This window comes from Zalophus californianus, chromosome 1 (assembly GCF_009762305.2).
Source record: "Zalophus californianus isolate mZalCal1 chromosome 1, mZalCal1.pri.v2, whole genome shotgun sequence".
Taxonomy (NCBI): domain Eukaryota; kingdom Metazoa; phylum Chordata; class Mammalia; order Carnivora; family Otariidae; genus Zalophus; species Zalophus californianus.
The window spans coordinates 121317924-121442631 of NC_045595.1; the positions used below are offsets into that span (position 1 = coordinate 121317924).

The following is a 124708-nucleotide window of genomic DNA, read 5'->3' on the forward strand; positions in this document are numbered from 1 at the left end:
TGATAAAGTTTATACTGTTTCAATTGTCAGATGGTATAAATAGACTATTTAGAAACAAGTGAAGAGACAGATAAACTGCTCATTCTTTAAAATATTAATTTTAATAGTTATGTTATGACTCTTCTATTCTAGGATTTCAAACCTGCTGAGAATATAGCATGATAGTTCAGAGAGATGTTTGGTGATTGGGAATAGTATTGAAATTTATTGGCAACCTGATGAATGAGATGATGTATTGAATTGAGTAAGTAAAAATACTCACCAACTCCTCATCCAGTTCAGTTTTGGTGTTATATGTCATTATCTGATTTTACACACACAAACACAAACAAAACTTATGTAATCATCATAATAAGATATTTAGAAAAATGAGTGGAACCAAAGGATAGGAGTCGTTAAAAGTGTGTCATGCATCCTGCACAAAGAAATGTGTGCAGCATTTAAAAGGGGGCTTGTGTTTGAAGAAAATGCATACAACATTTTTCTAAATATCCTCTTATGGTGCTTACAGAATTTTAAAACCTAGTTACTTTGCATAATGAACTGTAAAAATACTTATAGGCTATACAAGGTAATATGTTTTCAAGGCAGGAGAGACTAAAAAGCTATTTCTAAAGATACTGGCTTTATATAAATTCCAATTTTTGGTAGTTACAAATACAAATGCTTGGGGAAAATAATTCTTTTTTTAAAGGGTTTATTTTACTGTGTTAGAAAATGATCTGCATTACAGTAGGTTGTAGTTTTCCTTACTTCCTAAACAGTGTTTGGGATGGGGGGGGCAGGTTGGCCTGACAGACCCTCTCACACCCTTGATTAAGAATGCACCATCTCTGTGAAGGTTAGCCTTATATATCAGGCCTTTTACCAAATAATCTGAGAAGACGTCCCAGTTTCTTCTTTATCCCAGCACTATTTGTAAGAGCAAAAAGTACAAAATGGAAACAACCTAAATACCCACCAGAAGGAGAATGATTAAACAAATTACATAACACGTGAGTGGCCTATTCTGAGACTATTAAGATTCATGTTTTAGAAGAATTTGTAATGCCAGGAGAATTGACATTAATTTGACATGACATGATGTACATACAAAATGACCCAAATTTGTAAGAACATAGATGCCTATGTCTATGGACAAATATGGCAGGAAGGATAGCAGTTGCTAACGGTGCCCATCTCTAGATGGTGGGACTGTGGGTGACTATTTTCCTCCTTTATACATTCTTGTCTTATCCATATTCACTACTTCACCAGTTTCCCTCTTATCAATTTGGGGAAAACGCATCATCTTCAGACCAACCATTGACTAAGTACCTGAGTAAGATGGCTGTCTGTTCTTTAAGTGTTGTCTGGTGGCCTTCACTGTATCTGTAACAGTGAGGATGTTTTTCCTTCAGTTTAATTAAACTTGTTGCTCTTTTAATTTGAGACTGTTTTCTCCTATTTCACATGACATGGGTATTGAGCATAATTTGATAGCAGCACTAAAACTCTTTTTTTTAAAGAAAAAAAGATAAGAACAAAGTACTGTTTCCTCATAGCTCTTCATTTCCCTTTCTTCAGCAATTCCGTTTTCTATCCCTCAGTCATTTTGTTATGACTTCTCTGAGTTCTACCATGTTTTTCATGAGTGTTTACACAATTGACCCCTTCACTACTGAAGGAGAGAAAATTAGAAAGAATGGGGGAGAGGACACCAGAAGGAAGATACAAACTCCAACTTATGCTTTGAATATCATATGATCAAACATCACGAAATGATTAATCATCATTAAATGATGATAATTACACATCATTAAACATCATGAAAACCGTATTGAATACAGGTGGGAACCTTCTGGAGCAGTAATCTGGTGAATGTTTAACAACTGGTTCTCTGAAATATAAAGCCCCTGGCTTGTGGTGTTGGCTGTTTTCTACAGTGTAAGACTACGACTGTGGTGATCTCAAGCCATCAGTGTGAGTCAACTGGCTTGCAAAATTCCTGAGAATTTAACAGTTGGTTTCCCCAAGCTGGTAGTAACAACTCCAGCAACCACTGGCTGACAGATAATTTTATTCTGAACACACTGAACAATTTCTTAACCTTTACTTACCCTTTTGATATTAAGAAATGATTACTTCTCAGATGTCCATTCTACTTTGCTGTTTCTAAACAGATAACTAGTCTGACCTTTTTGGTTGAATTAAATTAACTGACAAATAGTTCCAACCAACAAAACATTTACTATTTAGCCAAGCCTATTTTATTTTTAAAACAAAAATTAATTGTTTGGCTGAACTGATTAAAGATTTAAAAAACAAACAAAAACTGTTGCATTGCTTCATGTGTAGACACGGCCTCCTCAGTTTTTTCCTCTGGAATTTATGTGGTTGGAGTATTGACTCACATCGAGAGGAACCATGTGTTCCCTTACAGAACCTCTAAGCTATTTCCCAACTTCCTGTAACACACCTACCATAAATCAGAGCTGGCATTTCCTTTATGACGCACTATTGTGAACAAGAAGACAGTTATCTAAGGCAAAAAAAAAAAAAAAAGGGAGTACATGTAAAACAAAACAAACAAATAAAAAAACTATTAGAAGAACAATTAGAAGTCTTAAGCATCCCCAGACATGAAGACGTGAGAAGCAGTAATGTGCTTCTAACCTCTCTGAAGCAATCTTAAATCTGATTTTTAAAGTTGCTGTAAAATAAATTCTATTTAAATAATACATCTCCTACCCTTTCCAACAGTGAGATGCATATCCCTTAGCAATCTTGTTCTCAGCAGGCAGTCCAGCCTGATGAAGTATCAGCAAAATGTCAGCTCCCACAGAGAAGTGCGACAAAGAGTCGACACTGAAGCAGTGACAGGCCTTTCAAAAAGCTATTGTGCAAATTCAGTTTTAAGATAGGGACGGGGTTGAGGACTGATGGGTATGTCATTACCAATGCGTTCATCTCCCCATTGTCTGTGGGAGGGGAAGGGAGTTGTTGTGCAATGATATAAAGGCATTAAGTTGAGGAGTGGTAAATCTGGTCTTTAGGAGATTTATCTTCCAGTTTTCAAAGAGTTAATATTCAAATTGGTTGTCATTTTTTAGCACATATCCACTGAAGGGCACTCAAGAGCTGCTCTTTCCCCTATTCTTATCACCTTCTACAATATCTCAGTTAGATCTGGAAAGTTAATTCTCTTATTACGTTATAACCCTCAATGACCTACTGATGCCTTCCATGATGAAATGAAAATCCCTTCAAGAGCTTTGGGCACTAAAAGACCATCATCAACCTGTCCCTAGCACCATTTTAGTAATTCTTACACATATCTTACATACTTTACTCATTCCCCCAAGCATCATGTATTTCTAAAATGTAGTGCCATTATTCATTACTCTTCCCGTTAATGAATTTTTTTCTTCCTCCATTTTTATGGCCTGTTAAAAGTTTTCAGGGATTTTCATTTTCCGGTATGTGCAAATAAAACAAACAAAAACAAAAATACTAAATCCCTTCCTTCCGTAGCAACACCCATCAGATTGTATTATAATTGTCTGTTTGCACATGATTAGAACTATCATTCATTTTTTTTTTATTCCTTAGCTCCTGATATATAAGGAATAGTCTTTAAAGATTTGCTAGATTGAATTAGAGAACATTCTTGATAACTTAGTAAAGAAGTTTGGGATTAAAGTTTCATACCCATCAGGTGAAAAAAAAAAAGGAAAACGTGGGAAACACAAAGTTTACAATACTGAAAAATATTCAGTAGCCTACATGAAACCGGATTGAATTGTTAGACCTTTTAAGATTAGATCAGTGGCAAAAGGGGAGAAGAGAAGCTTTAGCTCTATGTCCAGCACCACGGTTTCATTGGTCTCTATTCCATTTGCGAAAGCACTTTTCACAAGAAGCTTTTGCGAAAGATTAGAAGACTAACAAGCCCAGAAAATGAAGTTTTTTATAATTCTTTAGCTTCCTCTCAAGATGTTAGATTTATTTTTTTCAGTACTCACCTTTAATGTATGCAGTCTTTTCTTTTAAATATAGCAGAGCCACCTTAAGAAAGTGAATAAATGGCTCTGGCTCTTAGTTTCTGTGTATAAAAGTAGTTTAACTAAACAATGATATATAATTCGTAATATTTATATAATAATATATAAGTCAGCGGGTAGTAAATAACAGCACTATATGGTAATGTGGGCATGTGCAATATAGTGAAAATATACTACTCAGAGTTCGTGCTAATTAAGTGTCCACTCTCTGTCCAGTGTGCTATGTGTTTTTCATCAATTTACTCATTTAATCCTCAGAACAACTAGCTGGATTGATACTATTACTATCCCCTTTTTTATGAAGGAAGAAGCTGAATCCAGAAGTATTAAGTAACTTGTCTGAGGTCATGTCATTAGTAATTGAGGACTAGATTATCAGTAAAGTCCATACCAACAGTACATATCTACAAAATGAGACGATAGTTATTGATATTAAACTTTGTATCCAATATTTAATTTCTAAGCCAACTGAATTTCCAAGTAGTCAAGAAGTTTGATTAGGGTTGTTCTCTTTTTGGCCCCACATCTGTAGGTTGCTAAAAGACTGACTGCCATAGCTAAAAGCATCGTTGAAATGTCAGACGCCATACCAGCTTATGCTCAATTTAACGATGGAGAGAGAATGTTTTTGTGTGTCTGTATGCAGCTTGTCCAACCTATTTCTACAGCCGAAGCCGCCCACTGCACCACATCAGTAATGATAGTTCTCCGTGGGACCTTGATACTAGCCAGTGTACCTGCCTGTCCAACTGGACCGAGCCTGCTGACAGATGCTGTAAGTCAGAAGCTGCCTGTAATAAGTCCTGTTCATCATCTAACATAAATAATGACCTGAGGAATTTCCTTTGCATTCAGCAGATGCTGAGTGGTCTCAGTCCTTTTTGTCTTTATAGGACTGTTCAATCTAACTGTTTAAAATTCTCTTTGTGTGTTGGTAAATATAGCTGGCTAGCTGCCTATAGTAATCCATGATTACATTTGCTGCTTGCTTCCCAAACCCTGAATTGAATATCTGGCAAAGTACAAAATAAATTCTTACTTCCACAAAGTGAATCCTCCAGAAGTTCTACCTTCCAATACACATGGCTTCCAATACACACAGCTTTCATACACACACACACACACACACACACACACACACACACGCACACACGCACACGCACCCACACACAGAGATCCTTTGTGTATTGTTAGTTGGGCTCATGGTTCATTCACTGTGTTCTGGAATTTTTATCTTATGGCTGAATATTTATTTTTACTTACCTGACATGTAGTCATTCTAGTACTGTAATTGTTTAGTATTTAAATATAAGGAGCAGTCTGACATGTGGAACAATCTCTTTTCTAATTTGTTTTTTGATACCAATGTGTCCAGATATCATTGTTCTTTTTTAAGCAAAAATCGTACGAAGGCCCATATGATGTAGATTGTCCTGAGAATTTTCCAAGTGCTCTGAAAGTGAGAAAGGTCTCAGGTCATAACACTCATTAAGTTTTCATTGTGTGATTGTCTATTGTGCCTTCTGTGTACTTGCTCCATTTGCTGAGTGCACCTATATAGGATACTAAAAATGATAAGGCATCTTCCTGCCCCTCATGGAATTCATTTACAGTTTAGTGGATGAGAAAGGTGTATAAACTACTAATTTTAATTATATTTTAAAAGAGGGTGAGATAATAGATGTGTGAAAAGAAGTTGTGATCAATCTCATTAGGGGAAATCCTTAAGGCTTCTTAAAGAGGTAAGATATCAGCCGAATCTTAAATAATGAGTAGAAATCTGATGATTTGGCTGGTATGAAGTTTATGCCAGGCAGGGTGATGTGCATAATGGAGTATGACTGGATTTAGTTTGGTTGTGATGGGAGATAAAGGTAAAAGAGTTAGAATAGGGTTAGATGATGAAAAGCCCCAGATGACACATTAGAAGATTCAGTCCTTCTTTTGGAAATAAATAGGAGGGTCTAAACATTTCTGAGGAGTAACTGAATGTCATCTCAGCCTTGAGGTGCAGAACATCATTGCAACCCTGTTCTGCTCAGCCTCTCTCTGGTTTCATTTCCCTTTGCTCTTGGAGAGGTCCCAGAAAGATCCCAAGACTGTCCTCAACATTCTTAGTTTTTATTGCATCACCCAATTGAAAGTATAGTTCTCTTATCAAAACGTCAATTCCAAATCCAGTTTAAACTCATTCTAGCTCAGGCTTGATGCAAGCTCAGAAGTGGGGAAGAGAGAAAGGGTGGGCTCTTCACTCCACCCTTACCCTGCTCTCGTCCTCCACCCTCCTCTTGGTGGATCACGCTTTAAGATGCCCTCTATGGCGTGGGCAGCTGGGCTGTAAGAGAGGTGATCCTGCAATTTGTCTTTGGTGGCAATGTCGCTCTCTGGTCTCTCATCTTCAAATGTGGGTCTGATGCTAGCTCACGAGTCTCCCCCTTTCCAGAAGGTGAATTTCAAGCTTTCAAAGCGTTCTCTCTGAGACCTCTACACTGGGCACAATGTGAAGGGAAGGCATTCACGGAGAAGGGACAAGGAAGGCAGCAGTTCTTTGACAACTCCAAAGATGCTGTCCAGTGCAGGTCGGACTGCCTGACCTCCTATGCTTCTCCACTTAGGCTCTCTGTTGCCTTATGTGAGTACTTAGTTACCTTAGTTTCCTCATCTGTAGAATGGGACTAATAGATTCTTAAGAGTATTAAATAGGCTAGGGTGGCTCAGTCGTTAAGCGTCTGACTTCGGCTCAGGTCATGATCCCGGGGTCCTGGGATCGAGCCCCGCATTGGGCTCCCTGCTCCGCGTGAAGCCTGCTTCTCCCTCTCCCACTCCCCCTGCTTGTGTTCCCTCTCTCGCTGCATCTCTCTCTATCAAATAAATAAATAAATAAAATCTTTAAAAAAAGAGTATTAAATAGGCTAATACATATTACACCTTTGGAAGGGCATTTAGCACAAGCTATACTCAGTGAGTTATAGGCAAATAAAACCTCTTCCCTTCAAGAAAATCTCTACCAATCTTTAAAAATTAATCCATAGCACTTGTTATATACCCTCAATGTAATTGGAAAGCTAAGAATCATAAACTACACTAACACTCCATTAGTGAAACCTGAATAAATTGCCTGGCACATGTTGGTTTGAAGTCTCTTCTGCAAATCCGGGAAAATAAAAAAATGCCGTTTTGTATCCTGCTATCTAGTCAATAATTTTTCAATCCTCACTATAACCTTGTGGGGTAGGTACTTTTATTATCCCCATTCAGGGATGGGGAAAGTGAGGCATAGAGAGGTAAAATAATTTGCCTAAGGCCACATGGTTAGTAAGTGAGGGAGTTAAGATTAGAACCTAAGTGGTTTGATTTCAATGACTGATCTTAACAACTATGTGATGCTAGCTTTCAAAAATACACACACACACACACACATATTTACACACACATAATATATATAAAATAATATAAACATAAAATAATAAAATTTTAAAAATCTATATTATGTGCCACAGGTTGCTTCAGTAAATAGATGTGGAAAATGAAAGATGACTGAGTTTAACAATGATTTGGTATGTACAGTATGAGACATGCTGAGCAGGACATGCATAATCATTTGTTGGAAAATCAGATCTTAAGAACTCAAAGGAAAGATCAAAATTAGGAATCAGGTGTGAGATCCATCAACATAGAGACAGATTGGAAGAGAGAAGTAAGGAGAAGACACTAAAGACAAGAGCTATGGAGACTATGAGCAGACATCAATAAATACCCTACACTTAGGGGGATACACAAAAGGGGAAACCAGTGAACAAGATCAAGATTTACTTAGAGCAGATGTTACAAACTGGCAGCCTTTGAGCTAAATTTGACTTGCAGATGTGTTTTGAATGGCAGGCAGTTACCTTTTAAGATACATGATTCAATATTTTTAAAAATCAGGAGATGTGGGAACACTGGGACCATATTCCTGCGTGGGAACAAATGGCTACATTTAGTCAGCTCATACCTCTCTGGGTGGGGCAGGCACTTTCCGGTTGGTCCCAGTTGTGGTCTCTACCATTCCCTGGCGTTCACCTGCTAAGACTCCACCTGCTTACTCCTCCATGTTTCCTACCTGGGCTTCAGGGACCTGTGTTTGTTACTCCTGCTTTAGAAAGGTGGAAAAATGTGATAAGCAAATAGAAAAACTTAGAGATCCAATTCTAGAAAAGAAGGACTTCCAAGAAGAGAAGACAGTCACTGTCTCATATGCTGCTTAAAAAGGGGGAGAGGTGGAGGAAGGGAAGAAAAACAAAGGATTTGTGACTTAAGATTTTTTTTTAAGATTTTATTTATTTATTTGACAGACACAGCGAGAGAGGGAACACAAGCAGGGGGAGTGGGAGAGGGAGAAGCAGGCTTCCCACTGAGCAGGGAGCCCGATACAGGGCTCGATCCCAGGACCCCGGGATCATGAACTGAGCAAAGGCAGACGCTAAACAACTAAGCCACCCAGGCGCCCCAAGAATTTTTTTTAAGATTGGGTATTTAAAACACACACACACACACACACACACACACAATAGCATCTGTAGACTACTCTTACAGAAAGCTTGATCAATGAAGGGAACAAAATGGTTCACCTGGTTTTTTTCCCCTCTGTCAACAGAATGTTTAAAATCTTCTTTGCCTTTCCAAAATACATTATCCCTGTTGATGAATCTTATTCATTCTCAATCCCTCTCACCCTAGAAGGTCAGATCCAATATAATCATAATAGAAAGCATTCAGAATCCATGAGAATTATTAATGTTGAAATCAAATACCTGGAAATTTGCTTTCACATAAAACTTGTAAAGAATGTATTTAAATAATTGTGCTGATAGATACGTAACTTTTTTAACTCATTGAAATTTCTATTGTTTTAATTTATCCTTTTCTTCCCCCTCTCTCTCATATACATACGCACACATGTACCATATTTATGTCATGTATTCTAAGTCACAATTCTCCTTATATTTCAACATCTCTAAAACTAGGAAGGGTCTCACAGCTGACAGCACAACAATACTTAACTGTCCAACGGTCTATTTTCTAGGACCACACTAGAGGAAAGTGTCTATGACTACATTATGAATAATTTCTATCTCTTGGGCCCAAAAGGAGATAGAAGATGAAGGGAAAATCAAATGAAATATATGTACTAATCAATTTTCAAACAGTCTAAAGTGGCTCAATTTTAAATGTCTGATTGATCATAATAGTTATTTCCAAGTTGGGATAAGTAACTGCCTGCTGACTTCAGAGACACTGCGAGACTCAGTCTGAGATATCTGTATTTGCTTTTTTCTATAATAAAGATGACAGACCCAAGAAACTGGGAGAAAAAAATCCTTCTGCTATTTTAAGATATAGTCAATCTTAGTAACTGTGTTCTTGTGCCATCATTAATCAATTGTCTGAATATAGAGAAGAAAGAGAAGGAAGCCTGCAGACCACTTAATGTGCCTCACTAAAGTGGCACAACAGCCAAGAGCTCAGACTTCCTGGATGTCTACCTCAGTGAGAGTCTCCACATAATTAATGTGTTTGGGAAGCTGAATCTGAAACTTGTCAAACGTTAAGGAAGAAGGTCTGTAATAGCCTTGAAATTGCCTGTGTATTCCCACAAGGATAATATGCGTTAGCTATTACCAGGGAATTAGATTTCATTATATTATAGAATCTGAAGTATTTCCATTGTAGATTTCACTGGATGTTGCTAAATTTTAATTTAAATTTGAGAGACTGCAAAATGGTAGTGCCAACTACCTTACCCCATATAGGGTAGACTTAGAAGTTTGTATTTCTATGGGGAAGGTCTATAATTTAAACTATGTGATCAAACAGTCTGATTTACATCTCTAGGAGTCATATCATGATAAAAACTGCTTAATGTCTTACACTCTACAAAGCATTTTTCACAACTGTTATCTTGTTCAAACTTGGAAAATTTTCTAAAAGGAAACAATAATGTCCACTTCAATATCACAGTGCTGTTGAAATGGTAAAGAAGTCAACTCCAACTGTACTTAGTCTCTTACATTTTTATTGCCATTAATCTTGAATTATGTGTTCTTCCTGGGATTTAATGTGCAGTCTTAATATTACACGCTCTTGGATTTTATATACTTTTTCTTCTGCTTTAGATTTTTAAAATTAAAAGTAAGACAATTCTGGTTGAAAACTTATGAAAAGACTATGCATCAGATGATGAATAGTTTAAGAGAGCCATGCAAATGTTTGTAAGAGCCACCCTTTGTAAAGCGGCACATTCCCGCGCACTTAGTATTCAAGCGCTTTATCCACCTGACAAGATAGTATAATATCCCACTCATCTGTTCAGGACTAATTTTTCAAATTTTAATAATTTTATTAATCCTTAGCAAGGCCTTATAAAATTTTGCAAAGAATGTTAATAACTCATTAAAGATTAATTACATGTCAGCTTTGAGGTCAAAGAGTTTGAGTGGTTTTTAGTTATCCGAATTACAATGTATCTGCTATGAAAAGAACACATAATGTAAGTCCCACTGCCATCTTCACTAACTTAAATTCTTATTTGTGAAAACACAGATACATAAACGTTAACTCAAGTGTCTTTGACAATAACTGAATGAGAAGGGGATGGCAATATGCATGTTGGTAAAGAAGGTTGGTACAGACAGTTGTCCTCAAAGAAGGCAGGTTACGTCTTGAACCTTGGGTAACATAGTTTCCTAACTGGAGGGCCAATCAGAGGCATGTCAGTTGTGATGAAGTCTTCACTGTCCAAAATCTATATGTTGTTTTCATGGAGTGTATGAAATTTAGCTCAGTAAGAGCTTGGAAATAAGAAGATAAATAAAAAAACATCAGTTATCTAAATGAAGAATAGAGGAATTTTGAGAATTGTGAGGTCACAGAAAAGGAAGAAGGGAAATAGAAGAAAGGTCTAGAGGAGTCTGTTTGGTTCTTAAATGAGTCTGATTTTGATATAGTCATAGAGCCAGCAAAATATGAATGATGATGAATGTTGAAGGAAACGAAAAAACAGCATTAGAATGGTTTGATTCAAAACTGTTGATTTAAATCAGTAATGTGTTTCTAATGGGACCTCTGGTGACTTACACATCATTTTCCTTATGTTTCATATTGGAATAACAATAATATCTCCATTGATTGATTGTTGTGCGATTATTATAGAGAAACAGCTATAGGGGCGCCTGGGGCGCTCAGTGGTTAAGGGTCTGCCTTCGGCTCAGGGCATGATCCCAGGGTCCTGGGATCGAGCCCCGCATCGGGCTCCCTGCTCCATGGGAAGCCTGCTTCTCCCTCTCCCACTCCCCCTGTTTATGTTCCTGCTCTCACTCTCTCTCTCTCTAATAAATAAATAAAATCTTTAAAAAAAAGAAATACAGCTATACAGATTTTCACATGATAGATCCTCAATAATTAGTAATTTATTATGACAATTAATTTTTTTAAGTATTCAGACATCGCTTTCCAAGAACTTTAAGTTTTAAAACACAAGATAATCTGGTGAACTGTGCTTTCTTATTTAGGACAAATGTGCAAATTTCTATAGTTATTTCACTACCAATTTGGGGAAAATTTCTATGTCTTTCCAAAGGGTATATTACTCTCATTGTGGTTGTTGTAACTCAATCCCCAAAGGTTTACCGGTTTCCTTTTTTCATGAAAAAAAAAATGCTTTGGGGGAAATTATATTTCTTCTTGGAATTCTGTAACTTAAAGGAAGGACTCTGCCAGTCAGCATCGCCAGTTTTCCCTTGGTCCTGGCATACAGAACATGAATTGGTTTCCAAGACAAAGCATTCAATAATCTGTATGCAAAGTAGTATTTTAACATAGCTCTGAATGTCATATCCAAATGTAAAGCTGCCTGTTGCCTCAAGTGTGAAATTCACTCTCGTTTACATTTTGTGTTTCTTTGCAACTGGTGATGCTGGTATTTGCGGACAGGGCCTTGGAAACACATGTGACTGTGGTTAAAAGTAGTAAGAACTGTGACTTCTCCCACTGTTGCCTCTGTCTTCATGGAAACAGTTCATGTGGAAGCTACCCCTGGGCCAAAACAGTCATTCTGCAGGGCTCAAGGAAATAGAATTTTTTTTGTCTTGGTATTATTTTACAGTCTCTTCCAAGTTGTAGAATATGTTATGATCACCAATATGTTGTGATCACCAGTGTTTTTTGAGAGCCCATGTTTAAAAGTATATGGTTTCTTTTATCATTTGAATTCAAATAATGTAATAGAGTAGATAGTAGGTTATTTTCAGATTTCTTTGCCTAGGAACAGTCTGTTCAGCAATTAGGTTTCGGTTTTTAGGGAGAAAAAATATTAGGATGTTTGTCTTTGCTCATGTATGAAAGAGCATCCTGGGACCAGTGTCCCAGTTGGTACCTGTTCATGATGATTTAAAGATACTAGCCATTTTTCTGAATGCATTTTAGCTGAGCTTTTGAGGTTGATTTCAGTTCAAAGTGCCAATTGAGGATGAAAAGGTTACTAGAGAGTTTGCCTATTCATGATGCACCTCACTTTTCCTCTGGATCCTGTCACCCCATGCCTGGATCACTTTTAATACTCCCACCACTTTTCTGTAATGGTGCTGATCCTTTGAACTATCTTTTTAATGCAGAGGGTCAAAGACAAGACTGTGGTTAGACTCAGATCTCCTATTTAGGTAACGCACTATACCAAAAATCTGGATTTTTAAAGCTATTAATTGTAAGTAATTGTATGAAGTACTGAGAACTGCATCTCACATAACATAGCAAAAATGATAATAATGGCTGTAATCTATGACCAAAAAGGAATGTAAGAAAATATCTTTTATTTGGAGCATTAATTATTCACCATAATGTCAGCCAAGATTGTGTAGCTGTTACTGCATAGCATATTGCCTTAAAATTTAATGACACTAAACAGTAACTATTGTATCTCGTGAGTCCATGGGTAGACCAGGCAGTTGTGCTGGCCTGAGCCAGACCTAGCTGGACTCTCCTGTCTCTGTGGTCAGTTAGCAGGTCAACTATCGCTCGTCCAAGACACCATCACCTCCGCTGCAGTCTACTGGCCAAATCAAGTCACAAGGCCAGCCAAAATGCAAGGGGTGGAGAAATGAACTCTACTACTTGAAGGGAGGAGCTGAATGTCACATTGCAAAAGGCAGGGGTACAAGGCTGGGAGGAGAATCAGGGACATTTTTGCAATTAATCAATGGCAATTGCTTTCTCAGATTATGAGGAGGAATGTTAATAGCCCCTCATATACTGGATTATACCAACTCTTTTACTCATTGTATACCCCATAGGCCAAAAATGAGATGTCAGGTTTTGAATTATCTGTAGCCCTCAATGAAGTTAGCATTTAAGAAAAATAACTAGATGGTTCCATATTGCTGATTTGCACTAATTAATACATTTCTACATCGGTTTAATATAGACATAATTTCTCTATCTAATGAAGTCTTGATTTTTAAAATAACCTGTTCTGAAAGTGTTTCTTCATTTTTTTCTTTCTTTTTTCTTTCATATATATGTATATATAGATGTGTGTGTATGTGTGTGTATGGATACACATGTGTATATAAATATGGATATACATGTGCATATGTGTGGGTATGTATACATACATATTTCCTATTCCACTTCTGCCACCATGCTAGCTAGCATCCTTGTTATTCTTTGGCACTCTGAGGCACTACCTTGATTACTGATTATTCTAAAGTTTACTGAACAGAGGAGGAGGAGATATTACCTGCCTCACCAGAGACAAATAGTTACTCTATAGAGGGTGAAGATGTTAATAAGCCTGTTTATACATCCCTCCATGTGGTAGTTCTAATAGAAAAATCCATAGCCTCAGCAATAGGGACCTCAAAGTCTGGCCCATAATTTTGCACCTGAGGTAGCTGCATTTATAACCCTCCATCAGTTGCAGTGGAGTCATCCCTATTAAGAATTTAATGAGCACCAACAGGCCTAGCTAATGTACAGAACACAAAGGTAGCCATGTCCCCTGCCCAGCAAACTGTTGCATGATTACAGAGTTGCTGGTGTACACAAGGACCTGGGACCTCCCCCATTTTCACCGACTTCATAAATCTAGACACAGACCTCACTTTGGGGCTCATATTATTAAGAGGAGACTACAGAGGAAAAATAAACCCCATTTGGTAAAGTAAATGGTATGCCTGCTTTTGTAGCTACCCATGGTTTATTACTGCTGTATGTTATTTCCAGCAGTACTTATAACAGTGATCATAAGGGACCTTTAAAAACTTGTTGATGCCTCTTGGGCAGTTTCAGAATAATACAGTTTATAAATAATTCTGCCTACACATCTTATGTCTTCAAAATTCCTTTTTCCTTGCTTTGTTTGTTATTTGCATGAAAACAGGTTATTTGGATATTTGTCCTTTGAGAGCTATTGCTTATTGATTATTAGAAAACTATATACTGGGACCACATTAATTTAATTCCCTAAAGAATCATCTTCATGGTACTGTGATTCACTATTTTGCGCTTGGTTTTTATCAAGAATCAGTATCAGAAATGACAACATGTAAAGTGATTCTATTCTTTTAAGAACTATCATCAAAAGATAGTTCATTATATTGTTCCAAGACCCTCATACTGAAATTAGATACATTCTCTTTTAATCTAACTAAACTGTTTAATTATAACATACATTTAAAAAAGTAAATGAATAGTGTTAAGACAGATAAATTTTCAAAATGAACACATCCATGTCAACAATACTCAGACCAAGAACTAAAGCATTATTGATATTCCTAGGAGCCCCTTTGTGTCTCCTAGAAGAGGAACCACTATCTTGGCTTCTATCACCATAGATTTGTTTTGTCAGCTTTTGATTTTTATGCAAATGAAATGATAATGTATGTACTCTTTAGTATCTGGTTTCTTTTACTAAATATGTTTGCGAGATTCATCTATAATGTTGCATAGAGTTGCAGTTTGTTCATTCCCATTGCTGTTTAGTATTTCACTTTATGATTATTCTACAATTTTCCATCTCTTGTTGATGGATGTATTTGTTATCTATTGCTGCATAACAAATTACCTCAATTTGTAACAATTTGCACCTTAAAACCACAAACATTATCTCACACAGTTTCTGAGGTTCAGGAACCTGGGAGCAACTTCCCTGGGGACTCTGGCTCAGGGACTCTCATGAGATTGTGTTTAAACTGTCAGCCAGGCTCCATCTCTGAGGATTTGACTGAGACAGTCTGCTTCCAAGTTCACTTATGTGTCTGTTGGCAGAAGGCTTCAGTTCCTCACCACACCTCTCTTCATAGTATTTCTCACGATATGGCATCTAGCTTCCCCAAGGCATTGATGAGAAAGAGGTGGGGGGAGGTGAAAGGGGAGGGGAAGGGAGGGTGGGAGAAGGAAAGGGGAGAGAGAAGAAGGGGGGCAGGGAAAAGGAAGGGGGAGGGAGAAAGAGAGGAGGGGTAGGTGAGAAGAAGGGATTGGAGGGGAGGAGAGAGGGTGAGAAGCTCTGGGCTTTAATAAGGAGCCTTAGAAGCCACACACTATCAGTTCTGCCATACTCTGTTGGTCACCCAGACTAGGCCTGTTACAGTGTGAGAAGAGATTACAAGAGGGTGTGACTCTCAGGAGGCAGGGATCACAGCAGGCCATCTTACAAGGTGGCTACCACAGTGCTACTGGAATGGTTGTCAATTTGTGGCTAATATGAATAATGCTGCTTTAAGCATTCCTTCATATATTTTGTAAGGATTCTATGCATTTCTCTTAACTATGTACCTAGTTCCTGCATCTTATATGGACATTTACCTTTAGTAAGATGGTACCAAAAAGTTTTACAAAGTGCTTATAATAATTTCTACTTTTGTAATACTCCAGTTGCTCCATCCTTGAAAATACCTAATACTGTGTATTCCATTTTAGTCATTCCAGGCTTGTGTATAATGGTACTTCATTGTGATTTTAATTTGCACCCCTCTGGTCATTAATGATATTTATTCCTTTTTCATATATTTATTGTCATTTAGATTTTCTCTTTTGTGAATCTCTATTCTAGTATTGTGCCTAATTTTTAAGTGGGTTGCCTGCCTTTTATTATTGGCCTGTAGAAATTCTTTCCATATTCTGGATATGGTCCTTGGTAGGCTATATATATTATAAATATCTTCTCCCACATTGTGGCATACAGTTGCTCTCCTTTAACAATGTTTTTCAATGAACAGAGGTTCTTAATTTTAATATGGTTTAATTTGTCATTCTTTTTTTTCCGAACCTTGTTTAGTAAGTCTTTGCTTACTCAAGCTCATGTATAAATTTGCTTATGTTTTTTCCTAAAAGCTTTATTGTGTTATCTTTCACATTTAAATCTACAATCTGTTTAGCAATATATATATGTGTGTGTGTGTGTATATGTATATATATATATATATATATATATATATGATAATATATCTTGCCCAAGGAGGCTCATAACAAGAATTCAAAAGTAAATTTGCAATTGAAAATCAGTGTAGTACACTATAGTATTAGGGGGAAAATAGAACAAAATTATATGATCATGTTAATATACGCAGAAAAGTACATGATGAATTTGACACTCATTATAATAAAATACATACACAGGCATACATACATACACACAAATTCTTTTAGCAAATGAGGAAAAGAACTACCTATTTTTAAATATCTGATTTTTAAAAAGTATGTGAAAATGAATACAGCAAACATCATACTTTGTGGTAAAATGCTAAAACTACCCCCTTCAATTGAGAAAACAAGACAAGGGTAATGCTATCACCACTTCTTTATAATATAACAGTTGAAGTCTTATCCAGTGTAATAAGTCAAGAAAAAGACTTACTGAAGACAAAGATACAAAACTACCATTGTTCCTAGATGACTTGGTTGTGTGTCTAGGAAACAAAACAATTTGTCTACTGTTAGAACAAATAGGTAACTTTAGCAAGGTCGCTGGATACTATAGCAATGAACAGACTAATTGCATTTCTATATACCAGAAACAAACAGATATAAATTTTTAAAACAAGTTTTTAAAAGATACCATGTGCATTAGAGAATATCAAATACCACAAAATAAATTAGATGCAAGATATATAATGCCTCTAACTTAAAACTACAAAATGTTATTGAGAAAAATTAAAAAAGCTAAATAATGAAGGCATATACCATGGCCATGGATTGGCAGATTTACAATACCAACTCAATCAGAATCAAAATCTCTGCCTTTTTTTTTTTTTTTTTGGAATTGGCAAGCTGACTGTAAAATGCACTTGGAAAAGTAAAGATCTAAGAAGAGCCAAGACAGTGTTGAAGAATAAGAACAGAGCTGGAGAATTTTCATTACTAGATTAAAACTATAGTAATTAAGATAATATAGTATTGGTTCAATATAGATTAACAGTTCAATGGAACATAATAAAAAGTTCAGAAAAATGACCCTTTCATAGAGAGTCAATTGATTTATGATAACAATCACCCTACAGCACAGTGAACATGCGATGGTCATGGCACCAGATCTCCTGAATAATCATATGGAGAAAAGGAATCTTTACTCCTACCTCACACCACATACACAAGTCAAAACACTTTAATAGTACAAAAATAAGTGGCTTTCCTAAAAACTTAGTGTTCTTTTTTATCAGTTAGAGAACTATATTTTTATTTGTTCATTTGTCTTTGCTTTAGCTATCTGGAAACTCATGAATAAAGCCTATCTGTTTACAGTTATTTTCTTGAATCCAAGGTTTGTGGCACAACTCTCTTGTCCTTTTATTGCATGCTTCTGATTCTTTCATTCTTGCTTTAATGATTCTGTTTTATAGCTCTCTCCTTTTTGAAAGTTGTTTTAAAACTTTTTTTTTTTTAAGAGTCAGGGTATAAATAGTGAAAAAAATCAATCAATGAAGCAAGTTAAACTTCTTTTTGAAATTTTGAAGCCTCATTGAATTGTCAAAAAGAATTATAGCTCATATAGTAATCCTTGTAATTGCGCTTTGATCAAATTATAACTAACCAACATCATATTGCTAAGATATATTATGCATATAAATAGTACATGGAATATTCTTTAAGTGTTAACATATGTGTCAGTATTAAAAAAACAAGTAGCATTTACATGGAGAAGGAATCTACTTTTTATAAACCGCATGTAATCTATACTTGGACAAAAACAATGGATTATTTGTTCCTCTATAGTCCTCATATGGAAGGAGTATGTAGGAGAGAAGGAATAACTGTTCTGAAGGTAGGAAGTATAATGACTGAGTCCTTCCAACCTTGTTAATGATTAAGAGTGTAGGCTTTAGGGTTACCAAACCAACCTGAGTAGGAATCCCAGCACTGCCACTCAGTGACTCTGTAATCTATGGACAACTTACTTGATCTTTCTTAAGCTTCAGTTTCTTTATATCCAAAGTGGGTATAATAATACCGACCCCCTACCTACAGGCATGGCTCCGTATATGGCTGAATGTATGCATGGGACTGATTGTTTTGTATGGTATACTTTTTCTAAATCTTGAAATCTGTCCTTGAAGAACTTAATCTTGATTTTCTGGAATAGACTAAAACTTCGACACCTTCATGAAAGAAGCTGGCTGACTATGGAGTAGCTGAATGAGGAGAGCAGGTTAAAAACTCAAATGATGTGGGGCAAATCGGAAATTCTGAACACTGTGTATAGCCCATCAATCACAACGAGGACCGGGGGAGTGGTAACCTCTACAACTTTAGACGCTGTTGCTGTACCGTGAAGCTCTGCGTGCTGGCGGGCTCTCTGAGCTCCCACTCCACCTAACACACGTGGCAATAACGTGCAGCGCATGTTACCCGCATTAGAGCAACAGTTACATCCTCAAAATAACATTTTAATGATTTCTCTAGTCTGCATTTGGGAAGATCATTTTAGATCTTGAGTCTTGTCTTTCTCTAAGGTTAAAACGCCTTTCCCATCAGATCCCTGCACTGGGGACAAGCCCCGTCACAGTGTACTTCCCAGAGAGTATTTTGTCTGATTGAGAATGCCCAGAGGGTATTCTTTGATCTAAAATGTAAGGTCAGCCGCTAAAACCAGAATCAAGATGTCTGTGGTGGTGGGAGAAGTCTGAACATATTTAGGAGGTTAGATAGGGATGGTTTGTGAAAAAAGTATTATTTCCTCCTTTCTCACTCTGGTCTGGTTGCTGAGGATTTCAGGTCCTCTCATTGTTGGCAAAAGCATATTTTGTCCGCAAACTGGAACTGTACCTCATGTTGCATGGGCGGTTTCTAGATTCTTCGTTCCCTTCTGCTGACATCCGTATCTATCGCATTTACAATGCTCTTACTTGACTGTTCCCATTGTTCAGGTGACCAGAAGTACCATATCAATATGCAAATAAAGAAACATTTTTGATATTTAATACTAAGTCATCCACCCACCCCCCACACCACATCACCAGGAACCTACCATTTCTGCCAACAGTACAGAATATTTTGTTTTAGGACTGGGAACAGAATAGAGAAATATGTCCTTCACTTTGCCAGAACCCTGTTATCCTAAGAATCCAGTACTCCCTATCTTCTACTGGAGTTATGTAGATTATAAAGTACAGATTAACAGCCAACCAGCCAAATTAAAATATACCAAAAACTTACTGTCATTTTGAAATCTCACTATAGAAAGAAAAGGTCCGGGTAAATACTCTAGTAAACAAATTTAGGAAAGTTCCATTTTACTCAGTTGTAAGAAGCATATAGACATGCCTATAACTAAAATTAAGCAATGCTAGAGAAAAAAACAAATTCACTTTTCAAAAATGATTAAAGTCTAGAAGCGAATTTGCGATCACACCGTAATTTTCTAAACTGAAGCAGGAGTTATTTTGGATTGAATTTGTTACATAGCTCATGCATGAAATGATCTGTTGCTTGTTCTTGTGAAGTTGTTTTCACACTACGAAACGGCAGAGGGGGGAAAAATGTATTCTGTCTGAGGCATTGTAAAAACATTGAAAGCTCCGATGGAGGCTTTTTGTAGAAGTATCTGACTACAACTTGTCATTTACACTTTACGGGCCAATAATTGTTAAGCCAAAACCGCAGATGCTTAGCTTTCAGAATTATCTCTTAATGTGTAATGGGTTCAGAAACCCAACTCCAGCACCATGACAAGTGTCACTCATGTGATTACACTGCCACCGTGTGGTTTTAAGGATCCCTTTCAATTAAAAAAAATACATATATATCAAAAGAAACGGTCTCTTACCAAAAAAAAAAAAAAGTATCATAATCTAAGCATTGTCTCTGTTTTTCTCATTCATTTGTCCTCAGTGACAACCCCACAGCTACTCTGTGGATTATTGTAGGCGGTAGGGCAGTAGAAAAACAGCATAGAGCCGGTTGGTAGTATAGGTATGATTCTAATAATTCTGCGTAATTCGGGAAGGCTTCAGCTTCTGCCTAGTGAATGTCATCAAGATGTTTGCTAGGAGATGCTACCTTCACTGACCTTTTCTGCATAAATCTGGCATTGACAGTGTTCAGAGGAATCTGAAAAATTCCCTATAGGTATCTATAGGCAAGCAGACCAGTAGCGTCAGTATCCCTGGGGAACTTGTTAGAGATGCAAATTCTTCGGCTCCATCCCACATACTAAGTCAGAAACCTTGGGGCCTGGAAATCTGTGTTTTAATAAGCCCTTCAGGAACAAAAAAGAAAAAGAAGATAGCAGGAGAGGAAGAATGAAGGGGAGTAAGTCAGAGGGGGAGACGAACCATGAGAGACGATGGACTCTGAAAAACAAACTGCGGGTTCTAGAGGGGAGGGGGTTGGGGGGATGGGTTAGCCTGGTGATGGGTATTAAAGAGGGCACATTCTGCATGGAGCACTGGGTGTTATGAACAAACAATGAATCATGGAACACTACATCAAAAACCAATGATGTAATATATGGTGATTAACAAAACAATAAAAAATTAAAAAAAAAATAAGCCCTTCAGGAGATTTTGATGTTTGCTAAAGCTTGGGAACAGCTGCTACAGACAATCATACCTGTCTTGAGGTAGATTAAGACATATTTTCCTAATAGAGCTAAATTTAGCAGCACCTGCTCTGGGCTGCTGAAAAAATTCCAAAGAAGGATGCAAGAGACAGGTCCCAGGACTTCCCATGAATATGGTCGCTCAGCAACTGGGAGCTGCCCCTGGGAAGGAAGAAGCAAAACACTGTGAGGTTTCCCATTCCCATCATCTGCTGGGTCGACGCTTTCTTTCCTCTTTAACTCCACCTGAAGGAAATGCTATAGTCAATCAAGAACAAATCTTTCAGCCTTTGGGATTATTGGAGCATCCTGGGACAGCAGTATGATATGAGTGGATATTATATAGAAGGCCATTTTTCCTGACATTAAAAACGCAGTTTTAAGAAGAGAAGCTAAAAGTGTGAAAGTCCTCCAGGGTCTAAAAATATTAAGGAATATTGGGATGGTAGGAAGATTCCCTGCCCTGTCACGGGGTCGGCCACTGAGCTCCCCCCCAACTCCACTGACTCTGGCCATGCAAGAAGGTTGACCCCAGGCTGCCAGGACTCCTGGTTTTTAAGGAAAGCCCAGAAATCAGATTTTTTTTATGTGAAATATTCCAATTTTTAAGCATGGGTTTCATTGTAAGTAGATGTTTAATTTAAAAAATGAAAACGTATCTACCTGTTAAGGAAGATTGTTGATGGCAACCTCAACACATACTTATGACCATGGACATTGTCTTATACTTAAGTAATTTGCATCCATGTGTTTTTATCTCTCTATGTATAAATATATGTATACAAAGCCTGGACATCCAGTATCTCAACACATGAGGGAAATAGTCTATTCAGCAATGAAGGGCTTCAAACTGAATAAAGATAAAAAATTTACAAGATGCCTGAATTCAAAAAGTACATCACTTGAAGTGCCACACTTTAAGAAGAAAATACATGATATTTCTACTAATGTGAAGTATGCTTTAACAACATTTCTAAATCTTACAAATGTCACAACATACATAGAATTGAAGTACTGAGGATATACAAATTACTTGTAGTGTCTTTTTCTTAGGAACGTATAAAATACTTCAAAAATATCAAGCTCACAAATATATTTAGGTATGAATTTGGAGCACAAATCATGTTTTAATTGTATATTTTAAAAATCCCTGGCTCTGAAAGGAGTGCTTAAAGATAGCTGCTGAATTAATAGAAAAATAATCAGATGTCACCCACGTGAATTTTCTTTACCAGGCATGCTCTTTCTAGCTTGACCCTCACTGTTGTCACTGCATCCAAGATGCAGAAAATGCTGCCTTATTTCCTTGCAACTCATAGATTTTCTCAAAGACATTAAGGATAAAACCAACTTCTGATGGAATCTTGGTTTTTCTTTGTGGTTTCTTTCCAAATCTAATGAAATTCCAAGTGTCTCCCCTGGTGATGATATCTTTAAGATTGGCTGGTAGGAGAACTAGTTCTGGGGTGGATACCAATGCTCACTCTGAGCTGAAGAATATTCTAGTCACAGGGGCCAATGCCTAGATATATTCCCACCCTTCTGTACAATAAGAGACTCTCTTGGGGGGCTAGTTCTTCAGATATGTTGCCAGATTTAATGAAGATTCTCTAACCAAAGTATCTTGCCCCATAGCATACCATTGTGTTTAGGATTCTGACCACAGGAATGCTTTACTTTTTCTTCTCAAGGATTTTGGGGTTTCAAGAGTATCGTACTAAAATGTATATATACTCTTGGTAGGGAAGAAAACATGGTATTTTTCTCATCCATTCAGAAATATTACTGGGAATTTTGCATTGAAACAGAAGAGAGCCAGATGGATATGTTTAAGACTTCTACATGGTTCTCGACCAGGCGAAGCACAGAAACCAGGAACCAGAAGAAATAATGGCATAAAAGTATAATTAATGTTTGAAAAAATAGTGTTGTGAATCCACTGAGGGGGGAAAAAGAAAAAGAAATCTGTCTCTAAGGATCTAGAATGTTTGCACAAGTAGTTAGTATTTGAACTGGATCTCGCAGGATTAATAGACACTTACCTGGTGAAGGAGGAGGAGATAAAATGTAAAGGTTGTTTCTTGTGACTAGAGTATTTGTCAACCATGGCATTTTAGAAGTACAGCACAAGGTCCTTATAATGAACCTAATAGCTATTCTTTGAATGCAAGAATAAGAGAGTGGAAGAATTATTTGTGTTTTGTAGGGCAGTATGAGTCATGGACAAAATGAAATAAAACTAGAAAGATTAGTTAGGGACAAAGATCATGAAGGCAACACTAAAAACTCTAAATTTTATTCTGTGGATTTGTGTCATCTTTGGAACCAGTGTCATCAAGATCTATTGAGGTACTTTTAAAAAATGCAGATTCCTGAATCTTACCCCAGGTCCTTTGAATCAGAACCTCTCAGAGACTGAACCAAGGAATTGTCATGTTCCGCACTCTGTGAAAACCACAGCTGGAAACAATGCCCAATTCGTAAAACATAACTTTTTAACTTTTTGGGGTACTCAACATTTTAGAGGATCTATCAAAAGCTATGGAAATTCTCCCTAGAAAAAACATATGTGCACATTCATTTTTACTAATAACTCCAGAGATCATGAAACCACTGAGATTACCTATTAACTCAAGGACTCAAATTAATAACCCCTGACACCAAGCTGGCTAACAAGTAATTAGAGAAAGTCAGATGAGAATCATCGTTACCAGGAGTTATAGTGAGGGAAGGCGTTTGGATGAATTTGAAGAATACACAGAAACTGTTTCTTCTTTATTGTTTTGTCTAGGACCCACCCTAATCTCATGTTGTCAACATTTACTGTAAAAGGGACATGTTCCCATTTAAAAAGAGAAGAATTTATGCTGGGAGCCAGGGAGCTTCTTGGTCATTTCCATCCATTTAACAAAAAATTGGAATGTTTCGAAAGGAAAAAAAAATGGGGGGATTTAATGAGCTTTTAAAAACTGATACATTGTTTTGCCCTGTTTCAAATAACAAATGAAGTTGTTGGCATTCTAGAAAGTGTATGGGTTAATTTTTTATACTTAAAGCTTCACATATTTAGATCGTATCTAAAAATTTTAGTCTCTTTCTGATAATGTAGCATTTGGGAACCATAGTATGGTTCTACTTCCTCCAAAATTGAGAGCCATATCTGCAAATAACAACTAAAATGGTCTATTGCTAGAGATATGTCACATGGAACAAGATAAAGTCTATGAAAACAGCCCTTTAGAAAAGTCATGGCTGAACTCTAATGACCTAGATTATTTAATGCAAACATTGTGTGTGACTTTGGAGATTTAGGGCTGCCCTCACTACAGTCAACTCAAGCAAGCCTGTTTATGTGACACCAAGGTAGAAACAGTTCAGAGACACAACTTGCTATTCTTTGTAAATGGGGCAGAATCACTGAACTTCATCCAAACTTGGAGCAGAGTCAGAAACAGGGTGAGAGGGAATGTACCACACTGAGGGAGGAAAGTGCTTCATAAAGTGCAGAGCATTATACAGAGTGAAGGAGTTAATCATGTACCAGCTAACAACAGATAGTAACATTTTGCAAACGTGTAGCCTTTGATGGACAAACAACATCATACTGTGCTTCTCAACCTGTAACCTGGTTTCTCCTTCAACTGTTGTTTTGGAAGTTAGTTTATATTGGTAGATAGATGTTGGCTGCGTCCTTCTGAGGGCTTACAAGGCCCCTGTTGTGTGAGGGTCCGGCAGCTTTGTTCTCCACTCTTCTAACAAGAGTCACATCAGCTGTTTCCAGTGGTTTTGCATGACCAGCTGTGTTCCAACAAACATCTTTGTGCCGGGCTCCTGGTGCTCGTGTGGCAGCGTTTACCATAGGGTTTCTACTGGGTGTGGCTTTGCTGGGGCATAGGACACTGCATCTTCCACTTTGTTTAATAATGCCAAACTGCTGTCCAAACTAGGTGAGCCAGTTATGGGAAAGTTGCAGTTGCGTTACTCTGTTGTCTAACTTGTGTCAGACTTTCAAAGGAAATATTACTTTTATTTGCCTTTCCCTGATTACTAGTGAGGTTTTGCATCCTTTTATACATTGTCTCTTCTAGTGTATTCTTCCATGAATTGCTGATTAATGTCCTATGCCCATTTTTCTATGGGCCAAGCACTGATCAAGGCCCTTCGGATATACCCATGAACTGCCAAAGAGCACTGCCCTCTTCGAGCTTACAGTCTAGTGAGAGAAAAGTGGTAAGAAACAATAAACCCCCAAACAAGCATAATCTGTAGCATGATGGGTGATAAGTACTATTGGAAAAAAGCCAAGTTAGAACAGGTAAAGTTAATGGAATCAGGAGTACAGGATAGGCAAAACAGTTGATAGCAGTAAGGAGTGGTCAAGGTGGATCTCCTGGCGAACGCAAGAATTGAGTCAAAGTGAGAGTTCCGGAGCAGTGAGAGGCCAGGGGGTCCAGCCTGAGCGGAGGGACAGACGCGAAGAGCTACAGAGATGAAATCTGAAAAGCAGAGCATTGTTATACGGGGCTTCGTGGGCCATGGTAAGACTTTGGCTTTCAGCCGAATGAAATGGGGGTGCCCCTGAAGGACTTCGCGCAGAGGAGTGACATGATCTGCCGGGTTATATATAAAAGGACCATTCACGACAAATTCTCAAATGCTTACATACTATCGTTTCTACATAAAGAGCAACTTGGCTAAGTCCCTCCCTCCTGTGGGAACAATCTGATTATAGATCGGCTAAGACTGGGAAACACAGAAATGGATTAGTCCTTGTGCTTGAATGAACAACTAAAGTTTAGGACGTGGATAAGCCGGGTGAGTTCTGTGAGGGTTACGTGTTTCCTCCCGCAGCTCTGGGCTGTTGATTTTGACCTCCGTCCCTTCGCTTACCCACTTGCCACTCAGGAGTAAATCTGCTCACTGCTGTTGTTGCCAACCTGATGCCAGGCCCTGGGCCAGCTGTTGTTTCAACATGATCTCTAATACCTGGCAGCACGATGTACGGAAAGTAGTAACCTCTTCACTTTGGAGAGCTAAAATAGAAGCCAGATCTATCCAACTGCAGGTCCCCAATGGCTTCATTACACTATGGAGCCCACTGTGTATGGTAGGGCAGCCGTAGTATTTCCCTTAACTAGATGGCAATGAGGATTCAAACAAGATGGCGCTGAATAAGACATAAAGCCACGCTAAGATTTAAAAAGAAATAACACTTATTTTAATTTATATGAATTCTGAAGCACTCAGCTTCTGTCTTTGAAGCTGGTGTATAATAAGAGCTGTTTCTTCTCTTTTCCTGTTTGTTTTGGCACTTGAAATGAAACAAAATGTATGTGATGAATTTTTGGGTCTCTAGAAAGATTTATCCTCATTCTTTAGGCAAGTGTGATTTCAATCTAATATGCTAATCTGATACGCTAATGTATTATCAAAACCCAGAGTAAACGACTGGTTCAAAGTGTTCCAACAGATCTAAAATTTTGAAAAAGGAAAAACTTCTACCCCAGCAGACTATGAATAACAAACAACATCTTATTTTCTTCTACCTGAGTGAGAACCCTCCACAGAGAAGTCTCTTCCCTTCAAGTATATTTGTGAATTCTTGTGCTTCTTGTGCTGTAACACCATAATTCCAGGCCCAAATGAGTTCTATCAGTTTGCAAATTAAGGAAGCAATTTACATCTCCAATTCAGGAATTTTCAAAGGCAGCCTTAGCCAAGGGATGCTTATATTATTTTTTACATAACCACATAAAGACCAAATAATGAGTCTTTTTTTCCTGAGCCTAAAAGTGTGTGATGATACACGTTGCCTTTAAGTGCACTTTATTTTTAAACTAACTTCAAGATAGATGGGTCAGAATAAGTTATTTCAATGTTAGATTGTGATAAATTGCTAGGCATATCATCATTTACTGCAAATAAATGTTCATAGCTGAACTCGGGAACCTCGAGCGGATATGAACTCAACAACCAAGTCACTAAATAGTGACGTGAAGCGGTCCTGCTCACTGCCTGGTTGACCTTCCAGCTTGGTCTGGAAGAGCTCTTTCAAGTTCACCTCAGTTGGATGGACTTGGGGATCTGGAGATTTAGATGATATGCATGTATGTGGCTGTATTCACTTGGAAAAAACATTTTCTCCTTGCAGACCACTTTTTGTAACAATCAAGAAGAGGCAAAACAAAGTTTAAAATTACATCTGATTATTTTGAAAAAATCTACCCCTATAAATTCATATATTAAAAAAAAAAGAAGAAATCCGAAGATAAAAACGGTGTCCAGATACATTTCCCCATCATGTGGACACAGCTTGGGAAAGAAAACTAATTAGCGACCTTCATTATTTGTCTAGAAAAAAAGTTTGCCTCTTCAGGAATTGCCTCTACTTGCTAGGCTGTTCTAACCGAGTTTCCCTTACTCGTGTGGGAGATTTAACTGGAAATAATAGTGGCCTGTCCTTGCTTGATAGCCTTTCTGCATAAGCATTTAAAAGACAAGGTTACTATGTGAGGTAGTCTGGTAAATTCTTTCTTTGCAAGGGCAAAAACACTAGTTTACTTGTTCAAGATGATAAAGAGTTTAAGACCAGAGTTCATAACATGAACTTGTCCCATGACACTCCCTCCCCCTTGACTTGATGAAAACATGCTCATGTGAAGTGAATTTTGAAACTGAATCTGCCGAACACACTCAGCATTTGGTGCCAGATTTGTACTGTGACATTCAAATTTCTGCCATGGCTGTTGCAATGTAAATAGGAAATTCTAAATGTGATTTGAATTGCCCTTTGGGGAGTTTTACACTGAGAGACGGTACATTTCCAAGGTAGCCGATACTTAATATGGAGCAAGCCCAGTGGTTGGGTTGAAGACTGTTCTGCTTCAGAGCAAAGGTTGACAGGAAACCCTGCACGCCTTCAACCGGACCGAGGGAATTTGGTGGTTGACACAGCCATATATACTTTTGAAATAGTTTCTCTTGTTAGAAATGTTTTAGATTAACCCATGAAAATAAGCACCATTATTATTCACATACAGTGATTCGGTTTTGAGGAGGACAGTTGTCTACATAGATTCTAGTTTAGAGATTGGCATAAGCAAATGATTGGTTTTTAATTAGCAACAAGCTTTTGTAATTATTAGAAGTCAACCCTTCCTGTAACTGAAGCATCCATGCTAGCAAAGACACTTTCTCAGCAAACAGACACGTTCAGACTTTTCCCATGAAATGCAACTGAGTAGGTGGGTACTGCTATGTGGCACACAGAACGTGCATCATATGTTAAAATTTTATCAGAGGGTGTTTCCAGAATTTTTAAAGAGTTAAATTCAAGGGCACAGAATTGTGTATATTTTGTGATATTACCTGATATAAAATTTTAGTTGATTCTACCCATAAATGAATTTAGAGGTTTGAGATTTCTTTAGAATGTGGGATTAAGTTGTTAAGAGAAATGCATTGTTGCAATTCTCCACTAGAGGGCCATAGCTCCCTCTTTCCCTGCGTGGGTTTGGGCCAGGGCTCAAAAAAAAAAAAGTTAAATGTTACAATGTTATTATTTTTCTGTCAAATTTGTTGCTTTATATGTCTTATATATATGTATAATAAATATATGAGAGGTAAGAATATCTTTTAAAAATAATGGTGCAGAAATGTGTACAGTGAAAAGCTTCACTGCCAGTTTTCCCCTCCCAACCCCCGCCTCAGGTTTTATTTTTACATACATGTTTGCACCAAACATTATTACTGTGTCTTGCTTACTTGTTTATTTCTAAACTAAATATTGTAGGCATCTTTTCCTATCAGTTTTCACATAGCTGACTTTTCTTCCCTATGCCTTTAGAATACTCTTTTGTAAACCTCTAAAATTATTTGTTTACCAAATCCCCTAAAAATGGACATTTAGATTATTTTCAGTATTTTTTTCTATTTAAAAAAGACTGTGGTGATCATTCTTGCTTTTTTTTTTCTTTGCACAGATCTGAGAGTTCCTCCTTATGTTAAATCCTCTTGCTGCCTAATTGAGGACTTATTTACAACTTTAATAGATGTTACAAGTGATGTCTATCTCCAAAACCACCACACCCACAGTAAAACTGGCACTGATTTAGAATCACACTATGTGTGAAGGTGCCTTTAGTCCCGACACCGCCAACAGTGGGTATGTAAAACCTTATAATCTTTGTCAGTCTGTCAAAGGAAAAATAATATCTCGAGAGTAGTTTTAAAAACGTTTAGGTCTATGATAACCTCTACCAGTGAACTAAATTTAAAATTGAAAAAAATAAACTTGTGAAAATGGTTATACAGATTTTTATCAGAAGATGGAAGCAGAATAATGAGTTGTTAATAGTTGCAGAAAAAAAAATCATTGGTTTCCATCAACTAGCGATCTAAATAAATATTTCATATTTTCCCCAATACTTTTATATCATTTGAAAAAATTTTGTTATAAAATTCTGTAAAATGAAGTGGGCAGACATGATAGATGAGAATGAATAGATGGGAATGAATCTTTGAACGGTATTCTTGTTGTTTCATCACTGTTATGATCTTCAGAGTAAAGAACTTCAGTGAAAAATGTTGAAGTTTCTTATCTGAATTTGACTTCACCTTTTTTTTTTTTAAAGATTTTATTTATTTATTTGACAGAGAGAGACAGCGAGAGCAGGAACACAAGCAGGGGGAGTGGGAGAGGGAGAAGCAGACCTCCCGCCGAGAAGGGAGCCCGATGCGGGGCTCAGTCCCAGGACCCTGGGATCATGACCTGAGCTGAAGGCAGACTCTTAACAACTGAGCCACCCAGGCGCCCCAGCAGGCTTGTTTTTTTATTTTTCATTTTTATTTTTATTTTTTTAAAGATTTTATTTATTTATTTGAGAGAGAGGATGAGATAGAGAGAGCATGAGAGGGGGGAGGGTCAGAGGGAGAAGCAGACTCCCCGCTGAGCAGGGAGCCTGATGTGGGGCTCGATGTGGGGCTCGATCCCAGGACCCTGGGATCATGACCTGAGCTGAAGGCAGACTCTTAACAACTGAGCCACCCAGGCGCCCCAGCAGGCTTGTTTTTTTATTTTTCATTTTTATTTTTATTTTTTTAAAGATTTTATTTATTTATTTGAGAGAGAGGATGAGATAGAGAGAGCATGAGAGGGGGGAGGGTCAGAGGGAGAAGCAGACTCCCCGCTGAGCAGGGAGCCTGATGTGGGGCTCGATGTGGGGCTCGATCCCAGGACCCCGGGATCATGACCTGAGCAGAAGGCAGACGCTTAACGACTGAGCCACCCAGGCGCCCTTGACTTCACCTTCTAAGCCTGTTTCTCTTCCTTTTCCTTAGAGACTATCTATCACAATTTGCCCATTCTTTTCTCTTCATTCTAAACTACAACACCCTCCCTTTCCTCTCAGTTTTTAGCAGAGAACAAAATGCCCAGAATTGAAATGTCAAGTATTTTTTTCCCTAACAAAATATTTTTATAACGAGGTTAAATATACACCCAAGTATCAGATTGAAAATAATTGCAGCAAAAGTTGGCTAGTTTGTTGTACCAGTTTTGTTCACTTTCCGCCAACAGAAAACTGGTTCTTTTGGTGGTAGCCATATATATGCCACACAACCCAAAAATATCCCATCAAGGGACAAGCCCACCTTGGAAAATTGTGAAGCAGGCAAGGCTTGTCTACTTCCCTTCCCCTCCCCCTGCCATAATTTCCCCATCTGACTACTTCTGTCCTCCTTCCACCCTCCACCTAGCTGTGTTTAGCTTTGTCCCAGTAATCTACACAGGAAGGGAGATATTCTGCACTTCAGTGTTAGTTGAATATGTCTTCCAGGGTGTGGAGAGTGCATATAAATAGAGAACATTCAAAGACTCAAAGGAGAGCTTCTCTCAAGGGGATAATTTAGGGAATAGTGGGCGGGAGATATATTTGCAAGCATAGAATATTTTATAGGTGGTTTCTATGCCTACTTATATGGAGCATCTCTGGCTCCTGTGTAAATGTGAAATTTCAGATGTAGAAAAATAAAATGGCAAGGAACCATTAGATGTACTAGGAGGATCACTATTTCTTTCAATTTAGTGGTTTGCTCTATTTTTCTGTGTGTGTGTGTATGTGTGTGGTTTGGTTTTGGTTAGCCATACTTCAAGCTTTAGAATAGAATGTTTTTAAATCCACATTTCAGCTTTCCTGGGGATGAGATTTTGTTGGACTCTGGCCCATACTAATTGGGGAAACAGCTCCCTCCTTCTGTTCCCTACTCCAACCAGAGAATAATCAGGTGACTTATGTATCTCTAAAATTTCTTATTTTGAGGTCTCTAAATTTTTAGGTTGTCCAATGTATTCTATTTTTAGTTATTAACTAATATATTTGAAATAAAGTTGGTGAAATGGGACAGAATTGTTATTATTAGCTGCCAACTTACAAACTTGAAAAATATGACATTGCTAGAAAAGAAAAATATATATGAATCAGGAAAAATGAGTTAGTTATATACATGGATATGGTTTTTTGTGTGTGTGAAAAATGAGTTGAGTATATGGGATGAATTCCTGAGTGAGAATGTTATTGTAAGAAATAATAATTTAATAAAAATGCATTTATACAAACCAGAAAGGAAATAGATTTGTATAGATAAACTTGAATTTATTTCTGCCTGGTGCTGTAACTTTCTGTGTTGAATATGTGATTTTGGATTATAAAATTCCAGGTGTGTAATAATTTCTTATCTGTTGTGTATAATAAGCTTTGGCCTGAATATTTTGAAATTGGTGTATATTTTCCATAACAGACATTGTGCATAAAATTTTCCATGCTCCATATTAGAGAGGTAAGGAATAATTTGACAGAGGGTTAAATGCTTTTCAATATAATTGGGGAAAATTTTTTTAAATATTAAAAAGTTTTCCAGTGGTTGAAAAGTTTATGTCCAGATGCCTAGAAACAGAGTTGGTTCATTTACCAGGCACCAGAGCAGTATAGAGAAACAGGAGCTATGTGGGAAAGAGAGAAAGAAGAGAGAGAGAGAGAGAGAGGGAAGTTGATTTATTATTTGTCATTTTCAGCTTGTCCACATGGACTTTTTAGGGTTGAACTGTCACTACATGTGTTACCCTTTCAGTCCATCCCAGGGACATCCTGATGCCTCCCAGACTGGGTTGGAGCCAAAGGCAACTATGGAGTTAGAGCAGTTCTATCCCATACCCCAATTCTACCCGATACTCCTTGGGGCATCACACTTGGACCTTTTAACCTTTAACCTTGTTTGTTTTCTTTTTTCTTTTTTCTTTGTCAAATAGGGATGGACTACAGTTTTAAATGAATAAAATTCTAGTTAATGAACATATACCCAAATTGTGAGTGTTTCTTATACTTTAGTGTTGAGTATCTATTTTCAAAACGTTATCTTTTGTTATTGTGGGAAAGAAGCTATATATTTCTAATCCTTGAGGATGATACAAACTCAATTCCAAAACACAAATACGGCTGATCAGCTCAATTAATTCAAAAGGAAAAAAAAGAAAAATCAGACCAGTTAGCGTAGGCAAAATAACCGGGGGAGTTATTGAATTTTTCATGTTTCAACTAGCACTTTTTTTGTTGTTTTGTTTTGTTTTTTGTTTTTATATTTTTTTAAAGATTTTATTTATTTATGGAGAGAGAGAGAGAGAATGGTAGAGAGAGAGCATGAGAGGGAAGAAGGTCAGAGGGAGAAGCAGACTCCCTGCTGAGCGGGGAGCCCGATGTGGGACTCGATCCCAAGACTCCAGGATCATGACCCGAGCTGAAGGCAGTCGTTTAACCGACTGAGCCACCCAGGTGCCCCTCAACCAGCACTTTTGATAGCAGGTTGATAAGGTCTCGGTAAGAGGTGCATGAACGCATTTTGTATCCTTCAGTGAGAATGTGCCCTGCCAGTATTCTAAGGTGCATACACATGCTGTTAGCATCCACAGGTACACATGGATGCCACTTTCTATTAGGTTGCATTCTCCAGAAACCCAAAGAAATGCTTATATGTTTCTAAATAACTGGCTTGTGCCAACGTTGAAAACCTTCAGATTTCACAAGAGCTTACACTTTGGCAAACCATTAAAAGGAGAAATGTCTCTAGTGTTTCTGGGACGTATATCATCTTTTGTTGGAAACACTGAATTCCAGAGCATTCTGGGTAGAATCCTCTGAAGAACTTATTTGCTGTTTGTGTAGAAAGGTGTTTTTTATTCTAGAACAATTTTCAAAAAGATTGTGTTTTGCAAAATCAGAACTTTTATGAAGATATCAAAAGCAATAATATTAAATTGTCATACATTTCTGGACTGTTATACAGACTTCTCTCCCCTCCCAGATCCAAGGCAGAAAGTAAATAATAAATATAACCATCTAAAATGTTAGGATTGGTGTTAGCTCATTAATAATAGACATTTTCAACATTTAATTTTAAGGTAGTCTGGTTTTAAAAACTGGATTTTATAAGCATTTTTAAAAATTATAAATGCACGTTAGTTGTTACCACCAGTTTCTAGTTAAAACTCACTGGAAAAAGGAGAGCTGGTGTCATATACCAAAAACAATAATGATCTGTTATTATTTGAACTTCCAAGTCTTCCTTTTCCTCAGTTGTGGATACACACTGCCTCAACTCAGTTCACCCGACATTTAATAAAATTGCAGTCTAACTTGTGACATGATGAGGTTTAACATGCTCATAAAATTCTTACTTGATGATCATGTTTGGCCTGGCCTTAGTTCTTGCCTAACCTCACTACACCTCCTTCACTTAACAAAATTGTTTGTCTTTTTGGGAACAAATTCTTTCCCCTTGTCTCCCTTGTAGCAGCCTTTTTAGTCCTTCTCTCTACTTTTGCATTGCTCTAAAGCCTGCAAGTAAACCCATTAAAACAATATAACTCACTAATTTGATTTGGTTGCAGCAAGGAAATTAAGACAACATTATCCATGTTACTGGGTTACTGGACAGTCCCCTTTTGTTGTCTCACTCATAATCTTAGAAAAACTTCACTCCCGGGAACTGTGCAGTTAGCAAGGTCTTGGAATTGCCCTATTTATTCATCAAACTATTTGAAACCATGGCAAAGTTTGTTCCTCCATATTTTATTAAATTCAATTAAGTAATGGGGTCTTTTGTCCTCAGTCTCAACTTTATCTTCCAAGGAAAACCCACTGCACTTCACAGTTCCTAAGATGCCAGCCATTCATTTCTTTGTGGTGTTGAAGGTAATTTGATTTATGTCTTGCTCTAGTTAAGATGCCCATGTTTTCAAGCATTTTTGACTCGGAGTTAGAGGCTGAGGTCAAGTTAACAATGGTAATCTGTCTCTCTGTTTGCAAACAATGAATCACCATTTGGGATTTTAAGACTATGGTAAGCTTTCACTTGGCAGCTTGGTTCAAAGGTTGTCAGCAAAATGTATGAAAGTGGCCTGCGCCTGGAACCTCTGATCATAGATGTCAAGGATTTTCTAACAAGGCCACCAATATACTTGTGAATAATTGGTCAGGAGGAGGGGTGGTTAAAGAAGCATTAGTCTCATGCCCTATTTAGACTGGACTGATTTGATCTAGACTTAATAATCTTAAAAGCTCTTCTAGTCATTCCCAGGGCACGAATGAAAACGCTTTCATATTATTAAGAAGGAATGTGACTTATTCAGGACAATATGTAAGGGGAGAGTGATACAATGAAGTAGTTCATTTCAGTCCTTTACTTTGGACCAAGTAAACTGCCATTAGGAAGAGAAAGAGCTTCACAGAGAGTTGCACTATTTTATTACTAACTGAATTGGAGTTTGTTTTGGAGAGTTGGCAGTTCACATGGTTGAAGTTGAGATGAACAATTCATAAAAGTTAGGGGCCAATTTTCTTCAAACATCTTGTTGTTCTTATTCTTAAGGAATTCAGACAAAGTGATGACTTTGAAATAAAGAAAACTCTGAGATCTGATCAACTTTGAGTTTTTTCTAAGTAAACAGTGGCTGCCACATTGTAAGCATTGAATTAATACTGCAAATCGAGTGAATGAAGATGTCAGTAGATGTTTATGAGTGAATATTTGTATCTGTCTTTAAAATGTTGGTCTTAAGAAAAGGAATTTGTTTTCACAAGCCATGACCTAAAAGCAATGATTTTATGATTTGAACTGACAAGAATCTAGTTACTCTACTACAGTTATTTCATTTTATTGTATCATCCAAAATATATTAACTGCTTCCCTTGTGTTTCTATTTTTGATGCTTTATTTTTCCTTTTGTGATGAAAGAGGACTAATATTCAGGATAGCCAAATAGAGATCTGTTTGTCAGGTTAGGGTTTGAGCTGATCACTGATGCAGAAATTTCATTACTATATTTGAATATCATTTGTTGTTGTTCATTGACCTTAATGTTGATATGAAGAAAATTTTCATTAAGGATTCATTTTACATGGATGCCCCAAATTAACACTCTAAGTTAATAGTCAGAAAGCATTGCCTCTCTTCTGGTAGCAAATCTGAAAAAAAGGAAATCATTACGATTAATTATGCTGCCCCTGGATTCTATAAATTTTATCTTGTATATGCATTTAAGGGAGTATCAACACACTTGAGCAGAAGCAAGGGCACTGGAGCATTTTGTCTTCCAGGGTTTCCAGCTTACTATGTAAGCACCCCCTCTTTGTCTAATCACCATATTGCTCATCATCCAATCTGTGAGCTCTAAGTGGATACTACTGATACCTTTTGTTACCATTACAAAGGAGAATTCTTACATTATGTATGATTGGACATGGGTGTTCTTCTTTCTGTATACTGTTCCTATCCTTCAAATTCTATGGATCTTGGGAAAAGCAGTGATTAGTGACATAGCATCTCAAACTTAGTATCTAATTGTTTCATACAGGCACAGAAAATTATAGAATCTAATCTTACTTATAAGTCACTATGGTTTTGAATACAGCATAGCCACCTTATGATACATGCATGCTAAAATAGAATGTACCAGATTTCTACCATTTGAGATATTTTACTGATCATTTTCATAATAAACTTTATTTGAAATTTAAAACTAAGTAGAGCTATGGCAATGACAAAATTCAATATGGTGCTTAGAGAGGAGATGACTTTCCCAGAGTAACATGGTTAGGAACGCAGGGTTCAGTCAGGAGTTTTTCTAACTGCACTATCCCAATTCTGTGAAATGAGGTGAGGACATGGGTCATAGGTCCTTCTGTAAGGTTCCATAAACCAGTAGTATATGTTCTTATTCCCATGTTAATGTAGTAACTCCTGGGGAGAATAATAGTGTCATGTTTAAGAAAATGACATTGAGTTATCAATGCTGACTCTGGCTGTGCAAGCTTTGGGTGAATGACTTCACATTAGCTTCCTTAGTTTCTTCTATAAAATGAAAATAATAGTTGTTCCCTCATGGGGTTGTTTCAGTTATCAAAAGAGATGATACAGTACAGGGCTTAGAACAGGTCTGGCACATTTTAGGTACTGAGAAAATGTCAGCTCTTTAACCATGGCCCATTCCTCAGGCCTCCAAGACACTCATTTCTGGTACTTGTTACCCAGTCATTCTTACCTTCTCCTATTTCTGCAAACTTCTTTCTCTCCCTCAACTTGAGTTCCTGCATTCCGAACTGGAGGTAAGAGCCTCCTAACAACAATCCACAATTTTAACTATGCTATTTATTTTCACCTTTTCGCAGCTGAACAAAGCACATGAGAAAATTTAAAAACAGGCATGAATAAATTAACTTTTGGTTTTCAGAATAGATATACTTCTTCTGTGGGTATTAATATAATCCATCAACACTGAGTTGAGATGTTGAAGGTCTAGGATTGTGATGTATTGTTTGGCTTTTATCTGGAACACTGATGAAGAGGAAATGTTGTTGCCAGCCATTCAGGAACACTATCCACATATCTGGTAGATGGCATCCACCAAGCTCCCATAAGGGCAGCAGCCATCATTAATGCCCTAGTGAGATACCATGCTGACAATGGTATTTAAGGTGTCCCTTCCAACAAGGAACATCATCACTTTGACTTCAACACCGAAACACTCTGAATATTTCCTTAGGGGGTGTGCTCTATATAAGCATATACTCACAAAGCAAGCCTGAAAGAAATGAACCAGGTGGAACTCGCTTCCAGGACCTATCCCAGCCCCAGTGTCTTGGGATCATCTCTCTTTTCTGGTCCACATGTTCGTGCTGCTTTCCAATCTGGAGCCCCTAGAGTATCTGCATTCTGTAGCTCTTATGATGCCACTTCCCTGGCATCCTGCCCTCTCCAGCCAGTGCTGTGATTGCCAGGGTAAGCTGAAAAGGCCTGTTTTCAAAAATGTTAAGAATGGCTGCCTGCTGATTCAGAGTTGCTTGTTTGCTATGGCCTTCTGAAGTCAGTGTCTTAATATTTTTAACCCATTTGTAATTGGAATGTGAGAATATTAGACCAATCTGGAAAAGAAACACCATATGGCAAAAACAAACAACAAATAATGAAAGAAATGTCTAGGAATAGACAGAGCCTTACCTCCGGTCTCTTATGAGATGATTGTACTGTCATCCAGTACAATCTAATCCACCTCAAAAAAAGTCTTGGAACAATTCCTCATCTCTATCCCTTTTCAGATCTCTAATTCAGGTTCTTGTTGTCTCATTAGGATGCCTGCAGTGGCCCCCAGTTGGGCTTCCATCCTCTAATCCAATATGCAACTGTCAACAGTCTGATCATGATGTTTCTATGGTCATCTAGATTAAGCCTTCAATGTGACATAAAAAAAAAACTTCACTTTTAAGGGCCAACAACTCTTTGACATCAGACTTGTTCCTGAACCCTGCCCCCTAGCCATGAAGTAAAGGTACCTATCACTTTCAATAAAAGACTTTATTCATTAATTCTCTTCTTTCTGACTAAGGAATTTCTATTCATTCTTTTAGGCCCAGTTCTAATGCCACCTCTCTGAGGAGACACCGATTCCCTCGTGATAGGGTTAGCTATTTTCTTTAATATGCTTGAATCTTTTTAAACATGTTTGTAGCATTTGTCAGATTATTCTGTATCAATTTTTCACATGTCTTCCTAAATTAGTCGGTTGGGTTCTTGAAAACAGATTCTAGTCTTGTTCAATTTTATATGATCACCACAGGACCCTGTAAATAATTACAAATGTTGAATATCTTTTTTAACAAGGAAAGAACATATAAACATGCCATATAGGGATCCAGGGTTCTCTTTTTTGTGTAGGATCAGCCTTTCACACAGTTATGTATATTGGGCTAGAGAAGCTTGCCTACCTGCCTTCTTTCCTTCCTTCCTTCCTTCCTTTCCTCCATCAAGCATTTATAGAATACCTTCTGTGTTCTTGGTTTATGTGAGATGTGAGGCACATTGAAAATAAGAAAACACTGCCTCTGACCCAGAGGCACTCTCAATTTAACAAGAAGAAAAAAATAGTAAAGTCATAATATAATTTGGGACCCAGTATCTTAATAGGAATCCCCTTCATGCTTATAATTGGGCTATGGAAATGTTCTCTGCTCTCTAAAGACCAGCATTTGAGATGAGCCTTGAGTACAAATGATCACCTCCATATTGTGCCCTGACACATTAGCATATGCGGGAGGTATTGGGAGAACTTCTTCAAAGTATCTCTCAAATAGATCCTGGAGAATGATATGTGAGTGGAAAATGAAAAGGGCATTGATCTGAGGGTCGGGACCTCTGGGTTCTAGTTTTAGCCCTGCTACTAAATAGATATGACTTTGGGCAAATGATTCAATCTATAGGATATCTTATCTATAAATTGAGGGTGTCGATCTAAATTCTACTTCAATGCTTCTCTGCCACGATCATAGGATTTTAGAAATATATATACTTAGTCCTCACCAAAGAGTCACTGAATTAGAATCAAATCTCGTAGAATGAGACCAGGCCATGTTTATTTAGCAAAAAACTTCCTGGTGATTCTGAGAGGCTCTGACCTGAGTTGTGTCTCTTCTTGATATTTTGATAGCTGAGTTCTGGGCGCCTCTGTCTGGCAGCCCCCACTCTGATTGAGACATTGAGACTCTAGGCCCATTCCAGTCTTTCTCCTTTAACAGTCTCTGAGAACAAGGAACATTGTTTCAAGAAACAATCAGATCAGTAGCTGACATCATAGGTCTTCCTGAAAGAGAGGAAAGAGATGCAGAACAGAGATAAGACCAAAAAAAAATCCCAAATGCTTGTGGGACACTAGTAATCATAGCCATCACCAAGACTATCCTTGGCTTCTTGAACTTTAAGATGGACCCAGTCATTCTGATGCCCTGACTCCCATATATTTATTCTCTGACTAAGGCACAAAGATTCGGGTGAGCTAATGCATCAACCCATGAAAAATGAACAATTAAAACAATGAAGTTGTCAGTTCTTTTACCAGATTGCAAATAAATAACCTGCCTGTCAAGCTGGCTGCTCTGCTGGACCATTAGTTTAATACAAAGACATTCTGAGGAACGGGCGGATGACAGCTGATCTATCACCAGGCCTTTAGATAAAGACCTGAGCAAAATATGCTGTCATAAGCCATGGAAGGTCAATCCCAATTTGTGAGAAGCAAAGTATTAGATGAAATTTGAATACACCTCTCTGCCCATCATGAGAGCCATGGCTTTTTTTTTTTTTTCTTGACTAGTGGGATGGTGGATGTTCATTTTGACAGTATAAAACACTTTTCTGCTTATGCTTATTTAGCTTGTCAGGGACACTGTGTTGGTATAGATGGCCTTGGAGTTTGTAACTTTCACAGTGGAAAGACTGTGATCTTGGGACTGCACAATGTATCTCTTTGCCAGGCTCCACAGGGTCTTCCCACAAGAAGTTACTCTGTGTCCTGTCAAATGCTAAGACAGTCATGAATTTCCAAACGAAAAGTCAACTCATTGTATTTTCTTATATGTATGGCTTGAATCCTGTATGCCATCTCATAAAATGTTTTCCAGACAGAAATATTGCTCACAGAAAATGATTAATTATAGAAGGTAGTAGATAGGACAATTAAATAAAGACAAATTCATTAAATTCTCTAGTTGATGTCTCATTTATCTTTAAATTTAGTGGGGAAAGTAAAGATACGAATCATCTTTCAGAAGTCACCTTGAAGAAGTTCTTATTTCTTCAAAGCAAAAAGTACTATTAGAAAGTTTACCCTGTGGTAAAACTATGCCAGGTGTAGTGTTTATGAGGTTGTCAGGGCTAACCAACTTGTCTCTGTAATTGACTTTGTCTCAACTTGAATCTTAGCAAAGCTGACTCCTCAGTTTTTAATAAAAATCAATCAAATGCCTGCGAATCCAACAAATCAAAAATACAATTTTCCCCTTTCCAAAATCTTTTGGGTATTGATCTATATTCAATTTATACCTTCATGATCAAAGTAATATAAATTCTACCTGACTAAAAAATAGGCACTGTTGATCCATTCTTATTTTTGAGTATATTCACTGGTTAATTCAAATGGTAAACTGTAGCTTTAATATGGAGAATCCGCTTAAATCCATGTAGAATTCACCCCGCAGAGGGTTTGTGGTCATTTGGTTGCCCAGAATAATTTCAGCTAGAAAGAACCACATTACTTCCAAACTGGTTTGACCAGTTCTTCCAGTGCTCTGGATGGCTAATTAGTAAACAAGGTAAACAAGAAATTTCCAACATAAAATTTTCCAGGCTGATTTTCCTAACTAGTAAGTTAAAACACAACTTTGCCTGTTGACCAGCTTTGTAATCTCTTCAGTGCTATATAGTAGACAACACACCTCTCACCTCCTAAGAAGAAGCCTTGAGAGAGTGGGAAATATCTTAGAGCATATCCTAAGCACACCATGGTTTTGTTCCTGGTTTTGCCACTTATTAGCTATGTTGTTTGGCCAAGTGGCCTAATGTCTGTCTATCTTATTATGGGCATAATAGCATCTGCTTAAAGGAGTGCTTTATGCATAAAAGCAAATACTGTTCTATAGATGGGTGGGGAGGACCCTTAAAGTTGCTTACTTTTAAGCAGCGATAAAATGTTATTACATAGGGTGCTAAGAAGAGCAAGCAGTTCCTGGTCTAGAGTTAGTCCTTCATTTCTCTGAGTTTCAGCCCTTGAGGAGTCTCTTCTTCCTGTTCCCCCAGATGTCTCTGGGTACCCAAGCTGCTTCCCAGGTTATTTCTAGGTCCTGATCTTTTCCAAAAAATCCCAGGTCAAAAGCTGCCCTTTGGATATATTAACTAAGTATACATATATATATATATATATATATATTTAAAAAATAATTGGTGATAGTTTTCCCATATAAATTTTACATAGTTTTTAAAATATGATATTTGTATTGATTTTTATAAGGAGTTGTGCATCAGGTTATTGTTAAAAACATGACTTTCTATAATACCATGGTCTCTAAGGATTAAATCAGAAGCTACCTAAAACATTTGGGAATACAGAGATTGTGATAAATTGAATAATGTCCTCTCAAAGATGTCCATGTTCTAATTCCTAGAATCTGTGAATATGTTATCTTACATGGCAAAAGGGACTTTGCAGAAGTGATTAAATTAAGGATTTTGAGATGGGGAGATTTTCCTGGATTACGTGGGTGGGTTCAAAGCAATCACAAAGGTTCTTGTAAAAGAGAGTCAGGCAATCAGAGAAAAAAGAAGCTGAACTGCTGGCCTGGAGGATGGAGACAGAGATCACAAGCCAAGGAATGTAGGTAGCTTCTAAAGCTGGAAAAGAAGGAAATAGACCCCAGCCCACAAGTCTCCAGAAAGAACACAGCCCTGTCAACACCTTGATTTTAGACTTCTGACCTCCAGAACTGTGAGATTATAAATTTATATTGTTTTGAACCACTAAATTTGTGATAATATATTACAGCAGCCTTAGGGAACTAATATAGATCTGCTTAAAATAAGGTAAGCCTGACCATTGTCTAATATACAGGCATACTCTCGCCACCATCCTATTTAGGAATAGTGTCAGTAACTCGTATACACCTGGGTCTTTTCCTCTGGAAATTTTTCTCCTCCTTACTCTCTCTTCCTTCCCCTTCCCTGTCCCACTACCTATACTCTCTAGTGTTTCAGATCTCAGTTAGTGATCTCTTCAAAGAGAACATCTGGAACTAAACACCCCTCATCCTATGCCTGTTATACTAAAGTGGAGTTCCCGATGTCATACTCTCTCGTAGAACCCTGTACTCTTATAATATTTTTCAATTATATGTTTATTTGATGGTTATTCTATTGTAATTATCTCCCCACAATTGCAAGCTTGGTAGGTATAAGAATCATGTTTCGTTTTGCTCACTGTTGTGAATCTGGCACATAGTAGGTATCTAGAAAATATTTCTTGCTGAATGAGAATATTCCAGAATTCTGTTTGTCTTGTGAGATGGGTTGAAAGTATGCCCTGTAATGCAGTCCATCTGGGATCATGAGGCAATAAACTAACATACCACATTCTCTTTCAGAGGATATGAAGCAGACTTTACATGAACTTTGATTTCCTCTGAAGTCTTAGTCAAAGTCATCATTTTTTCACAGGTGACAACTGATAGATGTTTTTCACAATGAGTATGTAATCTAAGAAATACAACAATATTTCTCAAAAATTCTTTTGGGTAACATTCAGAATACTTTTTCTTGCTTTTATTTCCATCTTCACTTTATTGCTTTGCAATATAAATTGTAAATTTCTTCAGTGACACTTAAACATCCATTTGAGAACTGACTTTAAGAGCTTTAAGAGGTCAGTTTTGCACAAGAAGATAATTTATATCTTCTGTGATTTTGATTCCTCTGAAGTTCAAGAATCAAAGCCTGAGCCCTTGGGTTGGAGAAGTGATTAACATTTGTGAATGGTGTTATGAAGCCTCAAAACATTGGACTATTAGTGAGAATATGGATAAATTTTACCTATTTGTGTTTCAGAAATTTTATGTCATGTGATTTTAATGGTTTTAAATTTTTTTCTCTTAAAAATAATTTTTCCTGAAAGCAGATACATGTAAAGATGATCTCTAAATATTAGATAACTTTTTCATAATTATTCTGAATGTATCTATCCATAGTGTTTGCCCAAAGATAGCACTTTTGTTGAACAGTTGATTCTGATTTTATATACAAGGGTTTCAATGGAAATGAAACAAATTTTACTGAGGCACTATGAAATTCCCATATGTTACTATGTCCACCAAGCTACTCCTGACAACAATCTGTGAGATAGGTTTCATTAATCCCATTGTACAGAAGAAGAAATTGAGGTTCTTAGAGCTTTAGTAAGTTGTTTAAAGCAAGAGATCAGGTCACTGGCAGTGCTGGGCCTACCTGACACAAAGTTTACACTATTTCCTCTAGACCACACAACCTTCAGTGGATGCTTGCAGATCAGCTCAATATTCCTGACCTCTCTCTCTCAGAGCAGACCAGTCTGAATGTCACTTTCCTCAGAACCCTATGCCAGTGGGCCCCAAACTTCAAGATGGAAAATGACTAAGTATATTGGATTACTGGAACTTACTACACAAATCCTGTTGTGTTCAACATAGCCCCTTGGACTTCTCAGTGTCTTCGATCTCCACAGAGCACAGGGCTTCGTGGTCATATTTGTCACAGGGAGACCAAGCTTTGTGCTCACATAACCCTGTGGCCAAGACAGGTCTTCCTAGTGATGGGAAGAATTTGTAATAACTGCAACTTTTGGTTCTAAAGTTATTGGAAACCTCTAATGAAACATATTTTGATTTTTCTGATTATTTGCCAGCCTTCCATGTTAGACAACTTCCATTGGGGAGCTCCCTTTCATTATGTCACAGTGGAATGTAAGTGATGCCCTCATGTGTGTACTGACGAACAAGGTGAAGGAAGTAAGAGTCCATAAACAAGCACTCTCAGTCATGTCTGAAATGCCATGATCAGTTCTTCTTGCTTAGCCACTTATTAACAAACAAAGTTAATAAACTTTTTAGGCAGTATGTGCTTTCTGGCATACCAGATAAATGCTTTATTGATATATATATTTGAATAATTGGTGAATCTTAGCTAAAAAAAAAAAACTGTCTAGGCCAACAACAGACCATTTAAATAGCTGTTCAGATGCCAAGTCAGATTCCACCTAATGCTCTCTGATTTGTATATATCCCAGTCAAGAAGGGAGGGGGGAGAAAGAACACCCTCTTTTTTGATTAATTGCACTGTGTTTCATTAGTCTTTGTTTTTAATGTTAAGCAAGCAACCTTAAAATTAGAATTGCTACCATTGCTGTTATTTTTACTGAAAGAAAACTGGAAGATGAAGTATTCTTAAAGATAGTGGACGCCAAGAAAACAGGTGACACCATAGGCACACAGGACAGCCAACACTAAACAGGGATGCAGTGAACAAAACAGTCAATAACTTCTCCAGCATGAGAAGAAACTTCTCAAACAAGTTCATTCTTCCGTGATGCCATATCCTTTAGGTGATAAATAAAAAGGTTGATCCAGAAGTTATTATTCGATTTTAGGTCTGCAGGACGCATAATAACCAAATTATTAGACTTCTTTTTACTGAATTCGTTTGAATTGTCATTGGACACAACCGTGAAACTTAAAATGTCTATTTGACTCTGTTTTGTAAGCTGAAAAATACCCAGAAACCTTTTTATTTTCTTAACAAAATGGCATGATATTATTTAGAAGTTGGAGGGAAAGCTTTTACTGCTCAGCCTTAAAAAGAAAACAGCACAACCCAGCAGAGTAGCTGACAAGTGACACAAATACAGTACGTGCTAATGTGCAGAGAGAAACAACCTTGAGAATTTAAACCGGTTGCACCAGAAAAAAATATCTTTATCCAGATATGTGGTCCCTCATGAATTATACTATTATTTTAGTTGATTTTACCTGACATCACCCTATGATTTTCTTCAGTGACAAGAAAATTGCAGCCGGCCCTTGACAGTCGGTCACAAATTGACTGAACAAAACAAAATCAAACAGTGAAGTAATCCCCAAGTAAATTTAATGAAACCTAAATCCCAAAGGACAGCACACTTCTGTAGGCAATGGTCTTATTTAATAAATTTTTCCCTGCTTTCACTTTTAGAGCTATATTTACACAGACAAATTTAATTCATTGGGTTTACATTTCCTCTTTCCCCTAGTTTGTCCACCAGGCACATATGGGAAGGACTATAAACAGGCATGTCAGTGTTCAGCTGAGAATGAAGAGTGTCACCCAGTCACGGGGAAATGTACCTGTTTGCCCGGGTACCATGGAAACCGCTGTCATCTCTGTAAGTGTGTTCTGTGCTTTTGTTGTAATTTATCGAAGAGACACCAGTAGGGTGGGTCATCAGTCAGAACGCTAAAGGGCAAATGTTAATTCAAGCTTCCAATTTATTGCAAGTCCTGGGAGAATGTTTATTGGAATGGTTGAAAACATACGCTTTCTTGTATAATCCTTTCTCCTATGTTGCCTATTCTCTTCCAAATATCTCCAAGAAAAAGATAAGAAACAGAGAAGGAAAGAATGAAGATATTATGAACTGATTGGTATCAAACAATATACAGCCAATGGGGACATATTTAAAGTGATTCATAAAGTTAGTTCCAGGATCTGCGTAGGAACAATCAAATTAAACAAATTGTTATTCTGGAATGAAAACAGTAACTTGTTTAAAGGACAAAATGCCAGTTGGCTGACTGCTGTGTAATAAAAAAAGGATAGTCCCTAGACCAAACACCTTATATTGATTTGTTAGGACATTTTAACATCGAAAATTCGAAAATGGTTAGAGGGGAACACACGATAAAACGTCCCAAGGAGCATGTTAAAATGTTCAGTCAGCTACTTAATTTTTAAGCTTGTAATTATTTGTAGTGTACTTTTTATAGGTTTAAAAATAAAATGATTTGGCCTCAGTTTCATTTTTTCCCCCAACTTGGCCACTGCATCTCTTTTTTTCCCTAGTCGCTCCTGTAGCAGATTCCTTCCATTTTCCTTTCTTAATTCTGCAAATTCATGGATGATTTTTGGATTTTCCCCCTACATGCCACCTATAAAACAGAGACTTATGGTCAAACTATTGATTTTAATTTTCTACAAGCCATAGAATGTGTATTTTGAATATCACTTCTCACTTTTGCCCTAATTTTAAATATTATCAGCTAAAAACACAATTAAGAGTGTATGAAAATGGTTTCAATTAGTATTTTTTGGAACCCATAACCATTGTGAGAATACAAGCTTAAACTTAAGAATTAAAATATAAAATTAGTACAATTTCAATGATATTTTGGTTATGGCAAATTTCAAGCACCCTTGTAATGGGAGAAAGTTATTTCCTCACTTTTGATTCTGTCACATTTCTCAGGAAGAACTTCTTCTTGATATCAAGGAATATTTTATCTTAATAAAGTTGAAACAAATTACACAGAGGGGCATCTGACACTTGATTTTGGCTCAGGTCATGATCTCAGGGTCATAGGATCGAGCCCCACGTAGGGCTCTGCACTCAGCAGGAGTCTGCTTGAGATTCCCTCTCTCCCTCTAACCCCTCTTGCATGCTCTCTCTCTCTCAAATCAATCAATAAATAAATCTTTAAAACAAAACAAAAAAAGCAAGTTACATAGAACTGGTAGTACTTCCATGTCAGAAGGCAAGCTACCTTGGGTTGAAGGAGGGGAGCTCCACCTTGTAAAATCAAGGCTGAGTCGGGGAACAGCTCCCTGACTAGTCAGATTGGCTTAGCTCCAGGCAACACGTGGTTGGGAGTTGCTGCAAAGTTTCCTTGGCAACATCCACTGTAATTACAGAACGACAAAAAAGGGTTCAAGAAAATATCCATAAAAGATGTAGCTGGCTCAAAAGCAAAAGTTTCAGCAGCCAAAAACAACTGGACTTTCATGTTTTCGAGTTTGGAGTGGAGAATCAAAATTCTCTCAGCAGAGGTCAGAAGAAGCAGACAAACTTGTAGTAGGATCTCACCACTTGTCCATAATTTATAATGGGCAGGTTAGTCTCAGCCTGTGGATGGCATGTGGGGAAAAACAAACAAACTGCTCAGTAGATAGAAACTCATCATACTATGTATTTTACGACCAATGAGAAATTGCAAAGGAACTCCATACCCTCGAAATCTTTTATTTCTCCAATACCCACTATTTATAATAACTATCTTTGAGGGCATTTAAGTCATCGGAGTCTTCTAAAAATCACGGGCAGTTCTTTTGACAGTTTTCATAAGAACACTCTTGGTATAGAATGCTTTGAGAAGCATGAGCCATAGAATAGCACACCTGCGCCAGGAGGAAGACATCAAAATATCGGCAGAAGTTTGCCTTTGGTGCTATTGCTTATAGCACTAAGAATTCAGACAGACCAAACCTTAGCATCTCTTTTTAAGAATAAGACAAAACTGTGTGGCAGTAGCTAATATATGTGAATAAATCGGTCAAGTACTAGGAAAAGACTCTGTGGAAAACACATTCATGCTTTTCATTTCTTTGTTAGCTAAGCAACTTGGGATACAGTCACAACCTTGCTTGTTCTAAGTTTCTGTGAAACTACCAAATGTTGTTTACATCATCACAGTATAGAGTCACCTTTAATATTTAACAAATCAGAACTCTGAATTCATATCCCCCAGCTTCTTCCAATCAGTCTCCTTCAAGAAGGGATGGTGCAAGGATGGGAAAAAGTTGTCATCTCCTGATTGGAAATATCTAAATATCCCTTGCCAGAGAAACAAAGTTTCCTGGGAGAAATAATTGTAAAGGATAATGTAAAGGCCAAGTAATGATCAAAATGGAACTTTAGGACATGAGGGAGGGGAAACTGAATTTCACTTAAGCCAAATGAAATCATTATGTCCTGAGCGTGTGTTCCCTTGTTAAATGTAGTGAACATTTGAGCAAAGGATGTGTGCATGATTCCAGAAGTCAAACTTTCACATAGCTACAGAATTATAAGAGAAAGTGGAATTGTCAGTAAATAACTTATTCTTGGGGAGAAAAACTTGTGGGCAGTTTTGTAAACATATACTGTACTCTTGATATAAATTTAATGAGTTTTGAGGCTACGAGGTTATACACATATTGTCTTTCAACAGATGGCATACTCAATAGTAGATAAATTTCATCAAGTTTAGTGTCCCAATTTCAAAAGGATAATTAAGTGAAGGCTAACACTCAGGTGATTTTTGTTTTCTGTGTACAAAGAAGGAACAATGAAGGATGATTCTATCAAACATAAAACTACCATTAAGATAGTTTGCAAAATGAGTATATGTCAGGGGGAAATTATGTCTCCCAAGTAACTTCAACTCACATGAAAGTGATCTCAAAATATAGGCATATATATATATGTATGTATATATATATATGACAAATGTAATATAAATATATATCAGTTATTTAAATTTATCAAGTAATTACACATAGGCTTTTTTTCCCTTTAAGCTGAGATGCTAATTCTTTTATATCCATGATTATATCCATAGTTTGACATTTTCCTCATTAATAAACACATGAATTTCACATTATCAGGTGTTTCTCTTTTCCTCACTTGCACAGAAATTCATGCCAGCTTTTGCTTCATAGGATGTGACTACAGAATTTTCTGTACCAATGAACTCTTATTAATTTAATGTCCTTTTGGGAAGCAACGTCCCAGCAGTACACATAAGACTTCATTGTTTCTGACTCCATACCTTCAGCTTGCTTTATGTGTATTTTCGCTAATATCAAGCAAACCTTCTTCTTAAGCATCACCCATAGTAATGATTAAAAAAAATACTATAAAAATTTGCATTCCAAAAGTCTGACTCAAATGGACATGAAAGCATTTTATATCTTGGTGAATAGGAGAAGAGGAGGAGATGGATACTTTTTTAATCACTAATTTTGCTTTTAGGTATGCTCTATTGAATCTTTTGTGAGGGAAAAAAGAAGTTTTTACGAGGACAAATGAATGTTATATACAAAAGAAGGGACAATGAGCTATGGGAGCTGACATTCCTTGGGAGGAGGGAATGACAGAAGAAACTGTAAAGTGAAGCTATCATTTTTCATTGAGAGGAATAAAGAAATATAACAGCTACAGCACAGAAATAACCTTTGGTATTAATAACTGTAGTGTTTTGCTTTCCATCTCCATTATGAAGAATTTTATTTTAAAACTGGAAGAAAAAGGAAGAAAGAAGCATCCACTCTTTGGGTTTGAGACTCAAGGTGAGAATTCTGGAATTTAGGCCAGGACATATATGGGGATTATAAACAAATCTGAATCTCAGTAAAATCCATTCTTGGCTGCTCCCTCTAAACAGGCTACATGTGACATACTCTTAAAAAATATTCCTTACTCTCTGATTCTTACATAAAAACACAAGATAAAAGGAAGGAAACAAGTGCCATCTGGTCTAGTTTGGTCACTTTTAGAGTATGCTCCCAAATGAAAAGATTTTCCAAGAAGAAGGACCTAAGACAAATACCAAACACTTTGACTCAGATCAAGCTGGTACAGAAAGGGTTTTGTTGCATGCCTAGCATTGATACTGCCATCATTTAATGAAAATAATGGCCACCACTGATACGGGAGCTGAGTTTGGTGATGTACTTTTTCATTCTAATCACCACAACAGGCCCATGATTTTGTTATTATCCCCTTTGGGAATTAAGAACGAGAAGCTAAAGAAAGGAGTTAAAGATACAACATTAATAAGTGAAATATATAGGTTTCAAATCAGATTATTCAAAATTTCCTACAGCCTCGTATTTAAATATGTAGCAAGGATAAAGATAGCTATCTTTAACAGGTACCAGAACTTTGTGCAATATATACTCCAAGTCACTTCACTCTGTGGGCCTCAACTTCATCATCTTAAAATAAGAATTGAACCAGATGGACGTGAGGTCTCTTGAAACTCAAACTTTTACAATCTTAAGACTTGAAAGTATCAGGCATTTCATGGAATAGGAGAATGTCACAGATGGAAGTGCTTCAAAGTTAATCAACTTGAATACCTCTATATTTTCTCTACTGTATACTTATCCTGTCTCTGTTTGAACTCCTACAGAGATGAGTAATCATGCCTCCTGAAAAAAGCTTATTCCAATCTTGGACAGCTCTCTCAGAAAGTATTTCCTTATTGTGATAAAATCTGCCTTTCTTTTCCACAAGACTGCCTTTTCATGTTTGAAGACATTTCTGTCTTCTTAGCTCTATTTTCTCCTGAATAAACATCCACAGTCTTTCAATCATTGCGTAGATAACATGGTCTTCAGCTTACTCTTCGTCCTGTTTCATCTCCCTTTATCTTGAATTCTGGCCATTGATCTATTTGTTACACGGGTATCATCATAGTAGGCCATATGTCCATGGTTGTGAAAGTAGGAAAGTGAGAAACTAACAGAAAATGAAGATTTTTTTTCTTGATGCTTCATGCCATTTTAAGTTCTTACTTGTATTAAACCCAGATCATTCCAGACAAGACAAACTATAACACTTAAACATTAATCAAAATAATTAATTCAGCTATACTGGAATGAAATAGCCTTGTTTGGCCAATTGCCACCTATTCTGAGCACTCTTTAAAAATGGACAGATTTCCAAGGAAACTCAAAGTTAAGTTTCCTGTATCTTACTAATGAGTAGCCTCAGGAACGTTATGCCCGCAGCTGTATTACTAAGGCATCTATCTATATCATCTCATCTCTTCAGATAAGTCCGTGCCTTGAATCACTAGCTTGAAGGTGATTGAAAGTACCAAAAAACAGTATTTGGAATGTTGAGTTAGCCACATGTCTATGGGCATGAATTTAAACAGTGATTGCTTTGAGGTACAGTATCACATATGGTTTTGTTCTCCTTCAAGAGGATGCCCGAAAGGCATTTAAGGTCTAAATTGCCAAAGGATGTGCAAGTGCCTTAATGGTGGCAGCTGTGACACCGTGATTGGCACCTGTTACTGCCCACCTGACTTCTTTGGGGCCAACTGCAGTCAAAGTCAGTCAGTCTACCAATTATGAAGTGGATATGCTAAAATAGAGTTTTTAAGAACTGCACTTAGAGAGTCAATGTTGTTGCAATTTATACTTAATAATTTACTGTGGTAACAGCAAACACCAACTGACCTGCATTGTAGGTGGAGGAGTGCTTACATCAGGAGTTTTGAGAGCTGAAGCAGTGAAGCAGCCAAAGAGAACCCTTTGGTCATAACCTCTCATATCCCAGCAATGCTAGACTCAAGTCAGGATTAGAAAATCTGTTCCATAAGAGAAGAGTGGACTGGGGATGCCTGTGTACACAATGTCAAACTCATTGGTTAAAGTTTCACAATTTCATTTATCCTCAGCAATATCCAGCTCAAAATTAAGTAGTTCTCCTACTTACCAAAAAGTAACCAGTTCCCTAAAATTTAAAGACTTAACTACCCATCAGAAAGACATCTATTGACATAAAGTTTAAGGGACCAGATGTAAATTAAAGATCCCTCAAAAATGCACTATCTTAGGCTCTTTAGAGATATTCTTAGCAAACACATTTTGATCTTATCAGATTTGCCAATTCCTAAATATTTGGGCAGTTTGCAAGATCATAATGATTTTTAGGGAGGATAGTAGAACAATGCTCAGGAGAGTGCATGATGGGAAGGTGGTTCTGGCAATATTGTATTCTTCAACCTATTTACTGTTGTTGAGGATGTTCACTTGTGATGCTTCATTGAGCTGCACATTTATGTTTTTTGTGCACTATTCTGTATTTTATACTTTAGAATTAAAAGAATAAAAGAACTATCAATAGATCTTTCATAAAAGATAGAAGTGCTATAATTGCAAACTTAAGATTCCTTCATTTGGAAGAATGATAACAAAGTTGGTGATCAAGCAGGGTACCAAGTTGTTATGTGCTAAAGACAACCAAATGCTTATTTTGCCCAGGCAGGTAGTTGCTCTGTCTTCTTTGTATGAGGGTAATTTTAATTATCCTACCTCAGTACACTGATGTTCTGAAGATAAAAGAGAAGTAGGACAAAGTCCTGGCTCCATGTAGTAGAAAATTGAAACCTAGTGAATACCGCCTCTGAGGCCTCAGCAGCCAAGTTGTCTTTGAGTTAAAGCCAACCCATAAACATCTCCTAAGGAACGTTCTAACTGGCCCCTTTGTTCCTCAAAGAAAATCATTGAGAGAAATTTCTTAATTTCCTCAGGCCAAAGCATCTTCAAGAGTCTTGATTTCCCTGAATATTGATAGTATTTTCGTCTTCGGAAAGCTGTGATCTTACACCTGAGTACTTTTCCTTCTTTGTTTTGACAGCTAGGTAGGTCAGAGCCAATTTGCAGTCCACCTCTTACAAGTTCAAAGAATTGTGATATTCATTTATGTCTATATTGTAACTATATTTTTTCCTTCACTTGACTCTCACAGATATTTATTTTATCTTTGAGTGTTATCTGTATTTTGATAAGCATCTCAATGAATTTATGAAATAAAGTTGCAAACAGACAAATTAATAAATATGTTAATGTATTAACAAATTAAAATTTAACTTATATTAATATAATTAATTTTAAAAGATAATTTAACAAATCTGTTGATTTTAATAAATAAACAATAAATCTACAAATAAACTAACAAATACATAAATGATATTTGGAGATATGAGCATAATGGATTCTATGTTGAAGCATTGAAGTGTAAGCTGAAATTCCAGAGTGGACTTTAAGAGGAAACATACTCAAGATTATTACACACACATGCATGCATGCATACACACACACACACACACACACACACACACACACACATTTGCTAAGGCCGCCATGTGGTAAAGCAAGACTGAGTTTGTAAGAGTCATTTATATCATATATGTAAGTGTTTGACACTAGATATTTGGTTGGAATTCCTGATGTCAACCAAAATTGCACTATGTAAGCAACAATTTGAACAGTTCCTTTTTTTGTTTTTTCAACCTTTTAAGTTGAAAACCAAACTGAAGGCAAGGCAAGGAAACCTATTTGATTAAAAGAAAGGGTCATGTATTTACAAGGTTTTTAAAGTCTTGACTGGCAAAACGTTTTAATAAGAAAAATCTGGTTTTGTTTTGCTCCTTCCTGCAGTTTGTCCTGAGGATCGCTATGGGCAGGACTGTGTCCAACAGTGTTCCTCTGGCTCAGGACAGTGTGACCTGGTGACTGGAGGGTGCCAGTGTCCATCTGGCCAAATGAGAGCCAGGTGTCAGCAAGGTAACAATGGCTGCAGGGTCACCTTGTCCGTCCAGGCACTAACTAAGTTACGCTATGAAAGCAGATTGGTGCCAGGAAATATAATTAAATGGGCATTGTTTATAACACTTTCTTCTTAAATGTGGCTTTAATAACATGAAAGTACACACTCTTGTAGAGCCATATAGGAAATAGACTACTGGAGGGTAAACAAGAATTGAAAACAAAAACAAAGAATAATTTATGTATACTCTTGACTAGGAGCAAATTTTGAAATAACTTTGGTTAACTTTTGTAAAGCTGCCTAAAATTGTGCATTAGGGATGTCTAATTATAAGAACTGAAACGTTTTATGTTTTCTTCAACTTTCAGAAGCCTATTGAAAGCTGTAAGAAAAATGGGAGACAGAAAGGAAAACGTGATCTTTGTTTAAAACTACAAAACTTTCTTGTCCTAAATCATATTATTCATTATTTTCACAATAATAATCATAATAGAAGAACTCTCAAGTTCAGTGAAATGACATACAGAGATCCACTTCTCCATCACACACACAGATGGGCAAAACCAATGACCCTTTGTTTAAAAAGAAGGGTTGGTTGCGTGAGCATGTTGCAAGAGCTACCTTGAATGCCACTGGACCTTACAGAGTTGCAGGAAGAATGGGATAAAACCAGGAAGTGCACAGAACCATCATATTTTCAACTCTGCACTAGAATAGAGGGTAATCTATGGGCAATAACCAGCCTCGCAGCTAAAGGGAGCTAAGGCGACACAAAAGCACATAGACCACAACTTTATGTCCTATGGAGTTTTACTCTGGGCCCAAGAGGCTTCCAACTAGCTGAAATAATTTTTGTAGCCCCAGATCCATACTACCCTCCCCCAAAATAGCTGGTGCACACAAAACTAATCTAAGAAAATGAAAGCAAAAACAAAAACTTGATGCATAAAAGACCCCCAAAAAACCCTCCTCTCATTTTGGAAACAATATATGAAACTATTCAAAGCTTTGGTTATTTTTTAGTGCAAATTCTATAAGAAGGGTAAAGGAGAAAAGGCATAAGAAAACAAAAAGCAGATGGACATAGAGCAGAAAAGTTTTGCTATGGAGCACATAGAAATATTAACCAGAATTTTTTCCAAGAATCTGAAGGACATAATGAAAAAGCATTCTCTACAAATTGTGAGTGTGATGCAGAGATACAAGGGTTCATGGAATAAATGAAAAGACAACAAAGGGAAATGAAAAAATAAGCTGGCAGAGCTCAGAAAGAAGTGGAAATGAAAATTAAACCTCACATCATAATAATGAAGACCATACTGAACACAGGTAATAGGAGGATTGAATCTGCTTATGTGACAGCCAGGTAAATGGAGAATAAGCTCGAGGAAAGTGGAAACAAAGAAATGGAAAAAATAGAAAGACAAATATATAAATGGAAAAGAAAGTATTCAAATATAATATTCAAGATTTTTTTCTTTGAAATGAAAGATCTGATGCTACAGATTGGGTACTTTCTATTCCTGGAAACTCTAGTTAAGATTGGTCATAAGCAAGGGGAAGCTCCACTGGGGATAAAAGAAAAAAATGTGAGATCTCATATGAAGAGAGGGGAAAAAAATCACTCTGGCCTCATGCCTCACAGCAATAATCACAACCATTGCTAGCATGTGGTTAATCAATGCCTATGAAGTTTTTGGGAAAAAATATGACTCAAGGGTTTTATACACAGTTAAACTGTTATTCAAGTATAGTAGGACTGAAAATAAATAACTATTTTTAATACTAAAATGTTACTGAGGATATAGTAGCCATAAAATATTTTTGAAGAAACTGTAGAAGATAAATTTGAGCAACCAAGTAATAAATGGAAAATCTCTGGTAAAAAGACTATTAGTGAGTATTAAATCTATTTTTATTAGGGCTAAGTTTAAAACAAAGGTGGGAATTATGGTCACATGATATGATAAGTATATAAATAATATTATAACAATTTTGATAGTTTAGCAAAATGGGCATAAACTGGATGGAAAGAAAAGATGGAGTTAATTATACTGACCTTATTTCTTCATTAGAAGTTGCGAATGGGAGGGACAGATCTGTATCAAAATGTATTGTTTAAATATGACAACTCAATAAGCATTTTTAAGTGTTATAAAGGTAAATGTTGGAATTTAAAATGCTGAAATTGAGAATTTAAGAATAAAAACGTAGCCCACTAAAAATCAGGTGGAGGAGAGGAATGAGAAAAAATAGGAGAAAGGAGAATCATATGAATTTCATTACCACTCATGCTGCTGAACCAGTAAGAAATTAATTATGCTATGTAATAATAATATATTCTTTGCCTAAAGAAAAGTCCCTGGATTATATAAAATTATAAGACTTAACTTAGAGAAAGCTAGAGTACACACATTTTTCCATATTCTTCCCTCTAAACCATAAAAATTCTAGTCACTATATCTAAAACAAACATAAGAATATCTGATGTGGAGAGAACAAGGCAGACTCACTAGGGACTTCAGAGACCTAGGGAACAGGAATGGTGAATTCCCTGGGTTTTCATTTTCGACTCATATATCCTGGGCTGGGTGGTGGAAAATCTGCAACCCAGAAGGCCAATGGATGCAGACTAAAAAAAAAAAAAAAAAATCCAAGATATGCCTGCTTCCTCTAAACGAAAGAAAAGGAAAGGGCAGCCAAACAAGACATAAAACTCTTAGACAATAACTCATAAATACTCCAGGCAAACACTAAAGAATAAAACCTCATCTTTGACTCCAACCCCACTAGTAAAGGCCAACTGAAGAGACTACCCTTCAGACTCCATGGAAATATTTGAGGTACCCCTGCCCTGCACCAAGATGGTATGAGAGAAAGGGCTGGGGCTTTCATCCCTGCCACATTAGAATGTATCCCCGGCCCTGGCAATATCAGTGGAAACTATGTGGAGACTGTGAACTTCCACCCCCATCAGACAGTATGGAGACACCACTGTTTCCTTCGAGGGTGGTGTCACAGGAGGTCCAATGGACAGTCAGGACTTTCACAACCACCAAACAGCAGTGAGGCCACCCTGTGCAGTGTCAGTGGAGGTAGAGTGGGGAGCCATAAGAGGCACTTCTACCCTCTGTCAGACAGGTGCCAACAGAGGCCCCATCGGAAGTCTGAACCCTCACACTGGCACAGCAGGAATAAGGCACATTTATTCCCCCCCTCACTTGGAGGCTATGTGGAGAACTCTATCTGATGAACCTCTCTCCTTGCAAGTACAGTATCATAGGAGACTTGCTAAAATGAGATCCAGAATCCTATATCATAATATTTAAAATATCTACATTTCATTAAAAAGTTATTTGTCATACCAACAACCAGGAAAATTTCAACTTCAACAAGAAAATAATCAATAGACACCAACACTCAGATGATACTGATTATAAAATTATCTGATTGGAATTTTAAATAAGCCATTATAAATAAAAATGCTTCAGTGAGCAACTATGGCCATACATGAAACAAATTTAAAAAAATAGAATAAGAAAAATAGAATAAGAATACAACAAAGAATAAGAAGCATAAAGAAGAGCCAAATAGAAACTTGAGAATTGGAAAATACAATAATCAAAAGAAACAAAAATACACAAAACATAACTCAGTGAATGGGCTTAATAGCAGAATGGAGAGGACAGAGGGTCAGATCAGTAAATTTGAAGATAAAACAGTAGAAAGTTACCCTAGAATCTAAACAATAGACAGGGAAAAGAAAAAAAATGACGAAAAAAGAGAGAGAGAAAAAGCCCTGTGGAACTATTGAAAAAGATTTTTTGTTATCCAAATCCCAGAGGGGAGGAGAAAAAAAATAGGGCTGAAAAATAAAGTAATAATGGTTGGAATTTCCTAAACATGACAAAAAATATAAACCTACAGATTCAGGAAGCTGTGTGAATGACAAACAGGATAAACTTAAAGAAATCTGCAAAAGACATATCAACATTAAACTTCTAAGGACTAAAGAAGAAAGTCTTGAAAGCAACAAGAGAGAAATAGCACCCATTTTAGCTTAGAAAAAAAGACTCCAAAATAAAATGAAAGTAAATAAATGGGTACAATCACACAAAACACATGTGAGAAAAATAAAACAGTGGTCATGATATCAGTATCAAACAATGTTAAATTTTACAGCAATAAGCAACTAATGGAAAGGACACTTATAATAATAGAGATTAAAATTGACAATGAAGATTGAAGTGTAATTAATATATATAAAACCAGTAACACAGTATTAAAATTCATAAAGCAAAAGCCATAAGTTATACAAGGAGAAATAGATAGCAAGAGCTTATCAATAGAAGACTAATTCATTAATGTTAACTCATATACATAAAACTACATATACATATGCAGGAAAAAATTTATAGAAGTTTGAACATAATTAGTAAGGTATGTCTAATTGTTGTAAACCAAACTCTGTTCCCTAAAAAAAATTATATTTTTTTCAAGTATCCATGAAATATTCACAAAAATTTAAAAAGAAAGTAAATCAATTCCAAAAAGTATGTTTTATGGCATTCTATGATCACAAAGCAGTAAAATAAGAACTAATAACAAAACTAACTCCCTACCAGGGAAAAACCCACCACACTATACTACTTGGGTGTTTCAAAATCTCCTTCTTAAATAATCAATGGCTCAAAAAGGGCAAACAAAACCAGTACTTCAGAAATTTGAAAACAGCAATAAGGACATTCACATCCCATCAGGTAAAGCCAATTCAGAAAATAGAGGAAAATTTCTATTCCAAAATATTTGTGTTAGTAAATAAAAAGTGATGAAAATAAGTGGGAAAAAAACAGTAAAATAAACTTAAAGTAAAAATGAGGAAGACTAAAGTAAAACAGAGAAAATTGTATTATTTAATAAGTTAAGTGACTAGCAATCTAGACAAAAGTAACTCTTGTAAAAGTAATTTGGTTCACCAAAATTACTTCCAAGTGTATAAAGTACTTAGAGATAATGAAAAAAAATCTGAGAGTACTAGAGTTACCATTAGAATTTTTAAAAGTTACTTTGGAAAGCCATATTATAAATCTTGACAAAAATTCAGAGCCCATAAAAGAAAAAAAAAATCCATGGTGTTTTGACTTAAAAGAAGTAAAAAAAATTCTCCAAGGAACAAAACACATAAAAAGTATCAAAAAAAATTTTTTAAATGGAAGAATAAAAGACCAACTTTTTAAAAATAAGCTAGGAGTTCTTATGTATTAGTAAGAAAAGAATCTGTGATATCCATAGATCTTATGAATAGATCATAAGCATCGTGCATAATGTAAGAAATTCAAATTAAAGTTGCATTTATATAACATCTTTAGATTTTTATAATATACTAGTTTGACAAAAGAAAATGGCACATTGGTAATCCTCACTAAATTTGCAAATCTCTTTGTAAGAAATTTGATACTATCTGTCACCAATTAGAACCCATATTATTTTATTAAAAAAATGTCTTCTGGTGACTTACCCCACAGATACAATGGTATATATGAATAAAGACTTCCATAAAGCTATTCATTACAGTCTTGCTCATGGTAGCAAAATATTTTAAACAACCTACTTGCCCATCAATAGTGGTGTGGTAAAAGAAACCTTATTTGATGCAATAAATCCTATGCAGCTGATAAAAAAGCAATGAGGCAGGTCTATTATATGTACCAATTTGGAAAAATCTTGGGAAATTTTACTTATAGAAGAAGGAAATTTCACAATATTATGTATCTATATTAACTTTTTGGGTAAAAAAAGATTAAAGGGTAAGAAAGATAGACATATATATGCTTTACTAGGTATGGACTTTTTCTGGATATGTTCAATCATTTATCCACTCAATTCAAAAATATTTATTTAATGCCAATGCCTGTTTTAAACATATGGAACATATAGATAAAATACATAATATCCCAGTTCTGAAACTTGCTTTCTAGTGGAGAAGAGAGTGAACAATGAACATAATCAATAAGTGAATTATATGTATATTAAAAGGGAATAAACTCAATGTTAAGAGAAAAAATAGAGCATGATGTGGGGCTCCAGAGAGGTTTATGGGTTGAAATTTTATTTTGTTTATTTTATTTTACTGTATTTTGTTGGGTTGAAAATTTAAATCTAGTGGTGATTCCACCATTAATTGTACAGCTATAACTTTCTTTCATTTGGTACTAAAGTTAAGTCAAATAAAGGCAGAAAAGAAAGTGTCATACAGATTGAATTCAAGTACGAACTCTGTTATGTATTAAACAAATGTCTTTGGGCAAATAAGAAAAAAAAAATCTCTAATGTCTGTCCCGCTAGCTGGAATAGAAGGAAAGGTTGATGAGAAGCAGAAGTTCTAGATTGGACTCTCAGTTTTTATCTTTCTTGGCTATTTAAGCCTGAGAAAGAATTAAGTCTCTAAGCTTCAACTTTCTCAAGTGTAAATAAGTATACTGTTACCCACATCAGAGAGATATTTGTGAGCATTAAATGAGATAATTCATGTGAAAAATATCATTATGTAAAAATACTATAAACTAGAAAGTATAAATGACAGGCCTTTGGCCAAATCTAGCCACAAATGTGTTTGAATTGGCTGATATAGTTTTGGCTTCCACAGTGCTGTAAAGCAATTTTAATTAGTTGCCAACTTTCAAAGATTAAATGATTTCAAATAAAGTATGGATTTTGAGTTTTCCTGAAAAAAAAAAATCGTATTAGCTGGCTATACTGGGTCCATATTCATGGCAAAACCAACTAAATGTGAGTATTGCTTACTGTCCTATTGGGGGCACTTCCCATTGTTGGGTCATTTTCTCCTGACGATGAAGGCTCCATCTTCCTTACGTCTGCTTAGCTTTTCTCACTTGCATCTTACCTCCTCTTCACAGCACTTTGTGTGTGGGTTGCCCAACACTGTACGCTAAAGTGCTTTGCAGATTTCAGCACAAAGTCCTTAAGGAGTAAGCTGCTTGTCTGTCTTCCATAGCAATTATGAGATTAAATATATAAAATGCTCCTATGTCAATCTGGGATTGACCTCTGTTTGTTCGCTAGGGCATCTCCAGTTCTCAAAGTATACCAAGCACGTAGTTATAAGCACAATAAAAGTGTGTAGTGTGATTGAAAGCATGGATGAATGATCGTCCTTACTACCTTAAGGTCACATTTGAGTAGTTGTTTTAATTTGAACATTTTCTTATGCTTTTGTTATTAGATATGATTACTCTATCTGAAACAGAGAAAAATGTTTGTTCAGGTGAAATTTTTATTCAGTTTGGTATATGTATGTATACATATACGTATGTATACATATGTGTATGTATATGTATATTTTATTTTTACTGTAGGATGTCCCCAAACACTGTATGGCACAAATTGTGAGTTAAAATGTTCCTGTAAAAATGGTGAACTTTGCAGTCCTGTGGACGGAAGCTGTACCTGTGGTCTCTGGGGGACAGGAAATTATTGTGAAAAAGGTAAGTTGTTTATCATCCTCTTTTAGCCAATAAAATTCTAGGACATACTGCCATTGTTTTATAAAATATAGTAGGGACCTGTGAAGAGGCTATTTTCCAGTAAGTTCATGAGACTTGTTTATAATTATGACTCCATTTCCAATAAAAATAGTGTCATGTTAATATTGTTGTTTTGTTACCTTGTTACCAGAATATCACATGAAAATTCTTAAAACCCCTAAGTAATTGAAATAGCATTAATTAATGTGGACGAGCTCGTATGAGACCTAAACCCCATTCCTCCTCCAGCTCTGTTTAAGCCTGAAGCCTTTGTGGATGGCAGGTTTGCTGGACCTTGAGTTTCTTGACACGCTACAAAACACCCTCAACTATCGAGGCCGGCAGGGTGGAAGATGAGGGGCCCTGGCTAGAGCTAGTTCACATGAAGAGTGGGTCCAGCTAGCGGTACCTGGTTGGCTAAGTTGGCTAAGCGTCTGCCTTTGGCTCCCGTCATGATCCCAGAGTCCTGGGATTGAGCCCCACGTCAGGCTCCCTGCTCAGTGGGAAGTCTGCTTCTCCCTCTCCCTCTGCTGCTCCCCATCCCTCTCCTTCTTCCTCTGCTTGTGGGCATTCTCTCTCTCTCTCAAATAAATAAATAAAATCTAAAAAAAAGAGTGGGCCCAGCTGCAAGGGGCAAAGAGGAAGACCCTGGGAACAGAGGTCTCCCACCTTCACTTCATTAAGAAGAAATTATTCATGTACCACCATGAATATTTTTTTACTTATAGGTGACATGCATGTGCTTTTCAACTAACATGTATATTATAAAACATATATAAAGGTCTAAATTGATAAAGAATGAATAAAGACAAATATTCATGGTTATTCTCATGTTTTCTTTCCGAATCACAATTGATTGTTCCGTGCAACACTGGAGAGTTTGCTCCCTATTTAGAGCACGCTATTGTAGGAGATGATGTTTTATTTTGGCAGAATAAAGAGAAAGGGTTCTGACAGTGAGGCTGCGTGTGGGTAGGAACACTGTGTGGGGACCTAACCGTGGAATACTCTGAGTGGAAAAAAATCCACAGTGAACTTTTACCTGAGTGGTTTCACCTATGGGGGTATTACTCTTTGGATCTGTGGCCCTAACCTACCATTACAATGGGTGTGATTACCCACCATCCTTTACCACTAATTTGACTGTCATGAAATTTAGCAGCATGGCATAGAAGATAGCACCTTGCAGGGAGAGTGGTTAGATCCATATGCTAACTCCTGAACTGATGATACAATGCTCTGTGCCTTTGGGAACATCACAGTCTCTCCAGGATATGGTTTTCCCATCTGGAAGTGAGGGTAAAAACACTTCGAAAAGACAACCCTTCTAAATCTAGCATCGAAGATTGTTTTTCGAGGATTATTTTTTAAACATGGATATTTTCCCTAATTTATGGAAAACAGGGTTTTTTTTTGTTTTGTTTTTTGTTTTTTTTTTTTTTTTTAAGTAGGCTCCATGCCCAGCATGGAGCACAACGCAGGGCTTAAACTCATAACCCTGAAATGGAGACCTGAGCTGAAATCAAGAGTCAGACACTTAACTGACTGTGCCACCAGGCGCCCCACATGGAAAACCGCTCTTACCAATTTTGTGATATTTGGAATTACTAAATCAGAATAACAGCAGTACTTTAAAAATAGACAGAACCATCATGTTCATATTAGTTTTTTTTTTTTTAATTCCAAGTTGGATAATTCTCTGGCATTTTGGAATATGAGATATTTTAACTTTTGATTCTATCATTTAAATTGTTAATATGGAACATTTCAAACATATGCAAGAGTTGCTGAGTCATTGGGTAAAATACAAAAATAATTTTGCAACATATTATAAAAGTCTCCATGTGGGGTTGTACCATTTTTCTTATTCACAAGAAATATATGGAATGCCTGTTTCTTCACAGCTTTATCAAAAGAATATGTTATCAAAATTTTGGTGAGAAATGTCATATCAATGGAGTTTTAATTTCATTTTTATTATTATGAAAATGTGTATCATCCTCCCTAATGGATCAGGATCTTTTACATTTTTTCCTATAAATTGTTTGTGCATAACCCTAACTCATTTTTCTACTCTAATATTAGAAATTCTGTTTATATATACATATACATATATATATGAGATATTAACTCTTTGTTGTGAATCATTCACCTTCATTTGGGAAAATTTGTCATTTGTCTTTTTACTATGCCTATAATATGTTTGCCACCTGATTGGTTATCTATCAATGTATAAGAAACCACCCCAAAGCTTAGAGACTTAAAACAATTTATTATTCTCTCATGATTCTGAGGATTAACTGGGTTCAGCTGAGTGAACTTCTCTCAGATAATAGCTAGGCTGGAACTCTCTGGACACTCAACTGGGTGGGAATAGAGATGATAACCTTCTCATTTACACATTTGCCACTTCGCTGTTCCTCCACATGTATTCTTTCCCCTTATCTTAGTCAACTTGGACTGCTAACAGAATATTATAAATGAGGTGACTTAAATTTTTTTTACAGTTCTGAAGTCTGGGAAATCTAACATTAAAGTGCCAGCCAACTTGGTTCCTGGAGAAAGTCCTCCTTTCTGACTTGCGTATGGCCTTCCTGTCACTTTTATCCTCTCATGGCAGACAGAGAAAAAGTGTGAAAGCTCTCTCATGTCTCATCTTATAAGGACATTAGTCTCATCATAAAATTCCACCCTCTTTTGTATGGCCTTTTTCTCCAACAGGATAATTGGGTTTCTTACGTGACTGCTGATTTCCCGAAGCAGAAGTCATCAGGTCTTCCTAAGGCTTGGAACTGATGTAACATCATTTCCACCATATCCTACTGGATAAAGCAAATAATAGGATCAACCCAGATTCCATGAGGGATGGGCAGCACAAGAGTGTGAATCCCAAGGGATGTGGTCTCTTAGGAGCATCTTTGGATTATAGATTCTGCATGATTTGAAGTTTTTTGTTGTTTGTAATAAAATGTATCTTTTTCCCTCTATTTTTTTTTAAATTTTGAATCCCATTTTCAAGTTTTATAGAAATTCACCCATGTTTTCTTTTAATACTTGTATGATGTCATTCTTGACATTTAACTTTCTGATCAATTTTAAGTATTTTTCTTGGGGTATGGTGTAAGGAATAGATCCATTTTCCCTTTATATGGCTTTTCAGGTATCATAATGCAGTTTTTACAAGTCTGTCTTCCCCACTGATTTGAGAGGCAGCCTTCATCAAATACTAAACATGTATATGCAATTAGGTATAGTTATGGATGTTCTGGTTTTTTGTTTTGTTTTTTTTTTAAAGATTTTATTTATATATTTGACAGAGAGAGACAGCAAGAGAGGAAACACAAGCAGGGGGAGTGGGAGAGGGAGAAGCAGACTTCCCGCCAAGCAGGGAGCCCGATGTGGGGCTCGATCCCAGGACCCTGGGATCATGACCTGAGCAAAAGGCAGATGCTTAACAACTGAGCCACCCAGGTACCCCAGATACTCTGTTTTATTGGTCTGTTCATTTATATGCAAATGAAATACTATTTTATTATGAGTCTTTATTATATATATTTGATACTGACAGGGTTAGCCACCCTTCATTGCTCTTCTTTTTCTGAGATTTCCTGGCACTGTTTTTTTTTTTTTTTTCCAGATTTTATTTATTTGACAGAGAGAGAGACAGCGAGAGCAGGAATACAAGCAGGGGGAGTGGGAGAGGGAGAAGCAGGCTTCCCGCCGAGCAGGGAGCCGGATACCGGGCTTGATTCCAGGACTCTAGGATCATGACCTGAGCTGAAGGCAGACACTTTCCCGACTGAGCCACCCAGGCATCCCATTATTCCACATTTTGTGTGTATTGGGACGCCTGGGTGGCTCAGTCAGTTAGGCATCTGCCTTCAGCTCAGGTCATGAACCCAAGGTCCTGGGATCGAGCCAGGAGTCAGGCTCCCTGCTCGGTAGAGAGCCTGATTCTCCTCTTCCTCTGCTTGTGTTCTCTCTCTTGCTGTATCTCTCTCTGTCAAATAAATAAATAAAAATCTTTTAAAAAGTTGTATGTATTTATGCTTTTGTCTTGATTTTGTTAGCTAATGTTTTGTCTGCTTTTATTTTTTGATCAATTCTGTTTGTTTCTGTCCTTAAACTCATTACAACAAATTCAGTTGTCTTAACTAGAACTAATGCTTCCATGGTTTCTTTTTCAGAATGTTCTCCTGGTTATTATGGCCCAGGCTGCCATTTTAATTGCTCATGTCAGAACAATGGAGTTTACAATAGGTTTTCTGGAAGTTGTGAGTGCCTCCAAGGTTACCACGGAAGGGACTGTTAGTGTGGTAAACAGAGATAATGAGTGGGCATTATGGTGTTGACAAGTTTTAAGCTTTAAAAAACTGCTTTAAATCATAAAAGTAATACATTCACATTACATAAAATTAGATAAACTGTTAGTGATTTAATGTATATTCTTACAATGGATTTCATATCTCTAATTTAAGTTCTGGATACTGACAAATACCATGATCAGTAATTGAATTTGTTCATTATTTTTGTAACTCTTGTCCAAAAAACAATTCTCTGGTTCCATGATCATCTGGAGTACACACAGGCAGAGGAGTCAGCTGCCAGACTTTTTAAGCAAAGTTATTCTCCTTCCTCTGGCTGCCTTCTAAGCAAAATATAGACAAGGAAGCTACTTCTTTCATGTTAATCTAGGCTTAAATCTGAAATGTCTGCTTTCAAGTTCTCCTTAAACATATTTATATCACTTATTCATTTGGACTCAATATTTTCATCTAAATTAGGAAAAGGGGGAATTATACAATAATTTGCTTTAGGCATCAGGGATCCCTGATGGACAATAAAGTTAATAAATTAAGATGTGAGAGTTTAGGCTCTAGAGTTAGTTATATATGGCTTAAATCTGTCATATAAAAGATGTATAAACTACTAACTCTGTAAGTTTCAGTTTCAACAAATGTAGAATGGGGATAAGAATAACACCTCTCCTAAAAGATTATCATCAGTACTAAATAAGAAGATACATGTAAGTATTCAGCACTGAGGCATGTGCAAAAGCTTGAAAAATATTAATTATTTGGAAGTAAAGAATTCTTTTAAGGTTCTGAAATAATATTAATGTTTAAAAATGTTCCCATGTCTACCAACTTGTTTTTAGGCTCTGGCAAACATATTTCACAGGAACAAATCTTATTAAGTTATTAGAGGTTTAAAATTCTTTTTGTTTTAGATTTTATTTATTTATTTGAGAGAGAGACAGATAATGAGAGAGAGAGAGCATGAGCAGGGGAGAGAGGGAGAAGCAGGCTCCCCACTGAGCAGGGAGCCCGACATGGTGCTCGATCACAGGACCCTGGGATCATGACCTGAGCTGAAGGCAGACGCTTAACTGACTGAGCCACCCAGGCGCCCCTGAGGTTTAGAATTCTTACCAACTACTCTGAGGTTTCTTGGGTCAGAAAGTATGGAGCCAAACTTCTTGTGGTTTTTGTTTATTTGTTTGTTTTGTTTTCTCAGTTGAAGTAAGAGTACAAGAGAGGAAAAATGTGATCACAACCAACACCAAAGAAATACAAACAATTTTAGGAACAAATGAGGAACTCTATGCCAGCAAATTAGATAACCTGGAAGAAATGGATGCACTCCTAGAGATGTATCAATTACCAAACCTGAACCAGGAAGAAATAGAAAACCTGAACAGACCTATAACCACCAAGGAAATTGAGGCAGTCATCAAAAATCTCCCAACAAACAAAAGCCTAAGGTCAGATGGCTTCCCAGGGGAATTCTATCAAACATTTAAAGAAGAATTAATAGCTATTCTTCTGAAATTGTTCCAAAAAATAGAAATGGAAGGAAAACTTCCAAACTCATTTTATGAGGCCACCATTACCTTGATCCCCAAACAAGACAAAGACCCCATCAAAAAGGAGAATTACAGACCAATATCCTTGATGAACATGGATGCAAAAATTCTCACCAAAATACTAGCCAATAGGATACAACAGTACATTGAAAGGATTATTCACCACGACCAAGTGGGATTTATCCCTGAGCTGTAAGGTTGGTTCAACATCTGCAAATCAATCAACGTGATACAATACATTAACAGAAGAAAGAACAAGAATCATATGATCCTCTCAATAGATGCAGAAAAAGCATTTGACAAAGTACAGCATCCTTTCTTGATCAAAACTCTTCAGAGTATAGGGATAGAGGGTACATACCTCAATATCATAAAAGCCATCTATGAAAAACCTACAGCGAATATCATTCTCAATGGGGAAGAACTGAGAGCTTTCCCCCTAAGGTCAGGAACATGGCAAGGATGTCCACTATCACCACTGCTATTCAACATAGTATTAGAAGTCCTAGCCACAGCAATCAGACAACAAAAAGAAATCAAAGGCATCCAAAATGGCAAAGAGGAAGTCAAACTCTCACTCTTTGCAGATGATATGATACTGTATGTGGAAAACCCAAAACATCCACCCCAAAACTGCTAGAACTCATACAGGAATTCAGTAAAGTGGCAGGATATAAAATCAATGCACAGAAATCAGTGGCATTCCTATACACCAACAACAAGACAGAAGAAAGAGAAATTAAGGAGTCGATCCCATTTACACTTGCACTCAAAACCATAAGATACCTAGGAATAAATCTAACCAAAGAGGCAAAAGATCTGTACTCAGAAAACTATAAAATACTCATGAAAGAAATTGAGGAAGACACAAAGAAATGGAAAAACCTTCCATGATCATAGATTGGAAGAACAAATATTGTGAAGATGTCAATGCTTCCTAGAGCAATCTACACCTTCAAAGCAATCCTCATCAAAACATAATCCACTTTCTTCAAAGAAATGGAACAAATAATCCTAAAATTTGTATGGAACCAGAAGAGACCCTGAATAGCCAGAGGAATGTTGAAAAAGAAAAACAAAGCTGGCGGCATCACAATTCTGGACTTCCAGCTCTATTACAAAGCTGTCATCATCAAGACAGTATGGTACTGGCACAAAAACAGACACATAGATCAAAGGAACAGAAAAGAGAGCCCAGAAATGGACCCTCAACTCTATGGTCAATTAATCTTCGACAAAGCAGGGAAGAATGTCCAATGGAAAAAGACAGTCTCTTCAATAAATTGTGTTGGGAAAATTGGACTGCCACATGCAGAAGAATGAAACTGGACCATTTCCTTATACCACACACAAAAATAGACTCCAAATGGTTGAAAGACCTAAATGTGAGACAGGAGTCCCTCAAAATCCTAAAGAACACAGGCAACAACCTCTTCAACCTCAGCCGCAGCAACTTCTTCCTAGAAACATCGCCAAAGGCAAGGGAAGCAAGGGCAAAAATGAACTATTGGGAGTTCATCAAGATAAAAAGCTTTTGCACAGCAAAAGAAACAGTCCACAAAACCAAAAGACAACCGACAGAATGGGAGAAGATATTTGCAAATGACATATCAGATAAAGGGCTAGTATCCAAAATCCATAAAGAACTTATCAAACTCAACACCCAAAGAACAATCCAATCAAGAAATAGGCAGAAGACATGAACAGACATTTTTCCAAAGAAGACATCCAGATGGCCAACAGACACATGATAAAGTGCTCAACATCGCTCAGCATCAGGGAAATCCAAATCAAAACCTCAATGAGATGCCACCTCACACCAGTCAGAATGGCTAAAATTAACAAGTCAGGAAATGACAGATATTGGTGGGGATGCGGAGAAAGGGGAACCCTCCTACCCTGTTGGTGGGAATGCAAGCTGGTGCAACCACTCTGGAAAACAGTATGGAGGTTCCTCAAACAGTTGAAAATAGAGCTGCGATACGATCCAGCAATTGTGCTACTGGTTATTTACCCCAAAGATATGAATGTAGGGATATGAAGGGGTACATGCACCCCGATGTTTATAGCAGCAATGTCCACAATAGCCAAACTGTGGAAAGAGCCAAGATGTCCATCGACAGATGAATGGATAAAGAAGAAGTGGTATATATACACAATGGAATATTATGCAGCCATCAAAAGGAATGAGATCTTGCCATTTGCAACAACGTGGATGGAACTGGAGGGTGTTATGCTGAGTGAAATAAATCAATCAGAGAAAGACATGTATCATATGACCTCACCAATATGAGGAATTCTTAATTTCAGGAAACAAACTGAGGGTTGCTGGAGTGGGGGTGGGGTGGGAGGGATGGGTGGCTGGGTGATAGACATTGGGGAGGGTATATGCTATGGTGAGCGCTGTGAATTGTGCAAGACTGTCGAATCACAGACCTGTACCTCTGAAACAAATAATGCAATATATGTTAAGAAAAGGAAAAAAAGAAGATAGCAGGAGGGGAAGAATGAAGGGTGGGAAATCGGAGGGGGAGACGAACCATGAGAGACAATGGACCCCCAGAAACAAACTGAGGGTTCTAGAGGGGAGGGGGTGGGGGGATGGGTTGGCCTAGTGTTGGGTATTGAAGAGGGCACATTCTGCATGGAGCACTGGGTGTTATACACAAACAATGAATCATGGAACACTACATCAAAAACTAATGATGTAATGTATGGTGATTAACATAACAATAAAAAATTTAAAGAAAAAAAAAGAGAGGAAAAATGTATGTATTCAAGGCCCAAAAATTTCATCTTACATGCAGTGGGTTATCAAGGAAGATTTTCAGCTGACAAGAGACATCACTCTAGTGAAACAAATCTGTAAAGTGGGTACATTTATTGATTATTGGGAAAAACAGTCATCAGTAGTTCTATGTGGGAAGTTATAATGATAGTTTAGGATTTTGAAAATGTAGACTGGGATAAAAATGGAAATAAATGAGCAGAAGATTATTTTGGAAGAACAACTAACTCTATTAGGCAATTAATTTGGACATGGAGATGAGGAAAATGAAGGAATCAAAGTTGGTTCTAAAGTTCTAAGCCAGGGAGCCTAGAAGCATAATAGTATTTAGAGAAATAGAGAAGTTGAGCAAAGCAACATTTATGAACTCAGTTTTATATATAATTAAAATAAAAGAGATAAAGAATAGTTAATTTTGGAAGGAAAACTTCCTTAATCCCAAAACCAGACAAAGACCCCACTAACAAGAATTACAGACAAATATCCCTGATGAACATGGATGCAAAACTTCTCAACAAGATGCTAGTTAATCAGATCCAACAGTACATTAAAAAGATTATTCACCATGACCAAATAGGATATATTCCTGGGTTGCAAGGATGGTTCAATATCCACAAATCAATCAATGTGATAATCTACATAAATAAAAGAAAGGATAAGAACCATATGATCCCATCAACAGATGCAGAAAAAAAAGCATTTGACAAAATACAGCATCCTTTCTTGTTAAAAATCCTTAAACTATACGGATAGAAGGAATATACCTCAACATCATAAAGGCCATGTACAAAAAACACACAGCTAATATCATCCTCAATGAGGAAAAACTAAGAGCTTTACCTCTACGGTCGGGAACAAGACAGGGATGTTCACTCTCACCACTGTTTTTCAACATAGTACTCGAAGTCCTAGCCCCAGCTATCAGACAACAAAAATAAATAAAATGTATCCAGATGAGCAAGGAAGAAGTCAAACTTTCACTCTTCACAGACATGATACTCTCTGTAGAAAACCCAAACGACTTCACCAAAATATTGCTAGAACTGATAACAGGGCTTCAGCAAAGTTGTAGGATATAAAATCAATGCACAGAAGGCTGTTGCATTTCTATACACTAATAATGAAGCAGCAGAAAAAGAGCTCAAGGAATTGATCCCATTTACAATTGTACCAAAACCCATAAGAGACCTAGGAATAAACCTAACCAAAGAGGTAAAAGATCTGTACTCTGAAAGCTATAGAACACTTATGAAAGAAACTGAGGAAGACACAAAGAAATCGAAAAAGATTCCACGCTCATGGATTGGAAGAGCAAATATTGTTAAAATGTCTATGCTACCCAAAGCAGTCTACACATTCAATGCAACCCCTATCAAAATAACACAGTGGTTTTCAAAGAGTTGGAACGAACAATTTTGAAATTTGTTTGGAACCAAAAAAGACCCTGAATAGCCAAAGTAATGTTAAAGCAAAACAAAACAAAATAAAGCTGGAGGCATAATTCCAGACTTCAAGCTGTATTTCAAAGTTGTAATCATCAAGATAGTATAGTACTGGCACAAAAACAGACACATAGATTAGTGGATCAGAATAGAGAACCCAGAAATTGACCCTCAACTCTATGGTCAACCAATCAACAAAGGAGGAAAGAATATCCAATGGAATAAAGACAGTCTCTTCAACAAATGGTGTTGGAAAAACTGGATAGCAACATGCAAAAAATGAAGCTGGACCACTTTCTTACACTATACACAAAAATAAATTCAAAATGGATGAAAGACCTAAATGTGACACAGGAATCCATCAAAATTCTAGAGAACACAGGCAGCAACCTCTTTGACCTAGGATGTAGTAAATTTTTACTAGATATGTCACCTGAGGCAAAGGAAACAAAAGCAAAAATGAACTATTGGGACTTCATCAAGATAAAAAGCTTCTGCACAGCAAAGGAACCAATCAACAAAAGCAAAAGGCAGTCTATGGAAGATATTTGTAAATGACATATCAGATAAAGGGCTAGCATCCAAAATCTGTAAAGAACTAATCAAATCAACACCCAAGAAACAAAAAAAATCCAGTCAAGAAATAGGCCGAAGATATGAACAGATATTTCTCCAAAGAAGACATACAAATGGCTAACAGACACATGAAAAAATGCTCAACATCAGTCACCATCAGGGAAATACAAATCAAAACCACAAGGCGATTCCACCTCACACTGGTCAGAAGGGCTAAAATTAACAATTCAGGAAACTACAGATGTTGGGTGATGGACATTAAGGAGGGCACTTGATGTAATGAGCACTGGGTGTTATATGCAACCGATGAATCACTAAATTCTACCCCTGAAACTAATAATATGCCTTAGATTAACTAACTTGAATTTAAATAAAATATAAAAAATAAAGGATAGTTGATTTTTCTGTTTTCAGTGATGATTATATAAGAACAAACAGAAGAAACCTTACACTGCATCTTCCTTTGTTATTTATTTTTTAAAGATTTATAATGATATTAGAAAAAAGAAGAGTATATATTATATAAAATTTCCTTATCTCCTTTTGGTTTTACCTTCTTTTTCTTCTCCCTGATTATAAGTTTTTTTCTAATGTTTCAAGTAACTCAATGCATGCTGGACAAATGTCATACACATGGAGCCTAGGCAACACCAACTCTAGAAGTGGGGGAACAAAGAGAGAGAAAGAAAGAGAGAGAGAACTAGAGAAAGGGAAGGAATGAGGGAGGGAGAGAGAATATGGATAACTGAAGGGTGAGGAAATTTCATCCCCTTCCCATTGGTGAGTGGTAAGTGGAGCCAAGAAAGCTCAAGATAGGAAATGGCAATCTTTTGTCTACCATCAAGCCTAGCTCTCACACACCTCTCACAGCAAATCCTCTCTCAGAGCATCTCTCTGGGCAGATGACAATTTTAGCCTTTAAAGAAATGCATTTGCTTGGATTACATGGTCTCTAAATGTAAACCAAGTACTTCTTCTGCTATTCTACCACAAAAATATTGATCATCTCCAACCGTGGAAGAGAAACTGGTTATATTGAACTTCCTAAAAAAAAATTCTATATTGTACTTTAGGGGCCATCTAAGGAAATTTTCCAAGTATTAAATTTCACTGACTTTAAAACTTAACTTCCTCATAATATGCTAACCTACTATATATTATATATACATCATATTCTCTGTTTTTTATTCCCTTTCTCCTTCTTCTCTTCCTCCCCTGCTTTTCTCATACCCACCTTTGTTATACATTCCCAGGACTTCAACCATCAAGAGCTGTATGAATCACTTTCTGCAGAGACTCTTATTTACTTAAAGAATTTAATCGAAAAACCATTCTCACTAAATTTAGCCTGAATCTAATGTTTGAAAACATTGTTTTAGGTGTTTAGGGTATTGGAGGGTTTTGGTGAAGTCTTTGTAAGACTATAGCACATAATTGCAAATAAATTTTATCTACTTGAAGCTATTTTACATTTTCTTATGGATTTTTCTAGACTATTTGTACAGAATGGCATTTCATATATTCATTTATCTATATGACTAAACCAGTGCCAATATTAATGTCCAAATAATTTTTTCTTATTTTCCAATTCTTTGCTCTCATCTCTTTCTTTGGTCCTGGGGGAGAAAAATGACCTAAAGCAGGTCCTTTAATTTTCCCTTTAACTTATTCTTAAAACCAAAAAGTCTTTTGACATTTCCATTTTCTAGCATGGCTTCCCAGATTTTATGGCTTGAATTGTGCTCACATCTGTGACAGCGAAAATGGAGCCAGTTGTGACACAGCGAGTGGACAGTGCACTTGCCCAGCAGGTTTCCATGGCAGCCAGTGTGAAAAAGTTATAGCCAGGGCATTGTTAGGCATGTGGGAATTCTGCATGACTATGTGATCTTTCATTCTGAGGGCAAAAATGTAAACTCAAATTGATAACATGGAATAATCACCTAAACTTCCGACTTGGACATTAAGGAGACAGGAACTCATTCTGTGCCAATATTGTGGTTGTTTCTGATTTTGTTGCTGATTGGTCAAAATGTTTTGCCTCCCATAAATGAAATTGTTTAATATCTCAAAACATCACTAAGCTCTTAGTCTTCAATGGGCAAAGAAGCTCCCTCTGAATGAAAAATATATTATTAAATGTTTTTAAAAGACTGCATTCGGTTCAATGGTATTGAAGTAAGTATAAGAGCTTTATGAAAAAATATTTAAAAATGTGAATTAGGCATTTATCACAAGAAAGTAGTGGCAGCCATAAATGTGGATGAAGAGATAGAGGTGAGAATTTGGGCTACTCAGTTTGATATAAGATATTATAAAGTCCTAAAAGACTGATCAGCCTAATTCAAACAGTGCCAAACTACATGGTCCTCAGTAAACAACTCTAAGTCAAATTTTCCACTATATTATGTACACTCTTGTGCATATGATTACAACAACCATGATATAATGATAATAATTTGACTTTATGTGAACCAAAGTTATTGCCTTTAAAAAAGATTTATATATTAGTCCCATACTATATCCTCATATGTCACTAGAATTTTACATATAATATTTCTTGTCCATCTTTTATTGATTTTTTAGTGATTCAATAATATGGACTTATGTGCCTCTTTCTGCATTAAATTCTGGGAATCTAGCAGAAAACATGGAGCTTACAGTCTTCTGAGGAGGCACACAATAAAAAACATTTTAAGGAAAAATATTAAAATACACTTAGCTAGTAGACTCAGTCTCCTTCCTTAAATTCCTATCTTCAAAAAGCTTACACACATTCTAACAGATACAAACCATTGCCGAAATAAATCCATTTTAAGACCTGATGTGAAATCATGTATACAAGGCAGCCACTTTCTGAGAATTCCAAAACTTCCCTCTCTTCTTTTGACCAACAAATATCATTTTACCACCTCACTTTGCTACCTGGGACTTCATCTTGAGGAAACTGTTATCTTTAATCTCATTCTAGGTGCATCAGTGAAAGCTCAAAGGGTTAAATTTTCAGCATTTCTCTTTCCTTGGTAAAGTGTCCACCTGGAATGTTTGGAGACAATTGCCATCAACTTTGTGACTGTGAACAAGAAAGCTCCTGCCACCCAGTAGCTGGAAAATGCTTCTGTCCACCTGGGAAAATCGGAGCCAGGTGTGATGCTGCTGTGAACCAAAGCACCTCATAATGTTCCTCTGATTCATGGGTTACATGGAGATATATAGACATTTTAGTACTAAAAACATGACTCAGTTAGAGAACATCACCCCACCACTGCTTGTCACCTTGCTTTATTATGATTAATCAGGGTATGTAGCTTTTACATCACAGGCACCCCAAACCAGCACCATGACTAAGAGGGGACACATTGTAATTACATCTGAGTGATGCAGTTAAACACCCTGATCAGGAAAGGTATTCAGAGAAATAACTAAAATTAAGACAATTAAGGTACAATCCAGATAGTATTCTTGAGAACCAATTTCCCACCTATTCATTGTAAATTGAGATTTATCTTTTTTTTATTATGTTATGTGAATCACCATACATTACCTCATTAGTTTTTGATGTAGTGTTCCATGGTTCATTGTTTGCATATAACACCCAGTGCTCCATGCAGAACGTGCCCTCTTTAATACCCATCATCAGGCCAACCCATCCCCCACCCCCCTCCCCTACAGAACCCTCAGTTTAAAATAAAAACAAGAAGAAGATAGCAGGAAGGGAAAAGTGAAGGGGGGGGAATCAGAGGGGGAGATGAACCATGAGAGACTATGGACTCTGAGAAACAAACTGAGATTTATCTTTTATTGTCCTTCCTATTCACAAGAAGAATGACCTAGAATGTAAATTCTAAATCCCCAGGGACTGTCTTAAAAAGAGGAGAAAGTAGATTGAATCGACTCATCTCTTGCTATTTGACTTAATGGATGCTTACTAGATGAAAAGGTTTTATACATTTCACAATAGCCCTGAATGTCTGTCCCTGCCACAGATTATGACCCAAAGTAGAGCATTTAATCTCAGAATTTACTTTCCTCATTGCCAAAAAGAAGGGTTGAGGTTACATATTGCTAAAATCATTTCCAACACTAATCTATGATTCTTTAACTTGGAATCTCAATGATGCTGAGAAAACCAGCCCAATCTCCCCTACCCCACCTTGCTTCTGAGAAATAGCAATAAAAGCTACTTTTTTTTTGAATGCCTGGCCCCATCTTAAACACTTTGCTTGCATTCATTTAATTCTTACCACCACTTTATGAGGTTGTTGCTATTTTTATTACTATTGGACAGATGAAGAAACTGAAGCACAGAAAGGTAGTATGTGGCAGAACCAAGATTGGAACCCAGGCAGTCTGGTTGCAGATTTTGGGTGCTGAGATTAGGGAACAACACTGTATGTGTGAATATCTATATATAAGCCAGAATAAGGAACCTCCACTAGCTCATCAAGCGTGTTATGTCCTTTCCTAGCTTTTTTTCTTGCCATTTTATAGACTTTTAGAATAAGGTTAAAGGGTTATGAATACTGACTTGGAACTGTATGGCATCTTCCCACTCAGGAGCTTATTGATCTGGACATTGCTTTTTTTGCAAAGCTGCTTCATTTAAATATCTAATCCTTGTGTTTCACTGTACTGTAAGCTTCTAAGTTGAATCAGTGTTTATTTGTCTTCTATTTGTCTTTTAGAACAAGGTCTAGCACATGATAGTCTTCAGCAAATTTTTGTTGAAGGAATTCTGGCTTCTCTTCTCAGCATTCTTCATGGAGCCATGGTAGACAAAAATCCCCGAACCTTGCCATATCTAAACTAAATATGTCAGAATAAACATCTCCATGACATCTTGGTGAAGCCACAGTAGCCATGTCACCAACGAAATGCTCAATAAAAAGAACACTTATAGCATTTGTGGTTTCATCTAAATACTGAAGAAAACCACCAGCGTTTATTGAATGTATATTATGTGCCAAGCATTTTAATTTATGCTTTACAATCATCACCATTTCCATTTTATAGATGAAGGAACTAAAGCACAAAAAGATTAAGAACTTGCCCAAGGTTACACAGCTAATAATGATAGAGTGGAGATTTGAAAGAGAAAATCTGGGTCCAGAGTCAGACTTTAACATCCCCACTAAGTTACCACTCAAGGGAAAGAAAGGAATAGGAATTGCTTTTGGTTATCTATTTACATTGCCTAATATGCCTTGTCCATTAACCACAGGAGGCTGTTTAATTTAAATTTGGTTTGATTTAAAATTCACCTCAGTCACGCATTACATTTCAAGTGCTCAGTGGCCACATATAGCTACAGTATTTGATAGTGCAGTATAGAACATTTTCGTTTTTGCAGAAAATTCTATTGGGCAGCACTCAGCAGTGGGGCTTGACACTAGCCACTAAACCAAGAGAGCTGATGGACGGGCTGGAAATTAAAGCCTCATCTATGGACTTTCTTTGGACTAAATTCCTCTATCACATAGGCTCTTTCATCCACAAGTCAATTACCACGTGACAATGGATCATGTGTATTAATGTGTCCATTCTCAGTGGGCACCTCAAGGCCCCTCTTGTCATGGGCTCTTTGGGGGTACGCACAGCCTCCACAGATGTACTACAGGGTCTTTTATTTGCATTTTTATTTTCAATTAGGCACAGTTCATCTGTGATATTAACTGTGAGCAGCTGTGTCTATGCAGGCGCTATAAAGATAAAAGACCTCATTTTAATTTGAACTCTGGTAAAGGACCTATTAAACAGCCATAATGTTAATTCATAAAAGAATGTAACAGCTTTTTATTGGATTATTTCCCCACCCTCTTGGTAAATTAACATTTGCAGACATTCAAACAGATGTCTTAAATACACATCGTTATTAACATGAAAATGTGGTATTTTTATAAATTAAAATCAGATTCTGAACTGCTCAGGAGAGATCCTGATTCATAACTCCTTTTCAAACAAGAACACTAGGTCTTACCACCAAACTAAGTAATCCTCCCACACACTGGACAGAGGTGGGTGTGTTAGTTTAAATTTGAAATAACACAGAATTCTTTTTTATTTTATGAAGCCTGAAGTTTTAAAGAAGAGATTCATTTCAGACCAGCATTTGCAACTCCTCCAAAGCTCCTTTTACCTACCTGTTATACCTTCATTTAGGAAGGAGTTGAATTACTGCTTTGTAATTAGTAAAAGTAACTAATTGCAAAATGGATTTCTAAGTCTCCCTTCGTATCATATTTAAAATCTAGTTAATTAATTGAGACAAGAGAGCTAAACCACCTCTTAACCAATCTTCATTGTCCAAGAGAGAAAAAAATTCAACTGCTCATGATAAATTTAGGTTGAATCTCCAAACAAGCAAAGAGAATTTTGAGGCAATAGGGAAATATTTAACAAAATTTTGCCCACAGACTCAGAATTTGCTCTAGTACCTGTATCTTCATATTTATAATTATATATGTATATATATATACACACACACACATGCATATATAATTTTTTCTAAATTTTCCATGTTGCAGCTCTCTAATTTCTTTTTTTAAAATTTTTTATTATTTTTAAAAGGTTTTATTTATTTATTTGAGAGAGAGAGAGAGTGCACACACAGAACAGGGGGAGAAGCAGAGGGGGGTGGGGAAAGAATCTCAAGCAGACTCCCCACTGAACATAAAGCCTGACTCGGGGCTCCATCTCATGATCCTGAAATCATGACCTGAGCCGAAACCAAAAGTCCGCTGCTTAATCGACTGAGCCCCCAGGGACCCCAGCTTTCTAATTTCTTATTTGGGTTTTCTTCTCTGTATATATACACTTGATACGTTGTCTTTCTACATAGTAGTGCAAAATGATGAATGAGCAGTAGATGAGAACTTAGAAATCCAGTCCTGCCATTAACCTGGGATATAACATTTAAGAAGGTTTCTTAAGCCATAGCAAACCTCGGTTTATCTGCCTCTAGAATGAAAGGGCTTATCTCACGGCCTTGCCTACCTCACAAGTGTTTGTTAGGACCAACTGAAATAATGTATTAGGAACCCATTCGTAAACCACATAGAGCTAGGTAACTGTTATTATTGCAAGTTAAATTTCTCCAGTCCTTAAATATCGGTAAATTGAGTTAATTCCTAGTCTTGCCTGAGTGACTAGAAAATATGAACCCATTTCCTGTTTCCATGGGCTGGGTTGGGTGGGACTTTCTCCCTCAACTCACAGTCCTTCAGAGACAGAACCTGTTAATTCTCTGCTAATTCTTTACTGGATTTCAGACTAATACCAAGCACCCAGGTTGGGGTGTGATGTTTGCATTACCCCGTTAGTCCATGTTTAGTTATTTTCATAAAGCTAGCACTTCTTATCCCTTCCCTTTATTTCTCTACCAGTTGCAATCACAATGCAATTCAATTTAAAGGTAGTTATATCCCTGTAGTACATATAGCAGGATTTTGTGGAGTTAGGTGCACAGAGGATCTATGGCCCTTTGACATATTTTAAGAGATGAAAGAGTTGAATTTAAAGCCATTTCCTTTTCAATAACATAAGCTCAAATAATTGTGTTTTCAACCTAAAGACAAATTTCATATATTGTGTATTCTGAATGAGTGTTGCCTTGTTCTGACTTCAAGACAACTAATCCATTTTCCCCGGATCCCTCAGAATGCCACTGCTATAAGCTCTATTGAATAATCTAATTCTAAGAAGGGACTTTAAAAATCTACGTTTGCTGTCCTGCCTTCTCCTCTTTTCAATTTTGTCACTAACTTCCTTGACACTCCCAGCTTCCTCCTGTTTTCCATTAAAGTCCTTGCTTTTATTATATAACATTCTAGCATGGGAAAAGATACCACATGGTTAACCAGAATTTTTTACAAATCTATCATTATCTATTCAGTTCCAAGAGAGAGTAGTAAAAAGACTGTATGATAAAAAAAAAAAAAGCACATTTGAATTGCCTTTGTTTTTATTTTTCCCTCACAGAACGCATGTCAGGCCACTATGGACCTCCTGGTGCTCGGAAGTACCAGTGTATCCACAGAGCTCATTGTAACCCTCCTCATGGGAGCTGCACTTGCCCCTCGAAGAGAATGTGTCCAACCTGTGAGGAAAATGATTTGGATAATCCTCAGTAACTGAATAGCTCTTCAGTGGGTGAATAGAATTTTGCCAGGGTTCACCTATGGTTCATCATCTTAACTTTGGCAGAGAAATGGACTAACTCAACTATCTTCAGCCCAACTGCGCCTGTTGTGAGGTGAAAAACAGGACGTCTCAACTTTATGGCTTCCAAGCATAAGTTCCTTTCTCTAGGCTACCCTTCCTAACTGCCTTTTGCTGAAGAACATGCCCAAGGAAAAGAGAATGTTTTTTCAAGATTCCAATCATAGTAACATTTTGGACTAATAAATAAAACTCTCTCTCTTTTTTTTTTATATGCACAGGCGGTATTTAAATTTGGAAGTAAGAACTGCTTTTCAGTTCAGGTTGGACTGCACTGAAATATTCACACCTATTCACTGAAGACCTCAGTGGCTATTAAGTAGCTGGATCCTCTTTAGAAATGTCTAGAATTTCATCTATTTATTCTCAGTATCCTGCTTCACAGCTAAGTCTGCTTCAGATTGTTAATGTATTGAATTTCAAACATGATTTTTGGTGTGGGAGACTATTAAGTCTTTCGCCACATAAAAATCAGTGTAAAAGTATGACGTGCACACTTATAATGAATCATCAAAATGTTTAGTGGTGTTATCCCCATCACTGGTCAGCAGACAGGAAAAAAGTGAGCATAAGTGATCGAGGCAAGTTCTTTGCCAGCTCTGGGGGACACGGATTTCCCACAGCGTAGGGCTTGCTGGGAATCAGATTTTTAATCCATATGGGTAAACTTCACCCAAATTGCTCATCATTCAGGTTGGCCCTACAGCTCTTTGTAAGCATGAACCCTGTGATAAGCCCAAGAAAGATCCAACAATAAATATGATTGTATTTCTTGCTCTCAAGTAGTTTATGAACATCTAAAACTTGAAATTACTGGTTAATTCACATTAGAAAGAACAAATTTTCTTGATTGGAAATGTTACTCATGTTATCCATGTTTTATTGGAATAAAAATAGAAAATATTAAAATTATATGACTAGACATTTGACTTATGTATAATGTCCAGAGTAGTTTTTTTAAAAAGATTTATTTATTTATTGAGAGTGAGTGCAAGAATGGGGGGGAGGGGCAGAGGGAGTCTTAAGCAGACTCCATGCTGAGTGTGGGCTGAGGGTCGAGACCCACATGGGGCTCAGTCTCATGACCCTGACATCAGGACCCTGAGATCACGACCCAAGCCAAAACCAAGAGTCAGCTGCCCAAACGACTGCCGCACCCAGGTGTCCCTAGAGTAACTTTTAAATCAAAACTAATTTAAGATAGAGTTGACTGAAGGATTTATACAAAATACTTGGTGTTAACAATTCGGTATGGTTTCTGATCTTAACATTTCCTATATCTCAGTACACTTAACAGATATAGAGCATTCCTATAATAGGCAGCCATGCCAAATTTAATGTTTTTAAATTATAGAAAGGGCTTGATAAGTAACTTTTTAAGAGATTACTCTTAAATTTGGTTTAGTCTTAAAAGAGTCATGATCTTACCTTTTTTTCTCTATCTACAGTATTTAGAATTAAAGTTTTATGTTTCTATTTAAATTCATTTAAACAGTTTTTATCACGTTAATAAACTATGAGTATTCTGAGTACTTGCTCATTTTCCTTACCTCTTTTTTTTTTAAGCTTCTCTTAGCTATTCCCATCTGACTTGCAAAGAGAATAAGATGGATAAAAGCAGCATTCTCTCTTGGACTTCCACCCACCACTGCACTCCCTTCATTTTGAGACTTAAAAAAAAAAAAAAAAAAAAAAGTGACTGCTGAGAAAAGAATAAAAAAAAACAGGTTTCTCTTCCTTACTAGAGATGTTATCTCCTATTAATACAGACAAGAAACTCTAGATATGGCAGGGGGAAAAAAAAGAGTAAGATTTCTTTGGGTTGAATTTGTTTCCTTATGTATTGCTTAACTTTTTATAAATGAGAAGCCATGTGTAAAATGTGAAGCACAGTTCTTGGCAAATGTCAGGCAGCCCATATATTATCTCCTTTCACCCCCTTTTCCACCCCAAGCTCTAAAACAAATTATGAGAGTGGGCAAGCAAAGTCAAAGTATGTGCCTGTACTTGCACTATCCCATGACCCATTAGACTAATTGATTTTCACTTTCCTCCTTATCCTAGTCAATAGGAACTAATGCAAGGTACTATAGCACCATTTCTTTACAAATTCTTTTTAGGATGTCTTTCATATCAAAAAAGAAAATAGAGAAATGTTTAAAGTCCGGAATGTTTCCATTTTACCTTGGGTCCCCTTGAAAAATCTTGATTCAAGTGGTACCCTGCAAAAGTTAATAGTCATAGGGTAAGTCATCCCTCCAAAAAATCGTCCAGTCCTTCTGCTTGAGGACACTGGCAGATGTCTGAAAATCCTTACAGGGAATGCCATTTCATTTGTGGACCAACATATACTAAATGTGAATCATAACTAATTTAATAGCAAGAAAATTCTGTTTTAGATTGAAAAAATCATAAAACTGAATTTTAAAATTCATTTTTTAACAATTGCCATGTTAGAATGCTTCACATTAAGAAAATAATCTATAATGATGTACATTTCTGAACAAATAAATAAAGCATATTTTTTATTTTTATAAGGATTTACCTGAGCTTCCTATGTAAAAGAGCTGCTCAGGCACAGTAAAGGGTGATTTGGCTTCCAAGAAATAATTTGCACAAAATTTTAAAGAATTCAACTATTGTTTAAAATGAAGCATGATTTACTAGGCATACCCTCTCTAAACTAAAGTCCAATGTCAAATTAGAATCATTGTCATTGGGAAGAATAATTTATACTACTCCTCTTATTTTTCCTCCCTATATAATCTGCCCTTTGAATGCAGAAATGCTGACCCCAAAACGAAATTTATCCACCCATAATACCCCTTTACAAAAGTGCTTATGCTGTGATGGTTCAGGCTTTTTCCCTTGAAATGCAAGATCAGAGTGGGGATTATTATGCTTTTCTGCAATAATAGAGCTCGAGTTTAAAGAAAAGGGAGCAGATGTATGGAAGCATGCTGGCTAATTTGGAGTTTCAATCTAACATGCCTGGGATATACCATTTCGGTTTAACACCTAACATCCCCCCTAGTCTTTCTAACTTCTACACTCATTTATTGAGTTTTCCAGATGAGACAGCTATTTGACACAGGTTAAATTATTTTTAGAGAACTTGGAAATCATTCCAAGAGTTAGTGGCAAGAATGGCATTTCCTTTGTTAGAAACAGCAAAGAAGGTTTGGCTTCTCCTGGGCCTCTTTCACCTTGGTTTCTCCAGTACCTGGTAATACAGATGTAGCAAGAATTTAAAAAACCATTTTGATGAAGTGAACAAATAATAGCAACTGTCTACACTCTAGGAGTTATGTATGCAATTCAGTTGCAATAACTTTTCATGTTTCTATAATAGAAAAAATCAAAGTAGCTGAGCTTTTGAAATAGATTTCAAAGTGAGTCCAAAGTTTTGACCGTTTTTAGCTAATCGTGTGGAAACTATGTTTTATTTTTCTTGCTTATATTTTAGTTTTTCTAAATAAAAAAACACAAAATCCAATAATTAAAGTCCAAGAAATATGTTTAGAAGCAGTGGATACCTCTTTTTTATATTCTTCCAAATACATACTCTTTCATCTTTAAATCTTTTATCAGGATTGCATGAAACACCATTTAATCATTTGTCATTTTAATGTTTATGCACAAATAGCTCAAATTTCAAAGAAAATTAATTGAAATAATGAATATTAACATTTTAATGAATATTCTTCCACTAGATATCTTTAAAATATGGAGAAAATTTAATAATAATGCCTCCACTTAAAAAGAACATAAGGATATCTATGAAGTACAATTTTATTGCCCAGACTTCAGGAGAAAAATTCAGCAATAGTCCATCAGACAAAATGATTCATGTAAAGAATTGATTATTAAGTAATTAAGTGTTGACAATATTGGTCTCTTGAAATGTAGGCTATTGGTTTGTGAATAAAATTCCATATGTAGAATTTGGATGGATATGGTAGCAAACAATTAACATGAATAATGAACTTGTGACTTATTAGACATCTAAATGTTCAATTGGTGATATTTTGAATAATTTATTAACTGAGAAGCACCTTCACTAGTGTCATTCTTTAACCATTGCCTAAAAAGCAACTTTCTGTATTTTAACTCTATCTTGAACTTCCTAACTCACTCAAAAATATTTATTAAGTGTCTACAATACTAGATACTGTTAGCCGCATGAAAAAAACCAGTGGTGAACAAGAAGGATGTGTTCCCTGCTTTCATAAACTTATACTCTAGTAGTCTACAGGAGCCAACGGGAGCCATGGTTTTTCAACATTCTTAGCTTTGCTGTGAGTTTTATAGTTCATCAATCCTTTTATCGTTCACTAATCCTTCGCTAAGTCTATTTCTCACAAATTTGTTAATTCTCCTATATTAATACACACTTTGATAAGTCAAATGTATTCCACCTAACTTTAAAAATCCACACAGCAGATTTTACTCTTAATTCCACTACAGGAAATGAAATATTTTTTTAAAAAACTTGTGAAATACCATTTTACATTTATAGAACACTGTATTATTTTTTGCCATGTAAAATGGAAGTATACTTTCAAATATGTTATTGCAACTCGAATGGCATGGGGATTGAGGTAGTGGAAGTAGAAGGAAGAAAAGAGTATTTCTCTCATTCTGAAAACTGTCATATCTGTTCAGCATCCACCCCTCCCTTCTCTCTTGGCCAAGAGAGTGTTTCCCAGTGATAGAGGAGGGTTTTTATATGTTTCCAAGAATCTGGTTTGGTTACAAAGCAAGTAATTCTCTCAAGCATTAAAAAAAAATCTTGCTATTTTAGTGGTGCCTTAAAACAAGTTTAGATGATTTATTTTGTTTATATTGTGGCAAAATACACACAATGTAAAATTCACTATCTTCACCATTTTTAAGTGTACAGTTCAGTGGCCTTCAGTATACCCACATTGTTTTGCTGTAATCGTCAAGGATTATTTCTTTTCATATAGGAAGAATTCACTGATGCCAATTGAGTAACACGTAGAGTCTTCGGTACAAGTTGTTGGTCTCCTTAAAATACTTAACTCATATACAGCCTGTGCTTAGGAAAGTTTTCATATTCTATAAACACTTTGGTTATTTGAAGGCATACTTTCTATCAGGGTCTTCTTACTTGCAAGGCATTCTGAAGCAAAGGTATTTTTCACATTTAAACAATAATACTTTTTCTAGGGATGCAGTGACTAGAAGACCAATCATTTTTCACTATGCATATCAGAGTTGTAGCTCATATACTTTATTATGTTTCTAAACATGCTGAAAAAAATTGCACAATCAGCAAATTCATTGGGCTCTATGAAATATTAATCAAACTTGTAATTTCGTTTTGGACAACCCTCATGAATTTCCGAGATTTTGTGCCCTTTTCCTCTACTTGCTCCCTGGACTGTACTCCGGCCTTGCAGCTATACCAAAGAGATGGTATAGAGACTCCCAAAGTCTTGAGGCTGCTTGCAGTGTGTCCCAATGAGTATTCCACGGAATGAAAATTCACAGCATTTAGTAAGGAGAAAAGGGGGAAGAGGGAGAATTGCTTGGGTTTTAGAATAAAAACAACACTAACAACTAGGAAATTCTAGTTTTCTACTTTCTTAAACAGAAATAAATAGTAGACTCAGCTTCAATACTTGTTAGGAACTCTAATATCCTGTTGTGATTTGTGAATTTTCAGTAGAAAAGACATAGTATGTAAAGAATTCCAAATTGTTTAACTAGGAGTTCCTTTCTTCAGGAGTGTTTTGAAAAACTAGCATCCCAAGGAACACCTTTTGTGAAAAATGGGAATAAATATATAATCGAGGGATCCCTCAGAAACATCCTTGGTCTGGATACCCTGATCACACATTTTTATGGTGTTTCTAGTAATTGCCTGAGAGAATTCTGAGCAAGGCCTATATTACTTTATAGTTTCCCATGGATTTGCTGTGAGCTAGTAAGTATTTCTCAAAAGGGAGCTTTGGAAATGCAAAGTAAAATGTTGATAAAACTCTTTTAAAGAGGTCTTCCTTTCTTGCTTGTCTGATTCATATGAGACATTGAGTAAATACTTTTTTAAACATTAAAGACAATTAGGAAGATGTGAAATAAATTGTATTCTTTTTAAATAAAATATTATAAAAGTTTTATAGGAATATGTATTAGGAAATAAAAGACCAAAGTTTTACTAACATCTGGGCATTTTATAGTATTACATACCATATTTTGAATAACCCCTGGGGATTATTTAAATTATTTAAAAATTCCAAAGAGAATGTTTAGTAGTGCACTGGAATGAATATAATTCCTTTTTGAGAATCACTAAATGGTTATATGAGTTGTTGTCATGTCATAATTGAAGTGTGTAAATTCTAATAATACTAGAGTTATTATGATCTAAGAATTATTTGCTAATGATCTTTGTATCGTTTATTAAGTGCTTAACATAAATTATCTCCAGCTCTATGTGCGCATGCACACACACACATACACATACACACACACACACACACACACACACACACAAAGACCTACTTATGTTGTTGGTAAAATGTTATGAAGAATTTCCTTTTGGATTATATATTTAAGATATCTTTCGTTAAAACTGTGTTTAAAATTCCAAATTATTACAAATGAATGTACACAGTGTAGCATTCAGAAAAATCATCTTTCTCACTAACAAAAACCTCCAGTAACAACGACTTTGACACATATATTTAAATTTTAAAACTAGTAAATAGTGGTATGAATCAGTTCACATGGGATCAGACTAAAATAACCCTCTATTCATAATATGAGATCTAACTCATATGTTAGATGTCAGAAAAGCAACCAAAACAAGGGAGAGGCACTTAAACAGAGTAGAGGATCTTGCATTACTTGGAATCATAGAAGCACAGAATTGGAAAATACCTTAAAGCCCCTCTAGGCTTTTTGTTTATAGGCAAGGAAACTGAGGCTCCGAGAAGTAGGTCCCACCATGAATACATCACAGAATGAAGACTTTCTTATGTCTTTCATCTTTTGCTTTTTGATTGTTGCCTTTTCTGAGACATTTGAGAAATTCTTTAGTCTAGAAGGGTCAGTGAACTTTGCTTTACAAAAATCCCTTTGAATTCTAGTTGTAGTATCACAGAACTTCCAAACCTGCAGTGTCTCCCTTTTTTGGATATTCACACTGTATCTAGGAGCAGTAGTTAAATACAGATCTAAGGAACTGAAGCCGATAGGAGGTTCATGGTCCTAATGGTTTCACTGTGTTCCAAGAAAAACAATCTGAATTTTAAAGGTTTTTATATAATCTTCATCAGCATATATAATTCAAATTTTATATTTGAAAGGCTATTTAACCTACAAATTTTAACAATATCTTCTTTTGCCACTGCTATCATTTTTTCTGTAATGAATGATAAATAAAATTCTTAGATTTAAGCCACATATACATGAATTCTTCATTTAAATTTATCAGATATGTGCCAAAGTAACCTCTAAGAAATATTATTGGTTCATACACCCACTTTGTAGCCATAAGAAAAAGTTGCATTAACTTTTTTCTTTTTCCCATTCGTGTGAGAACACTTAGGATAGAAACCTCAGAGATATCAATGCATCTATTCTGTAAAACTTTAACCAAGTGTACTCCCTTGTATTTACTTACTCAGCAATTCAGAGAAATTTAGAATAATTCAATAAAAATGATCTGAATATGTATGTACTGTATATAATGTAAGCAACGGTTACCAGCCTTGATCAGGAAGCAGAACAACTGAGTATCATGGTAGTCAAAGTGGAATATGAATTATTGGAATATTTAGTCATATTACATGAGCTGGAATCAGTACTACTTAGAAAACCATAACTCTATTATAGGTATATAAAACAAAAATCTTAAACATGAATATATATGACCACGAAAATTTATTAACTTCAATTTAGGCACAATCACCTTTTTGAGAAATTCCATCAATACGTATTTTATGATACTTGGACGTTCACTTTGTCAGACTCAACAATTCTTGGACATCAGTTTTTTTTAAGATTTTATTTATTTATTTGTCAGAGAGAGAGAGAGAGAGAGAGCACAAGCAAGGGGAGTGGCAGGCAGAGGGAGAAGCAGACTCCCCGCTGAACAGGGAGCCTGATGCGGGACTCGATCCCAGGACTCTGAGATCATGACCTGAGCTGAAGGCAGACACTTAACTGACTGAGCCACCTAGGCATCCCAGACATCAATTTTTTAAGAGAGAACTTTCAGTGATCAAAGTGTTAAAAAGAAAATCCAATTAAATGTGAACTTGGAAGATGACTAGCCATTTTCAACTAAATGATGGAACCCTTCTCCACACTTTCAGGACACCATCACAGAGTTTGAGAATTGTCACTTCAAAGTCTATATTATAGTTTATGGATCAATAATTTAAACAATAGGTAAATACGGTGGTTGTATTTCAATCTCTAAATGTATAATTTTTAAAAATAGAGAACCTTAAACTTTATTCAATCTTGTACTCTTTTTTACAAACTTATGTATCATAAAAATCATGCTTCTTTTAATAAGTGTTTTTATGATATTTTTGTGATGATGTATGTGATGGGTCATAAGCATAACTGAAATATTACTTTTGGAATGAATTGTTTAAACTTGAGAAATAAGTAGCTAGCTATAAAAAAAAAAAAAAAAGGTTGAAAAGGCCTGATATTTGTTAGCTCCCCATCATTCGTTTTGACAATGTCAGTTGACTGGCTGATATGATGTCTTTTCCAGTCTGCTTGAAAGCATTTGTTGTGACAAATTAATCTTTTTGAAGAGCTTTGCTTTCCTCTTTATTTCCTTGTCTATGCTTGCATTTATGGGTATTTTTCTCTTGGATGTTTTATCCTGGTTTCTTTTTTTTCTTCTTTGTAAGCAATAAGAATATTTTATCTTTTCTAACTCATAGGATTGGTGCCAAATTATTTGTTCATGAGGGAATACTTCTTAGACACTAAAGTATTATATGTATGTTATTATCCTTTACATCATTATTTAATCAAGCAAAATACAATGAATCAACTGGCTCAGTGTATAGATAAAGTAGTTTTAACAGATGTCTTTTCTCAAACTGATTGCGTGTGTTTATCTTTGGGTGATGAAAATAATTATATAATTGGTTAATGACATTTATCACATTCTTAATATACACCAGACACTATAATAAGCATTTTTCAAACAATTTAATTAATCGCTGCAATAATTACTTGGTAGATATGAGTCTGCGTCTGATTTTTCTTTTTAACAGTTGAGAAAGTTGATACCTAAAGGAATCAGATAACTTACAGAAATCCTATGGCTCCTAAGGGGGACAGAGCTCAGGTTTGCCTGATTCTGGGACCCAAGCTCTGGACTATACTATGCATGCAATTCTAAAACACTACCATATAGGATGAAAATCTACCACTGAAAATGTTGGAAGGTAATAAAAATTTGGTAAATCCAAATAAGAGTGCATTCGTATTCCAGATGCTGATTCGGACACATAGAATTAGTCACATTTTCAACCACCATTATTTTGCTGTAAAAAAAATGCATGTGTGTACTTTTCTTTGACATGTATATAAGAAATTAATAAACAAGTGGTATCTCTGGGTGACCTTGATTTTATATAAAAAACATTCACACTAATTTCACCTGTACCTTATTCTCTCCCAGTTCTCAACCAGATCCTTAAAAATCAGAATTAAAAAAAAAAATCTTTGAGTAATCTAACTCAGATATTGCATGCTTTGGTTCTTTGCTTATAACTATTTCCAGGAAACTTTTGCCCCTACTTATCTGTCCACTTAACTTCAGACGTTTGGTACAGACATTCTTTGTTGGGACGAGGGCATCAGGTTTTCTTTTCACATTTGTGGGAATATAATACTTTGTTTCTTGGGACTCACAGGAATAGAACTTGCATTCCTCATTTAAAAAATTTTGATGATGTCTCTTTGCACCAAGAAATCCATCATCTCTACCATCCCCTTCCCACTTATGTTTCTTTTTTTTATTTTATTATGTTATGTCAATCACCTACATTACATCACTAGTTTTTGATACAGTGTCCCACTTATGTTTCTACATCCATTCCACCATGTGCCCTCTAGCCACATCGAAGAATTGCTTTACCCCTGGACTCACCATACTTCCATACCATTCCCTCTGTCTGAAATCCTCTTTATTCTCTACATGGTGAATTACTCATCCTTAAAAGATCATTCAAGGAGTCTTACCTTGCCCTGAACTCCCACCCAAAAGTATAGAGAAGTTTTCTTTTCAAACTTCTTCAGCACAGAAGCTGGCACATAATGGGAGAGAAACAATGATTTATGGAATTGTCAACAGCATTAAAAATGAATTAGAGACTGATCTACCTGTCAGGAGGCCTCTTCTCTCTTACAAAATTTAGAGCTCCTTGTTTAAATTTCAAACACTCATTTCCCTTGTGGCTATAATTGGCTTGGACCAGCAATAGCCAAATGAACATATGTGGACAGTAGATGCCAAATAATGTGATTTTATTGAAATATGCATGTGGCTTTTTTGTTGGCGGGAGAGTATACTGCTATCCCACCATATATACTTAGTTCAAAAAATGCAGCATAAGGAAAAAACCAGATCCCATCTGCCAGGCAAAATAGCTATAAAGTGGAGAAATCAGGTTTTTAATGAATCCATTGAGAGTGACTTGAGTTATTTTTTAATGTAAGAGCAAATAAACTCTTGAGCAGAGCTGCATAGCCATGTAGTATTCTTTTAATTTATAGCTAGGCGAAGTCCAAATCCTGGTTTTAGCTAAATTAGAATGTTCCCAGAAGAGAGAATGATTAGACAATGCAAGTGGGCTTATACTGGCCTTCTAAAATCTGGCTCCCAGTCTAAGGGGACTAGAATTCCATTCTGAATTCAAGACATGTAAACACTTCTCTATATATTCATAAGACTCAATGCACAACTTGGCTGGATTTTTCTGTTTTCTTTAGCACATATCCACAAAAACAAGAGCATTGCTCTTCCATATTCCAGTTTGAAGGAGTGTGGGATAAGGGCAAACACCTGTTCTTTCTTCTTTCTTGGCCAACATTTTCTGTCTCCATTTTTGGACTTCCATTTTATCAGTGCTTTTTTTCTTCCCTTTTCTATTAATAAGATCATTTGGAAAGATAATTCATTCATAGGATTTTTATGGTTAAAAAAGATCCTCTATTGATAAAAATTAATTATGAAGTACATCATGTAAAGGCCAAAATATCATAAACAATCAGAGGTTTGGGGGCTTGTCCCTATTGAGATATATTGTTTTCCTTAATATTTCACAGCATTCTCCATCACAGCAGGATGGAGAACTTTGCAGAAACATGACTTTGAATCTCACATTTGTCCTGTACCAATTGAATATCTTGGACAGTGGTTTAACACGGCTGTCACATGAAGGAATAGCCGTGTGATCCAAGCAAAATACCTAATCTTCTATTTATTTACTTATTTAATCCCAGTAATGAGTTTGTGTATTTATTTACTTATTTTTGTTTCAAGTTTTTATTTAAATTCCAGTAAGTTAATTCAGTGTAATATTAGTTTAGGTATAGAAAGTAGTGATTCATCACTTAGATATAACACCCAGTGCTCATCATAACAAGTGCCCTCCTTGTTACCTATCACTCATCTAGCCCATCTCTCATCTGAACAGAGAAGGACAAATTGAAATGAAGACTCAAAGTTACCAAGAAGATTAAATAAAAATAGAGTGCAATACCTGCACCATATAGATTCTCAATAAATGTAAGTGGAATATGGACCATGTAGTCTATGTCTGTTAACAGCAATACCATTGACAATAATAATAACAACAGCACATTCTAACCTACTGCAGAAAGCTGGCTTAAGATGGTATGTGTATTAGTTCTCCCAATATGCCTGCAATAGCCCTTGTGGTAGTTACTCTTGTTATAACCTCTCATTTGTAGAGAGCAAGTCTGTAGTCTCTTACAAATACTGTCTTGTACGGACAGTACTTCTCAAATAAAAAATCAGAAAATGGGAAGTGACCATGGAAAGTGTAACATGATATATTTGAAATTAGAGGCTTTCTCAGAAAATAGAGAATAAAGAATTATAGTTCTCCCTTCTATGGCATAGCTTTCTATTTCAGAAGAAAAGTAAAAAAAAAAAAATCACATTTTTAATATTTATCAAGGAAACATATCCAAAGTGCTAAATCTTTCCTCTAACATTTAGCCTTTGAGTAAAATAAGTTTTCTAAATATTTGAATTGCTCAAAATTCTAAATATCTCTATTCAGCTATTTTTACTAGCAGACAAATGGCTATTGGTATTTGGAACAAAGTTTTTAATACTGTTTGACCAGTTCCTAAAAGAATGGTATTACAAAAATATTTGCTACCTACTTAAAGCCAAAGAGAGATGAGGGATGTCACACTCATTAGGGATTTCACAAGGGACATCCTCAACTAGGAGACTGAGATGTCTGGGAAGCTCAGTCACAGAATTTCTTGGACCATATTTGAGTAAGATGGTATGGAAATTGATGAAATAGAGAAAAGAATGGATAATATGGGTCATATCCAAATGTGTGATCAGATGAGTTGTAGAAATCTGAGCCCATCTTATTCTTTGTGAATTTTCTTAAGGCCCTGTAAACCCCTATCATTCATGGTGTATAATTGACACATTGTGGTAAATTGGACATGTCACTATATTCTGGAATTTCTATTCTACTTAAATCAGAGGTGTTACCACAAGGAATTGATTGTTCCTTTAGCATTGTTTCCAAGGGCAATTTGCCCCAGTGACTCCTTAGACAAGCCAGTGTTTTCTGTCAGTATGGGAGGAAAGTGAGAGTGGGGTAGAGGGAAGAAAAGAGGAAAAGAAAAACTAAGACTTCTGACCCCTTGAGTGTTGGGCAAATATGTTAGCAATGTTTAAAGTAATTGAATCCAAGGATTGAAAGGACCTTAAGAATCCCATAGTCTTAGTTCTCACTCAACATCGTTGTCAAAACTGTCTGTCTGATACCCATCCAACTTCTTTTTTGAATATCGGTTTCTTCCCTGATTGCTAGAAACGTCTTTCTTAAATTAAGACAAGTGCTGACTCCATAAAACTTCGTCTTTGGAAAATAAGTCTTGATACTCCTCTACCTGACAGTCTTTCAAATGGTTGGAGCCAGCCTTCATGTTTCATTATTCTTTTTTCCCCAGGTGAAAAATCATCGGTGCTTCCATGGCTCCTGATATCATTTGCCAACTTCCTCTAAAAGTGTCCTAGATTAACAGTGAGTCCTTTTCATAATTGCCAAAGCTGTGACTGTTATTTAAAATAGATTATTATGTAGAGCTTACTGTTTCTCTCCTGATTTTTTAAGTAATATATGTTTATTGAGGCAAATCACCCATAATCTCACCCCTGAAATAACGACCATTTATATTTTCATGTACTTCCTTTCATTTTTATACATTTTATGTTGTTTTATGAAACAGATTATATACACATTTTGAGTCCTGCTTTGTTTCTAATGTTACGCTTTGAGCAATTTCCTATGTCCTTAACACTCTGAGAAGATGTCTGCAGCAATTTATCCTAAATCCAGTATTTTAAATTAGATCCTGATAAAATCTTCTTCTTGACCCTTTCACCCTAAGTATCTTCAGAAATTCTTTTTGAAGCATTTAGTCAACATCAGGACTATGGGTCTAAAGACTTGTCGTACTTGCTAGGTAATCATTGATAACAAAGCACTTCAGGTACAATAGAAAGCCAATGTTTTTTATTTAGAAAGTTGGTTTAAACTGAGAACACTTCTTTCTTTGTTGACCAAGTCTTCCTTCTTGAAAAGACACTTCTGAAGCAGATAAAAAAAAAAATTTGCACGTTCTATTCACACGGTATTTAATCTTTGTATTCTCATGGTGACAAACTGAGTGCCATTAGCCAAGGAGACTCTCACCTGATGACAGAGGTGGATCCCCAGTGAAAGGAATCAAGTAAAGGTGAGGCAGCACAAGGCTTTGTAACCATAGTTACTTTAAGTCTAAGATTATAAACATATTGCTTCCATTATGAAAGATGCATTAACATTCCTTTATGTCCTGTCTTAGAAACCTTGTTATCAAGGCTAGCCTGTTTACTTACTTATCTCTTAAGAGATGGCTAGGCTTAATTAACACTTAAACATTAACCTTGAAGATAGTCGTAGAAAGTGGCCGGGGGGTGGGGGTGGGGGGCGGGATAGAACTCTTTGAAAATGGGATAGAGTGATCTCAAAGAAATACTCAAATTCTGAGAAAAGCAAAAACTTTATCTTATGAGCCTCTTCAAGAATTTGCTTCTACTGGCCCAGAAAATTCTGGAAATGACCTCCTATATCTTTATACATGTACCTGAATGAAGTGAAGGGTGGAATGGGAGTACTTTAGAGAGCAATCCTTAAAAACAAAATTGCTATGTACTTTGCAGCTGATCCTTCATCTAGTCATAACAGATGTTTTCTTATAAATGGTAAAAGATATTTACAGTAAACCACTGGAATGATTAATATATTCATAACAATAAGGTAGAATGTTTTTTATGACTAGGTTGTCACCACATTTGGGGAAATCGCTATCTCAGATTTGTTCTGGCTTTGTAGCAAACATCCTGACAACCACACAATTTTGCCATTTGCATGAGAGCCTGGATAGTGTAAATCACTACATCAATTATGGATGTATTGTATTGTTGTTATTTCCATGGATTTTTTTGAAGAGAAGATACCAGTATGAGTTGTCCCTAACTATTTATAAGAACTGTCCAGGGCAAGGAGTTTTCTACTAGCTTTCCAAAAATATCCTAACCTCTAGTGTTAGCCTTATTTGAGATCTTTTCTAAAGTTTTTTTGTCCCTTGTAAAGCAAGGAGAAACTTAATGCTCAAACAAAGCAGGACTATATCACTTAATATGATAATCATCCCCAACTTGGCTCCCAATGCTTACTTGACTCCTAAGCACGCTGCAGAAATTAGCTCGAACATAATTTTCTCAAAGAAACCTTCTGTTTTTCTGCAATAAATTAACTAGTCCATCACCCACTAACTGATCATATTTTATACCCTCATAGTAGCCTAAATTTCATCATGTGACCTAGCAAACTTTTAATTCTTACTCAATACTGGTCTTCTCCCCCAAGTTTAAAACTATGTCAAAACAGAGACCTAAACTATACTTTCTTATCGTTGCTTCCTCAGAACCAAAGATTGTGCCTTCATGGCTAGCCTTCCATAACTGTTTGCTAAATGAATAATATTGATGCATTAAGTATGCTCTATTGGGGTCCTTGAAGCATGAGCTTTTCCATAATACCACTTTATTAATTTTATCTGAGAAAGGAGATGAAGAGTGGAACTCCATACTTTTAAAGGCAAAATCTGGAACTTCTGGATTTAGGCACACCTTATGGTTAGTGAAAAAGTCTATCATTTTGGGGAAACTCAACACTTTCTCCCTTTCTATCCTGTATTCTACCTCAGGAGGAGGATAAACATGAAGAAAGGGCAGTATTGGGTCAGTATTATAAACAAGGATATAAAACCCTCCACGTGACAATGGAAGAGGTTAAAATATCTTGTGATCCAATAATAAATTTCCTTTGTAATTGGGAACAAATTTTCATGCTCTTGGTAATTGAGAATACATGCTTTAGTAGAGAGAAATTAAGACCATATGACCAGAGGAAACCTTTAAAAAAGTATATATTATTATTTCTATTTATCTGGACCAGGATCTTTGCTCTGTTATAGATAATGTGCTAATACTGTTTTGTTTTGTTTTAAAGAGAAATTATGTGGTAAAATTTTTAAGTTATCCTCTTTGTAGAGTCTCTTTATTCTCAGGGTATTGAAATAGCTATTCCAGATAATCACAATGCTGACTGGGGAGAAGAGACAAGTCTCCTTCGCAAAAAAGTTCTAAATAATTTATGCAGATACTCCACCTGAAAGGAGGTGGAGCATAACTCCCTATTACTTAAGTATGGGTTGTGCATAGTGAATTCTTTCCAAAGATATCATATGAGGAGGGTAGAGAAATCTTACAAATACTACTTCAACAAGGGGATCAAGGTTAACATCAGCAGTGATGTCATGTTGGTGGTATGATGTGATGAAAATGATACCTTACATCTTTGATCTTCCCTAAAACTCACCATCCCAGTCTAATCATGAGAAAAACATCAGCCAAATCCCAACACAGGGATGTTCCACAAAACACTGGCCAGTATTCCTCAAAATGATCAGTCATCAAAAAACAAGGAAAGTCAGAAATTGTCACAAGCAAAAGAAGCATAAGGACACATGACAACTAAATGTAACATGGTATGCTGGATGGAATAAGACTAGGCAAAAACTAAGGAAATCTGCCTAAAGTATGTACTTTAATTAATAGTAATGTATCGATATCGGTTCATTACTTGTAACAAGTGTGTAAGATGTTAAAGGAAAGCCTGTGTGGGAATTCTCTGTAGTATATTTGTAATTTTTCTTTAAGTCTAAAATTGTTCTAAATTGGAAAGTCTATTAAAACAATGACTCTTTCAGCCTTGGAAATCTTACTAGATTAAAATTCTTGTGGTCTTAAGTTGAATCCTATTTACTCTAGTTGTTTTTAAAAGAATAGGGACTGTACTAGTTTCCTAGGGTTGCCATAACGAAGTATCACAAACTGTGTGGCTTAAAAAACAAAATTGTCTCACGGTTCTGGTAGATAGAAGTCTGAGATCAACATATCAGCAAGGCTGGCTCTTTCTGAGGGCTATGAGGAAAATCTGTTCCATGCATCTTGCCTAGACTCTGATGGTTTGCTGGAAATCTTTGACATTCCTTGGCTTGTAGATGCATCACCCTGATCTCTGCCATTATCTTTCCATGGTGTTCTCCCTGTGTGTGTGTGTTTGTGTGTGTGTGTGTGTGTGTGTGTGTGTGTGTGTGTGTGTGTGTGTGTGTCTGCTTCTGGCCAGATTTCCATTTTATGAGGGGACTGGTCATACTGAATTAGGGTCTGCCCTAATAACCTCAACTTAATTTGCTCATCTGCGAAGACTCCATTCTCAAATAAAGTCATGGTCATAGGGGCTTTATTATTGAAGATTTTTTGGAGGAATGCAATTTAATTCATAACAAACACAGTCTTTGAAATCTAAATGTCCATTCATCTAGGAAATCACCTCACTTATTGGGTGACCATATGAGAGTGGTGGTATTTGGATAGTATTTCTATTTTCTTGTAAGCCTGTAACTGCTTCTTATTGCAAGTGATCTTAGAGTTAACCAACTAACTACTGGCCCTTTCATAGGACCAACCAAATTTCAGGTTTTGCTAGATTTGAATTGACAAAATCACAGCTAAAGCTCCAGATATAACATCCAGCTACCTCTTAAATTGACAAGAATTTTTAAGCTCAAATGAATATAAGCACATTGAATTTGGATATGCATATTTCTCTCTTCTTGTCCCCACTCCACTTCCCCATCTGCCCCATTTCCAACCATGTTCAATACTCAGAGTGTTCAAACATTATTATAAAGCACAAAACTGATCTATCATAACGAAGTTTTCAATACATAGTTCCAAGAAATCTGCCCAGCCAAGCCTTTTGGAGATAATATGTAGGTAGTCAGGAGCACTGTCTATGAAGTAGATTATGGATCCCTCAATGTATCAGAGTTATAAACCCACTAATCTGGGCATTTATCCTATCTCCCTGATCTGTTATAAGGGCTATACTGCTATTACTCCATTTTAAGGGTAATTCTTCCAGTTGGGCTTTGAATCACATCACTTCAAAGAGGCACAAATTAAACAATATAAATAAGTAAAATGCATTATTTTAGAGACCATATTAAATAGTAATAAGTGCTAAGAAAATAAGCATAGAAAGGCAACATGAAATCATGTCAGACTGTGAAATTTTAGATAAGATGTCCAGGGATCATCTCACTGAGAAGGTACCTATATAGTGAAGAACTAAAAGAAATAAGAAATTCAGGTATGTGGATATCTGCAAGGAGACAACCAATAACGTTGCAGGCAGAGGAAACAGCTAATGTGAAAGCACTCAGGAGAGGGCATGCCTGGCATGTTTGAGACCAAGGTAACTGAAACAGAGACAATGAAAGGGAAAATGTTAGGAGATGAAATCAGAGAGATATCAGGGAACCAGATTACTTAGATGGTTGGTCAACATAGTATTTTGGTTTTTACATTGAGTGATGTGGAAATCTATTGAACTGCTTTTGTAAAGAGGAATAATAAAATAACTATACATTCCATATAGAGGATAAATTATGGAGAACTAGGGGCAGAAGCAAGGAGGCTAGTGAGGGACTAATGCAATAATTCAGGAAAGGGAAGACAGTGTCTAGGATGTAAAGAGTGGAGTGGGAAGAAGTTAATTTCGGATAAAATTTCACGCAGAACGAAGAGAATTTGCTGGTGCAATGGATGTGAAGAGTGAGAAAGAGAGGGAAAACAAAACAAAACAAAATACTATCAAGATGTATGAAGGAACTAAATTACTGTTTAACTGAGATGGGAATGACTACAGAAGGAGCCACAACTTTAATGGGGAGAGGCAGATATCAGGAGGTCGGTCAGTGTTGGGTATTTTAAGTTTGAGATGCCTAGTACATTTTCAACTGGAGATGTCAAGTTGGATATTGGAAAGTTAGATCCAGGATTTAGGGGGAAGGTCCAGGCTGGAGACAGAGAGTTTTGAGCCATTAGCTAATAGGTATTTGAAACCATGAGACTAGATGAGATGACTTAGTCAGTAAGCACAGGCAGAAAAGAGAAGTGGTCCAAGGACTAAGCCCTGGATGTTCCTCCATCTCCTAATTTTCATTCTTCTTCTGATGTACCTTCTGTGTATTTTCTGCAGTCATCTGCTCTGTAAATAACCATTAATGGTTGGTATTGCTCTACTGTATGTCAAACTTATAAAGCTACAGTAATTAAGACAGCATGGTATTGATGTATAAAGATAAAAGTAGATCAAATGAAGAGGATCAGGATCTCATCAACAGACTAGTGCATATATGGGCATGTGATTTACATCATGTGGGGAATACAATAATGGGGAATATGGTCTTTTCAGCAAATGATATTGGGAAAATTGGCTATGTATAGAAAAAAAAAACAAAAGAAACTTGGTCTTCCTTCACATCATATATAAACATTGATGAATTTCATATGTACTATAGATTTAAATGTGAACGGTAAAATAATAAAGCAGGTAGAAGATAATATAGGAGAATATATTTATAATCTCATTATAGGTAAAAATTTCTTTTCTTTTCTTTATTCTTTTTTTTTGAAAGAGAAAGAGAGCGCATGCAGACGAGGGGCAGAGAAGGAGAGGGAGAGGGAGAACCTTAAGGGCTCCACATTCCTGACGCAGGGCTCAACCCCACCTGAGCTGAAATTGAGAATCAAGACACGCAATCGACTGAGCCACCCAGGTGCCCTTTGGGTGAAAATTTCTTAAGAAGAAAAGTACTAACATAAGTAAAAGATAGATAAATGGGGTTATATACTAAAACTGAACTTTTCTGTTCATCAAAATATACCATTAAGACAGTTAAAAAAATCAGGAGGAAAAAAGGCTTTCAACACATATTACTAGTAAAGACCCTTTTTACAGATTATATAAAGAACTCCCACATAAATATAAGGAAGAGGCAGACAACCTAATAGAAATAAAGGAAAGAAAACGGAAAAGGCACTGCACATATATACACGAGAGCAAACAACCATCACATATGGGGTATGTGAAAAGATATCCAATCTCATTAGTAGTTGGGAAAATACAAATTAAAATCTCCTAAAGTATGGTTAGATTTTAAAATGCTGATAATAATAATAAATATTAGGGGGCAATGGGAATTCTCACATATTAGTATTGGATGGTACTACAACTACTTTGGAAAAATGTATCTACTAAAGTTGACCATATTTTACGGCCCTGTAATTTTACTCTTCAACATATACTCAAGATAATGCAGAACATACATACCAGAAGACATGTACAAAAATGTTCATAGCAGCGTTATTTACCATAGTCAAAACCGGAAAAAATGTCCTTCAACAGTATGACTAAATAACCTGTGGCATATCCATGAATGAATGGATGTGATGTTGAGTAAAAGAGGCTAGGAATAATAAATATATTATATTAGTAATATAATATATTATACTAACATAATAATATATTATATTAATAATATTGTTAATTAATAATATATTTTTAAATTATGCATTCCTTTATGTATAATATATACATGTACATATTGCATATATATGTATGTGAATATTACATATAAAGGAATACATAATTTATATATATATACACTCTATATGACTCAATTTAAATGAAGTTTAAAAATAGGACAAACTAGAGTGCTTAACAATGCATATTTGATGGTATCAAGGAAAGGAAGGAAATTATTACCAGAACATTCAAAGTATTGGTAATTTTTGAGGGGGAGGGAGTGATTGAAAGAAGGTGCACAAAGGGGCTTCCCAGGCACTGACAATATTTTATTTTGTGGTCATGATGACAGTTACCCAAGTATTTGCTTTATGATAAACAATTACACTCTCAAAGAATAAAAAAAGAATTTAATTAGTGAACTGAAAAAATCGATTATTAGTTTTTGTTATATTTACCTTGTTAAAAGAATCTGCCTATTGCAGTGTCATATGTTTCTTTTGATTTTATGCCTGAGTCAACTCTAGAAATTGGTAGAGCACTGTAAAAGGAAATAAAAGAGGGACACAAAGCAGTGTGATTATATCAGACCAAGAAGAACCTGTGATCAGGGATAGCAAAAGTTTTCATTTCACTTAACATTCTGATTGATAGGCACTGTGATGGATCTTGGAACCTTTCATGAACCAAAAAAGAAAGTGTTCTGTAATCAATTATTAATATCTTATTGTCTTACTCCATCCAGCCCGTTAAACCAAAACACCACAGACTGAGTAACTTATAACAACAGTAACTTACCACCCACAGTTCTTTATGGAAGCTGGGAAGACCAAGATCAAGACATCAGTATGGTTGCCTTCCGGTGAGGACCCTCTTTCGGGTTCATAGCTGGTGTCTTCATTCGGTGGCCCCATGTGTTGGAAAGGGCATTGGAGCTCTGTGAGGCCTTTTGTACGACACTAATTCCATTCAGGAGGGCTCCATCCTCATGACCTAATTACCTCCCAAAGGCCCCACCTTCTAATACCATCACTGTGGACATTAGGATTTTCCCGTATAAATTTGGGAGGGGACAGAAACGTTCTGACCACAGCATCAATAATTAGTAGATATTTGCCATATTTGTCCTACATGATACAATTCCAGGAAACAGATTAGCTCCAAATCCTGCTGAAAGATGAGTTTGAGGACAGAATGGTTCAGTTAAGGCTGGGCTTAAATAGAAGCCTCAAGGGGCCTTGGGTGGCTCAGTCGGTTAAGGGTCCAACTCTTGGTTTCAGCTCAGGTCATGATCTCAGGGTCATGACATCAAGCCCCATGCCACACTCAACGTGGAGCCTGATTGGAATTCTCTCTCTCCCTCTCCGCATACCCCTCCCTCCTCTCATGCTCTCTCTAAAAAATAAATAAATAAATAAATAAATAAATAAATAAATAAATAAATAAATAAATAAAATAATAATAATAGAAGCCTCAGATGTACATATAAACTTAGCCTGAATTATACCTTCTGAATAAAAGCAGTGTATGCATTTTGAGTGTGAGTTTGTGTGTGTGTGTGTGTGTGTGTGTGTGTGTGTGTGTGTGTGTATGTATGAGGAATGGAGTTGGGTGGAATGTGAGGTGGAGCATGATTTCTCAATAACAGGAAATCATTAAGTGCCTACTCAGCAGAAAGGAGAGCTGTTGTAAAGTTGACTTGGAGACCAAAGATTTCTCTGAGCATAATCTTTTTATATTTGTGTATATCAAGTGCTATTGACTTAGAATAAATTTTGAAAAATACTTGGAAAAAATAGTGGAAATGGCACCAAGTTATAATCAGAGCCCCAGTTTCTAATTCCAGCCATGTCCCTACCTAGGTGTGTGAACTTGTGCGAATCGTTTTTCTTCTCTGGACCTCTGCTCAGGTAAGCAACTAGGGCAGCATGGTTTCTGCATTTCCTTCCAGCTCGAACAGTCTGTAAGTCTATGATGGCAACCATCTGAGTAAGCAGAAAAACGGTCAGCGTTAGTGTCAGGCCTTTGTGACATGAAATATGTTACTTAGCCTCCCAGAACCCCATTTCCTCATTGTAAAATGAGGGTGATTATATCTACATCATTTCACTCTAAAAGTAAAAAAGAGATGAAATGGTCAATTGATTAGTCCACTGCCTGGACATTAATGAGCTTCCAAAAATGGTAGATTATAATTAGGGCTCAAGTCATCCACGTGAAACTATCGCACCCACTTTAGACTCCGGGAATTCCCCTTTCTTTTGATCTCAGCACAGTTTATGTCTGAGTCAACCGTTTGGTCACCACTGCATCATGTGACATCTCTTCCATTTATTTATTAAATATTACCTGAATATTATGTTACATGACTAGTAATGATATTAGTGACCATTTACCTATTACCAACTGTGTGCCGGGCACTGTGCTAGGTAATTGCATATAAGCCTCAGAGCCGCAATGTGAGGTAGGTGTTTCCTTGCCTGAGGTTTAGGGCCAGGTCATATTTCATTAAATACCCTCACAACACCAAGCACAGTACCTTGAACACAGCAGACACTCATTACACATATTTTTGATTGACTGAAATGTGGCAGTGGGTCCCCTGCATCTCCCTCTAATGTATGTTGTTATTTGATTTATAAGAAATTTCTGTCCCTGGCTCTGGTCAGCTATTGAATTTATGTTTGACAAGAAAACCATAGAGTTTGGCAACTCTGCAGTGATAGGTGATGTGTGATTCATTTGGGGGAAGAATAGACATTTTCTATTCAGACTTTGAATTCCTGGGTCTTATGGTTAGTTAATCATGTCTATAGGAATGCATGACTGAGCAGACAGATTCAAAGGTAGGAGACTTTAATCTAAATTACTCCATTGTGTGTTTCCAGATAGCATCTTGTTACCCACTGGTAGTATTTTCTATAGCCACTGCTCAAATGTATGAGATGAATACAGTCTGGTGTTTATTCATCTTAAGAGAAATACTGTAGTACAGGAAGCATGGTCCAAGCTGGAAGCAGTGGGTACCTAAAATCCAGAACATTATGAGCCTTCAAGGCAGCCAGGATATTGCCCCCCCCCAATAAGTCATATCTGTCTGTGTCCCCAGGAAGCTGCTTGGGTTGTCACACAATGGGAGACTCATGGGAACACGCCCTTCTCAAAAGAAGCTCCAAGGCAGGAATTAAAAATGATTCTGGAAGCTTCTCAGCCACAGAGGTAACAGGGTGAGAGCTGACAGACGTCACAGAGAGCCCCGGGTCTAGCTGCCTCTCTCAACCCTCGCCCCCAGGAGACTGGCACAGCAGTTTCTCCTCAAGTAATTACTCTTGGCCTCCTTAAATTACCGCCAGGTTCCCAGTGGATGTTTTTCTTCACTTCCTCTCTGAAATCACTTGAGTCTAGTGGTTGGGCCAGTGGAGTAGTATGGTAGGTGCTAAACAATTCCAGTTTCACCCGAGGGAGACATGGCCCTGTAAATCCTGTCAAAGAGGGCCCACCAAGTCCTTCAGAAGGAAAAGGCGGTCAGTGACATGAATACAATTATTGTAGTGGAGCAAAATGTGTGACCCATCGGGATTCTGTTAAATCCAGCAAAAGGGAATGCCACAGTTAACCCGTATCCCTGGGGAGCACTAACCCTGAAGCAGACTTATTAATTAGGGCTTCTGAGGGGCACAGAAAATGTGGGGGTAGGAGGCGCTTTCAGTTACAGAGACAGAGCTCCTTTCTCGTCTCTTTCTTTCCATGGGGGCAACTCAAACCAAACAGTTTGAGCTACATGCTCACAAAATCCCTGTTGTGCCAAGAGCATTTCAATTCAACATGAGAGCAGAAAAAAAGTTTTAAAAATGAATCAGTAGGTGGAGCTCTTTCTTTTTATTTATGTTTCGGTCCCAGCTCCCATTTTTAGTGAGGGACACAGAGTTTTGAATGAAAAAATAGGCATTTGAAAACTGAAAACACATATACGATGTGCTTTCCTAATTGAAAGGGTATATTGTGAAATCATTACTGTCACAGAACATTTGCGTTGCATGCGAATGTTAAAGCAAAGAAAATATATAAACCCAAATTGACTTTAGCAATTTGAAAGTGATAGTGGACATCTGTGTTCAATAACTTTTTGCTGGTAACTGGTGTTTAATATTTCATGTCAAATCAAGAAGAGTGAGAGAAGGTTCTTGAACACAGAGACGGCTGGCAGTGCTGCAGCTCAGCCTGCCCTTTGTCATACTCACCATAAAGAAACTTGCTGTAGTGAGGGTTGAAACTGCACCAGAGTGACTCCTTTCTCAGAACTTATATAAACTTACAGAATACACTGGTCTCTATTTTCCTTTACAATGATGTCTATAAGAAAAAAAAAAAGGTTATAGGACTTCCAAAGCTCATTATTTATTTAAGGGAAAAAGGTGTGTGTGTGTGTGTGTGTGTGTGTGTGTGTGTGTGTGTGTGTGTGTTTTGAGGGTCTGGGGCTCTTGGAAGAAATTACAGAAGAATAAATCATCTAGAACAAATCTTACCTTTGTGTTTTCATCAATCCTGATTTTTTTCCTAATCAGTGTGCAGTGATGTTTAGGAAGTTGGTTGCCAATAGCAACATACCTTCTTAAGGCTCACCATGAAGTATGTCTAGATAGTATTTTAATGTTTATGTAGTTGGGCAGGGTGAGGATGGGGAGTAGAGAGTAGGAGCAAGAGCTTTTAACTTTTTAACTTTATAATTTCTTTTTCTACATCATCCTAGATATGCAATCTTGATTCCAAATGCATGTTTGCCTTAGCAACAAGTGCGATAAAAGGAAGGACAGAAGGGACAGCATCATTTTTTGAGCTGACCATGGGATTAGCACTTCGTCCTTAAAATGACCTGTTAGTCATGTTAAATCTTGCTGACCTCAACATCTTCCATTCAGTTCTCAGAAGACTGGATCCCGGAAGCTACCTTGAATAGCATATTATGAAAGTAAAATAAGAAGGCCCATAGAATTTGAAATACTCTAGATATCTGGGCATATTTTATATTCATGTTGATATAAAAGGACCATATATCTGAGCAAAGAAATATTTCCTTCCCTTCTCTAGTAATAATGTGGTCCTAGAAAGACCAGATCCTTATGAAGGTATATGCTCTTCTTTATTCTAATGAGACAGATTCCAGTAGCAGAAAAGCAAGATGCAGAAAGAGTCTAGAAAATTGGAATAATTTGCCTATGGGCTTAAATTTATCTAACTTAGTTTCAAGAATGGAAGGAAATAGGATTAAGCAAGTTATTTAATTTTCTAAAGAAAAAAATCTCCTCTACCCTCCTCCAAAAAACTGTTAGAACTAATAAATTAATTAATTAAGGTTACAGAATACCTAATCAATACACAAAAATTAGTTTTGATGCTATACATTAACAGTGAACTATCAGAAACAAAAATTAAGAAAATAAATCTATTTACAATTACATCAAAAAGAATAAAATACCCAAGAATAAATTTCACTAAGGAGGTGAAAAGATCTATATACTGAAAACTATAAAACATTGATGAAAGAAATTGAAAAAGACACACCAAAAAAATGGAAATATATTCCATGCTCACGGATTGGAACAATTAATATTGTTAAAATGTCCATACTACCCAAAGCAATCTACAGATTCAGTGCAATCCCTATCAAAATTCCAGTAACATTTTTCACAGGAATAGAACAAACAATCCTAAAACTGTGTGGAACTATAAAAGGCCTTCGAATACCCAAGCAATCTTGAGGAAAAAAGGAACAAGCTGGAGGTGCCACACTTCCTGATTTCAAACATCTTTCAAAGCTATAGTAATCAAAACAGGATGGTATTGGCTTAAAAAAACAAACACATAAATCAATAGAATAGAATAGAGAGCCCAGAAACAAGCCTAAACATATATGAACAATTAATTTGTGACAAAGAAGCTAAGAATATACAATAGAGAATGGACAGTCTCTTTAATAAATGGTGCTAAGGAAACTGGAAAGCCATATGCAAAAGAATGAAACTGAACTCCTATCTTAGCCCACGGACAAAAATCAACTCAAAATGGATTATAGACTTGAATGTAAGACCCGAAACCATGGAATTCCTAGAAGAAAACATAGGGGGGAGCTTTTTTGACATAGGTCTTGGCAATGATTTTTTAGGTTTGACCCCAAAAGCAAAAGCAAAAAATAAAGAAGTCAAACTACATCAAACTAGACAACTCTTGCACAGTAAAGAAAACCATCAACAACCTACAGAATGGGAGAAAACATTTGCAAATCATATATTGATAAGGGGTTAATACCCAAAATAGAAAAGGAATCTTACAACCTTGTAGAAAACCAAAAAAAAGTCCAATTGAAAAATGGGCAGAGGAACTAAATAACATTTTTCCAAAGAGGACACACAAATAGCCAGAAGATAAATGAAAAGGCACTCAATATCACTAATCATCAGGAAAACTCAGATCAAAACCACAATGCGATATCACCTCACACCTGTTAGAATGGCTATTGTCAAAATGAGAAGAGATAACAAGGGTTGACAAGGCTGTGGGGAAAAGGGAACCCTTGTGATCAGAATGTAAATTGGTGCAGCCACTCTGGAAGACAGCGTAGAGGTACCTCAGATTATTAAAAATAACACTACCACATGATTTAGCAATTCCATTTCTGGGTATACATCTGATGGAAATGAAATCACTATCTTGAAAAAATATCTGCACTTTCATGTCATCTCAGCATTATTTATAATAGTAGAGACATGAAAACAACCTAAGTGTCCATTGATGGATGAATTAATTAAAAATATATTTTATATATACATATGTATATATAGAGACTTGATATATAGATATATACACACACACATATATATATATGTATACATAAATACACACCCATATATCACATGATATATCTGATGGGATATTACTGAACCATAAAAAGGAAATCCTGGGGCACCTGGTGGCTCAGTCGGTTAAGCATCTGACTCTTCTTGATTTCAGCTCAGGTCATGATCTCAGGGTCGTGAGATCGAGCCCCATGTGGGCATGAAGACTGCTTAACATTCTGTCTCTCCCTCTCCCTCTGCCACTAACCCCCTGCTAGCACACGTGCTCTTTCTCTCTAAAAACAAAAAATGGAAATCCTTACTTTTTTTTACAACATGGATGGACTTTGAGGGCATTATACTAAGTGAAATAAGGCACACAGAGAAAGATAAATATTGTATGACCTCACTTATATGTGTATTCTTAAAAAAAAAAAGACATAGAAACAGAGAACAGATTGGTGGTTGCTAGAGGCCGGGGGTGGTGGGTGGGAAAAATGGGTAACGTAGTCAAAGGTGCAAACTTCCAGCTATAAGATTAGTAACTCCTGGAGATAACCGTATAGCATGGTGGCTATAGTTAACAATATTGTACTGTATATTTGAAAGTTGCTAAGACAGTAGATCTTAAAAGTACTCATCACAAGAAAACATAAATTTGTAGCTATGTGAGGTGATGGATATTAACCACACTTGTTTGGGTAATCACTCTGCAAAGCATATCATATATCACGTTGTTACATTGTGCACCTAAAACTAATACACTATTACATGTAAATTGTATCTCAATAAAAAGGAATGGGACAATTCTACATGTACTACTTCAGAAAAATCTTGGAAAGTCTCAGCAACATAGGAGAAAACAGAGTAGACAAAAGAGTAGGCACATGCTCAGTGATATGATAGAGTCTAATGGCAAACCAAGCTAATGTTGCAACCAGAAATACATAGCTGCAGGCAAAAATGAGGTAGTTGGACATAATCAATCATATGGAGAGGGTACAAAGAACTCCTTACTTTGTTTCAAAGTACTGTTAACCAATAATATGACATTTTGTATTTTGCTTTATGTTTTGCAAGATCATAATCATCTTGTCATTTGATCATCATGAGTCTCCTATGAGGGTCAAGGAAATTCCTTGTTGGGGACACGGGAAGAAAGGTGGCCTAACTATAAATTGTTGCCAGGATTATTGGGAACCTTCGTGAGTACATTTGTCCAAAAACCCAGACGGTCTGGATAGGTGGCGGGGGCCTCAGGGCCACAGCCCAAGAGCCCGTCTCTTTTTTCCCTCATGGCAGGAAGCTGAAGTTGTCTGCGAGACTTGGGATTCAATGTGCATCATGCACAGGACCAAGCTGACCTCCCTGTGGATGTTAAAATGATAGAAAAATGCAGATAACATGCATGGGAAAGTATAGCCTTCTCTTTCTACAGCTGCCAGGGTGATCTGCCTTGGGGCCTAGTCTGTTTCCCATATATTTCTTAAGTAAAATCCCAGCCATTGTGGCTAGTTAAAAGGGTGAAAGAAAAAAGATGTCATCACTCAAATGTTTCCCATGTAGGGTATGTTTATTAGTCATCAGTCTTATATATCACCATTCAATGGAAAGGTCCACATTTACAGTAACCATGCACCCCTTCTTTTTCTACAAGCTGCAAGGAAGCCTGGACAATTTAAATGCCTCTATAAGCATCCATTTGTGAGCCATTGTAGCTTCTTGCCAAGTTATTGTGGCATTGAAGTCAGGGGTATGAACAGAACTTTATAGTACAGCTAGAGAAAATGATATTTCCAGCAGCATATCAAAATGCCCCATTTGCCTCTTCACCATCAAAGAAGATCCAACGCTCAGTCACAGAACACCATCAATTCAGAAAATCGATTCTCATTTATTAGGAGCCTGCTTTAGCCACCTAATTGCAAATCAGCATCATCGACTGCATGGACAAGTGGGCTGCTTCTCAGCTGTGGGTTCCTGTGGCCTATTTCATTAATAATCACTTGCGTTCTTTTCAATTTTAGGCATTAACTGTCTTTTAAATCAAAATGAAATGTGTACTTGGCAACTTCTGACTCAAGCATTTTGGTTCCCCGTAAATCCTGGAAATGACAGAGTGTGCACTTCACCTCTGGCGCACCTCTTCAAAAACCAGAGTTATGCAAGGAGGAACACTTGAGGACCAGGGAGCCCTATCCCTCAGAGCCTCCCCAAGTTCTGGGAAGCAGTGGCATGTTGAAAATGACAGAAACAAACCTGCTTAATCACATGGAATTGAGAGAGAGAGAGACTGTGTGTGTGTGTGTGTGTGTGTGTGTGTGAGTAGGCCAAAAAAAGAACCAAGCTGAGTTTCACTTCCTAGCAGTTTTAAGCAATAATTTCCTGGAGTTCAATAATGTTTACACTTTAATGATAATCCATGATTTTTAATTCTGATTTTATTAGAATCCTGTTTCTCACCTTCTTAGTCGTAACCAACTTTTCCATCCAGTTATGCAATTACAAATTCTCTTCTCCAAAATGTTCTCTCATCCAATTAAAGAAAAAAAAAAAACCACCAAGGTTATTTAAAATTTTCACGTTTTTTCTGACTCCCAATCTGCTTCCTAACACAAACACAAAATAATTGGGCACATTATGGGTCACCCACTGCAATAGTTGCAGTTCTTTTACATTTGACCTTTTTAATGATCACATCAGATAGGAAAGACATTATTCTCCAATTTAGAGAGGAGAAAACTTAGGCACAAAGCTTATGAATTGTCCATCGCTGTAGCTGCCCACGGGCATTAGAGACCAGAAGTCCTCAATTCCTAATAAGATTATAAGGATAATCAAAGCTACTATATATTGAATAGTATCCTGGGAACTACAGTCAGTACTTCACATTTTGTATTTATTTAAATCCTCAGAAAATACTATAGGGTACATATTAGAACGCTCACCAGAAATATGGAGTAGGCTTCAACAGATCACATAGCTAGTAAGCTCAGAAGCCAGAGCACAAACTTAAGTCTGCCTAATTACAAACTGTTAGCATAATCTCTGTGCTCTTTAGTGGGCCCCCCCCCATACTTCCAGTCTGCAAGCTAATGCAAGGACTGTACTAGTCATCAGAAGTAACACTGCTGACATTCTCTTGATGAATATGTATTTTTTGTTATTTCCCTGAATTCTTATAAATATGACTGGGAGAAATAAGAGCTGATAGTGCATATTACTCACCAAAACTAGGGTCTGGTGATGTCACCCACATCTGGAAAAGAGAAAAACAAGGCCACAAGAACCAGTTTGGAGAATGAGATCAATTGGCATATGATTGCTGGGTAAGTGGAGATTTCTGTTCTATATTCTGTTTCCCACTGAAAAGAACCCAGTGCAAGTACCTATCACCATAATGTAAGGAGAGAAGACTGTGTGATATGTTCTCAATGCTACCTCTCTTGTTGATGTCATCTGTCATCTTCCCCTCATGTGTCAAAAGACTTACGTGAGAGAGAAAACAGATCCCAAGTTGGGTAAAGACTAGTAGTTTCTGTCACTATGATCTTGTCAAAACAACTGTCCCATAGTTGTATTTTTTTTTTTTTTCCGAGCGAGAGAGCCTGAGGTGGAGGGCCAGGGGAAGAAGGGCATAGGGAGAGGGAGAAAGAGAATCCTAAGCAGGGTGCACGTATTCAATGTATACAACTCGATAAGTTTAGAAATATAAACACAGACCAAACCATCATCTCTATCAAGGCCATAGATAGATATATCCATCACTCCTGGTTTCCTCCAGCCTGTACATTATAAATATCACTTTGTGTAGTGTAGTAAAAAAAAAACCCTTAATGTAAGATTTATCTTCTTAGAAAATTTTAAGTATTGTTATGATCTGAATGTTTGTGTCCCCCCTCAAACCCATATGTTGAAATCCTTATGCCTAATATGATGGTATTAGGAGGCGGGCCTTTGGGAGGTGATCAAGGCCTGAGCCCTCATGAACAGGATTACTGCTCTTACGAAAGAGATCCCACATTACTCCCTAGCCCCTTCTATCATGTGAGGACACAGCAAGAAGGCCTTCTCCAAATCTGCACCCTCACTGATACCTGGCACTGTCCTCATTTAGCCATTTGAGTGGATGTGTAATAGTATCTCCTTGTAGTTTTAATTTTCATTTACATGAGAACTACTTAGCTTCAACACTTTTTTTTTCATGAACTTATTGCCATTTATATATCTTTGGTAAAATGTCTGCTCAAGTCTTTTATCATTTAATTGAATGGTAATTTTTCATTTAATTGGATTTATTTTCATATTATTGCATTGTAAAATATAAGTCTTTCTCAGATATATGTATGGTGAAGATTTTCTGCAAGCTCAAGGCTTGCCTATCCATTTTCTTAATAGTGACTTTTGAAGAGCAGTTTTTAATTTTGATGACATCAAATTTATCAACATTTTATTGTTTATACTTTTTGTGTTCTATTTTTTATTAAGATTTTATTCATTTATTTGAAAGAGAGAGAGCAGGAGAGCACAATAGGGGGAGCAGCAGAGGGAGAGGGAGAAGCAGGCTCCCCCCAACCAGTAGGAAGCCCGATGCAGGGCTTGACAAGCAGAAGGCAGTCGCCCAACCAGTTGAGACACCTAGGTGCTCCAGTTTTTGTGTTCTATTTAAGAAAGCTTTGCCTTCTCTAAGGTCCCCAAAATTTTCTTCTAGAAATGTTTATATTAGCTTTTATATTTAAATGTATTGTTATTTGGGGATAATTTTTACATGTGGCTTAGTTAAAGGTGAGGTTAATGCTTTTGTTTTTGTTTTCCATATGGATTTCCAATCTTCTGGCACCATTAAATTACTTTGGCATCTTTGTTCAAATTCAATTGGCCATATATGCATAGGTCTATTTCTAGAATCTCTATTTTGTCCCATTGAACTTACTATTTTTTACATCAATATACTTTACCTTGGTGTTATAGTTTTATAATAAGTAAGCCTTGAAGTCAGATAATGTAAATTCTCTAACATTTCTTTTCTTTTATAACATTCTTTTGACAATGCTATGCCCTCTAACTTTCCATATGGATTTTAGAACTAGTTTGTCAATTTCTTTCTTTTTTAAAACCCACTAGAATATTGATTTATATTGTGTTGAATCTGTATCAATTTGAACAATATTGAGTCTCCTGACCTAAACTATGGTGTAATTTCTCCATTTTTAAGGTCCTTATTTTCTTAAAAACGTTTTATATTTTCTAGAGTACAAAGTATTTTACCCATATTTTATTAAATTTACCCCTAAGTATTTTGTATCTTTGATGGTATTGTAAATCTTATTTAATTTCAATTTTCATTTTGTTTTTTCATTTTTATAGAAATATAATTAAATTGTTTATTATCCTAACTTCTGTATCTTTGCTAATTATTGCTCTTATTAGCGCTAAGAGCAATTTTGTGGATTCTTTATGAACTTCTAGGTTTATGAATATACCAAAAAATAAAGGTTTATAATTTTCTTTCTAATTTTTGTATCATTATTTTTTTCCTCCTTTAGCTGGAACTTTTAGTACAATGTTGAATAGTGATAGTTCTCAGTATTTGGTGGAAACATTTCAATTTTTCATCAATAAGTATGATGATAGGTATAGATTTTTCTTATATGCCCTTTATAAAATTAAGGAAGTTCTTATCAATTCTCAATTTTGGTGGTTTTAATAATGAATGGGTGTGGAATTTTGTCAAATGTTTGTTTTGGGTTTTTTTCTGCATCTGTTTTCGTTTTGTTTGTTTGTTTTAGTAATTTCTACACCAAACATGGGGTTCAAACTCATGACCCTGAGATCAAGAGTTGCATGCTCTTCTGACTAAGCCAGCCAGGTGCCCTTTTCTGCATCTGTTTTATTTTTTTTCAAAGTTTTTATTTAAATTTTAGTTAGTTAACTTGTAGTGTAATATTAGTTTCAGGTGTAAAATTTAGTTATTCATCACTTACATGCTACACCAAGTTCTCATCACAAGTGTCCTCCTTAATACACACCACCCATTTAGCCCATTCCCCTGCCCACCTCCCTCTGCATCTGTTTGGATGATCATATGGTTTTCTCTTTTGTTCTGTTGGTACAGTGAATTACATTGATCGCTTTTTAAATGGTAAACCAAATTTGTTATTACAAGGATAAACCCTAACATGATGTATTAGCCATTTTAAAATTATTAAATTTGATTTGCTAAAATTTGTCAAACATTGTGTTGATGTTTGTGAGGGTTACTGGTCTGCAGTTTTCTTTTCTTGAAAAGTCTTGTTTTGAGCATAAATTTACTAGTGAAGTTATCTGGGTCCAGAGTTTACTTTTGGAAAGATTTTTAATAACAAATTCCATTTCTTTAATAAATATAGAACTGTTTTTATATTTTGAGTCAGTTTTGGTAATAAATCTTAAAAGAATTTGTCCATTTTTTTTGAAGTTGCCAAATTTATTACCATAAGTTATTCAAAATACTTCTTTATTATCCCTTTGGTATGTATAATGATATCATCTGTTGAATTCTTCATGTTAGTAATTTTGGGTATCTTTTTCTTTTTTTCTTTGATCATTCTAGCTAAAGATCTATCAATTATTTAAAATATTTATCCAGATTTTATTTATTTATTTTTATTATGTTATGTCAGTCACCATACATTACATCATTAGTTTTTGATGTAGTGTTCCATGATTCATTGTTTGTGCATAACACCCAGGGCTCCATTCAGTATGTGCCCTCTTTAATTTAACCCATCACCAGGCTAACCCATCCCCCCACCCCTCTCCCCTCTAGAACCCTCAGTTTGTTTCTAGGAGTCCATAGTCTCTCATGGTTCGTCTCCCCTTCCAATTCCCCCCCCCTTCATTTCTCCCTTCCTACTATCTTCTTTTTTTTTTAACATATAATGTATTATTTGTTTCAAAGGTATAGGTCTGTGATTCAACAGTCTTACACAATTCACAGCGCTCACCATAGCACATACCCTTTCCAATGTCTATCACCTAGCCACCCCACTACTCCAGCAACCCTCAGTTTGCTTCCTGAGATTAAGAATTCCTCATATCAGTGAGATCATATGATACATCTCTTGCTCTGATTGACTTATTTTGCCCAGCATAATACCCTCCAGTTCCATCCACATCATTGCAAATGGCAAGATTCCATTCCTTTTAATGGCTGCATAATATTCCATTGCATATATATATACCACATCTTCTTTATCCTTTCATCTATTGATGGACATCTTGGCTCTTTCCATAGTTTGGCTATTGTGGACATTGGTGCTATAAACAGTGGGGTGCACGTACCCCTTCAGATCCCTACATTTGTATCTTTGGGGTAAATACCCAGGAGTGCAATTGCTGGGTCATAGGGCAGCTCTATTTTCAACTATCAAGATTTTAAAAATCCAGGTTTTGATCCAATTGCTATTATATATTTATCTGTTTTATATTTCACTGATATCTGCTATTATCTATATTATTTCCTTTCTCCTGCTTAATTTGAATTTAATTTGCTCTTCTTTTACTTATATTTTCAAGGTAGATGCTCAGATAAGTGATTTTGAAAATTTTCTTTTCTTTATAAGAGCTTTTGAGACTAGGGTTTTCTTCTAATGGCAGTTTTAGCTATACCCCACAAATTTTGATATATTTTTCGTGTTCATTTATTTCCAGGTAATCTGTTATGGCTTATTTTTGAATCATGGAATATATAGAGGTGGTTGTTTATTTTACAAATATTTGGAGTTTGTCTATATATTTTTCTGTTAGTTATTTCTTATTCAGCTTTCTTATACATAGAGAATAATTAACGTCAATAAATTTATAAGGGTTGTAGCTTTATTATTGTGAATCACTGGTAATAATATTTCATTGTGTAATTTTTTTCATATATATATATAAGAAATATCTTGTTTTAAGGAATTAGCACACATGATTATGGAGGCTGGAAAGTCTACCACTATAGGGTGGGCCAGCATTCTGGAGATGCAGGAAAGAACCAATACTGCTGATCAAGTCCAAAGCCCTTCAGGCTGGAGACCCAGAAGGAAGCCAATGTTGTAGTTCAGTTCCAAAGGCCATTTGTTGCAGATTTCCATCTTGCTCGCAGGAGGTCAATTTTGTTGTTCTTGTTTGTCCTTTATAGGCTTTCAATTGAATGTGGCCTACCTACATTATGGAGGGCAATCTGCTTATTCAAAGTCTGCCAATTCAAATGTAAATCTCATCCAAAAACACCCCCACAGAAACATCAAGAATAATGTTTGACCACATCTCTGGGCAGCATCTCCCAGCTAAGGTGACACAAAATTAACTACCACAGTTTCGGTCACAAAGTATATATTATAGGTATGAGTGTCAGGCCACAAATCCAAGTTTACAAAAGTTCATTAAAATCTATTTGATCTTTCATTACACCATGTGGAATGCTAATTTACTCATAGGATTTTGAGCAATTTTTCTATCCCTAGGGATATATTAAGGTTGCTAAGATGGTTGGGAAGTGCAGTCATAGAGACAGTAATTCATAGGGTATATCTAAGAAGTCCACAGCCCCCACTTGCATGGCCTCTTCAGAACTTAGTCTCAGTACCTCTCTGTTTAGATTTAGAATTTACTAAATAAATTCACCTGCACAAATGTCTATTGAGTGATGTAATGTAGAGCCTTGGTGTCTACTTGAATGAAGAGGAGAAAAAGGAGAATAATACAGAAATAAAAGACATAAATTAGTATCTCAAAGATTGTAGACAGCCTTGGAAACTTAAGTTGAGTAGGTTATGAACCAAATATTCAAAATGCTATGCATTCACTTATTTAGGCATATATATACATTCATTCATTGATTCTTTCCACATCCTAAGCATCTATTGTTTTTGCATTACTGGACAGATGCTAAAAATTTAACCTAAAGGAAAAAGTATTCTTATCTTGAAGCTTACCTAGGAGAATAAGGAATATAAGAAATGCAGAAAAAAAAATAATCACCAGTGGCTCGAGTCTGAATTCTGGCAGTCAGTCTTCACTCCTCCTTCTCCTTTAACGTTCACATTCGATCGTCCCTATTGCTTTCACTCCCTAAATATATCATCTTGACTTCAAACTTTTCTCTGTCTCCCTTGCCATCATCCTGATATAAACCACCATCAGTTCTTGCCTGGACTTCAGATATAACTCCCAAATACATCTTTCTGGTTCCACTCTTTCCCCTCAAATGCATTCTCCATGGTAGACAATTGGCCTTTTAAAAGCCATGACAGTTCATGCAGTTCCCTTCCTCAAGTCTTCAGTGATCTCCCATTGCTATTACAATAAGTTCAAAATCCTTAAAGGGTCTACAATGCTTTGGGTGACCCAACTCCCTTCTGCCTTCATGTTTTGTTCCCCCCCTTCCTAATTCTCCCTATACTCTCTTCGTTCTTCTCTATTTCCTGAGTATAGCATGTTCCTTCCCATCTCAGAGGTTTTGCATACTTGTACATATGTTGGTTCCTTTCTTTGGGTGTTGTCTGTCTCCTTTCTCCACTCACCTAAATTCGTCTCTCTTTCTCTCCTGTTCTACCTGCCCAATCCATAATTTTTTCAGACTGAAAATTTGTTTTATCACAGAGACCTTCTCTTTCCTACCCATGTGACTCAACATCCTCCAATAGAGCACTCAGATCACCCTATTATGTTGTTATAATTACATTGCTACATTTATGTACCTAAATATTTATCTAATTTATATATGTCATGTCCCTTTCCATAAGCAGACTGCAAGCTCCATGAAGTTGGAGACTGTTTTTTCACTTTTATATCTTAAGGTACCTGCATAATACCTTACTCTAAAATGAATGCAAAATAAGTCAAAATGTGAAAATATCACAAGAGAGATACAAGGGATTTTTAGTAATCAAGTGACATAATCCACTTTGTTAGAAATGATGGCATCACCCAAAACCATCTTCCGTTATTCAGGGAGCCACGAACACTAGAAAGATCATATGTTTTCCATTACCTTTGACATTATGTCCCTAAACAGAATAAGTGAAGTTGTGTTTGCCATTCCCTTGCTTTTCTTACCCTTTTCCTTCGTCAGTATTCTTCTTCTCTCAAACATCATCATTTTCTCTGAAATTACTCCCATTTCTCCCGTTATGTAGACATGAAAGCACATTTCCTCTCTCTGAATATTTGCATTTTTAAAAAAAGATGAAAGCACATTTCCTCTCCCTGAATATTTGCCTCATGAAAGCACATTTCCTCTCCCTGAATATTTGCATTTTTTTAACAAGATACTGGAGGAATTCTCACTCTAGTGATAGAATTCTGACATTAGGGCATATAGCTCTTTTGATAGCCTTCCATAACATCCATAAATGATATAAATTCTAGGATGTGATGGTAGCCTTTCTGCTTCTCATTCTTGGAATTTTTTGAATTCATAATAAACTAACTAACAACTCCAAATTTTAGGGGCTTAATATAATAAAAGTTTATTCTCAGGCATACAATAGTCTAATGCAATGTTCTGGGTTGAGTGGTTCTTCTGGCTAGTTTTCTTTCAGAGAGAAATTTCTCTCTTGTGGCTTTGCTCTTCTGTTGTTCTGCCCTCCTCTGGGTGCTTAGAGTTCTCAGGATTGAACCCTCAGATGAAGAGGAAAGGTAGAGACAGAATTATTGGTGAGACAATTACACAAGCCAATTCCTGAAATGGCTCACATTAGTTCTATCCACAGAATATTTCAAGGAAGGCTGGGAAATGTAGTCTGTCCGCCCAGGAAGGAAAGATAAACAGTTTGGTGAATAAATAGCAAGTCTTAGCCACATCTTTGACTCTAAGATTATTCCAAATCCTTAATGTATCATCTAGAAACTCTCATATGTTCAGATCTCTATTCTTAAATTTCTCGTACCCCAGTCCCAGGAACCTGCAATCTTTTGCTATTAACAAATTTAATAAAAGTTATTTTATTGTTATTAGTGTTATTTTGGTATGGGGAAGGGTGCCTGGCATTACAAAAACATATTTGGTGCTCAATTTGAAATATATTTCACTAACCCCCATTATCTAGACTCTGACTATCCTGGAGTTTTCAAATAGCATTTGAGGAGAAAAAAAACACAAGAGCTGTTGATTTTTTTCCTGATGTGCCTTACTTTAATAAAAAGTAAAAGTATTATATTTACATAGCCACCAGTTCTAGCCATCATGAATACTTTATTTAGAAGAAAAATGAAACTGTTACAAAAGGTTTAGCTCTCTGTGACTCCTAAAACTTCCCATTTTTATTGAAAACAGAATAAACAAGACAAAAGGGTAGGCAGTTTCAGTGAAGATAGAAATTAAAGGTCAAAATATCTTATAGTCATTGTATTATCAATCTTATTTTTTCCCAGTTTAAAAACTTTCTGTAGCTAGTATGTTAATTGTCTCTGATTCCATAAAGAACTACAACCTATATATGGCTAGATCTAAAGCAGACCCAATGTAGCAAAACTTCCACTACATATATGCAGAGCAGAAAACTCAAGAAATAATTGTAAGTCGAATGTCTATCTTTTTTGATTGGCCTTTTTAGTCTTCCCAGTCATTATTTGTACTGTTAGGCTCATCGAACTATTAGTTGAGCAGCCAATCATTTTCATTTTAAGGGATGAATTTGATAACATGTTATATGTCAAATATTCTAGTGAATTCCTGAAAAATAGAGCCATGGTTGAGCTGGGTTTGGCTCCTAATACTTTAAAGCTCTAATAAATTGTTGATATACACAGAAATTTCTTTCCCTTGCCCTGAAAAATTGTTGATTTATCTCTTTCTTAAAAATGGGTGAACTGAAACCATAGATAAATTTAAGATTACACCAGTTGAATTGGATACAAAATACTGAATGTACCAAGAAGTATCAGATTTTAAAATTTTCTTTGTTTCTTTCTTCAAAACATAAGCATGATGCATATTTCTCAAGTCCCTTGCAAAGACAGGCTTCTGTCATGTGGTTTTAACACACCATTTTAGACTCACTGTATTTTACAGGATACAAAAACCGTCAGAGTAAAGCAGTGTGTAATGTGATGAGACATACTTCTCCTGGTCTGAAAATTATTTTAGGATATCATAAATATAATAAAGTATCCTAAGTATCATACCAGGTTATATTCATCTTCTAAATCACACTGGATTATACCCATCAATCATTCCCAATTAGCTTTTAACATCAGAGCAGGGAGTGTATCTTACTAATTTTTGTATTTCCAGAATCTTGGACAATATTAATACGTAGCAGACACCTGATAAATGTGTGGTGAATACATGAATTAATTTATTTCTATTCTGTTTTTATAAAAGCAAAACAAAGTAGCATGACTCATAATCTAAATAAATTACATAAAATACCTCATATTCCTTTTTTCTGGGCTACCCTTACCTCCTAACTGCTCAGTGCTCAAATTCCACCACAAATTATCACATGATTCCCAGTACAACACATTATATGGTACATAATAAATAATAATAAATGTATAACAATATGTATTTACTGAATGATTGAATATAATAAGGGCACCTACGTGGTGCAGTTAGTCAGATTCTTGGTTTTGGCTCAGGCTGTGATCTCAGAGTAGTGATCTCAGGGTGGTGAGATTGAGCCCTGTGTCAGGCTCCACACTCAGCAGGGAGTCTGCTTAAGATTCTCTCTTTCCCTCTCCCTCTGCCCCTCCCCTTGAACTCTCTCTCTCAAATAAATAAATAAATAAATCTTTAAAAAAACTCACAAAAAACTGATATAATAAATTCTGCAAACTTATGAGTAGAGTTTAGACATGGAAATACTCTTAGAAAAGGCAGAAAGTACAATTCTATGTCGTTGATGGAAATGATAAAAATATATTAGGGAAAGTGTATTTAACCAATTTTGTCATGCACTGACTTCTACTTTTGAAAATACCATAGACTGTTATTCAAATCTCAAATTTTTTGATATCATTAAGAAAACCATAATGCCTTGGGGTGCCTGGGTGGCTCAGCCCCTTAAGCCTTGAACTCTTGGTTTCGGCTCAGGTCATGATCTCAGGGTCCTGGAATTGAGCTCTGTATCAGGCTCTGCGCTCAATGCAGAGTCTGTTTGTCCCTTTTTCTGCTCCCCTTCCCCCCCACCTATGCACGCACACTCTCTCTCTCTCAAATAAATAAATAAAATCTTTTTTTAAAAAAGAAAAATGTAATGCCTATAACACATAGTTTAGTATTTTATTACATATTGTCATATTAGTTATAAATTAGTCACTTCAAAGATATGGAAAATTATAGCTCATAAAAAAACTATCATCATTTATTGAGTGCTTACTAAATTCCATATATTTTATACACAATATCATTAAAGAGCCTCTTATCGCACATCAATTTCTTTTGAGAATTTGTCTCAGTTATCTGTATGATCTTCTTTTTTTATTAAAATTTTTTTGAGATAATCATAGATTCACATGCAGTTTTAAGAAATAGTAAGAGAGATCCCATCTATCCTTTACCCAGTTTCCCTCAAAGGTAACATCTTGCAAAACTATAGTACAATAACACAGTCAAAATACAAAACATTTTCATCACAAGGATCCCTCATGTTGTCCTTTTATAGACACATTCATCTGACCCCCTCATCCTGAAACCCTAGAATCCACTAATCTGTCTTCCATTTCTATAATTTTGTTATTTCAAGAATGTTATATAAGGAAACCATACAGTATGTAATCTTTTAAAATTGGCTTTTTCAGTGTAATTCTCTGAAGAGTCATCCTTATAGTTGCACATATTGAGTTCCTTCCTTTTTATTGCTGAGTGGTAGGTGCCTGTTCAGTTTTAAAAAATGGTGGGGCCAGCACCTGGGTGTCTCAGTTGGTTAAGTGTCTGATTTTGGCTCAGGTCATTATCTCATTTCTCATTCCTGGGATCAAGCCCTGTGTCCGTTAGGCTCCACACTCAGTGGGGAGTATGCTTGTCCCTCTGCCCCTCCCCCCTGCTCGTGCTTGTTCTCTATCAAATACATAAAATCTTATATATATATATATATATATATATATATTTTAATTTCTTGAGACCTTCTTGTTAATGCACAGTTACTTTTAACTTTATTGTTTAGCTTCCAAATATTTGGAGATTTTTTGGTTATCTCTGTTATTGTTCTCTAATTTGATTCCATTATGGATTTGCTCTATCTTGGTATATGTCCTATGGGAACTTGAAAAGAATGTGTGATCCTGCTTTCATTGGTATAATGTTCTATAATTTCAACTAGATTCTATTGGTTAATGGAGTTTTTGAGTTCTCCTATATCTCTGCTGATTTTCTAAGTGTTTTCATCAATTATTTAGAGAGGTGGTGATATCTCTAACTGTAATTGTGGAATTGCCTATTTCTCATTCCAGTTTTTGCTTCATATAGTTTGCAGGTCTGTTCTTTGGTGCACACACTTCTTAAGACTGCTATGTCTTCCTGGTAGATTGACACTTTTATCATAATATAATGCCCCTCTGATAATTTTCTTTGCTTGAAAGTCTGCTTTACCTGATATTAACGATATTAATATTAACTAATAATCTGCTTTTCTTTATGTTTGCATGATATACTTTTTTTTTACCCCTTTATTTTCAACCTCCTATATCATTATATTTGAAGTCAGTTACCTGGGTCATGTTTTTCAGTCTACTCTGCAATCTCCATCACTTAATTGGTGTATCCAGACAATTTACATTTAACCTGGGGATTTAGTCTACCATTTCATTTTTTGTTTTGGTTGTTCTCTCTGATATCTTTTGTTTCTCTGTTTTCTTTTTCCTGCCTTCCCATTACCTGGATATATTTTTAAATTCCACTTTTATTTATCTATGGTGTTTTTGAGTGTATCTCTTTGTATAGCTTTTTAGTTTTTCTCTAGGAATTACATTATATAAACATAATTTATCAAAGTCTACAAATGTCATCATTTTACCAGTTTAAAATAATTATAAATGGGGAAGGGTATAAAGGGAGGTAAGGTTGTATGATCTTCTTCTAATTCTGTATTTCCTAGACGGTAAATTTTATGAGGGCAGGAAATAAGTACATTCTGTTTATCATGACACACTCAATATTTGGTACAAAATCAGTCATATATTAGTTCAAACAAATATTTATCAATCAGTAAGTGAACAAATAAGTTAACACCACGTAGTGGATATTATTGCTCCCTTCATACTTAACAGAAATAACCTAGGCTTAGAGGCTATAAGGAACTTGTCCAAAGTCCAATAACAAGTGTAGAGCCAGAATCTGAACCCATATTTTAAAATCTCCAAATCCATGTTATCATGTGCCAAGATTTCTAGTTCAAGCAAACACAATGTTTTGACTTCTTGGCTTAGTCTGTCCAGGCTGCCATAATAAACTACCATAAACCGGGTGGCTGAAACAGTAAACATTTATTTCTTGCAACTCTAGAGACTGGTAAGTCTAAGATCAGGGTGCCCAGTACCAGGTGAGCACTCGCTTCACGGTTTGTCAATGGCCATCTTCCCTTGGAGCCCCTTACAGTGTAGTTGAGGGCATGAGGGCTCTCTAGGGTCCTTTTTAAAGAGCATTAATCCCATTCATGAGGGCTGCACCTGCATGACCCACTCACCTCCCAAAGGCCCCTCTTTCTAAAATTCCCACATTGGGGATTAGGATTTCAACATATGAATTTGGGGGGAGCATAAACATTCAATCCATAATAGTCCTCATTTATTCTTCAAAATAAATGATATAGCATGTGTTACCAATTTGTATTAGAGACCTAGATAAATGTCTCTAAAGAAACAATATGGACTACAGACTAACTGGACCTCAGTTAAGACACATTCTTTAAGACACATCTGGTTGAAGAGTGGGAATTAACATATTGTTTAGCTTTAGATTTTGTTAAGTAAAATATGTTGGAAAAAAAAAAAAGATCACAAAGTCCAAATCAGGGCAGGAAAAAAAGAAAAGAAAGAAAAACAATAATTGAAATTTCTACCTCAACCAATCAATTTTTTAAAAGACAAGAAAGGAGAAAAAAAGGATAGAAAATCTGAATAGAAAAATAAAAATTTATATCAACTAGTATGTCAATAATTATAATTTGTCAGTTAAAGGCCAAATTTTTCAAATTGAATTAAGGAAATAAAGCTATATGTAATTTATAAGAGACACCCCTAATGCATAAAGATTAAAAAAGCCTGATAGCAAAGATTTTATTTTATTTATTTTTTAAGAGACTTTATGTATGTATTTATTTATTGGTCACATAGACAAAATATTAATATATATAAGAAAGTTTTGAAAAACTTGATATAGTGGAGATATATAGAAATATATCTACAGCCTAAATTATAACATATACATTCCTCTTAAGCACAATTATGGCATTTACAAAAAAATGATTACATTTATATTAGGCTATAGGCAAGCTTCAACTATCTCAGATGATCCTCTAAGAAAATAAAAAAGAAATTAAAGTTACCAAAAAGGAAGAAACAACACCAAAAGAATCTAACATGAGTTGTTGAATATAATGAGTATATATAGCAAGTTAACAGAATATTAAATTAATATGCAGTAATCAGTAGTATTTTTATAGAGTAGCAATAAAGATCAGAAAATAGTTTTTAAATGCCATTTGTAAAAGCAATTAAAACTATAATCTCTTAGAGGAAATCAAACAAAAGATGTGCAGGACCTAATGTAATAATATTTTAAAACTTTATTCAAATAATTTAACCAAGACCTAAATTAGTGGAAAGATATTTTCTATGAAGATATAGTCAATGTTATAAAGATATCAAATGTCCCCAAACTGATCTGTAGCCTTAATGCTATTCTGATTAAAATTCTAGCCGTGTTTTATGTAAGATTTTAAAATCAGACTCTAATATTTACATAAAAGAAAAAAGAGCCAACATTAGCTATGATATTCATGGAGAAGAAGAAGAATAAAAAGAGATGATTTGTCCTACCAGATATTAAATATTAAGATAAAGCCTTAATAAATAAGAAAGTGTAGTATTACCACAATGAATACACAGATTGACCCACAGGACAGAATACAAGTTCAGGCATGAAAGAAACCTTGATAAATATAGGGGTGGCATTGCTGAGGAAATGAAAGACTATTTGATAAACATGGATTTAAAAAGTCAATTTATATTAAAAAATTAAGTTAGGACTCTCCTCTCATCATATTAAAGCTAACGATTCAAAGATTTCTATATGTGATGGGTATTAAAGAGGGCACGTACTGCATGGAGCACTGGGTGTTATATGCAAACAATGAATCATGGAACACTACATCAAAAACCAATGATGTAATGTATGGTGATTAACATAACATAAAAAAATAAAAAATAAAACTGTAAACATTTTTCAAAAAAATATAGACGAGGTCACTCTGAAATTAGGGTAAAGACTTTCTTAAATAATACACAAAAGCACTAACCATGAAGAAAAATTGATAAATATGATTCCGTTAACAATTTCTGTGCCTCAAAAGAAAATGAAAATACAAGTCACAAGCTCTGAGAAGATATTTGCAATACATATGACTAACAAAAGATTATTGTCTCAGATATTAAAAAGAAACCTCCCAAGTCAATAAGACTACTTATTACTCTATAGGAAACTGGTCAAAAGATATGAACAGAAGTTTCACGAAATAGGAAAGATTTTTGGTCAGCAAAATTATGAAAAGTAGTTCAATCGCCGTAGAAGTAAGGGAAATGGAAATTAAGATGAAATGCAATAGTCATCATTTTACCCA

At 36.2% G+C, this 124708-nt stretch overlaps 1 protein-coding gene across 1 annotated transcript; it reads left to right on the forward strand.

Moving 5' to 3' along the window:
* Positions 1-29247: 29247 nt before the first annotated feature.
* LOC113918376 (scavenger receptor class F member 2-like) lies at positions 29248-80618 on the forward strand. Its single transcript, XM_027586792.2, has 6 exons — positions 29248-29275; positions 45296-45427; positions 49299-49365; positions 53254-53379; positions 60739-60867; positions 79556-80618. The coding sequence occupies exons 2-6, from the start codon at positions 45314-45316 to the stop codon at positions 79705-79707; spliced, it is 588 nt and encodes a 195-aa protein (XP_027442593.1). The 5' UTR covers positions 29248-29275; positions 45296-45313; the 3' UTR covers positions 79708-80618.
* The last annotated feature ends 44090 nt before the right edge of the window (positions 80619-124708 follow it).

Coding starts and splice junctions, on each gene's coding strand:
- LOC113918376 (XM_027586792.2), top strand. CDS start 45,314: ATGGGAAGGACTATAAACAGGCATGTCAGTGTTCAGCTGAGAATGAAG. Junction 45,428..49,298: donor TGGAAACCGCTGTCATCTCT/GTAAGTGTGTTC, acceptor TCCATTATGAAG/AATTTTATTTTAAAACTGGA. Junction 60,868..79,555: donor AGGAAATTATTGTGAAAAAG/GTAAGTTGTTTA, acceptor TTTCCCTCACAG/AACGCATGTCAGGCCACTAT.